The following is a 144,179-nucleotide window of genomic DNA, read 5'->3' on the forward strand; positions in this document are numbered from 1 at the left end:
ACCCCTCCTGTCCCTTATTACCCCTCCTGTCCCATATTACCCCATTTGACGGTAGTGTTGAGAGAAATGCTATCACTGTAAAAAAATTACAAACAGTAAAGATCATCAAAAATTCGCAGAAGTTAGACCTGACAGTTGAATTTGAACTATCGCTCTCCCCCGTTTTCTTCACTATTGTTTAGTCAAATAGAAATTTTCCTCTTATGTTGTATGATGTAAATATATTACCTTAATAGCAACTATAGTTAACTCACACACTGTTAGAAAAATTACCGTTAACAATATTACCGGCGTTTCATTGGCCGGTCGGCACAAGAAAAGAAACACCGTTTCACCATTTTTATTCTAATTTAACACCAGAAATCCATAAAACATTTGATAAAACGGCGAAACAGTTTATTTTTACAGGGCGACCGGCCACTAGAACGCCAGTGGGACCGTTTTTTCACCGTTTTTTCTAACAGTGCATGATAACCATGAATGGCTTGATTAAAATGGCTACTGACATACAGCCTGAGCTGATACGCTGCTACATTCATGCAACTTACCTGCTTCAAGCATCAGTTGTTCAGTAACATTTAAATATTTCATAATATGAACTGTCCATTGAGTGCAGGTCTCAAGTCAAACTCTTCAATGCTTTCACCACTGCACCATGATTACCGGTACTCAAAATTCTCAAAAAGAATATTTGTAATTAAATTCTAACTAAAAGAACTTTCTATCAAGTAAAATGAAAAAAAAAAATTCACCAGAAATGTTTTCAATGACAGCTTGAAACATAATCTAAACTTCTTGTAATCAGTGTTGTAAGTCAATAAATCCCATAGCTTCCAGACTAAAACTATCTCTTCCATAAACTTATTTTTATTAACCTCATAATTTACCAACCTCGTAATTTTTAATAATAATAATTGACCTCATAATTTTTCATAATTTTATAAAAATTTATAAAATTGCTGTTTGCAGTTTTCAACAGAGGCTAAGAAGCCTATCAGTGAAATAATAGTTGCAAGTATAACTAGTAACTAGAAAAGGTTAAACTGTAAAAAATATAACTCAGTACTCGCTGCAGTGAGTGACAGAGAGCGCATTTTCTTGTAGACGAAATCTTGAGGTCACGGACGGACAGACGGACAGACAGACAGGCAGACGGACAGACAGACAGACATGGCTAGAACAATAGTGCATTTTTTCCATAAATGAAAAAATGCGTTAAAAAGAAAAGGTCAAGAAAAAAAGTAGAATCAGTAAGATAAGACAAAGCCGTAGTTACACTAAAATGCATTGATAAAATGTTATAGGAGGTCCAACGTAAAGTGCTAAATACAATAATTCAAGTGAAAAGGCAAGTTTTGATCCAGTAAGTAATGTGGCAGTAAGGTCAGCAATGAAGCCTATGACAATTTAGGTAGGTAGAAGATGAACTTTAATGTTTAATAATCCAATGGAAATAAAGAACTTTAGAGGTAGGTAGAATCAAATATGCGTATAAAAATTACTTTTTAATGACAACACTTCTAAAGAATCCAGAGTCTTTGATGTTACACATGTACAATGAATTTATACTTTTATTTTCATATATAAAAAAAATTACATAGTTTTCCAAATTTTTCTAACAATTAAAAATTTTGTAAATTTTCAAAATTATTTATTCTGTCAACTGTTTCATAAATAGTCTCTGACTTTATGCAAGTGTACAAAATTTCATATTGATTGGACAGGTAGAAGTGTGTTAAATATTGATTATAAGATTTGTAGCAGACAGAACAAACAAACAACAGGAAGTGAAGTTAAAAATAAAAATGTATTTAAATGAATTATCTATTTAAATATGTCCCGCTACAGCCTCCTTGCATCGCACGCGTAGGAAGAAGTGTTGTAAAAAATGATACAACATACATTAATATGATTTTAGTACCCTTAAAATCCATGCATTTAGAACTGTAACTGAAAATAACAGCAAGTTAGAGCAGACATTCAGCCATCACATCAGAACAAATGCACCTTTTGAAACATCTAGCCAACCTCTCACTGCCTCTAAATTTTCCCAGAAATCCACTACTAATATGAACCTAATCTAAAGTCTTCTCTACACTAATAATCACAAACTTCTTATATTGTAACAAATACAAATTTTTAAAACCTGATCCCCTACACTAATACAGAAAAACTTCTTATATTGTAAGAAATTTTTAAAACCTTATCATTGACGCTAAAAAATTCTGACAGAATTGAAAAAGGCATTACTTTCAAACCCAAGCTATATCAATTAGTAATGGCATCAGAAAAGGTAATTGGGTAAATTGAAGTCTTATTCATAATTTAGTTTAGAATTAATACTTCGAGGTCATACCTTGGTCATTCGACCAAAATATGACACAAATGTTCTAGCAGGACAGATAGGCAAGTTGAGAATTGCTGCAGTTGCTCACAACATCAAAAAAACATCACACTGTTAGAATAAATATAACTCAGTACTCACTGCAGCGAGTGACAGAGAGCGCATTTTCTCGTCGACAAAAACTTCAGGTCACGGACGGACGGACAGACGGACGGACAGACAAACAGACGGACATGGCGAGCACAATAGTGCATTTTTCCATATATGATAAAATGCGCTGAAAAGGCAAAAAAGGTCCCACTGGCGTTCTAGTGGCCGGTCGCCCCGTGAAAATAAACTGTTTCGCCGTTTTTATCAGATGTTTTACGGATTTCTAGCGTTAAATTAGAATAAAAACGGCGACACGGTGTTTCTTTTCACGTGCTGACCGGCCACTGAAACGCCAGTAATACCGTTAATGGTAATTTTTCTAACAGTGCACATGTTCATTGACATGTTCTTTCTAGACTCACAAATTGCTTTTACTCCTGCTGGGGAGAACAATGATGGCAGAGGCAGACTCCCTGCCATGCTTCACCTTCAGGATGATGCAGTCTTGGGCAATACAAAACCTTCTTCACTATCTCATCTTTAGTAATCTGAAATTCAAATTCAAATGATAATCAAAAGATGAAGATTCTAAGGAAAAACATTAGTTAAAACATTATTGTTATGCTCTAAAAAAGAACAAATTTAAATTACTTACAGTCATTGTGACTGTAGATAAAAAAATAAGTTGCATTAGTGATTAGAATGTTCATGAAAAAAATGTGTATGAAGTGTATGAAAAGAAAATCCAATCATGAACTACCTGTTGAATAATAGTTATCTATAGGCAAGTCAGATGTAGACATTGGGACAAAATATTATATAATTTAATACAATATAATAATTATATAGGTAATATATATAATTATATAATATTTAATACAAGTCATCAACACAAATAAAGTTCCACCTCAATTATTTCTAGATTAAATTCATTAGGCCCACCAAAAAAATTTGACAAAATACATGAAGAGGAGAAAATCACATTTTGAAGATTTTTCTGAAAATTCTTACCATTTTTGATGAGCTTAAAACTTTCAAACAAATTATTGTCAACTACAGCTACAATAGGCGTTTCTAGAATGCTTATGTGTTACAACGCATTGTTAGCCGTGACAGTTCAAAACTGGCACTCCGAGATAAACTAATATAAATGCAAAAAATTACACAATTGATTACTGGAACTTTACAAGCAAAATCAAGGAATCTGAAAAATTAGGAATAAAAGATAAATCATAATTGCACAATTTTTTGCCATTAATAATTCAATAGAAGGAGACAAACTGATTACTGGTTAATATAGAGTTAGGCCAATACAGACCAGCAGGGGCTAAACATTTAGGAGTTAACTTACTAAAAAAGGTAAATTTGCAACATATATGGTCAAGGGTGCCATTAGAGACATGAAGTTAGTGTGTAACCCTGCTTCTACCTGTGGGTTTTTATTTTTCAGTATTTCTTATTCATTTTATACGTTTTTATTCCTTTAATTCTTTTTTATTCATTTAATACTTTCTTATTTGTTTAAAACTTTCTTATTAGTTTAATAAACTGTATGTTGAATGTCAACCACTGCTTAATTTCTTTTGTTCTTTTAATTATTTATGTACATCTTGATCATAATTTGATCTTGGCATGCTACAACTTTTTGGCAAGCTCTTTGTCAATGCAACAAAATATTAAAAGTTTAGCTCTCTAGGTCTGCTTTTCAGAGTTTTAGAGCCCTCCCAAAAATTAAGACAAAGCTAAATTTATATACTAGAAGTTAGCGGTAAATTCAGCTAAATTTTTCAGTAATTCATCGGTCTAGCATTATAAAAGCTAACTTTTTAGTTAGCAGTTTAATGGTTATTACAGCTAACTTTTTGGTTAGCTGTGCCCACCATTACTATTCTGCATTTTATTCATGGAAATGCAGTAAATTCTATCAAAATTTTACCCTAAAAATTCTACAATTTTTATTAAGTAACAAGTGGAACTTTCAAACTTGTTACTGAAATCTTGAAACTCCAAAGTGACAAATTTTCAACACATTTAAAATCAAACAGCTCAATCATACACTTTTGTTAACAATCAAATCAGGGGTAATTCATCTAGCAAGAATTTCATGGTTCAAAAAAATAATGTGGGAAGCTTGCTTTAGTGGCAGCTTGAACAGTATATTAATTCCATGCCTGCAAAGTGACTGCATGAAGAAAGCTGATTTAAACATCTGCTATGAAAGTGCATATTTCTGCAGCAGAGGCTGCATTTGAGTGGGTTGGGTCTGGGCGTAGTATCCTATCTGTCTACACTATCTGTCTAGAGGGAAGCTTTGTAAGCTGGTTGGTTCACAACTTGACTGAAACTTGAGCTGGAGCCCTGAGATCTGTGGACATTTACAGTATTCATTTGGCAAGGAGTAGGAGACATATAATAAGAGCTGAGATCAGATCTTATTACAATTTACATTTAGTGCATTTGGATAGGAAGCAATATTCACAGCCTCATTTGAATTTTGCCAACAAGCAGTTGCCTGTTGAGGGGCACGAGTCTACTTCCTTGAGAGCTTGCGCATATGACCGTCCAGTGACACTCTCACACAGTTTCTCTACAGTAATAGCTTTGACGATGCATGGGCTGTGATGGGCATGCTAATAAAAAGTAATAAATTTGCTTGACAAGGTCCCTCAAATTAGAACAGTAGTTTTCTATTGAGGTACACACATGGTCAAATTCCGGGTTTTGTATGGTAACATCTACACTCTCTTGTTATTTCTCCTGTCACTGGGGCTACCAGGGCAGGGTGCAGAGTTTGCAAGCTGCGTAGCCAACACCTAGTGTCAAACCAGGGGCCATACTTTCAAAACATGCCAAGTGAACGTAAGTATTTATGACCTATTTTCTTGTCTATGATTGGTGGATTTTGCTCGATAGGCCGTTAATTATTGGCTGATGAACTTACAATCTCTTAACTTTTTTTGAAAGTATAGGCCCAGAGATTTTTTAGAATCAATTCTTTCTTAATTTTCTCCTACTCTAAATTCAATTCTATATCTCAAGTATGATATTGCTGGTATCTATGATAGTATAATGATACTGTACAGATCTACTTATAGGACCGAGAAACAAACTTGAGGAGGAGTCTAAAAAAGTCTCTGCTTTGACACTGTCACCAAGATATGGATGTTAAGCCCAAAATGTCATTTGCACTATTCAAGATTTATCACCACATTCACATATTTCACAGTGCGGCAATTTGCCAGAAGGCAAATTTAGAATGTAATTCAGAATGTGTTGCCAACTAATTTTTAATAATGAAGCTGCAACAGCTAAAAGTTCAGTATATCCCCCACTCCCTAGGAGGCCAGGCATGGAATATATCTACTTGGCGAGCCGCAACTGAATTTTTCAAGCCGTGGTTTTATGGATTTGCCAGCCGTGATTCCATTTCTTTGAGCCGTGAATTTCATATCTTGGCCATGAAAAGCCATTTACGTGGCACAAATTTATTTACAAAGTCCATGTACGTTTTACCCAAATCTCTAATTTTATCCTAAAACAGTCAAATGGCAACGATAAAATTTGTCTTTACTGAAAGTTGAGCACGTGTTAATGCAGTCTGGCCGCTTTGACATGACCACAACTATGCGCAANATATTGCGTATATCAGGCGTGAAAATATAAGATTAGATGACTTAAGCCTATGTCAACTCCAGTTGTCAACTCAACCAATGACAGTTTTCTTGAAGATTGAGCTCTGTCTCTTATACACATCTACCACAAACAAATAAATGTAAATAATTAGTAATGGAAAATGTGTTGCTGCAACATTTTGAGAGACTGTGCCTAAGCAGAATAATATATTGTTATTATTATAGTAAATATACTAAAGAATAAAGTAGTTCCTTTCATTGCCACTGCTGGTGCTAGCATCTGGATTTCAACGCGTCAACTTGTTTAGTATATTCAAACAATTTAATATCTATTTCTTACTGCACCACAAGTTAACACATTTAAATAATTAGTAATGGAAAATATGTTGCTGGAACACTTTAAGAGACCGGACGTAAACATAATACGATATTATTATATTATTAGTAAAGATACTAAATAATAAAGTAGTCCATGTGATAGCCGCTGCTAGCGCTGGCATCTGTATCACTGTAGCCTGCATTTGAACCTTCTATCGCTAATATTAATAATTATGGAGATACATACAACTTCTATGATTAATTTGAATCATAAACATTTACCTAATGCAATAAATTAGCAATCAATAATTCAACGTTGTTTTGTAAGTTTTGTACCAACGGAACTATGGAAGACTACATTAAATACGTATTAGCAACTTAAGCTAAAAAAAATGCACTGCAACTGCAATCAGCTGTGAGAGGAGGTGCCAGAAAGCACGATGGATTCAATTTAGTCATTTTTGATTTGAAATCGTTCTCAGTTCTTTGGACTAGGAGCATAAATTTCAGTGTAAAACCTATTAAAAGTTTACGCTTTCTGCGTGGATTTTGATGCTGTTACCATTGAAATACTTGAAAGTATCTCTGATGCAAGAAATACTGGCTAAATACATTTTAATTTAGAAATTAATGTCAATTGAAAATTTTAAATCACTGTTGTTGGAGGGCAATGGAGGCTATGCTTGGTTCTTGCGAACCGATTTTTGAATCCAGTCGCTTATATTGAAAATAAAATTGTTTAAGCAAGTATTTCTTGCATAAGAGATAATTCAAAGTTTGTTAATGTTAACAGCATTATAATCCATGCAGAAACGTACATTTTTTATATAGATATTAAAAATTTAGGCTCTATGACTTGTATACTATGCGTATAGGATTTCAAATCGATGCATGTGTTCAAATTCAAATAAGGCCCACCCACGGCCAGTGTACTGTCAGCTGAGCAGCTCACCTTTCTTCAGAAGTGTGAAAGCTTTTGCTGGTGAAGGTGTGTTTTATGATCGGTCCGTAAAGAAGTGTTGATCGGTTCAAAATGACATAAGACCAGGTTCTTTTGAATAACCTATAGAATTGCACCAGTCTCCCTCAAGTTCATTTTTGAGTCCTATAAGTAGACAAGCAAAGTATCATGGATACCAGCATTATCATACATAAGAAATTGGTTTAAATCTTGAGTAAATGAGGAAATTAAAAATGAACTGATTCTAAAAAATCTCTGGTTTGTCACTATGGATACCAGAATTATCATACATAAGAAATCTGTTAAAATCTTGAGTAAATGAGGAAATTAAAAATGAACTGATTCTAAAAAATCTCTGGTTTGTCACTATGGCACTACGACGTACGAGACATTTGTGCATTTTGTGGTGTCATAACTCATAATTATCAGCAACGTCGAAATTCTAGAATTTGGATACTTAATTTTTTTAATGTCATACCGACATAACGTAAATTACGTAATTACTATTTTTTAATCAGCCCACTCTGGGTCTCTGGCCATTTGTTCACTTCAGAGTTCAGACTTACGTCCAGCTGATTTAGGTATGCGTCAAGCGTCATTGACGGTGACTGACGCCGTCTGACGGTTAGACATCAATTTATAATATTACATATGATATTAACCACCCTTATATATACAAATGATAATAGACACCTTCCTACGGAAATTAAAATATTATTGAAGACATTTATCAACTACAAAACATCTACAGCACTAGTCATCTGAATCAAGATATGATCAAACGCTGCTTATTTCTGGTCAAAGTTGTTAGCAGGTGAAGTTGAAGCGGGACCCACACGACCGCTGTGACTCGCGATCCTCCTCTATATACCTAGCCACAAACTAACTGCAAGGGATTCCCGAAGGTCGTTAGGTACTTTTTTTCGCCGTCGTTGTCAGCTTAAGACTTTCATTTCATCAGTGGATGCCGAAACAGAAAAATTAATTCACCCTGTACAACTTGGAATTTATAAATTGTATAGATTAAAAAATTACTCGTGTAGGGCAATTTTACGACCAGACTCGCGGTCGCTCACCAAATTTAATGACAAATAAATATCTCTCAAATTAATGTATGCAGCTTGATGATACTTGGTATACGTATTCAACCAAATCGACACTTCAGCGAACTCACCTGCGAACCGCCTGTCTGAATGAAATCCGTTCAGTATAGTATTATAGATGAATTTATGGCTGGGTGAGTTTAATGTCAAGTTAGGTTTTGCGTTCCAGTACGCAGGCCAGTTTGCAGGCGACTGAGGCGAGTTCGTTGAAGTGTCGAATCGGTTAGGTATTCATTAGGTAGATCCTTGTGGTGATGTTTAGCTCGTGACAATATGAACGCAGTTTGATAAAACTTGGTACGTGAATACATTTAAAAAACATAACGGTGATGTTTAGCTCGTGGAATTTTTTTCAATATGACCTTCATTTGAGAGTTATACGGCGAAATAGGCCGAAATTTACAGTGACCAAGACATTTCTTCTACGTAAACTACCCACTCAACCGCGGTTTGAACGAAACTTTGAATATGCATTTCTAACCAGCAACCACCCAACGCCCGCCAACGGTGATGCATACTGTAGTCCAGTGCATACTGTATCCCAGCGATGATTTTTTCACTCAGATCTGTTTTTTTAACCTCTCCTTGGTTTACGTGTCGGACAAATTACCGGCTGGACTTGCAGCCTCACGGCCAATTTTCTAATTCAATGATCAAGAAATATCGCTCAAACTAATGAACTTGACTTGACGAAACTTGGTACACGTATTCATTAGGACCAAACGGTAGTGTTTAGCTCGTGAATTTTTTTAATTTTACCTTCCTTTGTTTTCGCCATAGTTATATGGCAATACGGGCCAAAATTCACAGTGATCAAGGGATTTGTTCCAAAATACTAAACGGATCCGAACGAAATTTTGAATTTACAGTCCAAACTACCGAATGGTAATGTTTGACTAGCTCGAAAATTTTTTTTCTATTGTGCCTTCGTTTGCGATTTTTTTTAAATTTCACTTTCATTCATGATTTAAACATCAATACGCGCTTAAATTCGCAGTAACCAAAAAATTTCTTCCAAACTATGAACAGATTTGAACGAAACTTAGTATTTAAAAACCTAACCTCAGCAACGGTGATGTTCAGCTCGTTACAATTTTTTCGATTTTGCCTTCGTTTGCGAGTTATCCGGCTATACGTAAACGGCTCTTGGTTAAATCGACCGGTAGAAAAGCCGGGGTCGCCTGCCGAAGACCACCACTGCCCTGGATGTAATAGACCATCATGATTCCTGCCTTCCGGAACATAGCCTTAAACACTTCAAGCAGTCCGTATCTAGGCCGTGAGTCGAACCAGCCTTCGGGCCTCGGTCGAATGGTCCCTTGTCGAAGGACGATAAATTTTGGAACAGAACTAGCCTATGCTATCTGAATCCTAACCTCAGATGCGGTGAACGTAAAATTACGTAATTTAACTATGCCCGGTAGAGGACAAAACCGAGTGGTGCACGGCTTATTCGCCTGATTGGTGTAGGTCCGGAGAAATCCAAGACGTTCGATTCATGGCTTATTCATATTGTTATTGGTGCACAAAATTGGTGGTGCACGGCTGCGCTCCCGAAAAGCCGGTCGTTTCTCCTATAACTTATAAGTATATCTGTATAACTCGCGAACGGAAGCAAAATAGACAAATTGTCAGGAGCTAAAGCGCTAAACATTATCGTTGGGACTTGGGAGGATAGGTTACTTAGGTACCTATTTATATAGGCCTATATAAAAAATTTGAAATTGAAGGTAAAAACAAAGTTAAAATTGAACAAATTTTAAAAGCTATAAAATAGCCGTTTGGTAGTTAGGAATGTATATTCAAACTTTTGTTCAAGTCTGTTCAGTAGTTTGGAAAAAATTCTTTGATCACTGTGAATTTTGGCCTGTGTTGCAATATAAGTATACTTTGACTGGGCTTGCATGTTGTAGGAAATTGGCATGTCAAACTTACTTTTTGAAGGTTCACACCTCTGCTGCATGTAAAAGATCTTCTGACCTTTGGTGCATGCTGCACAGCTGCTGAGCTGCAGGCTGCCTGCTGCAGCCATTCTTGCCAAGTTGCCCAGAGCTCTCTAGCTTGGGGGCCGGCTGCCGGGGCTTGGCTTAAGTCTCTTCCTTTTATCTTCAACTAATGACAGAGATCAGGCTGGGCAGTGCATAAGCACTCGAAGCCTTCAAATCCTATTATTAAAAAATAAAAAAATATAAGTATATTCACTATATAACTCACAAATAAAGGTGAAATTTAAAAAATTTCCTCAAGCTAAACATCACCGTTAGGTTCTGATTCTGAAAAATACATGTTCCAAATTTCATTGAGCTGCGTTCATTAGTTTGGGAGATATTACTTGATAATTGAATTGATTGGTCGTGAGAGGTGAGACCAGCCACAAGTACGGCCATAAATTTACCCGATACGTCCTATTGCATTATCCAAAATTGCAGCGTACTGAATTTCAAGAAAGAGGTGTATGTTTTTATATGTGTCTGTGGCAGGGTGGAATTCTAGAAATGGAGGTTCACTTATAAAAAAGCTTTCCACCAAAGGTGAAATGCTTTCCTTAGATACAGTGCTCTGCCAGGTAACTGAGTAAACTGACTATAAATGAAAAGGAGGATCAAAAGTGGACAAACTGTTTCAATTGTATAGGTAGTACTGTAGTACCTCAGATTTGTTACAAAATTGTTTGAATGTCTCTTGTTTGATAGATATTATCTATTTTTCTTTTATTCAGTGGACTTTTTGAAATTTTTACAGGCTTTTTCTTTGTAATGATCAAGTTTCAGTTAAGTATTTAGTTAACCAGTACTGTAGTACATATACCATATTTGGGGGCAGGGCTTATGGGCACAACCAATCACAGCTTGAAAGCATCCCCAGCAACCAATCACAGCTAGAAAGCAGATAACATTACAATTCCATTAACCAATCACAGCTGGAAAGCTGGAAGGGGCTAAAATCACAATCCCATAAACCAATCACAGTTGAAAAGTGATAGGATATGTAAATGTATATAATAAAATTGACTGGAAGTGGAAAGTTCCTAGACTTTCCAAGCTTTCAGGTCCTGCTTTCCAATATGCTATGTGTACTGGTTAATTTAATATCCCTCTAGAATTCCACACTGGTCTGTGGGGGTGGCTGCCGGCTGGGGCCCTGGGGGGAGGCACTAGAAATTTACTATGGAGCCAAAGGGCAAAGGGGGTGCCCGAGAGCCCAGAAGCAGTATGGGCCCTATTTAGCCGGGGAATTAACCATAATCCTATGGGGCATGGCCATGCCCATGCACATCTATAGGCTTTAGTAAACTTATTTTGTGGCTGTGGAAATTCGATGCTATGGCTTTATTGAGCACTTGACAGTTGACTTCCTGTCTTTGTCTTCATAGACTGTTACTACTTACTATGCCCTCTAGCCACTCTAGCATTCTTACATAAGGAAAGGAAAGAAATATGAACTAACTAAGCAAGTAAGCATGACCTCACCATGTCCATGATGCATGATGTTATAGCTGGGCCAGCTGGGTGTGAGCTCTGAGCTGGCCTCACAATGTCCCAAGTCCAGCTCCAGCATAGTGGGCTGCTGTGGCCCCCCTGGGCAATGGGCATACCTAACGTACACGCATTCACCCAAGTTCCCAACCCTGCCAATTGCTAATTGTTTCTTCTGCCCAATTTTCCAGTTGGGAACAGGGTTGGCAATGATTAAATCAAAATGATTAAATCATGTGATTAAATCACTTGATTTTTTTATAAAAAAATCATGATTTTTTTTATTTTTTTGATTTTTTTGATTTTTTTGATTTTTTCATATATTTAAATATATTGAGTGGCAGTCTTTAATTTATATTGAGGTATTGTTATTCATGGTTTAGTATAAATGTACTATGAATGACAAATTGGTATATAAACTTGTTGCCTTTAGTGTGTATTAGGTTCCAATAAATTAAATGTTTTTGGTACAGAGGCATCAAGTGTGCAATACATTGTACATAGCTAGCAGCTTAGCTAATTCTTATAAGGCTATAAGTAGTCTTTAACAATTTGACTAGTTGTTATATACTGATTACAATATACAATTTAAATGTGTTCGCTAGCTTATACAGGGTGGGGCAGAACTGATTGAACAGTCTTGAGGCAAAATAAAAGAGTAATGGAGGTACATAAAGAAAAAAGTTTATTCTCCTAAAGATTAGCATAACATACCATTTAAAATACTTATGTTTTGAAAACAATATCAGGAAGATGGGGTTTGTTAGCTGCATCACACTGTTGGAGTCGTTCTCAGAAGTTTCCTATAGCACGTTCACACATATGGCGAGGTATGGCCATAACCTCTGCTGCAATAATCTGTTCCCTTAGCTGTGGTAGGGTGTGAGGGGGACTTCTGAACCCCTTTCTTTTAGATGTCCCAAAAGAAAGTGCAAATGCTCAAATCAGTTGACCTCGCAGGCCACTGTAAATCACCCCTCAGAGTCTGGGAACATGCGTTTCAAAACATTGAGTGACATTCGGGCTGTGTGAGCTGTAGCCCCATCCTGCTAACAGTGCAGTCAGTCACTCAGTCACTACTAGTAGGTGTGTATAGAGGGGAGAGTCTGGTAGATTTATAGGACATAAAACTAGTAGATCTATTGATAGTGCTGTGCACTGTGCTATCAGCTACCTATCTGTTATGTGACTCTTCAATGTCTAGAAGATCTGCATTCCTGAAGTGTTTTTGTATATTGAAGCCAGTTAAATGGTCAATATTTAGCTCATTACCTTGCTCCATACAAACTTTATAAAGCTAATGAATAGACTTACCAATAATTGTTTACCCAAAAATCCCTAAGTGGTAAACACTACCTTGGCCTGTTGGCCATTATTGAAGGCAATAAGTGCCTTTTTTAGCCATCCATTATGATCCATATACTGTTATTGTTAGTAGGCTAATTGCAACATAAAAAATAACACTTCAAAAAGACAAAAAAGTTGAAAAAATAAAAAAAATCAAATAAATCAAAAAAATCATGAAAAAATCAAAAAAATCATTGATTTTTGATTTTTTTGATTTTTTTAAAAAAATCAAAAAAATTGCCAACCCTGGTTGGGAATGCTTCATGCTTGGCAGCCTTGGCTTGGCTGCTTGTTGTTGCTGGTATAATCATTCTTACAGGACTCAAATCACTCTATTGAGAAGGTCAACAAAAAAATGTCTTGTTTGCCACTATGCATATAAGTTAGTCATAGAACGATAGAAGACCATAAATTTGAGGTGAATGCCTCTGACGACTGAATGGTGTTGGCAAAGGGGTGAATATGCCCAGACAAGCTCAAGGGGAACAATTTTAATTTGAACAAATTTATGTCAATTACCTACAAGACTAATTAATAGTACAGGTTGCTTTGCCTGGCTGCTTGATAAGGCTGATATAGGTAGGAATTTATCTTTTTCAGAAGAAATGTCAATTCAAAAGTCTCTTTACCACTACTAATCTCCTATTAGTACTATATCTAATATCTTGTTAGACTCAGAATTTTTTTTTTTTTTTTGAGAGGCATGGAGGCAAAAATCTTCTATAAACCATTGCATGTACACTTAATTGAATTATTAAGTCATACATTATACATAATTTATTTTTGTGCAGAAATGCCTCCCATGGTTGGCACCTGCCCTACTGCCTCTCTTCATCAAAAATGGTATCCTGTATGGAAAGCTAACAAGTATTTCTTCAGAGGAAAGTTGTGTCCAAATGAAGTCTCTCTCAAGAACCAATTAGGCTTACCTGCCAAATACAAGCAACCTTTTGTGGTGATGCTCCCTCCTCCAAACATCACTGGCTCACTTCACCTTGGCCATGCTCTTACTGTTTCACTTCAAGACACTCTAGTGAGATGGTAGGCTGAAAATTATCAGTTATTATTATGGAACATTTGACTATTACTTTGACTGTTTCCTCAAATTTATAAATATTTCTTCAAATGAGTTTATACTATAACATTGTCTGTAATATATTTTGTATAAGATTAATAATTATAATGATTTTATCATCTAGTTTTCTTGATGTGGTTAAAAATAGCCCTTTTGTTGTGCTCTCATTATATTTTTGCATTGGTTTCATGCAATGAGCATTCACATACTAAATTCCATTTAATTCTTTGTTGTTGGTTACAAAACTAAGGCATAATTTGATATGTACGAATATTTTAAATTGCATGCAATATTTCATATGTATAAATTACAAACTCACGTATTGTCAAGAAATAGAGGCTTGATGCTATAGAGTATAGATAATAATTTCCTTTTTATCTTAAATCGATATCATTATTAACGAGCATTTCATCTATTTACCTGGTTCATTTTCAACTTGTATTGATCTTGTGTCTTTGTCTGTTGTTAAGGAAGGCTTTACTGTGCTCTGTAGAAGAGAATGTGCTTAATATTTGCTCGATCATATGATTTCATTACCTACATAAATTATTAAGAACATTTAATCAGGCAGGGCATGCTTGGCAGAGATGTACTTTGGGTGCCTGGGTGTGACCATGCTGGTATTGCCACTCAAGTTGTTCTTGAGAAGCATCTAATGCAGACTACAGGCAAGAACAGACATCAGCTTGGACAGGAAGAGTTAGTTTTGGTTTGTTGAACATTTTTAATCAGTAGTATTTTAAAGTTTATTACTTCTATATACGTAGGTACTTAATCAAATGTCATTTCCCTTGGTTTTGATAGTAATCTGCAGAAATTAAGTAGAATTGATTAAATATTAATTAATTTCACACTATTTTGAAGCTCTTGCAGAGAAATAAAGCAATAAAACTACTTTTTAGAAAGCTTGTAATTATGGACTCCTTTTTTTCTTCCTTAAAAAATCTAAATATCTAAACTGTCTTCTTATTTTATTTAACGGTGATAAAATGTTCATCTGTAAATGATAGCAAAGCTTGTTATGTATTTTATGGCAGATAGTTGTGCAAATAGTGGCATGAAAGATTAATGTCAGGTATTTCCATTGTAATTAATATAAATCAAAAAATAAAGCTGCATATTGTTACTCTCAAGTTTGAATTGATTACATTATTAGCGCATTTTCTCATTTATGAAAAAAAACGCTATTGCGCATCTCATGTTTGTCTGTGTGTGACTCCGCTGATGTCCGTCCGTGACTTCATGTGACAGAGAAATGCGCTTTCTGTCACTTCAGTGAGGACTGATCTATTTTCATAACTTGGTGTTTTACTGCTAATCCTCAGATTCCTGAGAGCAGCATGGGAATGGAAGGACAGCAAAGAGAGTTGCATTTATGATCAGCTGCAGAAGTTGGGTGTTGCTCTGGACTGGGACTGTTCCGTTTTCACCATGAGCAAGGTGAATTCTTCATCAATTCATTGAAGTATCTTATGTTTTAGGTTGAAATGGATATCTCAGCTTCATTGCAAAAAGGAAAAATTCAACACTAATTTGTTTTACTCGTACATGGATTATTAAAATCTGTGCTGTGCTATTGAAGTTTATATATTATTATTGAGTAAAATCCTCAAAAACAGTTAAAACATCAAATAAAATTTAAAAATTCTAACAAAATGCTATTTCAAATAGCACCCATGCCATTTGTTTCCAAGCCATTTTCAAATAGCACCCATGATAGCATACTACTGATTTTGATGACGTACGGTATATTGATGTTGACTCTTTTTAACACATTTTCTCATTTATGGAAAAAAGGCGATATTGTGCTCGTCATGTCTGTCCGTGACGTCCGTCCTTGACTTTACGTCATGGACGGACGAGAAAATGCGCTCTCTGTCACTCACTGCAGTGAGTACTGAGTTATATTTTTTTGTGTGATAATCTAGTGGGACAATAATAGCTTCAATAATTTTGTTTATTGTTATCTGCTGATTCCTATGAATGATTTTATATTTCATGTTATGAATCGTTCTCGAGATTTTTAGTAGTACTGATGAACTAATATGGAAGTGTTTCACAGGACATGAGTCACTCAGTGGTGCAAGCCTTCATCATGCTTCATGACCGAGGCCTTATCTATCGCAAACCCCGGCCTGTGAATTACTGCCCTGCACTCCAGTCAGTTATTTCTGATATTGAGGCAAGTGAATTGACTTTTTGAACTTTGTTTCATGTCTTTACATGTAAAATTTGTATGTGAAGAAGCATTTATTCGTCCCCAATTTATTTATTATTTATAATTAACTTATTCTGCCTTTATAGTTTAAATACAGTTTCTCCAACATGATTATGATCAAATGTCGATTGTTTTGGTTATAAGATTATTACAAAACTTTTCTCATCCAATTTCATGGAACATCAATCTCCTCTGTAAAAGTAATTTTCACAATAAATTTAGTAGTTAATCATTTTCAGATTTCTCCTTATTTTGAATCATTTAACCTTCAATCAGGTTGACCACTGGAAAGTGACTGGGCCAACAGAAACTGTGATCCCAGGGCACGATGAGCCTGTCATGTTTGGCCAGATGTTCGACGTCGCCTACCCTCTGGTGTTCCCTGATGGCTCCACGCCCTCATCAGGAGAACACATCGTCGTCAGCACCACGCGCCCTGAGACTATCCCTGCTGACACCGCCATCATGGTCCATCCACAAGATCACAGGTATACGAGCCTGGGCTGTGGAGCAATATAATGTACTTTGGCGCAACAATTCTTATGAATTAAGATGCAGTTTAGCCCATTAATGCCGAGCGGTTCCATTTGGAACCAGCGGAAAAAAATGGTTTCATAATAAAATTGTATGGTGAAATCAATATACTAGTGGATGCGTAGGTTTGATACACATCTTGGACGTGTTCTGGCAACGTTTGGTTCTGCTGCGCCGACTACTCCCTGTTCAGTTAACATTAAAAGATTGTAAGTACCGGGTGTCAGACAGAAGGGCTTGACATCATTGCAGAGAAACGTAAGTAGTTCGTTCTAAAAATATATTATTTATAAGTTAGATGCAGAATTTTATCGACAAAGATAGTATTTTTAATGCTGTATATGGTATTACGTGATTTAATGTTTCAAAAGTCATTTAGATCATGAAATATTTTGCCTGGTTCCAAATGGAACCGCTCGGCAGTAGTGTAAGCATTCCGGTCATATCATTTTCCCAGTAGATTACTTTGTGATACAGTTATGCATTGTATTTCAAAAACTTGTTTGTATTTAGAAATTATTTATTTAGATCTTAGATCTAGTTTTTCCGTTATTTATTAGTGAACTATTATCTTTAGAGCTGATAGGAGTATATATCCCGAAAGTTGATATATTTGGAATTAGGTACGTACGTAGAACACTATACGATTTTTCATCCGAGTCACTTTTTTCTAGTTGTATTTTTGGCAGATCATCACATGAAATAATTAAGACTTCGAGAGAAGAATAACACGAAGATCAAATATTTGCTACTGAACCTTTTACAGAAGCAGCAACAAAGGAAACATACTGAGATTCAGATAACTCAGATGACGCAGCCACTAGCAATTATGCTCGCCTATCGAGAATAGTCATTGTAAGACATCAGAAGCACTGCAAATGCAGTGCTTCGTAAACAATGTTGACAACGCACCCACAAACATTCGTAAAATGGGCAACCTTCCTATTCATTTTGAATGGATGGAAGCATTCTATGCTAAAAATTGAATTGTATTCTGCCATGATTGGTTTATCATCAGTATTGTCCATTATGAATACGTATACTATTACGTATTATCGATTATGAACAACCTTGCTTGATTTACTATCGGAAAAAGTGTTGTTTGAAGAAACGTTAAGTTAATGCCGAGCGGTTCCATATGGAACCAAGCTATAATTTTTCACATACAATAAAATATGAACATACTAAAAATAAAAATATGAACATACTTTTTGCTTATTACCATCACAAATGATAATATTCTCACAAGGAACCGAAAAAAAATTCAGAAAATAATTCTCGTCATTAATGGGTTAGCCTAGATATGAATGCTTTAAAGATGATGTTGATAGTAAACCGATAACTGAATGATGCCTTTGGGAAATGAAATGTCACAAATCGTTCATCATTTCTGATGAAATAGATGTTTTGTACTATAGGAATGCAAAATGCTAATTTTCCTAATGTAAAATTAAAGTATTGATTTTTTGTTCTATACACATTATTTTAATTGAAAAAAATAGTTGTTAAAATTACGAGTGCTGTGATACTATATCATATCTGTAAACTAAATAACTATGTATGACCCTCTCAAATGAAGTCATTACAGAATTGTTGCATTTTTCTCTGTATTGTTAGCACTGTGTTGAACTTCCAAATCCAAGGTTATCAACAACGAATATTCTCAAGAACGTAGTATGTGAAATTCTACTTGTGATTAATACGCAACTCCATGATTTCCTGCACAGATATAAACATTTGATCGGCAAGAAAGCACAAATCCCTTGTCGCCCAGACCGCAGCATTCCCATCATTGCAGATGCAGCAGTCGACCCTGCCATAGGCACAGGTCCGTGAAAGTAGCAGACTTAGCAGTCGACCCTGCCATTGGCACAGGTCTGTGCAGGTAGCAGACTTTGCAGTCGACCCTGCCATGGGCACAGGTCTGTGCAGGTAGCAGACTTAGCAGTCGACCCTGCCATAGGCACAGGTCTGTGCAGGTAGCAGACTTAGCAGTCGACCCTGCCATAGGCACTGCTCTGTGTAGGTCAGTTGTTATGCCAAATATGTAAGGCCATATCTCAACAATGATGTTTACTGAATCAGTTGTGTTGCTGAGAGTAGTCTATGTCCTTATAGCTGTCACATGTGCTATGTTTAATTTTGATGCTCTAGCTATTGGTAGCTATTGCAGCTATTGGTTTTATATGGTTGATTTTGATCTTTTGATGTTTTGTTGCACCTATATTCTAGGATTATCACTGACCGTTCAAATTATGTTGCACCATGACCCCTTTAAGGATGTAGTCATTACATATACGTACGCAAATGTTGCACGCGTTGATGCTCATTATTTGATGATGTTTGCAGGTGCTGTTAAAGTGACTCCAGGTCTGAGCGCCGTAGACTACGCCGTTGGCCAGCGTCATCACCTCCCCGTGATGAGCAACATCCTTCGTGACGGCACTCTCGACTCGTCCGTCCCAAGTCTACAAGTAAGCTGGACTTATTTATGTCAGTGAAGGCGAACACTGACAACAAAATTCTCTATTGCAGGTAGAATTAGAGTAGAATTTGGATTCAACATAGTAGTTATTCTGTTGTGACGGTTTACACAGACAGTAAGTTGGTAATGATTTTGTGCTCTGCATCATTTCTCTTTTGATCAATTAAAAGGGGTTTGTTGCATCGAGCACTAAAATTTATGTTTTAAAGTTTATTTGTACTAAGTTTGTATGTGGATTTCTCATAATAATAGAAAAATATCTGTAAGTTATATTTTTGACCGTAATATATATTTGTATTGAAAAGTTAAGCTTTGCCAATGAGTTGAATTTTTCTGCTTGTTTACATTCATGTCAATATTTCTTGACTGATGACCAAAATGCCTCAAGTGAAAAAAAGTTCTTCTATACCTACAGTATTTCTTCACATAATCTTGTATTTGCTTAGCTGTCTGAAGTGTGTGATTTATAGAACACGTCGTCCGGAAAACGATCATATCCGGATACTTCATGTAACTTCTTACCTGGGCATCAATTAAATGAAAGATCTATTTGAAGGTTGGAAATGAAAGAAATAATGCAAAAAGATATTCGTATCTATTTTTACGAATAAAATCCCCAGCCTCTGATACCGCATGTCAAAATGTAGAAACATTTTTTAATTTTCTGTCAAGTTTTCTAACTGCTTGTCCCATTATGCTTGAGATGAATCGTGGTTAAATATTATAATTTTTGTGTCAGGGTTTACCGCGGCTGAGTGCTCGTGGCGCCATGCTGTCGTTGCTGGAGGAGCGTGGGCTGCTGAGAGCGGTGCGGCCGCACGCTCAAACCGTGCCTCGATGCTCCAGAACTGGCGACGTTGTCGAGACTCTAGTGCAAAAACAGTGGTAAGTTGAATGTAGCCCATGATCTGAAGCAATGCTGTCAAAACTGAGTACATGTAGCAGCCAATTAATGTACGTTAAGTGTAGCCCATGATCTGAAGCAATGCTGTCAAAACTTTTTTTAGCAGCGGCCAAATTCTTTTCTATGATTGGTGGGTTTATCTTGAGAAGCCATTAGTAATTGGTGACGGTTTTACAAACTCGTAACATTATTCAAGTCGTTTAGGTTCTAGATTTGGGTGTTGCGGAAGAGCTGTGTTCAGTGAAGTTCCCGATTGTTGAGCCAAACTCATGCTTTGAAAAGTTAATGACACTATAGGAAATTAGTTTAGCGCATTTTGCATCCAAAAACATATCAATTGTGAAAAAAATATGGAATGAGACTTTCAATGAAATCGTATTCTCGACCATCCGCAAAAAATATAACTCAGTACTCACTGCAGTGAGTGACAGAGAGTGCATTTTCTCGTCGACGAAAACGCGAAGTCACGGACAGACGGTCATGACGAGCACAATAGCGCCATTATTCCCATGAATAAGAAAATGCGCTAAAAATGAAATTTTGTTAACGGGATTATTAGGTTAGGATTAGGATCATGTTTTTTTAGTATTCTACAGTGTTACTTTACCACTCTGAACCAACTGTATAGAGCTCTGATGAAAAATGGGTAGCCCAATGTTCGATTGGAGGACTTTTATTGCTATTCATCTCCATAAGAATAATCATTTCCGAAGGGAATCAGTCAAACTATTTCAATACTAATAGGCAGTTCTTTCTGAACGAGTCGAGTATGTTCAGACGAAAATGGCTTATCGGCAAGAACGCAGATTATTCTGACAAATAAACAAGTTCTAAGTATGAAAAGGAGCTAGGATGCAGGTAATTTGAAAGTTATTCCGACAGCTGTAATGAAATGCAAGTTGTAGCTCTCAACATGCCCAGGTTTGTGCGGGTGCGGGAGATGGCAGAGCGCAGCTGCCGTGCAGTCGAGAACGGTGACCTGCTGATCGACCCACCATCACAGCGCAACGTCTGGACCACTTGGATGAAGCAAACTCAACATGAAGATTGGTGAGATGCACTCTGTTAAAAAATATCTTATGTATTCATCAATGAATTTGTGAACGTAATGTATCTCCATCTTCAGAATAGATTAGAAGTATATGTTGAGAGGTTTCTACTGTCTGAAGAAACATTATTCTCTAATGAAATTTGCGGTGAACTTATCGCGCACTCCAGCTTATTAATGTTTTTGGGACACTTATTCTGTTGGATGTTCACTACTGTTTAATCAATGAAAATCTGCCACATGACATAACCAGTTAGGTTTATAGTTTTTTGCCATTGGGAACAGGTTGTGTTAATGCTGGTTCTATGAAGAATGGTGCAATACCCTGTCGTTATACAAGAAGAACAAAAGCTTATAAATGGTAGTATTGTTCTTAGACTGCTTGCTTTGAGAACGAGAATGTCATATATAATTTTACCTTGATAAAGCCGCCAAGGCCTAAGACGTTTCTGAGACTTTTCATGTGTGCACAGGTGCATCTCGCGACAGATCTGGTGGGGGCATCGCGTGCCCATGTATCGCATCCGCCACGCTGCCGACACTGAGCCGCTCAAGGGAGCAGGCCCGCTCGCTGACGACGACGGTGAAGTCTGGCTGGCAGCCGAGTCTGAGACTCAAGCTCTCGATAAAGCCGCCGAGATGCTAGGTTTGCTTCTCAACTTTCTTATTTTAGTGAAAATTGGTATTTCTTTGGAAATGGGCTCCCAATTTTAGTCAGATGAATTTCTGACGTTGTTTACCGTTCTTTTTTTTGCCAGCTATTTACAAAATCTTGGTTGGTGGAATATTTTTTCTAAATAATGGAGCTAAGAGGTAGTAAAAGCTTTTATGGAAATACTTCGAATTTCAGTGACCAAGTCATTTTTAGTTGTGTATCATCAGCCATTAATACTTATGTTGAATTTATTTTGTATTGCGTTTCATCATATGAATGGTGTTATATCATTATACTATGGTTTCAATCGGTAGCATTCATCAGTCTGCTACATTAAGATCTACCTATTCTTAGTTGTCATCCATGGAAAGTAACCTAGTCTGACCAAGACCCAACCTGTGAGGTCTCTCGCTTTGCCTTGCGCCAGAGTTCTGCTGGTCAAATGTAAGCTAAAATAGCTTACAATTATTTTCACCATCTTAACGCCGGATTATTAATTGTATTTTTGCGTGCAGGAAGAAGTGCCGAGTTGCTACGGGCAGAACAGGACCCGGACGTGCTGGACACGTGGTTCTCTTCAGCGCTGTTTCCCTTCGCATCGTTAGGATGGCCATGGCAGAGGCAAGCTCTTTGATTCCATTCTTCCACTTCCTTCGGGGTCATTTCTCTTGATTTCATTCCTATAAATTGCCCGCTTTGCCGTGTTCACCTCTTATTTAGTATGGAATATGAAATTTCTGATTCTCATCCTATCAGTGAGGTATGTTTGTTCTTGTGATATGAAGAATCGTGCTATCATGAAGTTGTAATAAGATTGTTCGCGCAGAAGGTAGTCCTTGGAGGATTGATGATATCCTGCGCTGGTGTGGTAATCCTTTAAGGATTGAAGATATCCTGCGCTGCTGTGGGAATCCTTGAAGGATTGATGATATCGTGCGTTGCAGTGCTCGGCTGTCCCGCTACTACCCGACTTCGGTGCTGGTGACGGGGCAGGATATTCTCTTCTTCTGGGTGGCCAGGATGGTCATGCTAGGCACGGAGCTCACTGGGCAGCTGCCCTTCAAGGTGCTTACAATACAGTACTCATGAATGATTGTAATTGTTGGAATTTAATAACTACTTATTCCTCATTTGTTCGCCTGTTTAGAGTATATATTTTTCTGAAATGAACCAAGTGTAATTTACTATGTTTCCAAAAATTCTTTAGTCAAGCGTAATAAATGTTATCTACTTTTTGCCATGATATAATTGTGTTTATTAATTATTAACGAAATGTTCAATTTGACGCTTCCTTGTGAACTGAGCTTTCATTTTTGCCTTACTTACATTTAATAATTCAGCTCCAAAATGTCCTTAAAATTGTTGAGGACAATATTAACAGAGTCAATTCTTAATTCCAGTGAATTAGTGTTCCGAAACGATGGATTTATTATCGTAGGCTTCTGTGTTGTAGAGGGTGCAACTCCATGGCCTCATCTGTGATTCCAAAGGCGTCAAGATGAGCAAAAGTAGAGGCAACGTCATCGATCCAATGATTCTCATTGACAGCGAATATCGTGCAGCTGCCAGTAAATCTAGTCACAATACAGATCCTCTTTATAGTCACTCTTCTCAGAACAAGTCATCCACTGAGCTTAGCTCTCAAGATCCATCTAGTCCAGCCAAGTCGTCACCCAAGCAGGCTGAGGACAAAAAATCCGACCATCCAACGAATGTTGCGTCCAATACCACGGGCCTGGATTTACCTTTCGTTGGGCCTGACGTGCTGCGGATGGCCCTCTTGTCAACGAGCCTCTTCAGTAAGTGTTGGCTACAGCGAATTCCAAGTGTCATTTTGTGAATTTGTAGTTGCTTGATGATAACCAGGTGGTTTGCTGAATGGTAATCCATGTATTTAGATCATTTTATCAAGTAAAATATGTTTGAAATCTAGCTTTTCAGTACGACAATTACTGTTGATAAATTATTCTTCTTCCTTCCTTTTCCGTGTAATCGGTAACGTGTGTATAATTTTCAGTATATTTCTCGTGCCCAGATATTGTGAGTAAATCTGACCTCGTTATCGTGCCAGGTGACCATGTACAGTTCGGCCCCAAAGAGTTGGATTCATTCAGCAAATTACCCAACAAAATGTGGCAGTCAGTCAAGTTCCTGAGGATGTCGTGCGATCGCATCAAGTGTCGCGAGTTGTTGCCTCTTCACAAACTAACGTGAGTTTTAATACTGTCGCGTTATTTCTTAATCGTCATTTGTTCTTTGACGCGCCCGCTCGGCGTCGTTGGTCGAATAAATTTTGACTGTAGATAATCTTTCTTCATTGTTATCGCATTATCATTACATTTTTAATTTATAAGTTAGGTGCGGTATATGAATTTAAGAAACATAAGAGACGAATGAAATGATGTGAACATACCTGCGGACTTCGATTCTTAATTGAATGAATGAAAGTATGACTGTCCTAATGATTTTCGAAGTTCTAACGAAGTAACTTCTTGAAATTATAGAAGAAATCTCCAAATCATGTCCGTAATAAAAGAGAGAACAGTTGTAGAAACTCGTTTCTTACAATAAAATTTCGTTTCATCTGAAATTTTATTTGCATGTCTAATCATGACTATCCAGCCAGTGTAACATAATAACTGTGGAAATAATAATTGTTATTTATTTAATAATAAATGATATAATAACTGTAATAACAACTACTAATGGACTCGTGTTTCATTGATGGACTAATGGACTAATGTTTCATTGATGAATTGCGTTTGACACTCTCTGTATTTTCAGACAAGATTTGGGTGTGATGGAGCGTTGGCTGTTGCACCACACAGGCAGCCTCGTCAGCACCGCAGACGGCGCCTTACGGAGCTGCAACACTGCCCTTCTCATCACGGCCTTCACGACGTTATGGAAGTCCGTCCTCTGCGACGTGTTTCTTGTTAGTATTCACGTGGTGAATCTCAGGCTACATTCTCATTGAGATATGTTGTGCAGCTCTATCATATGCAGGCAAAACAGAAGCGGATGAATTAGAAATAATATCTAGTGAAGTGATGGAAGGTTGTAGCTAGGCTAGTTGCAAGTGATGAAGGATTATACGCTATGGTAGCCGCAAGAAATAGTGCCACTGCTAGCCGCGTTGGAGGTTTTTGTCATTATATGTATATATTGACTTCTGTGGATGGGAGAAAGACTTAGTTTGCACCTGCTCACTTTAGAATGCAATGTAACAGGCATATAAGGGACGAATGAGATTCCAGGTTCTGCTTCTTCTGTGTGAGGCATGCCTCAGACTGACAAACATCTGGTTCGAAATTGTTAGACTATTATTAAACTTACGTTCTATTTTTTGCCTATAAGTGCTGTTGATCAAGAAGCAAGTGCAAGCCCAATTTCTCTGATTTTTTATTTTCCTGGTTGCGACTCGCTTATTTTCCTGATTTACTTTTTATGACCGGAACATTTTATTGTGTTCCAGGAAGCTGTTAAACCTTGCATTGATGTTCATTCAAGCTTGGAAGTTCCTGATTGCGCTGTTGAAAGTTTGAAGGGTCCAGAGATGCAATATGGCGATGCAGTAACGTCCATGTCTGTTATGGCGCACTGCATGACCACCGCCTTGTTGTGCATCGCTCCTGTGATGCCGCACCTGGCAGAGGAGCTCTACCACTGCATGCCTACTGTAGCCGGCTCCCCCAAGAAGCCGAGCATTTTTGCTGAAGCCTATCCTCAACACGCCATGGTGGGTAAAATATTCCATGGATGAATAAAATATGTCAATATTCCATTCATCTATATTACATATAGGATGTATATTACATATACATCTATATTACATATTACAATATTCCATTTCTATAATGCTGATGGATGAAGGTCCATAATCTTGATGCTAGGTGTTCGATAAACACAAGTCGAAGTATATAAATCGTCCATAAATTAAGCGGATATGTGCTCTTCGTTATATTTTGTTTCTGATCTTAGAGTCATTATGCATCTTAGTGTCGTTTCAACTATGTTCGTTGGCGTGGTTAGATCACTTTTTCAATCTGGTCAGCCGGTAGGAGAACTACAGATCGGCTGATGATGTCGCTTTCACGTGCAGTGGCATCAATGGGAAGACATCTCAGTCGCACGACAAGTCGACGCGTGGCTAGAGGTTGTCGCGGCCGCGCGGAGTCTCAAAGCCGCTCATGGCGCCGCGCAGAAACGAGCTTCAGGTACATATTTACTCATGTTAATTATTGTTAACTCGAGATGTTAATCTATCTCGCATGCTTGCTCAATGAAGTATATTTTGCCCATGAAATGGAAAGTGATGTATAAACTGTATGAAACGATGCGAATAAACGCAGTATTTTTCGTATTTCACTTCGTATTTCTGTTGGATATAACTCTTACGAATGAGTCATCCGAAATGTTATATGCTTTACGTCGTTTTGTGCCTAAGGCGTCCTGTACAGCGAGTGCCCTCACCTCACTGCCGCCCAGAGAGGCACTGAGCTCTCTTCTGTCGCTTGCCACCTTGCACAGTTGAGCGCAATTGAGATAATCTACGGTAAAAATCCAGAAGGTAAGGATTCGGCGAAATTATCTTGGTGCTAACCTAGCGATTTATAATCTATCATTGTTTGGTTAAAATTCTGGATTTTCGCTAAGGACGACACTTTAGACGCTATGCAATGTCAAAACCTTTGATTTAATTCTAACCTCAGGAAACGAAATTATATAGGTACTTCAGATGCGGCCTGTGAGTGAACAAAATGATATTCAAGCCAATGATTTTATTCTGTATATTTGATAATAATGTGCAGGTTGCGTGCAAGCTTCACTCGTCACGCCTGCTGGAGAAAATTCTGTCTTGCATCTTAACATTCCAGTGAGTGACGTCGATGCGAGCATTTCTTATTGAGTTGTATTCACTATTGACTTGTTTAGTATTTCATTCTCATTGCGAACTCTACTTCATTTCACTCTCATTGCGAACTCTACTTCTCGTGTTGCAATCTAAGACCTTGTTGCAGGTGTGTTTTACAAGTCATTTCATGAATTTGTTCTAATTTGTTCAATGTGTTATTTTAATGCCAAGTGTATTCGCCGATATGAGTGAATTTAACTTTCAAAGCTCCTGAAAGTATAGATTAACTGTGTTTATCGTGCTTCAAACAAGCAAGCTACATGCGTTTGTTCATAATTGAGCTGCGAATGCCTGCGGGGACGATGAGTTAAGCCCTGCGTCGCATCCACTTATGCCAGGATGAAGCAGTGTGAAATTTTTTGACCTCATTTCCCATGACATCGCCCTGAGTTTGTTTCTCTGCAATCGTGCATTGTTCGCCATTGTGAAGAAGTTTGCGGCAGTAAAAGGAAGTGACTATTTGCTTGCTTGCAGGGGGTGGACGTAGAGCAACAGGCAGCGCGGCTGGAGAAGCGACTTGCTAAACTCGCCAGGCAGCTTTCTGTTGCTAAGAAGTACGAATGGAGTAACACGGAGAAGGTCAGCAAACCATAGCTTTATAACAAGAACTTTTTGCTTTAGAGTGACGTTTTGAATTCTCTACTCTTCAAACGACAATTTTTATATCACGTATTGATTCAAAACTAGGAAATTTAGAATTATATCAAGAGATTCAAATTCAGGCTAGAAGTATCTACTCTAGTCTGAATATGACTCCATTTTTTTTGTTTGGTATGAATCCAATTTTTATTTCATTGCTCTGTGCAAAAATTTCGCCCCGAAGAATCGAGACGTGATTGTAAGGGGTACGTCTCGGTAAAAAAAATGTTTTTTTTTTGTTTTTATTTACGGAGGGATCACTTTGAAACTGGGTACGCGTTTGTAAAACAGAAATCTAAGACTTTTTTGTTCATGTAAATTTTTAAAAAAATGAATGAAAACGACCAAAATAGGGGGCACTGTAGAAATCTATCTCCTCCTAGGATTTTCAAACTACAACATCGAGATACATATCATTCAATGCGTAAAAACCATATCTAGCGATTCGTCGTAGTTTTCTTCGAAATTTTTATTTTTGTGGGTTGGGGGGGGGGGTGTTTCGTCCGTTTTTCAATTCCCCGCCCCCTCCCCTTTTTGCAAAATATAATCTGAACTATAAGGAAATTGCAAAAAAGCTTAACCATTCTTTAGATCTTTTTTACGAATCGAGTGGTATTTCTCTCGATGCTGTAGTTTAAAAATCATAGAAGGAGATAGATTTTTAAGATTAAAATTTTAACTTTTCAGGAGAGCCAAAAACTGAAATTTGTGATCATTGAAGGTTTTACTTGTGCTTCGACGGCTGTCGTAGACGAACAAACGAACGCACAAACATGGCTTTGGGCTCTTAGATGCGCAATTTCTGGACCTTTAAAATGACAGTAAAAGCCGGAAAAGCCAAAATTTTCGATTTTTGGCCGAACGTTTCCCTTAATCTTTGTATACGCTTGCAGATCAATAAGCTGTCGAACGAACTGCAGCACACCCAGCGGCTGAAGGAGAGTCTTCAGGAGCTCATACTTCGGCAGCGCCGACCAACTTCTTGACAATCCTGCCGGCATAAACATGATGATGTTGGATGGTTTATGTTCCCAGTCAGGTGTATATCGAAGACAGAATTTTTTTTTCATTCTAAAGACTTCCCCCTCTAATTTATTCCGAAAATTATCCCGTTCAGAGATGACAACAAATACAAATTTTTCGTTGAATTGTGAAGGTTCAGTTCATTTTATGTGAGTTTATTCAACTGCTGGCTAAGATATATGAGAAGAATTTGCTGTTCATCTTTTTTTTAATAGCTATTTTCTGAATCGCTTGCCAAATCAAATTATTTACGTATTCCTATATTTTTTTGCAACTCATTGAAGGTGCAGGGTTATTCTAAGTGGTGGACTCAATTTAATAAATTCGTATTTATTTAAGTATACATTCAAAAATGAATAATTTATTATATGTACCGATGAAAAAATAAAGATTTAAATTTTTTTATACTTATTTATAAATGTTAAACGGCACGGCAAACATCTAAACGGTAGCCAAACTCGTCCCACACACGAAAAAGCTTATCCTCTGTTACTGAGTGCACCGTAGCAGTGATACGGTTCTTCAGATCAACCAGAGTTGCTGGTAGAGGCGGGACGTAAACAGAGTTGCTGGTAGAGGCGTTACATAAACAAAGTTGCTGGTAGAGGCGGGACGTAAACAGAGTTATTGGTAGAGGCGTTACGTAAACAAAGTTGCTGGTAGAGGCGGGTCGTAAACAGAGTTATTGGTAGAGGCGTTACGTAAACAGAGTTGCTGGTAGAGGCGGGACGTAAACAGAGTTATTGGTAGAGGCGTTACGTAAACAGAGTTACTGGTAGAGACGGGACGTAAACAGCTTCCTTGACGTAACCCCATAAGAAATAGTCACATGGGGTGAGATCAGGTGATCTCGGTGGCCAGAAGTGTAGAGCCAGATTTTATTTCCTATGCAAGTTTGCATCCTTACCAACGTTTGGGAAGTTACTAATTCATATAGTTTCGGAAATCTATTCCGCTTTTGAATAGGTTAAAAAAATTGAGTTTTCCTCGTTTATTTGTTGTAAAAGTTATTCATTTTGAATTTATACTTAAATAAATGCGAATTTATTAAATTGAGTTCATTATTTAGATTTTAGAATAACACTGTGTAATGGGCTTGATATTGCTTTCCAGAAATTCCGTCGGTTCATACTTATTTCTCCCAAACTTCAATCCTGAATTGCGTTTGCCAACGGTGTAATCTCAGCACTAGAAATATTCATCGACTCCCATGCTGAGGCCTTACAAATGGCTTCACTGAAACGGTTATTATCTAATTTCTAATTTAATTCCTTGTGATCTCATCGCGCAATGTTAATAAGATCTGTACATTTTTCTCCATAGTCCATGTTACGACTGATGTAATAAATTTTTTTTTTTTTTTTTTAAAAAAGGCCTCCCACACTCACCATTCCAACAAAAAAAAAGGAATTAAAACCGTTAAGCCATCCGGTCTCTTACCATCCCCTCTGTCCACTCCAACGGGTTCAAGGCATGAAGGGACGCCAGCGCTCTGAAGAGCCCTCCTGATCACATCGTTCAGAGCCGAGTGTCTTGGATGTCGCCCAGCGCTGTACTTACAAGAAAGGCCATGCAGCCCTCGTTCTATAAATAAATCGTTCTAAATAAATCGGTACCAAATATAATTTTCCTCTCAGATTCTCTGGTACTCTACGACACCTCTTGATGTTGCTCCGGAAGCTTTGGACCATTCGCAAATAATTTTAGTTTTTGTTATTTGCTCCCATTTCTTCTTTGGTTTCATTCTAACAGAAGTAGAAGTCTCTTTTTTTCTTCTCGCATCATCTTCATGCACCCGATTTGCTTCCACTATTTGCTCATTTCATAGCACTTCACTCGCTCCACCTTCCCAATGTCTGATGTCCATTCCAGCGGATTGAAATCGTCTTGTAATTTTTACTCGTTTTAAAACTTTTAAAACGTTTTCATTGTTGAGTCATGCCCAGTAGAAGGTTCAGTTATCTTTCTGTACATGAGAATGTACATTTTATTTATTTAGGATCGAAATAGTAGGTAACAAAGTATGTACATGAACGTTTTACAATTTGTGCTATAAGTAGTTCCGCATTAGTGAAATAGGGATGAAGTTGGCATTTACTGGCTACTAAGTAATTGGGTGCGTTGATTTTAGTCCATTATGAGTAATCATTTACATTGCTCAAATGAGGTCACGTGAGAGATTGTTGGTGATGCCAAGACATTGATAAGAATCAAATTCTGTTGAAACGATAACATGGTACACTTATTTTCAACTCGAGACCTCGTGCTATGAGCATTCCTTGTAACATTCACGATTACTAACTAATCTGACAAACACGAGTCACGTGAGCAAAAGTAAGTGATACATATCAACATTGTGGTGCGCCCAACAACATATGAAAATTTCAGTGTTATATTTTAATTACTTACAAATTGATATTCAGGTTAGGCTCCTCATCTATTTAATTTTTTACTTTGCTTTCATAATTGAGATATGTTAGTAAATTATTGGCTCCGAATAATAAATGGCTAATTTTTGAGCCACTGGTAGTGGCGAACCCGTTTTAAAACTTCCCTTCAACCCACCAATGCTTCTAAAAAATTAAAACCACTGAGGACCAAAATAATGTCAGGAAAATGCGTATTGAAGGGCTTTTGCATCGAGAAAGAAAAGCGCACGGACGCAACAGTTCTACCTGAATAAGATCCTAATGACCATTCATGAGCGGATATGTGCAAGTTTGTGCGAGATTTACGAGGAAAATCCTAATTTACAACAATAATTGGATAAAACGGCATAAACTTTATCATAAAGCCGCTACGATTAAATATTGAAAACAGAATCTATTGCTGCGTGAACAAACATTTATAGCGATATAGGGCATGCAGATTGTAAGGAGCTGAATTATTGTTAAACGAAAATTTGAAACACTTATAACCTCTGAAAAAATCATATATGGTCATAATAATCACTTCCTTTCGTTGTGTGACGTACATTAGGCTGACCAAACGTGAGATATAGGATGTATAAGTTCTACGAGCAAAGGACACGTGCATCACAATATTTTGCTTACATATTAATCCGTAGATTCTAATATAGGGCCATTAAAAGAAATTATATAACAAGTTGGTGTCGGCAACTCGTAAAAAGCTACCGATTTTGACTTGGTCTGCCCAGAGTTCGCGTGAGGACGCGAGAAGTTGCTCTTAAAAAGCATGACGGTTAACTCCTTTCCCGACGAGTAACATTAGCGTTGAGCATGCACCGTTCTGTGCACCGGTTTTCTTAATTAAGCTACACTTCAGTGAACTGTGGGTTCGAGACCCACGCGTCAACCTTTTTCTCTTTATTCAATTCTGAGTTTGGTAGGCATGGATCCATGAGATACCTCGTCATGGGAGTCATTTACTTACTCCTGGGACGTTGAAAACAATTGTCTAACCAGCAGAGATCAAGTTTAAGTTGAAAACACGAAATTTCGAATTCTTGCTTGTTTGTATACTAGGACGAAATTCCAAGTTTTATTTATTTCTTGCATTGGACTTAATTCCTGATGTGCTATACCAATAATAAGTGCAAGCTTCTTCACATGGACTTTGTGCTGGCGCATTTGCAAATGTTTAAATTTGTGACATTTTCGTTCCCATTTCATTTGCTCTGACGAGGAATGGCTTCTATTCCAATAAGAAGTTCCGATCGATCTTTCTCATCTTGCATCTCCTTTCAAATTCGCAACATTGGAGTGGCATGAATAGCTCATAAGTCTATTTCTAACTTGATAGGAAATTTATCCAATAAGGGGCGGCTTCCAATCCGGGCCGAACTGATCATCAAAATTGCAGCGCCACACACGCGATGACATCGCGAAGTTGAACAGCTTTGCAGTCTGCACGGCGCCCTGGGAACGGTATAAACAGGTTAATAAGACTTTTAAGCATCTGAAATATTGATTGCAAGTCGTTCAGTTGTGTGAGATCAATCTTTTTAAAAGATTTTAAATATCGGGAGATTAGCATGTGAAATTTAAATACGTAAAACACATCGAATTTATTCGTTCATGCTTAATAATTTGGAGAATAAAGGAGCGTTGGAGCGTCTAAAGTAAGTTAGTAAATATATTAATTAGGTTTATTCGTACGCTATTAGTCTCATTACTACTGTAATTATAAGTAATTAAAATCAATATTAAAGCATGATTACGTTATTGATTCAGCAAATTTTATTTTTATTTCTTCTCTCCCTAATTAGCACCACTCTATTGTGACAATCATTAACTTGATGAGAGATAAAGCGAATCGGAATCTCAAGGATCATTTGTCCCGAGCTACGCTGAAATAAGGTGGCAGTAAATTTTTAGCAAATACGTGAAACATTATTTTTATTAAAAGGCTCCACTAAACAAGGAAGCAGCTAGCCCTGTGCAGCACAACTCACGAGAAGTCTGTTCTTGAAGTGCTGTTCGTGTGAGAAGAAGAGCAGTCCTTCCTGAGGCAGCAGCAGGTCCACTGCACCGTCCAGTTGCCTCTTCACCACACCGTCGCAGTTCACCCAAACCTTCACTTGCGTTCCGCTTATTGACACGAGCAGCCTGGTCCATGTCAGGCCAACCTGTGAACGCTTACGATTGATTTTGTGCAGGGAAAACGTACGGAAATCGCCGAAAGTATAATTCAGTGTCTCTATACACTAAATTAATTCTGTGAATCCTCATGAAAATCTCCATATGATTTTTATAATGCATAATCTTACGGTCATAGCAGCAAACTTCCAATGACCATCACAATTCAATACGCTTCATGTTCATTGGCATGTATGGGCTTCAATAATTTTATTGGTACGTTACCTTATCGGACAGAGGAAAGGTAGTACGGTGCGTGCGGCGATCTCCTTTAAGCCGATAAATAAGCTGTAGCCTTCGACGTCGAAGGTCAGAATTTATCTGGAAAAATCGAAAACAGAAAAATTTATTAAATAGAATAATATTTCCCAACATAATGAAGCAACGGAGTACAATGATTAAAGGGAATTTAATACTGTTTTAAAATGACGTATTGGACCCGTAAATTAATTCTGCCATGCGAGCGGGATGAAAAACTAACACGAGAGATGATAGGTTAATTAGCCGAATTCCGGAGTACTTTAATAGAGATTATTCAACTTGAAGATCATATTTTAAATATTTGTTCACTCATGTTATGTCATTTTATTGCTGGAAATTATGCTCCGAGCATGCGATCTTGAGGTACAAAAACTACGAAAGAAATTGTAAATTTAAGCAACAAGCCGCCAATGACGCGCCGTCAACCATGCTACTTTTTTTAATTTTCTTATTTAATTTTGAAGTTATTGTCTCCAAGTTAAACACTTTTCTTAACCGACATTTTGCACTAAATGTTAATAATTAAATGCACAATCTAAGGGTTGAAAAACACGAAAGATAAAAAGAGCAGGCTGTGGCAAAACCGCTCCGGCGCTGCCATGACACCAAACTATATGCAATCACAAAGTCCACATCAGACATTTTTCGAAACTAAACTGTAAAAATGAATACTCTTGACTTATGCGTCTCACACCAGGTTCCTCTGACCAGTATTTTATTCAAATTCGGGGAATATCGAATCTAAATACTAATACAACTCGTTAATTTTCCTCATCAGATTTTCAAATCAGGATCGAGTCTTCTCAATTATTAGCAGATGTTCATAAAACTAATTTAAGAATAATTACCAAAGGCAGGAGCAGCTTCAACCTTTGTTTAGAATTTATAAAATAATCAATCACTGATGCTGCTGTTTTCAGTTGAAAAGAAAAAATGTTCCAGACTGACGAGCACATCCGCCTTGCATGCCGTTATTAATTATTAAAAAAAAAAACATTACAATGTCCTTAGAAAGAATTCCCAAGTGGTAAAGAACAATATTGTGAATACTCATATTGGCAATGAATAGCCAATTGCCGAATCCTACATGGCTAGGATTTATTATTTGTTCATTATTAAATTTAGCTTCATTTCAATTTTGTATTGTAAATATCATTTAAACTCCAAGAATTTACGTCGGCTCCCATAATCAATTGTTCAGAACATCAGATATTACACAGATTCTTAAATGAAATTTTCCGCTGCAGTGATTATTAAGAATTTTTTTCATGTATGCTGTTCATAATTAGCAAACTTTAAAGTTATAAAAATTTTTCATCAGTCATTCATTCTGAGTAAAAAAGTGAGATCGGCTACTGTGCAGCAGATCGTCGTCAGAAAAATGATAAGTACTCTGCGCTTGAGCGTTCGTAACGCTTTTGTGTTTCTCGTAACAATGTAACATTTATTTTTTTACACTTTAACGTCTCTTTGACATAAATAGCAGTTGCACGTCGCGCACGAAACTTTGCAATAAAAAAGGGTATTGAATGTTAACATAAATTTCATTAGCTTTGTCATTAGTTTAAAAGGCTAAGCAATCGGCCATTAAAAAAATCAATGAACAATTGATTTACTAAATTGATTGTACTAAAATTTAGAAGCAATCACCTGCAGCCATGGTTTGGAGGAGCCAGGCATCGTGGCCGTGATGAGGGGGGCGACTGTGCCGTTCACTTGGCGGTACACGAAGAAGCACGACACGTCCGACAGTAGGTGAGAGAATATCTGCAACATCAAAATAAACAGTAAAGTATTACGTTTTGTCGACCTCCTCATCAAATCCTGATTTAGTCAAAATTGTTCCAGGACTTATAAAAAAATATTATTTACATCGCGGAAGTGGGTAATGTTGAGCGATTGAAACAATTAAAATATTTAACGCTCTCTACTAATTTTGGCAAAATGATTTAGTGATAATGCTCTCAAAAATCGTAAGCAGAATTGGTTTCGGATATGTGACTAATTTCAAGCAGAAACGAAGTCATGTAATATATCAAATTATCAAATGAAGGGAATAACTGGGAATAGGGTAGCAGATATTTCAGCATGATTTAAACCATGAAAATATGAGAAACAGCAAGTTATCAGTTTGCCAAGAATTTTTACAACGCAATTCATCGTACATGTTCGATTTATCTTGAGTTTTCCGTTGATTCTCGCTCGTGCTTCTAGAAATATCAACGTTTAACATCGTTGACTTCATGCGTGATGTTGTGGCACTGACCTCTTGCGGGATGTCGTGGCACTGACCTCATGCGTGATGTCGTGGCACTGACCTCATGCGTGATGTCGCGGCACTGACCTCATGCGTGATGTCGTGGCACTGACCTCATGCGTGATGTCGTGGCACTGACCTCATGCGTGATGTCGTGGCACTGACCTCATGCGTGATGTCGTGGCACTGACCTCCTGCGTGATGTCGTGGCACTGACCTCATGTGTGATGTCGTGGCACTGACCTCATGCGTGATGTCGTGGCACTGACCTCATGTGTGATGTCGTGGCACTGACCTCATGTGTGATGTCGTGGCACTGACCTCATGCGTGATGTCGTGGCCAACACGGCCGTTAGTGTAGGCCTCCTTGATGACGAAGGCTGACGCGTTCCTGTGAGGTGTTGCTGACAGGGACACGCCTTCCTGGGACTCGTTCAGCGACACAAGCTGCAGCAGGTCCCACTCTGTCCGACAAAACCGAAGACAGACAAATCTTAAAAATTTCTTTCTTTCCTTTGTGATTAGAGGTCTGCTTTTCTAGATTATTATCTTAACGTTGATTAACAATTAATGTTTATTTGTGTTTCTTTGCATGTTGAAAAAATACGAGCTATTTTAAACAAAACCGAGTCAGAACGTTCGAGTCAAATCTTCATGGTTTCGTAATTTTTCATATCAATCAAACACTAGAAATCTCTTATTTACTCATATGACTCCTACTTACCGCCGTGTTGGGCGGTGGGATGGAGGTGCTTGTGGGACTCCTGCTTACCGCCGTGTTGGGCGGTGGGATGGAGGTGCTTGTGGGACTCCTATACTTACCGCCGTGTTGGGCGGTGGGATGGAGGTGCTTCTGGGACTCCTACTTACCGCCGTGTTGGACGGCGGGATGGAGGTGCTTGTGGGACTCCTACTTACCGCCGTGTTGGGCGGTGGGATGGAAGTGCTTGTGGGACTCCTACTTACCGCCGTGTTGGGCGGTGGGATGGAAGTGCTTGTGGGACTCCTACTTACCACCTTGTTGGGTGGTGGGATGGAGGTGTTTGTGGGACTCTTCACCAATGAAAGGAATCCAAGCTGCGCTTTGCTGCGCCAATAAAAGCAGCAGCAAACCTTTGACGACTTCAGCCATAGAGGCCCTCCATTCGAAGGCCATTGACGGATAGTGTAAATAAAATAAGGCTCTTAAAATGAAAATTTGAAATTTATTACTTCATCATTATTAGAATCTTTCTCTGTGTAAAAAAATATGGTTGGTGTTTAAGGACATTGATTATCAATTTGAATTAATATTTATATACGACAGCCTTACACGCTAATCTCGTGTAAATATGCTGACATTTCATTTGGATCATTTTTCTGCATTTACTTCGGTAGTAGAATCTGTCAATGATCCGTATCATTGAACCTTGTTGAACCTACAATTTCACCTGCCCTGTAAAAATCGGGAATTTCAACTCTTGTACCAGCTTTTTTCCTTTAGAGTTTGGTTACAACTATACTCGTAGTGAAATATGTTGCATACCAAAAATAAACTCTCGTTGCATTTTCAAACTTGTAAGATTTTCATTCGCTGTTCTATTTTTGATAAAGGATTAGATAGTTCATTTTTGAATAATGCATTAACTAAGAGAGGGTTAGGAAGGTTAGTTCCTCGAACTCTTTTTATCCTTTAGGTAAATTATTAATCATCGCTCAACATTTATGCTTTTCCTATTCAAATCACGAGTTTGGCACCGTTTATCTTATATTTTAAACAAGCTTTGGAATTTATTCTTCAAGACTTCGGGACGACGTCGGTCTTTGCTTTTAAATAACTTTACCCCATTATGCACTTAGATCCGAATAACATACTAATCATAAAGTTCATGATGATTGAACATTTGAGTATCGTATACTCATGCGGATAAAATTTGATATATCATTGATATACTTGTTAGAATATTAGTATTAGATGGCAGAACTTACTTGTTTATACTCGTTGGTTGGTTGAAAATCAGAGGTCTCCGAAAGTCATTTTATTTATTTTCCAAAAGACATTTTATTTTTTAACTTATTACTTATTTTAACGACGTTTTAAATGTATCAACATTCATTGTCAAGTTACAGGACGCATTGCGTAGTCGTAGTAAACTTTTGATCGACATCAATATAGTAACGTGTAAATAGGATACTACTCAAAAATTTAACTTCGATTAAAATAAGTATAAGGTCACATAAATAGGATCATGTTCGAAAATTGGAGTCCACAAATTATCAATATAACAATCTCAAGGTTCTGGCAAACCCGGTAGTTTGCAGGCTGATGGCTGGAGTCCTATCTCTAATGGTGAGGGCCTCAGCTATCGCGAGTCGGTTGGCGTCGGGGCATCTCATATGCTCCTCCAGCACCGTACGAGTGATGGTCTCGTTGTGGGTGGTTCTTTGGTCCACCAAAGAAGAACCACCTTCTCTCGGGTGGTTCTTTGGTCCACCAGACTGAAGGTGGCATGGGAGACGTCGGCTTAATGTCATAGTTGTGAGCCCGATGCAGGGTGAAATCTACAACCTTCTTTGGAATAGGAAAATTCATAGACTTCATTGGTCTCATTGAGAACTCCTGCATTTTTTGTACTGGTTATTTTTCATATTATTAATGAATTCATATTATTGAATGAATATTACTAATGAATTCATGTTTTTGACGACGTTTCCCATGCCATCTTCAGTTTTGTGGACCAAGGAGCCACCTGATGGAGGCTCACAACGAGACCATCACTCGTACGGTGCTGGAGGAGTGCATAAGCGTCGTCATGAGATGCCCCGACGCCAACCGACTCGCGATAGCTGAGGCCCTCATCAGGATGGGACTCCAGCCATCAATCTTCAAACTAACGGGTTTGTTAGAACTTTGAGGCTGTTTTATTGATAATTTTTGGACTCCAATATATGTACGAACATTATCCTATTTACGTGATCTTATACATATCTTCATCGAAGTTAAATTATTGTAATATACAAGATTTTATACTGATGTCGATTAAAAGTCCACTATATGCAATGCGTCCTGTAACTTGAATTTGAATGTTGATACATTTGAAACGGCATTAAAATATTAAAAATGGCTTTCAGAAGCTTCTGATTTTCAATCTATCAACGCCTGTGAAAATTTTAGTTCGAATTATTAAGAAAGCCAACTTTGTAAATAAACTCACTCTCTGGTCTTCAATAAAACCTTTCGTAATGAATAAATTTTGCCATCATATGCTAATATTCTTAGAATATATCTACTCCATGCATAGAATAATTGAACAATAAAGCAAACCTTTTATAAAAAATGTGGAAGGAAATAAATTTATTCACTAGCCCTTGCATTATCATCGGCGTACAAGTGCGCGCATTATCATGTATGATTTCTATGAATTGAAATGAATTTTCCGACGTATCTTTAAGTCAAAGTCCAACTATACTTACGTGATCTTATACTTATTACGTGATCTTATAATACTTATCCGTGATCTTATACATCTCATATTGTAAATCACGTTTTTAAGTATGATTTTATAATTGAAGTAAGAAATTGAAGTCGTTGACCATATCATGTGAGTCATGCCTACCCACGGCGGGACGGCCACAGCACGCATAGGCGGGGCGCGGTCTCGTCGGATCAATGTATTTAAAGAAGCCCTCGCCTCACTTCCCCCGTACGGCTCAAATGATACATTCCGCATAAACGTGTACACGGTATGAAAACATTTCCGGAGTAACTCTGGTAACAAATTATTTTTGTACATCAAATGGGAAATTATTATTTTAATACCAAGAGGAAACACATAGATAAATTTTTAGAAAGATTGAAGATTTTTCATCATAATAGGAGTCTGTTACGACCGTTTTCTGTTCAAGGAGAAGTAATGAAACGTAATGGCCTTCTTTCTATGTGCCAGCTTTTGCAGAGGGTTTATTCGCATTAAAAATTAAGAAGTTTAAGAGCATGCTTAAAGTTTCATGAATTATTTGCAACTTTGAGAAATGGACAATTTAGCAATACGAAAATTGCCTAATCTGAAACTGGATCAAAATTCTTAGATGCTGCATGTTTTGAGAATAGCTTTATCATACGACAGCCTGGCACAGACAAGACCCAATTTTCTTCAATGACTTATTAGATTTGAAAAAATTTCAGTGCGAACACATCGTGTCTTTGGAAGATCTAATTCGAAATGTCGTTAGAAAATTTCAGTCTTTGTGTTCAGTATCGATGGTGCTGGAACGCAGTATTAATGAAGGTTGAGGCTGGCGCTCAGCGTCTCAAATGTGTGGTTCTCTGGCAAACGAAAAAGCCAATTTTTTGGTCGGGGGCGCCTTATGTTGCAGACGCTTTTGTTGTAGGAGCCTTATAAGGCTCCTACACCTCATTCAGACACCTAAGTATCTGAATGCATGAATTGACTGGTATAGAATTCAATGAAGTGTAAACATTCATCCATGTGAATGTCTACACCTCATTCCTCATTCAGACACCCACGTCTCGGACGGGTCAATGTGCAGTATAATATTTTTCAGACCTAGAATTTTCGGAAATCATAATTAGAGTGAAAATTGAAATCAATTGAGATGAGTGGCGTACATAAGACACATTTAGTCACTGTGTCTCAACGTTAAGGTTGATTTGGGAAATTTGTGTGCAATTAATAGAAAATTGATAGAAAATAAATAGGAAACGCATTTAAAGTAATTTGCTTACCAGAAAATATCATCGATTCGTTGACTGGTTGATATTGAGGTCTTTACTTACGGCTGTCTGTATCGAAAATTGTCTTTAATGAAGAAAATTTTATGCATGACCTAGCTTCTGGTACAATATAGAAAATAATTTTAGCTAAAAATTGCAAAAACTCTACGGATTTTAGAATAAATATTAAAGTATCTCTCTTTGATCGCTGTGAACAGTCAAAGCAAAAAATCAGCAAATAAAAAATATTAATATAAGCAATTTAGATGTTCTTGGATGCGCAATAAAATTGCAACCAAAATTCCTTGTTCGACTATATTAGCCAACTATCCAAAAATAGAAAATCCATTTAGTTACAAGACAAAAAGTCTTCAAAAGTGTCTGTTTCTTTTACGTTTAACTTTAATTCGTCTGGCATTACCAACGATGAGCTTTCTTTTATACTTTGACCTCCTAGATGCTGAGTTGACGGCTCACTTGTTATAAGAACAAAAGCTCTCGTGAGGTGGAGGCACTATGAGTATTAAAGATAATAATAGTAGAGAACAAGTTGGCAGTCGGCAAGTCCATGTTAATGCATAGAAGAAGTACGTCCACTCCATGGTCAACGGGGAAACTCGTGCATCTATTCTCATTTGTAATATTGGAAAGATATGTTTTCAGTTAAGAAAAGCATGGAAGCAAAGTGAATTCCTCTAATCCTTCCTGACAGTCATTACCGTCAAAATAACCCGTCCTGCGTATCGTATATCGAACGTCATATTTACGCAAACGAAAGCAAGTTTGACTTCCATGCAACTACGAAGCAATTGAATGAGGTAACAAATTTTCAAATTTCCTCGTATTTTGTCCCTAAAAAGAGAACTTTTTTTAAAACAGTTCTGTTCAAAATTTATGGATACTTTTACCTCATGAAATAATAAAAAGTTTTAATATTTCAAACTAGACTAAGTTAAACTAAAAAAATTAAAATTTTCGACTGGTGAGCGACCAGAACACGTTCTTCAAATATTGGAATACATTCCGTGAAAAAATTTATCTATGTTTGCACTTGTGTCTAATACAAAGCTTCACCTTCCTTGATAAAATGATATATTTCCTTAGTTTTGTCGTCTATTATGATACCAAATATTCATGAGTCATCTGTTTATCACACTTTCCATCAAAATTCATAGTTTCATCTTTTGATTTTCAGAATAAAAAGATCACAGAATGCAAAAGTTGTCCTAAATCTGATGCTTCATAAGACACTTAATTTCAGGGGATGAATTAGCGAATTAAATGATTTGATAATTACATTATATTCATGATTTAATTTTATACTCATTTTATCATCGACGTTAAAATGAAGTGCTCAACAGCGCTATTGTGAAAACGCGTTGTTGTTTGCAAATTAATGGATCTTAAATCCAGTGTATTGCAATCAATACTGAAAAACAGAGGAAGGTTTCACAACTAAATCTCACCGAATATCTTTTGTCTAGTCTCCATTTTACAACCCTAGTTAAACACATATCTTCAAAATTCTAGTTTTGTCTTTGAATATTGTTTTACATTATTTAAATTATTCGGGGCTTACGTATCTATAATGAAAAAATTGAACAAAATTAATCGACTGAATCGAGCAATATTGTTGATGCATAAGTCAGATATTACTTATTATTCGGCTTATCCAACCCAGTTTTTCCAGGCATGCAGCAAGGTTTCATACCTGCAAATAACACAATTTTTAACATTAAACGGAAGTTTTTGCGTCAACCGTATGATATATATTATTATTTGATTATACTTCGAACTGCACACAAATTTCGTTAAGAGATTTCTGATATACAAAACAAATTTATGAAGAGGACCATACCGTTGGATCGCTATAAGAAACGCGTATTGCGTCGCAAGCGCGTCGGTGGCCAGGCTGCGATAGAGATGCAACTCGCGCAGCGTCGCGCCGTGCACTGAGAGGAGGTAGACTGCCTCGCCAACCCAAATATTTTCTAAAGGGCGATGTACTCTTTGGCCGATGGCTTCAAAATTAGAAAAATTATTGCCGTGCTAACAATTTTCACGAAGAGTATATATTTTATGATAGTCATGCGGTTGGGTACATAAAGTGCAGGTTTTTTGTTTACAGTATTTTCAGAAAATCATAAAAAATTGCAAGAAGTACGGAATAGAAGCAATTTGCCACTCAACCAATTATTATCGTTCATTGCGCAAGTTAATCCTAACAATCTAGCTGCTATACCAGCTTACATTTTATACGTTAGTTTATAATATAATTTTATTTTTTACGTTCATTTTATACGTTAGTTTATAATATAATAGTTATAATTTATGATCTTTCCATTACTGTTATTTTTCCCTAAAAATTTTGTTTCCAGCAATTTATACATTTATTAAAAATCTACTTGAATTAACTCGTATTTTTATTTTGATTTCCCGTCGCTCAAAAATATAGAACGCTTTAAAATCTTGTAGTTGCACACAAATTTTTTCATTTCACCAAACTATTTCATTGTAATTCATGACATTTAACAATGTCATTAGAATCTTTTCCTGACGATCATTTTAGCTTCTCGTGGCATTCAATATCAAATCTTTCAGCCTGCAACTCCTTACCACGAATCACAGATGAAGCTCATTTGTGCGTAGCGAGGCGTCAGGTGACGCTGTTGTTGGAAGTCTTTATCGCATTAACCTGGTAGTCTTTATCGCATTAACCTGGTAGTCTTTATCGCATTAACCTGGAAGTCTTTATTCGCATTAACCTGGTAGTCTATATCGCATTAACCTGGAAGTCTTTATTAACATTTACCACACAAGTTGCTAACATATCGAAATGATACTAGCTAGTTACTAGCTAATAAATAAATGATCTAGCTTCCGTTACTAGCTCATCGATGGCACTTACAAGGTGGCTACACACAATGTCAGATAAGAGATAATATCGCTAGGTGACATCTGGGAGATGTTATCTTTAGGTAGCATCTGAAAGATGGCATCTCTTGGCGGTATTTGGAGATGACAGCTCTTTATGCGGCATCTGGGAGGTGGCATCTAAGGATGGCATTTCTAGGTGGCATCTAGGGATAGCATCTCTAGGTGGCAGCAGGGAGATGGCATCTCTAGGTGGCATCTAGGGATAGCATCTCTAGATGGCAGCAGGGAGATGACATATCTAGGTGGCATCTAGGGATAGCATCTCTAGGTGGCAGCAGGGAGATGGCATCACTAGGTAGCATCTAGGGATAGCATCTCTAGGTGGCAGCAGGGAGATGGCATCTGAGAGCATGGAGTGGCATCAGTTTCCTGGCAGTGTGATCTCGGCGGTGGAGATGAGAGGTTGTGAGCATTTCCGAGCTATTTTTAAACACTTGGAACTTAAAATTTCCTACTACCATAAAAATTGTGAACTTTATTGAAACTCATTGTGTATGACCTTGACTATTTGATAAAGTTATTCAGGATAAGATTGCTACGTGCCTTTTAAACCTGAGTTAAGTAAAGCGTATAGCGCGTAGAGGAAAGCTGGATAATTTTCTTCACACTTGGCGTAATTGTTGAGTTCGGAGAGGGAGATGCGTAGGGCTTATACACTCGTTCCTGTACAAAAATACAGGCGGCCAACCATGGAATGCCCGCTTATAATCCAGATGTAATTTATATCTTTTCTTCGACGCTGAATAACGTCGAGAAACAAGTGTCGGCAAATCAGCGAGCAATCTGATAATTTCCGAGCCATGTTTGAATTAACGTTACAAGAAATTTAACGCTTCTATGTGTTCAAATATCATTACAATATTCGTGTTCATGGTTAGTCACTTACAAATATCGGTTTTGTTTAAAATCTTTACGATGAATTTTTCAATATTTGGGGGGGGGATTCTTTTTTGTACTTGGAAATCATGAAATCATCTTTCAAATCGCTAATATTTGAAGAAAAAATATTTCAATATGACTTTTATTGAATGAAATTCCGATGTAAGGAGAGGCCGAAAAATTGCGATAACTTTGCTTTACGGGCTTGTGAGGGCCCGTCTGTGGCCTCTTCAATGTTCGCGAAGATAAAAAGTTTTTGCTGCAAGATTCGCAAAGTTTGATGCAAAAAGTTGCTATGAGTGAACATGATGGAATTAATCTATGTCTTGTGTGAAAAGAAAATTTGTGTAACCTATTTCAAGTTTGAAGCATTTAATTATGAATAAAAATAAATGTTACTTTATCTGCTTCAATAAATTTAGATTTTAAACACGCACAAAGAAAACAAATTTCAGTCTTATTCTGCAACGTTCAAACGTTCTCATAACTTAATTAAATTTTGGGTGTATTGCACCCTTAAATATAGTAAGTGATAAATCAAATCAGTTTCAAAAATTCGCTCCAAAATATGAGCTGCAAAATTTCCGCTCGAAGTATTTATGACTGATCCATAGTTTTTTAAATTGTTGCGACCGAAAAAATTCACATCAAAATTTATGTTCTTAGTTGAACAGGCAGACCAGCCTACGTAACTTGCAGATTTGCATTGGCCTTATTTTAATCGTTCTTATAACATTTTAGCGTGGGCAATAATAGGATAATGATTACTCTAACAATAGGAGAGATCAATATTTTTGACAACCAGCGGGTGAACCGGACGATGCTCGTCGCTTAAGTTTAACTAATAATACAAATGCCAACCGAGAGTTTGCAAACATAAAACATTTAAATACCAAAAAATATCATAATTACCAGTTCCATGTATTTTTAAATGTACCAAAGTTACATTTTCAAGGGTGGTTGACCACGGAAAATTAAGGTTAATTACTGTGAAATGTTCGGAGGATAAATGAAAAATATTTGGAAAGTGTGTGATTACTGTCTGAGAAATGAATGACAATGTATGTAAGATGAATGATGAGTTTTACATGTTATTTGAAGAATTAGTAAATTTTTCGCAGGACTTCAACATTAGGTATTTGAAAATTCCGCGATTTCGCCAACACTGATCCTTTTATTAGGTGGAAAAATGCAACTGAAAGAGCAAATAAAAAAGAACAAAATTATTTTCGTAGATTGACCATTCACTTCAAATAGAGTAGAATGTTATTCTGATAAGAATTGTCAAATTTAAAGAGTTAGAACAGAGTATGAAAGCAGCATTACTGAAATGTTTCGAGATGTTTCATAGCAGGCTACGAACAATTGAATATAAAAAACTCCGCGATTTTGACTACCCTAACTATGTTAAGGGTCAAAGAGTTTCGTAAATTTCACAAAAACGTGACAAAATATTCAATATTTCACAGAAATTGAAGCTAGAGAAGAAAATTTACAATCTTGTTCGGGAAATGCACGAACTATATAGGGAAAATTTAATGGGAAGGTTTGAAAAATTTTCTAGGAATTTGGGCCACTTCCTAATTTTCATATCTAGTCGTTGTTTTGAATACCTCATGGCGGCCTAGATACAATTCTGGCTCACAGCCTTGGAATCGATTGCGATGACACGTGATCTTCACAGGAGTATAGGAAACGCGAAGATGTCATCCACGATGGTGAGGAAGGCTTTACCAACATTAGTGATACACTAGCAGATTAACCCGGCGGCGTTCGTGAAGATAATATCTGCGCTGGCTCCAAATGTAAATAAATATCAATGGTGTGTTAATAAAATCGTATAGCTTTTTTGAAGGTTGACCCTGCGTTTCTAGTTGCTTCTAGCTGATAAACAAACTTAGATTTAAAAATTGACTGGAATATTAATGTATGGTTTACAAATGAAGATTTATTATTCAAACGCTTAATCATGAGTTATCACTATCAAAATAAGAATTGATGTCAAAACTCCAATTATATAAAGTAATTTCTCATGAAAAAATGCAACCTTTTTCTTCCCAAAAGCGTGATCAAATTGGTCGCCATAAAGACAGTCTACGCACGTAGTCTTCTCACGCTCAATCGAGCCCAATTATATCAAAAATCAATGAATCGATCAAATAACTCTACTTGATGTTTACCTTTTATTTAATATCTTCTAAACGGAAAAATAATCCACATTATCATAATTTTATTGTATAGATTCTGTTTGCTTCAAGTCGAGAAATTGTCATTTGAGTTGCTCCTGCTGATCCATGAATTCTTTGAGCAAAGCGTCTGTCAGATTAAACGTTTGAAAAATAATTACAAGCAATTCTTAGTCGAGTTAGATATACTTAAGTGGAACACGTGACAGAAAAAACACGTATTAGAAAAATATATTTCCCGGACTGCAGGCTTCAGTGTTGCTAATTTGATATACTCCAAAATGACGAGCAAGTTCTATTCCTGTTATCGTCATGGAGCTTTAAATGCAGAATTATAAATTTAAAAAAAATTGGAAACCTCTTTTTGAAAAGACCTCCGATGGAACCCGCATTTAAAAATTACAAGAAAAATGAATTGGCATAAAAGTTAAATTCCACTACAATATTTCAATTTAAAGCTGTGAGTGCAGTGCCCATACAGCTTACATGTCTTAAAAGTGAGTGGGAAAGAATTAAAAATTAATCGTAAAAATATAATTAATATGACGAAAACATATATCAGTAGTATTTAAATTTTCGGAGAAGGGCTGACAATTGAGCAGAAAATATTTGAAGACCATACACAAATTTCATTTGAAGTATATTGATATACTTGAAAAAACTCTTTGAAAGTAATTATTTAAGCGAAGATGTACCAGTATCCAAAAAAATGTATCACCGTTCTGAAGCATGATTTTTAAATTAATTGGATCGACCTCTGCTCCAAATAGGAGCAAGTATATAAGTGGTGGTGCCGGTGGTTCTGAGCGATAGTGATGTAACCGTGTGGTGTCACATACAGTGGTGGTGCTGATGGTTCTGAGCGGTGGTGAGGTAACCGTGTGGTGTCACATACAGTGGTGGTGCTGATGGTTCTGAGCGATGGTGAGGTAACTGTGTGGTGTCACATACAGTGGTGGTGCTGGTGTCTGCCGCATGTGATGGCTCCCTCAGACCTAGACCGAGCTGCTGGCCTCCTCATTAGTTTGGCATTAATTGGGCAGTTGATTGCGTGTACTCATTAGCGAGTGTTTGAGAATTAAAGCTGAATGTTTCATTGATATTCATGCAAATAAACGTCGTCCGCTTTACTAGGAAGAGGAATGCTAGTAGTAATTAAAAACGGAGCATGTCAAGGAAGACTTTTTTCTCACTTTAAAAGCTATAATCCAGTGTTGGAAAACGCCCAGCATTCATTTTGCATGGCTCTCATCGGTTTGATAGGAATTTTTAGCAAGTATTCTTTGAAAATATTAAATTCATCTTCTAACGCTCCCAGTGATCTCCAAAAAATTTAAAGAGAAAGTTACTCATAAATTGTTTCGGTAGCTTGCGTATAGGTGACACTAGTAGAAATAAAATTTAAATTTTCAGTCAAATTGAAGTTGTGTAGTTTTCATTTTATCTGTAACCTATTAATGCAATTTCCTTATTTATCTGGTCGCCGAGTTGATAGTTAACTGAAAAAATGAGGTCGAGTAACACAATATAACTGAAAATTATGCCGACACGTTGAAATGAAAGGCTTACAAAATTTCTAAAATATCTATGTGATCAACCAACGAGGGTAAATTTGCATGGAAACTTTATGACACATTTAAATCAATCATTCATTTACAAATTATTAATAATTGAAAAATTTTTCATTACTTTTAGAAATTAAACCTTAGTGTCTCGAAGACTTGGACAAATTTAATTGCATTTTCCAATCGTTTCGTGGAAACACAATAGAGTATTAAATTCTGTTTTTTATTAAACTGTGATTATGAATATGACAATAAATGTGTCACTAAACTGATTCTTCATAAACGTTTATTTCAGATTTTCCAAGTCTTAATTGACATAATTACGCCGTTCTTCATTCGGACTGATGACTTTTACCAATCACAATGTTTTGAATTGAAAATTTTACAAGCTGATTTGTATAAACGTTTCTGGATTAAAAAATGTCTCTAATCATCATCAATGAAAATTTAGTTACAATATAATTTTAATTTAATTATAATAGATCCTCATGAACATAAGATAACTAAAATGACTCATGATAATGTTCAAGAAGTTGAGACAATAACCTCAATTGCGAATGAGGTTTTGACTTGATTTGACGATGCTATTTGTAAAAACTGCGATAGCATCAAAGTCCCTTAAAAGATTAGGAACGACGTACGATTGTTTTTTGTTGAACTGTTACCCGGCGGTGTGATCAGTGACCATGCCTGGCATCGTTGTCTTCCGACGGCGGTGGTCGGTAGGATCGGACGATCTCGTCGTGCCGGGGATCTTCCTGCTCATCATGCACACGATCTGGTGAGTCTGTTGATCTCCAGCCATTGATCTTCCTGCTCATCATGCACACGATCTGGTGAGTCTGTTGATCTCCAGCCATTGATCTTCCTGCTCATCATGCACACGATCTGGTGAGTTTTTTGATCTCCAGCTGATCATCTTGCAGACCCAAGAGGACATCAAAGAGGCGGAACACTTGAACTCAAGCGACCATATAATGAAGTTTGATGAGCAAATCATGAGAGACGACGTTCTGTATCATTCGATATTTTCGAAATAGTCAGTAGACTGACCTGATAGTTTATAGAAGATTGCTGCACCATTTCGAAGACATTTCATTTATTGTGGCATCAGCTTTATCCTTTTACGTTATTTGTTTATTGTGAATTTTGTCGTAGCAATATTCCACGTTAAATGTCTATATTTTTCCTTCTGATTGAGGTGCGTTCACATATCCGAACAATAATAGCTACTCTATCCTTTACGACTTCAGTAAAATAATTGTGCTTATGTTTATATTTTGACCCTTTAGGTTGATTTTGCAATGCGGAATTAAATTCTTGGGAAGAATTTTGATTACTATTTTTACTCGAATTTCATTATTCAAACCACAGAATGCCTCAAAATTTCACTCGTCATGTTTGGCTTCAATCTCTGAATACCTGCAGCGCAAGCCGAAATTCGTTTCTTGAGCGATCTCTCCATTCTCATAGAAGTTGAAATTGTTTTCAAAGTCTCATACGGTTAAAGCAAAATTATTCCAAGACATTTTTGATAAACATCGGATACGTTCCCCATATGCGCTTCTGGAATGTAGGATTTCATTATGTAAGACGAGGGTTAAACTAATTCAATTAGAAAGGTGCGTCCTACCTTTTACATAAGTCGTTCATTGCCGAAATTTTCGACTTGCTATTCAGAGACCTGAAAACATTGCATTTCTAAATTTTCCAAGAAATTTCAGTCAGCGCTTGAGCCGCTTAGCGCTCAAGTAATAACATTCCGACTATCAGACGCGATTAAGTCAGCAGCAGCCTCTCAACTGCAAAATTTGGCATCCTACGTTTGATAGAAAAGTTCCAGGAATGCATCGTTTCGTCCTGGCGGGTTAGGTGAGCTGAAGCCATCCGCAATGACTGAAGTTTGAGATGCTGCTAGCGTCCGCATTCTGATCTTAGCTAAACAGGCCGCATCCGGCATCTTCGGGAGCCTTCCCCTTCCCAGAAAACAAAAACGGATCATCGGGAGCTGATCGTCCGCCGATTTTTTTACAAGACTTCTCTTTAATTTCAATTCTTGTTTGTTTGTCTGTCTGACTGTCTGTCTGCTACAAATCTTATAATCGATATTTAACACACTTCTAACTGTCCAATCGATCTGAAATTTTGCACACTTGTGTAAAGTTGGAGACAATGCATGAATCAATTTACAGTTTAATACAGTTTAATATTATAGTAATAAGCTCAGTAACTTTTTTTCAGATTCTAAAGTATAATATATTTAAGTCTCCTAACGTTTGATCGTGTTCACCAGCAGAAATTGCTTGTGTTCAGTTGAAGACTATAATAATATGCCCAGTAATTTTTTAATTAGTCTAGGGTATAATATATTTAAGTCTCATATCTTTTGATCGCGTTAACTAGAAAATATTGCTTTTGTTCAGTTTAAGATTATAGTAATAAGCTCAGTAACTTGTTTTATTTTCTAAGGTATAATATATTTAAGTCTCCCATCGTTTGATCGTGTTTACAAGCAGAAATTGCTTGTGTTCAGTTCAAGACTATAGTAATATGCCCGGTATTATTTCATTTATTCTAGGGAAGTCTCCTATTGTTTGATCGCGTTAACTAGAAAATATCGCTTGTGTTCAGTTTGAGATTATATCAATAAGCTTAGTAACTTTTTTATATTTTAAGGTATAATATATCTAAATCTCCTAACGTTTGATCGTGTTCACAAGCAGAAAATTTTTGTGTTCAGTTGAAGACTATAGTAATATGCCCAGTCATTTTTTATCCATTTTAGGGTATGATATATTTAAGTCTCCTATCGTTTGATTGCGTTAAATAAAAGAAGTCGTTTGTGTTCAGTTTAAGATTTTAGTAATAGGCTCAGTAACTTTTTTTTCTATTCTATGGGATAATATATATATAAGTCTCCTATCGTTTGATCGTGTTCACGAGCAGAAATTGCTTGTGTTCAGTTCAAGACTTTACTGACCTGCCCAGTAATTTTTAATTTATTCTAGGGTGAATTATATTTAAGTCTCCTATCGTTTGATCGCGTTAACTAGAAGATTTCGCTTGTGTTCAGTTTTAGGTTATAGTAATAAGCTCAGTAATTTTTTTTATATTCTAAGGTATAATATATTTAAGTCTATCCACGTTTGCTCGTGTTCAAAAGCAGAAATTGCTTATGTTCAGTTCAAGACTATAGTAATATGCCCAGTAATTTTTTATATATTCTAAGGTATAATATATTTAAGTCTCCTATCGTTTGATCGTGTTCACAAGCAGAAATTGCTTGTGTTCAGTTGAAGACTATAGTAATATGCCCAGTAATTTTTTATTTATTCTAGGGTATAATATATTTAAGTCTCCTATCGTTTGATCGCGTTAACTAGAAGATTTCGCTTGTGTTCAGTTTAAGGTTATAGTAATAAGCTCAGTAATTTTTTTTATATTCTAAGGTATAATATATTTAAGTCTCCTATCGTTTGATCGTGTTCACAAGCAGAAATTGCTTGTGTTCAGTTCAAGACTTTATTAATATGCCCAGTAATTTTTTATTATTCCAGGGGATATTATATTTAGGTCTCCTATCGTTTGATCGCGTTAAGTGGAAGTATCGCTTGTGTTCAGTTAAAGATTTTAGTAATAAGCTCAGTAACATTTTTTTTATTCTAAGGTATAATATATTTAAGTCTCCTATCGTTTGATCGTGTTCACAAGCAGAAATTGCTTGTGTTCAGTTCAAGACTTTAATAACATGCGCAGTAATTTTTTATTTATTGTAGGGTATATTATATTTGAGTCTCCTATCGTTCTGTCTCTTATACACATCTAGATGTGTATAAGAGACAGGTTTGATCGCGTTAACTAGAAGAAATCGTTTGCGTTCAGTTTAAGATTATACTAAAAAGCTCAGTAACTTTTTTTATATTCTAAGGTATAATATATATTAGTCTCCTATCGTTTGATCGTGTTCACAAGCAGAAATTGCTTGTGTTCAGTTCAAGACTTTAATAACATGCGCAGTAATTTTTTATTTATTGTAGGGTATATTATATTTGAGTCTCTTATCGTTTGATCGCGTTAACTAGAAGATATCGCTTGTGTTCAGTTTAAGATTATAGTAATAAGCTCAGTATATTTTTATATACGAATGTATAATATATTTAAATCTCCCAACGTTTGCTCGTGTTCACAAGCAGAAATTGCTTGTGTTCAGTTCAAGACTATAGTAATATGTCCAGTAATTATTTTATTTATTCTAGGGTATAATATATTTGAGTCTTCTATCGTTTGATCGCGTTAACTAGAAGATATCGCTTGTGTTCAGTTTAAGATTATATTAATAAGCTCAGTAACTATTTTATATTCTAAGGTATAATATATTTAAGTCTACTAACCTTTGATCGTGTTCACAAGTAGAAATTGCTTGTGTTCAGTTGAAGAATATATTAATATGCCCAGTAATTTCTTATTTATTCTAGGGTATAATATATTCAAGTCTCCCATCGTTTGATCGCGTTATCTAGAAGAAATCGTTTGTGTTCAATTTAAGATTATAGTAATAAGCTCAGTAACTTGCTTATTAGACTTCTCTTTAACTTCCCTTCTTGTTTGTTTGTCTGTCTGTCTGTCTGCAACAAATCTTATAATCGATATTTAACACACTTCTACCTGTCCGATCGATCTGAAATTTGGCACACTTGCGTAAAGTTGGAGACAATGCATGATTCAATTGACAGAATAAATAATTTTATAAATTAAAAGAAAACATTTTTTTTTCATAAAAAAAAAATTATTTCGTCTGCTACAAATCTTATGATCCATATATGACTCAATTTGCCTGTCCAGTTGATCTGAAATTTTGCACAATTGCAAAGTCAGAGACAATGCATGAATCAATTGACAGAATAAATAAGTTTAAAAATTTACAAAATTTTGATATCTTAAACAAATTTTGAAAAATAATTTTTCTTTTCAATATTTGAAAATAAAATTAAAAATTCATTGTACATGTGTAACATCCAAGACACTGGATTGTTCAGAAGTGTTGTCTTTAAAAAGTAATTTTCAAACGCATATTATTCGACTCGCATTTCCGGGGAAATTGAGGAGCAGAAAATTTGCCGAATTATACAACTATAGCTAATATTTAAATTTTCAACAGGCTTTTATTCACATTTCAAAGGTTTTTGTTGAGAATAATGTGCTCTACACTTGTAAACTTTGCCAAAAGAACCGAAAATGAAATGTACCGATTTAAGCCTATTATGATGGATTTTTACACACACATAGAAAACAGAAATTATATGAAATCTTGAAAATCCATCATCGAGAAACCAGTCACAAACTGCAATAATCGATTTTCATTTGTTTAATAAGGTTTGATTCGTTTGGATTTTCATCTTAACAACCAGTAGGTAAGATCCAGAATTCTTAATTCCACGTTTTACGGTTAGAAGAAATGCATGCAGAGATGGAAACATTAGATCATGACTATGCGACATTAGTCTTTGCTTCATGATATGGGTTGGAATTGGTTGTGGATTTGATATTAGAAACCAATTTCTAATCACTATTTTAATGTCATATGCTCTTTAAATTGATGGTTCCATGATTGACTAAATCAAAGAAGTTTGCATTATATGGCAATTTTTCTAATGAATTCGGAATGTCAAATGTCTGTGCTTGTTGCTCTTTAGCAAACAAATTTCAAAATGTGAGCTTTGGTCTGAAGAATGGATAGGAGGTGCGTGTATCGTAGATTCTTCTCGCTTCAAGTCTGCAAACGGTGACATTGGCTTAAGAAATTAATCTTGATTGGTTGATAGATCTCATCCATTGCAATTACTTTGTGGGATTTGGTCACGCCACTTGCACTTCATTTGTCATGGAGCATGAGCAGCGCGCCAGCCTGCTCAGCCACGCCACGGGTCGTGGAGGATGAGCAGCGCGCCAGCCTGCTCAGCCACGCCACGGGTCGTGGAGGATGAGCAGCGCGCCAGCCTGCTCAGCCACGCCACGGGTCGTGCAGGATGAGCAGTGACGAGAAGGGAGGAGGTTGTTGCTCAAGATCATCAAGCGATCCACAGAAGCGGCCGTAAATCCTCAGGGAGCTGAGGAGACAATCCTGTGGGAGATCCTTAGGTACAAATGACAGGCACTCGCAGACATTAATGGCCATGGCGACTCACTCCAGTGAGTAAATTATTAGGAAATTTGTTTGTATGACAAAAAAATATTACAATTAAAATCAATTAACATGCAATCAGACGACCTTGTTTATAAATGGAGAAAAAACATGGGGCAAGTTACAGCTGCAAATGTGAAATCTAAGCAAGTACATTAGAGAAGAAAAACGATAATTTATTAACGGAAGCAAGAATTAAAGTGTTGCAACCTATCTGTCCATAGTCCTGTTTTCTTGTCTAATTGTGCAAATTGAAACTATATTTTTCAGTTTTATATGCATGGAAATGATTTAAATGATGAAGATGTATAAAATGAAAATTTTTAGAAAGTAAATATCGCGAAGTGAAAATGTTTCGGTTTCCCTCGATATTTTGTTTCTGCGCGATTTTTCTTTCCGAGACCATTTCCAGAATTGAATTAATTTGGCTTGCTCTCTGTCTTGCATAATTATCAATATTTATCATATCTTATTGCCAAGCAGAAACTTTATGGAGTTTGATTTGAAATTAGTACTAGAGATAGATGTGCGAGTTTTCAGGAGTACAAAGCACTAAGACTATTCATGTCTTTTAATAATTATTAATATTACTTCAACAAGTGTAACGAAATGAAAACATTTACGTCTCCATATTTTGGGCGCAGGCTTTGTATCAATTTCATTAGAATTCGTTATGATCGCTAAACATGCGCATGATTAGACAGAAAATAGGAATAACAATCTGGAAGAGCGATAGGGCTCTGCGGTGTTAATAATTCAATAAAAATACTGTATTTTGTTCTTTTATTGATGCAGGAAACATTTTGGTCCCGTCATGCGCACGCCACGGAAAGTGTTTACCGCAGTCGCAGGTCAGCGAGGTTGTTTACACTCGTGTGCCGCAGCCACCTCATTGAGCTCACACGCACCAAAATAAGTTTCATGTTTTCCGCTGCTTCTCCTTTATTTATTTTTTAAAATATTATCATCAATTCCTATTTAACACCTTGTGTTCTCACTCGTGAATTGCGAACTGAGCGAAAAACACATCTAAATATTATTATGAGATCATTTATTAACATAACTAGGTAGTTACAGCAGATCAATAAAAATTTAGCAAAGGATAACCAATCTTGAATAAAATTAACAGAGAGTCACGATTGATTCTTTCATTTAGTTATCAAAATGAAAATTGATTCACATCTTAGCGACAATTGAAGGAAAGTTCGATTGTCGATAAGTTCTTCTTTAGTTCGAAGGATGATATGTCAGTTCCCCGTTTTATAAATATTTACCTTTAAACAATTAGTTCAAAGCTCGAAAGAAATAAACGCGCATGTGAATAAGAATCTAGAAAAATTATTGAAAGTAAATGATAAAAGATTTAAAATAAAATATAATTATTAATCTTGAAGTATTGCACTATAAAAGTAGAATTAAACTCGTGGGTTTTAATTTTCAAAAACCATCATTTTCTATCGTTAATCGTGCAAATATTGTATGATTTATGCGTCAGCTGCACAAGAAATCGTTCATGGTAGCCACTATTTTAAATTCTCTTTAGTACTGATTATTAAATCCTGTACTTGAACTCAGAAAAAATTTCATTTTTTTAATACTTTACTTAAAAAAAACTGGTTGTGGACTTTTCTTCATTGTTTTAAGCTCGCTCGCTTTCACAAGTTCTTTGTACATAATCAATAAGTTACTTAATTAATCGATTCTTATCAATAAGCAGACGGCGTTTTTATCTGATTGGCGAGAGCAGATAAGAGCGCTATCGCTACAAGGACGCTATGCTAATTTCGTTGTGTCGCTCCAATTTATGTATCCTGCACGCCGCTATGTAGAGCGCGTCCAAACTTAAGCAATATCGCACAATTTTTCTTCAAAATTAGCCTATCAAAGTTAATAATTATGTCAGCTAATTATGGACGTGAGACGCGATCATCTCTGTAGAAATGACGGCCCTCAGTAATTGTTAGTGTCGAGCTGGAGACAATTTCTTGAATGCGTTTTACATGGACTCAATAATCTCTGAGTACTTCGCGAAATTTCATTGAAAATAATCGTTCAGGCCAGATATGACTAAAAACCTTTATTTTATTTAGTTACTTATTGTAACTTCAGCGAGATTCTCGATTCAAAGATTAGACTGATTATAAAAACAACAGGAAGATTTGTTCTATTGTATAAAAATACATAGAATGTCTGAATATAATTTCTGAGCAAATTAGACGAGATGTCAACAATAATTGTACCTAAGTAATATCGACATATCTGAACTGAATGATAAACGAATATAGAATGCATAACCCTCGAGATTACACATGACAAAATCATGTGTAATGTGTCGAGCCCACGAGATTTCAATGTGTGGTGTTAAATACGAGCGAACATTCTGCAGCCAGCCTGCACCTAAATTTTACAATGTGGTGTTTGGAGCGAACATTCTGCCGCCAGTCTGCACCAAGGTTTTACTATGTGGTGTTTGGAACGAATATTCTGCAGCCAGCCTGCGCAAAAATTTTACATTTGTACTTATGTGGTGTTTGAAGCGAACATTCTGCAGCCGGCCTGCACCAAAATTTTATTATGTGGTGTTTGCAGCGAACATTCTGCAGCCAGCCTGCTCTAAGGCAGCATCTCCCCTGGCCATCAAAGCATCAAAGTGCCAAAGGTCATAAAAACTCTCAGCGAGCGTGAAACGATATTTTGGACAGTGGAAATTGTATCCATGATCGAAAGAGAACAAGAAATGAATGGTTAGTAAGAAGAATGTGAAGGTTAGAAGAGACATAAAAAATTGCACTCGTTGTTACCAAGTGCACTTGGTAACAACGAACGCAATTAAGTAATATAATAGAAAAGTAATATAATAGAAAATCTGGCGGCGAATTTATATTAGATATATTGACGGATAATACCCGTGTTACCAGGCAAACAATACGCTAGATAGAAAGGGAATTTGCCAATACCTGGCGTGCAGGGTTCTTGTGCTGAAGAGAAGCGCATCGTTGCTAACGAAAAGTCTGCCATACCATCGCTGTACGAGATGATAAATAGTCTCTTGAAGGTCCTTAGATGACTCAGCGAAAGAATTTCTTATAAGCTGCAACAACACAAAATGAGGATTAGTGTTCCACGAATTTCACACAACATCGTAAATCATATTACCTTGTGTGGGTAATATGTTCTATCGGTAAAAATAAATCAAGAATTTAAAAGCAAAGGAAACAGCCAAAAAATTCCCAATTTCTTAAGAATGAAAACGTTTCGGAGTACAGCTCCATGCCGGGCAGTATAATGTTCCGGTGTCCGATTTCGATTTAGAGTTCTAGCTTTCACGACCAGAGTTTCTGACCTACGAATTTTAGTATCCCTGTATATTTTTAGTCAGAAATCTAGTTTACATGCAGCCTTCAGCTCCTATCCCTTGAAATTATAAATAGATAAGCCTGTCACCTCATGTAATTGGATTTTTCTTATGTCAATTTAGGTTTTATTTTCAATGTAAATTTTAGTTTTCAAATTGATTCTGTTTGTCTTATAGGTTTTGAACAGACGATGGAGCTGGACTCCGAAACGTTTTCCTTCATAAGAAATGGTGAATTTTTTGGCTGTTTTATTTGCTTTTAAATTTCCAATGAACTGGCAATTTAAGCAATCAAGTGATTTTAATATTAATAAACTGATTTCCATTACCGAGCACGTATTCCGGAAAAAATCAACCGACAAAAATTTTGTAAAAAGTTGTCTCCGAATTTCATTCAAGAGACTCGTTCAATTATCCTTATCTTCTATTCATCATAAAATTTCCTCTAGTGAATAATGTCAGGTCCTCTAATTTGAAGTGAATGCTTTATTTGTTTGATTGGTTTAAGAACAATTTGTCGTTGATAGAACTTTATATCTGATAGGACCATCGACACCAATAGTGATCTATGTTTTTGGTTTACCACCGTCTTTTGGTATCGGTATCCACTTAAAACCGAACTGAATCGCCAGATTTTATTGAGAGACAATGCATTTTCAATAGAGATGTCCCGTGTATCTAATAATAAATGGAGTAATTATACAAAAAATTCCCTAACAAAGAAATTCTTCGGTTGGGTTTAAACTAATAACTCGGAAGAGTGGGAATCTGGTATCATAATTAACTTTTTTTTATCTCGCCACTATTTCTCCCACACTCATGCTTATATATATATTTCTTATGTTGAAATGTTTCATTCAACAAGTGTTCTCTGTTTTATCCACCAGTTTCTATGTAGCCGTTAACACTTTTCTTCTTGCCCTACCACCCTCTTATTTTTCGTACTATACATGGCAGGGATCCCGAGCGATGTCCCTAGCTGTGCCTCACCTCGCTTGGCGCGGCGCCAGCAGGCGTTGTCTTCCTCCAGACGAAATTCGCAGCTGCAACTCCCCTGTCTGTCAAAAAATTTGCAAGCTGATGTGAGAATAATTACCATGCGTTCAAGCATGTGCAGAAATTACTCTCGCTTGTCGTGCATTGTAGAATTTCTGCCCTGTTACAGCCGTTTAAATGATTTCGAAAGCAGTACCGCCATTATGAATTTCTGTGGGATGTTCTGAGCGAACGAAAAAATATATAACTCAGTACTCACTGCAGTGAGTGACAGAGAGCACATTTTCTCGTCGACGAAAACTTGATGTCACGGACGGGCGGACGGACAGACGGACAGACAGACAGACAGACAGACGGACATGGCGAGCACAATAGTGCATTTTTTCCATAAATGAGAAAATGCGCTAAAAACATTGTGAGCTTGGAGTCGGAAGCTCACCGGCGCTTCTCGGAATTTGAAAAATAACCTGTTATTATAAACGCTTTTTCCACTTTCAGAATTCCCCTTGCTTCCCTCACCCGCCGCAATTCCCTGGCTCGGGATCTCACCTGACAGTTGCTCTCTGTCACCGTCCCGCTGGAAATTTGGATCGTTACCTCCACGCAGGTCGTGTTCTCTGGAGACCCCGGATAACAGGCTTCTCCATTCCTTCCTTCCTTCCGAGCGTTGGACGGAATGCTGTTTGGGCTCTCAAATGTCGACGGCCGGCAGTTTTCTCCGTATTCATGCTGGCAATAAGCTGCACGGAATTCAATGCGAGTCCAATAACAGTCGCGTGGATGTCACATCAACTCACATGATGAGTGTGCACTGCGTTGGTCTTGACATTTATTTCATGACACTCATTTGTCGATGGGAAATGATTTTTACCACTGGATGGACAATTAAAATGGGATAAAATGCAATGGAATTTATGCCACAAATGACGAAAAGTATTCTTTGAAGCAGAGACTCCAGTAATTTTAGCTTATGCGCACTAGGTTTGATTCCGAATCTGGCGTTTTAAGATGGGCGTGAATTTGTTTTACGTTTCCTAAATTTACTTGCCCAACTATTTCAGGAGGTTGCTGTATATAGTATACAGTTTGCAATGAAGTGTGAGGCCTCAAGAGCGAGGTGAGGGCGGCCGGTGTCGCTCCCTCTGTGGACGAGGTTGTGATGAAGGGACTGTTTACGCCAGCCCTCTAAACACTCAAAGCCTTCGTCGTTATGGGCTTGTGCTGCTGACGTCTTCTCACTCAAACATAGAGTGGATGGGTAGCAAGAACGAGAATTAGCAAAAAAATGATTAAAAACTCTAGAAGAGATGTAGAAGTATCAGAATTAAAGAAAAACAATCGAAAAAAGTGTGGTTTGTCGCCAGTTTCTCGTTAAATAAATAATTTGCAAAATAAAATGAGATTATCAGAGATATTTTACGTTTACATAAAGTTATGATATAATATTACTTGGAAAAGTAAATATATTTCAAATCTGCACTACTTATTGAGTGAAACCAGGGGTTGAAATATCGAGGAATGTAATAAAATGAAAAAATAACGTATATAATTAATAATGGGTATTAATTACGTCAAAAAAATTAAATTAGTTATTCAGAGATGGAATTTTGTGTGTTAAGTCTGATGATTCAGCCCAACACCATAATGTTTTCAGCTAACACGGTTAATCAAAGACACAAAACCAAATTTAACATACGATCATCGTGGTAGAAGCGTTATGATTCCTTCAGAAGTTCTGTCAAATGAACTGGATTGAGAGATAAATTGCAGCAATGATCTCCGGCCTCTGGAAATCTTCCAGGCGCTGTTGATATTATGAAGCGATGTGGCGAGGCTCGTACCAACTGCTGTAATGTAGCTTATGGATATTTTGGTCGAGTCCTCCCGCAAATCTCATTCAACGCTGGCAAAATCTACTTGATAAAGTTGATGAATTAATTAGTGATCAGCGGTACAACTAAAGATAGAAGATAAATTAAAGCATTTTTGGCTTAAATTGAATGGATTTGAGAGCAGCGTGAAGACTTAAACCTAATCTGAAATTGAAACTGATAATTAAAACGGGAGCACGAGGGCCACGTTAATTTTTTTATACCGTACGTGTTCTTGTTTTTATCCAGCAATTTCCAAATTGATTGATAATTTGTTAATCTGTCAATAATGCGCGAATCGATTGAAACTTTGATCGCCCATTGATAATTTGATCGCCTAGTCATGATTTGATTTTTGATTTCATAATTTGCTCATCTATTTGATAATTTAATATAAATGAACATTCCTGTCTTTCAGAAATAGTTAGATGTTGAATCAACAAAATATATGAATAATTAATTATTTTACATTAGAAGAATTAAATAGTGTATATGATTGCATTTTATTAAACTTAATAAAAAAGAGCAGCTTGAAGGTAAACTCAAATGTCAATATAATTATTTTGAACGTCTCAAGTTTGTAGGCTCACAAGTAGTCTCAATAAACTCGCGTCGCTAAATACGCGAAAAAAAGTGAAGAACCTTATGAAAAAATTCATCAAAACCACACTATGTTGCTCTGTCATCGTAGTTGCATCGTGGAAGATTGTCTTGGAACATTTCAAAATTTGCTGTTCATAGGAATTATCTCTTTTACAATATAGTAACATATTCAATAACAGATGCGTAATATGAACAAATTTTCATAAAAGATGCGCCATTCATTAAAGCGATGAGGAATTGATGCACATGAGTAACCGATGTGCTTGCTGAATTCATGGACAAGAGGAAATGATTTTGCTATATATGTGATATCTATCAATATATCAATCAATATATGTGATAACGCTCAGGGCTTGTTGTTCATGCTGAAAGTTTTAAGTATCAGAATCACGCGTTGTATTTGCCGCTTTCATTGACCCAAAATTTATCGTCATTTTATTAAAATACGGGAAAACATATAGCGACCTCTAAATTCATTAGGATAGCTACAGCAGGTTTTTGTCTGTAAGGTATCATTCTTGGTCTTTGATATGACACGGCGTCGAGAATTCGGGCGCAAGTTAGCGCTTTGTTATTGAGCTTTGCAGCATCTAAAACTTGTATAGGTTCTGAAGTTATAACAAGGTCCTATAAGCCTTTGGAAATACCTTCGGGAATGACTCACGCTAGCTGCAGAGATTCTGTAGGGGAAAGTGGGGTACAATGGGACAAAAATATCAAGCGAAAAATAACACAATTTTTTTATTATTAACATATGAAATGCTAAATAAAACTAAGCATCACATTCTTGGTTATATCGCTAAATACCTAAGCAGTGATTAGAACTATTACGTGGACTAGAAATAATAAAAATACACAATAAAATAAAATGAACCCAGCACACAGACCCGGGGTTTTGTGGGACAGTCCATGGGGCACTTTGAGACATTTTACCTAAGTAGAAAATCATCAAAACTATAATCGAATTTCAGGTTAGAATATTATCTTTTCATAGTTCGGCATAGCCTATTCATATAGTATATAGGGCCGGTATGAATAACATTAATGTTTCCCATACTCTCTGATACAAGATCAGCCGCATCAGGACAAACAAAACGTTTATATTTTTCTCTACGATGTAAGCAAGTTTTTTTATTTGTCATTTTAACCTTCTTGCGTTTTTATTAAGCCCACATAATCTGTTTTTCAATCTATAAAAATTAAATTTTACAAGAACGCAATCATGGAGTTTTGGTTTGAAGATCATTTAAAATATTTCCGAACCTTTTCCCATTTGTAATTCTTCGTCTATTGCTTTAAATGAATTATATAGAATATGATATTCTTCTTCTGCTGAAGATGACGAAATGCCTCGTATTTATTTCATCGAATATTTGGCGGCGTACGAAGGTCCAGGCTTGAAGAATGGGAACGACCTGACCTGGGAAGTAGACACTGACCCATTGTACCCCAGACGAACTGTCCTAGTGTGCCTCAAACCACCATTTTGAAGACATTCGACTGCCTTATAAATTATTAATATACAAAGTTACTATTTATCATAGGAAATTAATTTTGAACGTATTATACTGCAATTTGTTACACAGCCAAGCTTTAGTTCACCCAATGAGCACTCTTATATCACATCGAATGCTTGTAGAAAAATATTCTGTTGGTTTCCCTTAAAATAAAATATTTCTCACATGGGTATACGGGACAGGGCAACACGTCTCTCTGCTACGGCAATCAATGCACTTATACTTATAAGTTATTACTACCTTATACTGTTTCAAAAAATACTTTATATTATAAAATAATTGGCGTGTCCCATATACTGTGCCCCATGTCACACTTTACCCCACTTTCTCATGCTTAGAGGAAAGTTTACAGTGCACTATAATAACGAGCTTGCTATTTATTTATAGTGTACAATTATATTATTACATCGCGAAGCTTTTATCGAATAATTAATTACCAATCCAATTTATCGGGGAAATTTAATGTCGATTTGATCTAGCACATTAGAAACACTTTGAATCGTGGTTAGGTGCGTTTGAAAATAAGTTTAGTGACGATGATATTGTAATAAAAGAAATTTAGAATTAAACCCCACTAAAACATTAAATATAACTAAGATTTAACCATTGCGCTATAAAATTTGAAGTACAAAGAGTCTCTCAAAAATTTAAGAAAGAAAAATTGTGAAATCGAATTATTTTCGGTGCTAAGTTTAAAAGACCAAACAAACATAATATTTTATAAAATTAACATCGTACTATTTACCCTAAACGAGGCAATGCTAACCCATAGGGAACCGTTACAGATTTAAGAATGCAACACATGTGCTATACGAAATGGAAATACAGGCAATTATTCAAATGTATTGTTATAGATATGAGACAATAGTAGTCCGCTCGACGTAGGATTGCTAACGCAAAGCGTATGGAGGCTTAAAGTTGACCGCACGTCGGGGCTGCGAGGGCGTGTCGCTTCTGCTCAGAGGGGAGGCTTGGAAGAGAGGGATGAGGGGAAATGATGTTGAGGAGGAGAGAATTTGTTAAAAATTAAAACGTTGTATGAATAACGACACGGACAATGGACAACATTTTTATGTATACTATATATGCTTCATTTGTACTGGAACATCTTAAATAAGGAAAAGATGGCGCACAAAGTAGAATATGTAAGCAGTGGGAAGCATTTCCTCGTGACTTTGTGGGATATTCATCACAAAGAATATCTATTATCCGAAGTGCAGAGACTAGCAATAAAGTCTCATTGGTCAGCTTTAAAACCAAAACATTCCCTTGACAAAAGTCGCTTGTATTTCACTAATTACTGCTTAGGTAATGTAACTTTTTTTCTGTTAACCATCATTTCACATACATTCAGTATTAACAATAAAGAATAAATAGAGTCAGTAAATCTGGACACAAAACATAAAGCCTTTAGCGAGGACGCGACGCCGAAGCCATGCAGGGAGCAGCCGTTATAGACGCCACGCACCAGCGAGGCTTCCTCTGTGGAGCAAGCGAAACATGGCATATTTATTTCTAATATACGTGACAAATATATCCTAGTTTATCTTTATGTTTTAAAATATAGATTGACCTAATTATCATCTTATCATATAGTTTGGATATAATGAAAATGACTGTGGTCTTAAAGTGATGTGATGGTTTCATGTGGAAGCTGATATTCAGATGATTGTTAATAACGTATGAAAATAGTGAAAGCTAAATAATCTTAATTTAGCTATTATTACATTTCCGACCAATAGTGTCGGGTGAACAAGAAGATTCTAAACTAAACTAAGGTGTAAGCAATCCAAAAGCTTATGAAAGTAATTTGCTGAAGCATCCGAAGTAATTTCATTTTAACTCCGGACAACTGTCTTGTTGTTGATCATTTGCCAAGAATTCGAGCTATAGCTGCAGAAGCTCGGTATGGCAGCCTGTAGCTGTGCTGGTTTCAACTCTTTCCCGACAATGTTGTGTTGTTTGGGCTACCAAATGGAGTGGCGTGCAAGAATTGCTGGAGTTAGGACCACTCAAATGTCCTCGGTAAATGTTTGAATGGTCAGAGTGCAGTCTAAAGTACGAAAAGAAAAGACAAATATATGGGAAAAATAGTTTCATACTAATATAACCCTATCTTCATGGGATGATGACAATCATAAGGCCCTGACTAGTTTAGATGCATATTTCAAATGTGGTCGACTATCAATTAAGGGTCTGCCTTGTGACCGTCAATTAAACGACTTCCTGTTGGCCCTACCCTTCTATGCGGCGTAGGATATCTCTACAGCTATCGGCTTCATTTCTGCATGAAAGTCGTGAAACTTTAGTTGTATTCTCACCAAATTCTTAAGCTATGACTATGCAGAAGAGAGTACTTGCAATAGCACATCTATGCAGCTGTGCACTCTAATCAGCAACATTTGTGGTACTGGTAACAACGATGACAGTGTTAGGTTGTTCCATGAAGATGGTAGAAAAACATGGTTGTTAGAAAATGTATCTTGAGGTAACCATGGAGTTATTACCAAAGGGTAATGATAGGTAATCTACAACACCATCATAAATGTCAACGTTCACGGAAGAAGAAATGATTGTTTGTTTGTTTGTTTGGTTACTTTTTTATTTTTCCGTAACTAACGTAGTTTCAAAATAACAAACACAAGAGATGTAATTCTTTCTTAGCGGTAAAGTATAGCAGAAATGGGACTAGCGATGACACAATGTTGGAGCCTTTTGTTGATTAAATTAAAAGTTATGAACTTGGAAACTGCTACAACTGGAAAATGAGTCTTACGCAAAACTGCTAATAACAATCTGTTTTCCTTGTATCTTCTGGGCTTTTTAACTTCATAAATATTGTTCACCAAACAAGTGTCGTTGAAATGAAAGTAACGCATCAACAGTCGACGTTGTAACAATTTCAAAACTCAAATAAATAGTAAAGTTCCTGAGAAAACTTTTATTCTGAGCTCAGTACAAATGAACCATTCCATGTCCGCAATCTTTTTCGATGAGATCGAGACGTTAAATTTTAAACTTCTTTCGAAAACTTTGAGATAATCGCGTGCCTTGTGTCATGTCCTAAATAAATTCCGATTAAAAGCCTATTTAGGTTCGCGCTAATAAAGATCCCACATTCTCTTTTACATAATACGGACGAAGTTCGTACCTGGCCTGAATGAAATACATTGTGCATGGATGGATGTGCAATTTTCACATTCATCCATATCCCTGGATGAAATGTCCCGTCCTATCTATTTTAAACTTCCCATTTGTCGCAGCCTCACTTCAGAACATAGCTTTACTTTCAACAGAATATTTCTATATGTTAACCTTGACCCTATAGACCCTTATAAAGTTTCTTCAGCGTTCATCAATGCGACGCATATCAGCTCTGACCCTACATGAATGCATCTCATCGTTCATCTGTGTGATGCTAATTGTAATTCCCAACTCATTATGGATGTATCTTTCATAACTCATTATACATAATAGTTCATCTGTTAGACGCTTACTGTAATTCCTGACTCAGTATTCATGACTGAATGCACCTCATCGTTCATCTGTTAGGCGCTAAATCAAACTGAAGTCTGCATGCTAACTTTTATCGTTTTTCTCGCAGCGTGCGCTATTCCTCGTAGACAAATGGCTCCATTACTCCTAATTTACAGCACATGGAAGTGCAGCAGCTCGCCAGCGATCCAAATATTGCACGTTATTGCTCATATTACTGCCTTGGGACCAACATGTTAAGTCGTGAATGTTTATGGAGTGCTCGTATGCAGTGGCATGTTCTTCATTGTGTATTTAACTTCTCAATAACTAAATTAACGTAGCAACTAATTGACTGCCATAATGACTTACTGAAAGTGTAGTCTTAACGTGAAGAGTTATGAGGGCTTCATGGCTGCCTGAAGATGACATGGATTCTATCGAAGAATGTAAAAACAATTTTCTTGCTACGACGACTTATACCTACTAATAGACAAGCGTACATTATGTAACAATAAAAATAATGTGGTTAATAACTATCATGTCGACAATTTTATCACTCAGAAACGAGCAAAAATATTTTTGGTGCTGTCAAGCGACTTCCAAAGACTATAAGTCACTGATGAAAACAGGTTCAAATTCTGAAAGGCAACTTGTGAAAATCCTTCTGCCAACGAGCTGATTCACGTCAAAATCTTCTTTATTCTGCTTTCAGGAGCGTTTTGTCTATATGCTAGAGCTAGAGCGCTCATGATAAGAAAGATTCCTTTAAAGATGAGCTTGAAATTTTTACTTAAATAAATTTAAATTAAATTAACAATTTATATACTAGTAAAAAGGCACAAGGTTTTGAATCGGTGCAGAAGCGATTTCTACAAAAATTACTGATAAATTATTGGCTTCCGGTATTACTTATAATTAGAGCCACACATTATAAGCTCATATACACATTATCATTGGTGTTTTACTTTCGAGACTTCAATAACAAATATCCTTTCGTCGAGCTTCTGCAGCAGCTGCCACCACGAGACGGTAATGTGATCATCTGATGCGGATGAAGAATTTGAAGTATAGATAATATTGTTATGAAATCGAAGAGAGAGAGATTTTCGAATCGAATTCCATGACTCTTTCATAATCGTTATGTGAGGATGGCCCACATTCTCTAATATATGCTTGTTGAGAGGCAGTCGATACCTAAGACGCTTTAGCTCCTGCAGCTCTTGTGCTAATAAGCAAGAGTAATGCTTTATATTTCATAATACATTACAGTACTCAGTTAATCTTCCCAATTTATTTTTTCTTATCATATATATTTTTCATAACAACGTATTTTGTTCCTTCTCGGAACGTCCTCCTAATTTACCAGTCGGTTGATGATCTTGAAACCATGTCATCGAATTATCCTTTCTTAGATAGATAATTTTCTTCACAGCTCTTAGAACGTTTAACGATACACCGAAAATCATAGAAAGACGCGAGTATATGACTGACTAAGTATGAACAGGCGTGGAAGCTGTCCGGAATTTTTAGTTTCCTAGAGCTTAATTTCATCTGCAGAGAAGCGGAAGACTGTTCGCTCGCACGCCTTGTTCAATTTACTGCGACAATTTCCCGTCGCAGTACTCCGGCAAATTGAGTCTGTGGCGGACGCCGGGGACGAGTCCGCATTTCTCACACTTGGTCCGCCGCATGAGCATTGAGGACGAACATAAGTTTGGACCCTTCATCCGATGATTGTTTCTTGGTTAATTTATTTGGTCAGCTGGAAACGTTTCATCTGCTTGAGGCACCTATCGACGTATTTTAATAATTAGGAAACTGCATGTAACAAGTAGCTTTTACGATCAAACTCAAAATAACTCGTACGACGAAATTAGACGTGATATTTGAAATTTATGACATAGCCCACAGGAAAGCATTGATTATATTACTGCACACCAGCTTGCGAAATCTGAGTATTTTGAAAATCTCATTTGACAAGGAATTTTTACATGCACAAGATTGTGCCGAAATAATAATTTATGTATATTATTTTGGAATTCAAGTTACTTCTTGCCATGCATTGAGAACCGTCCTAATTGTGACTCACCAAAAAACGAATGAGGATGAATCGCGGCCTCACCAAACTCTTAACCCATTAACGGCATCAATTTTATTTTCCCGTAAAGTCAAGTATCAAAATAATATTTACTAATTTACGTTCTCAGAATTTGAACAATGTTGACTATTTCGTGCAAAATATTCAGATATTCATCAATGCAAGTTTTATTTAGCATCGACATGCGAGATGATATATCGTGTACAACCATCGTCCTGTTGAAGCTACGGAGAGCGCTCCATCGCGCGCTTATTGGTCGGAAGCCTTTATGCTGAAGCGGAAATGATTTTACTCTGGATTTCTAACCTTCGAGCAATTGGATTCAAACTGAAAAGAGCATCACCAGGCATACATAGGAAGGCTGAAGTGCCAAAAAATTTGGAAGTAGAGAAAGCATCCATTCGAAATGGATGCTTTGTTGTCGAATGTCGAATCCGGTCGAAAAGAAAATGCCAGGAATGAGTTTGATGAGGCTTCTTCATGCCGTTTTAAACAATATCTTCACTAAACTGTGATGCCTCATGAGTGGCGTGAAAGAGAACACGTCACCCATAGAGTTATAGCGGGTAATTGCTGAAACCCTTGAAGCCGCTGCCTCTCCACAGGTCTTGAGTAGCGATGAAGCTCACTTACTAAACATTGGGACTAAAAAAAAACAGAATTTTTGTCACTGGTCTGAACGTAATCGTCGTGAGCTCTACAAATGTACACACTGCTCTCCTCGCTGAACTATTTGGTTGTTGCAGAGGTGTTAACTTCTGTGCGATCGGCCTGTACTTTTTTGAAAAAGTTGGTGTCACAGGAACTGCGACCTCCGACCGGCATTATTGAGGCCTTCTACAACCCCAAACTGGAAGATGTGATACCGAGCATGTGAAGTTTCGACAAGAAGGTCCATACCTCAAACAACAACATGTTCTGCCGCAGTGTGGAGAAAATGTCAACGTAACGTTTGAATTGACCAGGGAGGGAGGTGAGAAGGCCACCACTGTTACCAAATTTAGGCCGATGTCATTTTTTTGTTGGGGTTGCTGAAGAAGATGAAAAGTTCAAGATTATCTCGCGAGCATTTTAAATATAGAATTATTAATGAAATCAATGTCATCTACAGCAATTTAGATCACTATGATTTTATACGATATGATTAAAATAGAAGAGTTCATTTGAAAAAGGAAGGAATTAAAGATTTACATTATGATCAGAGCAAGCAATACATATCTATTATAATCACAAAAATGACGCTCTCATCGTCTTTTGTGCATTTGTATAACTTTAGAAACTGAGTTGAAACTTATTGCACTGATTAAAACCTATTGCAACATGGAACTCTATTCATGACATGAAATATATAAAGTGACTCGTGTGAAAATTGTCCTGTTGTTTTTTAAAATCTCTAAATTTTCGCAACTATTAATTTTTACATTTAGTGAAATTCAATCAAAACTAACCCGTTATTCATCATAACGAGGCATTTGAACATCGTGAGGAGCTTGAGAAATTCACAATTGTACATAAGTTTAAACTGCAATAGCAGGGAAGTGCACGTCAATTAAGAAGCAAAACAAGGAAATAACAAATTGCATTCTCAACCCCAAGCACGCGCACCAGTTCCCAATTCCTCTTTGTCGGTAACCACAGGTGTTAAGGCTATGCCCAGAAATAAAATTTATCCTCCCCACTTTTGCCATTGGGCGAATGTGAATTCATGTGTTGGCGGAAAATACTTTTAATCACCTACTATTATTATAAATTATTAGAGCATGTATTATAACCACTAGCGAAAATACTACCGTTAACAAAAAAGTACAGGTTTACGAACCTCACGAACAAGAAAGGAAAACTAAAGTTAAGAGTTAAGCTAGAAATATACTTAAACATAAATGTATAATTTCAATGATCGTGCTGAGCTAACATAACTGATTTAGTACGATTAGTTCAGACTTTTACACTTGACTGCATGCCGTGCCCCATGAAATAAAAGTTAATGCAGTGAATTATAGTTTGAGAGCAGCCTTGCAGGAACGTCGTCGCTCCATCACAAGGATCTGAAGTGTCGCAAATGAGCTTCATTGTGCGCCGTGATTGGCCATGATGAAGCAATGCAATTATGACAGGTGCAATTGTCGTCTATTCAGTGCCCGGCATGGCCACATCAAAATGTAATCACGTTTAGCTTGCCTGTTGCTGGTGCAACATTCACAGCTTATAAACTACGTGCTACTGCCTAACGCAGTAAGTAGTCCGTTTAAGTTCATAAATTATCTAGCTTTTTAATTACCGTGCGTGTAATGCACCAGTGCACGCACATGGCGCTATGTGTGCACACACACGGCGCTACACGAGTGCACGTGCACGGCGCTACACGAGTGCACACACACGGCGATACACGAGTGCACATGCATGGCGCTACACGAGTGCACATGCATGGCGCTACACGAGTGCACGCGCATGGCGCTACACGAGTGCACGTGCACTGCGCTACACGAGTGCACATGCATGACACTTCATCCAGTTTCCAGCGGGAGTTCAGTGTTCGGTGGTCGCCGCTGAATTTCTCCGAGATTGTTGTCTCTATAACTGTGCTGAGTATGCACCATGGGACAATATTAGCACATTTTCATTTTTGCAGTGTAACGCGCAGCTGTCCTAGATTACATATGTATTTTTATAGGTAACCGTGAATGTTCTTAGATGGCATGTTTAGGAATCATATTGTAAAGTGTTATGTGTAAGACAGTGATCTACAGGGAAATTTTCTGTTGAACTGAAAATTTGGTGCCGTGGGTAATAAATACTTAAGCAGATAGGTTATTTTATTATGATGATTTATAGTTTTTAAATAGCTTACCAAACACGTGAAAGTCCGAGCATGCCTATAAACAAAATAACGTTTAACACTAGCCTTTATGATAAAAACATCTGCCGATATTTAATCGTTTTTTGACTCCTTGAAATGAATAGAAGTAACTATCGGGTAAAAAAATTCATCTCAATACTAATTCATTATGGCCCTAAATAATAACTACGCTGCCACAGCAGACGTTAAAATTTGATGTTAAAATTAATTTATTTAATTGCCATCGCTTATAAAATACCAGCAACAGTCAATCAGCAACAAAACTATTGTGAGTTCCAGCCTGTGGCCCCAAAATGCAATACATTTTCATTAACAAGACTGTTGCCCTCGATTAATTCTCATTTTTTTCCATTTCACTGCAGTGATGAGTATCGTTGCATCACAACATGTTTATAGCGTCCCAGAATACAAAAAAAAAAAATCATTTAATGAAAGTCCTCTCCAGGCATCGACATTACTATTTGCCTTATTGGCTGCCATGGCAAGAAATCACAAACGGCGATCCTCTGCTAGTGAAAGGTCGTTTACAGGATCGACAGCGACTGGCTGCAGGGAAACGCTATATTACATGAAACATTAAGGCCGAGGCAGCAAGCAATAATGTTTGAAATAAGCAACTCTTCTTTCTTCCTAAACAATATATTTGGACTGAACGGAAACTTGATGAAAAGTAGCCTGAGCAGGTTATTATACAATTTCAATATTGTTTGACTTAAGGACGTTAATTTATTAACGTTCATCGTAACGTAATTGTTAATTCATACGTAACGTACTTTATTAATATGGTTATTAATTACCAAAGTAATTAATAATCATGGCAATGTAGTATGGAATCACAGAAGAAAGCAATGAAACACATCCACAGTGAGGATTTAGCTCAGTGGGAAACAGAAATTGATGTAGTCTTCGTTGCGATTATTGTACCGGATCAGTATTAGGTTATCAGACCAATATTCAAGCCATTTTTGAGTAATTATCTGAAAAAAACTGAGCCGAACTATATGAATTTATGCATATGTAGGTTACTTGATTATTTTAGTCTCTGCCATCGTAAAATTTAATAGGTTGCGTATTTTTTGTCTATGCGTAAAGCCTCATTAAAATAATTTATTTGTGCAGACTTTCATGAATAATTATTACAGACTGTACGACTGAAAATGAACACAAACACAACCGGAAGCTAATTTATGCTAAGATTGCGTGAGCATAAAGATTGCATCATACGATCAGATATTTCCCTTAAATGGTCAACGAGTCAGCTCACAAATTTTTACCCACTCAATCATAGATAAATGCATGTAAAAAAGTCACTAGATTGCTTTAATCGCAGATTCACTAGAAATTTAAAAGCGAAGAAAACACCACAAAAATTTAGCATATCTCTTTTGAAAACGTTTCGGAGACCAGCTCCATCGTCAGTTCGATAAATCTAGAACACAGATAAATGCAGAAAATTAGTTTGGAGTTAATAAAAAAAAACACACAGAAGTTAAAAACCTAAATCTGTGTTCTAGATTTATCGAACTGACGATGGAGCCGGTCTCCGAAACGTTTTCAAAAGAGATATGCTAAATTTTTGTGGTGTTTTCTTCGCTTTTAAATTTCTAGATAAATGCATTAATTATATTTTATTAAATTAGCATTCCACAATCTTGCTCAATGTATATAGGTAAACTTGCAGGTAGCGTTCTCCATCATTGTACATAAAATAAAGGCCACCATTCAACACCTATTCAACGATAACTGAGAGTAAGGAATTACTGAAGAAATTGGGTGCGTGTGATGATTCTGTAACAGCATAATAAATTGAAATAAAATAGCTTCGATAACAATTTACTATAAACTTTTCATTGATATCAAGTGTTATTAACGCTAACATAAATAAATTGCAGTGAACGTTCCATTTTATCGGTCAGAGTTAATTCTTGAGAGACAAGCATGAAAGGCGGGGTATTTTCTTCAGGTTGATGTGCTGCTTTCGTGTTGCACAGCCAATCTAGAATTGCAAAAATTTCCAAAATTTTCCTAGAAAGAAGTTCATTATAGGAACCACTAGCTTGCGATCGTTGTTGGCAGTATCTTGATGGCATCAAATTATTCCGTCTATCTCGGCCATGCGAACAGCTGACGTAGTTTACGAAGAGGAGATGCTAGGCAAGCATCAACAAACAAAGACGGTCATGTGAACACAGCCTGTGAAGGCTGCCTCCGTCCGTAAAATGTCTTGCTGTCTTAGCTAAAAACATGCAAAACGGGTTTTTGTTCGAATTTTTCGTGAGGTAAAAATATTATCTTAGCTTCATTTGCTCCATATTTTTGCACTGAAATAGGAATTCAAAAATATTTCATCAAAAATGCGTACATGTCAGTAATACCTACAGCATTGAAAGAGAAAACCTTCAACTGACTTGGGTTTTTTAAATTTAGTTCCTCTGTAGTATTTTTTCTTGCTTATCATTTCAAATGTTGTATTGCCTTGCTCACTCCTAATTTTATCGATCATTGAATATGACCATGTTTGATGAGATCCAGTAATATTTGAAGATCAGTTGGTTTCGACTTCACAATATCCCTAACTTGTCTGCACCATAAAATAGTCTGAGTAAACCACCTCAAAACTTGGAGTATAGACCGAAGAAAAGAATTCGAGTCCTGAAGCCACACAAAGTTTCAGAGAAGTCTTATTCTTCAAGATTTTGCCGCAATTCTTTCATGGCTACGAACAGTTTTCAGGGAGTCATTTGGTAACAATCTCGTTGGGACGGCTCCTAGGAAAATATGTTCCTCCCCTTTGGGTCATAAGCAATACAAGTGAAAAGCAGGCATGCTTGCAATAGGATTATATGTAAACCATGCTATTCGTACGAGAAGGTGATACGGAAAGAACTGCACCTCTTATTTTGTCTCTGTTGAGTCGTGAGCAAAACAAAACAGATGCGGGCTGCCTGCAATAGGATTATTTTAGAACCATGCTATTCGTACGAGAAGGTGATGCGGAAAGACCTGCACCAAGTTTCGTACAGAAAGGCCATTTGACCGTTTTTTTCCAGTGAGCATTGTCTAAATACTCCCTGGGATATTCTTCAGTTATTGAAAGACTGTAGGCCTCGAAAAAGAAAATATTGTTTTCAGTCGACTTGTGGCCATTGCTGTGCCTCTTCTAGAATACTTTGGGCATGGCCAAATTTGTTAAATAGATGAATGGTTTTTGGAGAAAATTTCCCTTTAAATGAACTCTCGCATAAAATGGTCACGTAAACTTCAGCACAAAATAGAAACGTAACCTAACGCCTTACGATTAAAATTATAATATTCAACCATGTGATCAGTAATGAGTTCATAAGTAAGATCAGTTAAAATGAGAAATCATGTAAATTGAACTTCTCTATAATTAAAGAACTCTAGTACTGTTTAAGTAGACTGTGTGCAAATCAAGTTCTTGCTACGAATAAACTCATTCTTAAAATTTCTATGCATTTTCTCAGAACTATAATGATTTAAATGCTAATTGAGTAACTGTATGATCTATTCGAGATTCATATTGAACATTATTTCCTAGCGTTTGCAAAGTATATTCTAGTAAATTTACAGGCAAACAATTCGTGACTCTAATTGCATTCCAGGCGCCGGAAAATTTTTTACCGAAGACTTTTCGTCAGGGAATTCTGTGAACAAGATCACTTCTGGACGCTATTCGAGATTTGTCGTATCGATCTCGGCAGCGAAGTGGTCGAGGTTGCCAGCTTCATTTTGCATGCCAGCGTCACAAGCAGGAGCATCAGATTGGATTATTTTCGGTCAAACTGAGTTGTTTTGAAGGCTGGCTGCATAAATTACAGCAAGGTAGGCTCTCGTTCGGAAGTGGAGGATACATTCCAGCGCAGTAATCTAATTGCGTATTTTCCTCTAATTGCGTATTGATGGCTCAGAGATTAGGTATGAGCTCTAATTAATTCCTAGAACTCTTGATTAACAACGAAAAAATTGATAAAGAAAAGAAATAGGAAGTGTAAAAAACAAATAGGTTTTACTGTGGCAAAATAAAACTTTTATGGTTAATTTTATTCAAAAGAGGGCACTTCTCAAATAAACTTTGCTTGTAAAAACTGGATGAATTATTATATTAAAAATAAACGATTATTAAGCGTCTCATATGAATTTACACAACATATTATTCAAAAATTTATTTCCGAAATAATTTTACCAGCAAACTAAATGAAAAATTTACGTGTTTTCTTTTCAGCAAAACAAATTCCGAGTAAACTATTGCTGCGGGAAAACTTGACGAATCTAAAAGCCGAAGAGTTTGCACAGAAGCGTGACCACAACTTCTTCAATTTTTTATTATTACTACTTTTTGACAATCCGGCAAAGAAGAATGACCATGAATTCTTATGCCTCCTACTCCTTCGAATTCCAGCAATCCTGTAAATAGCGCTACCATTACTTCTTATGCTCCTACTCCTACGTTCCGGCAATCCTGCAAAGAATCGTGACCATAATTTTTTATAGCTCTTACTTCTACGGTCCGGCAATCCTGCAAAGAATGGTGATCATAATTTTTGATAACTCTTACTCCTACGTTCCGGCAATCCTGAAAAGTAGCGCTACCGTTACTTCTTACGGCTCCTACTCCTACGTTCCGGCAATCCTGCAAAGAATCGTTACCATAATTTTTTATAGCTCCTACTCCTACGTTCCGGCAATCCTGCAAAGAGGCGCGAGCATAGCCTTTATGACTCCTTCGTTGATCTGGAGAAGGAATGCTGCGGCCATGAACAATATTTGATTGTCAGGTTATGGCTACTCGAAGCACGTACTATCGTTGCGTAACTGAAATTTCTTGCTACTTTTTATTATGCAATTCAAGCAACAGTATTCATATTTATTGTTAAAAAGTAGCTTATATTTTACCTATTTAAGTTAAACGAATTAATTATTGTTGAATAGTGTGTCTAAGATGTGTCTTCTTATAATTAATAATTAAACAATAACTTAAAACCTGTAATTCTGATATTTCTTTCTATTGTTTGAGCTCCGTTCGTGCCACCAACTTTCATTATCGACAATAAAAGTTTAAATTGCTAATATACTGCATATCTGTCGCCAGGCTGGTGGTGGTCTCCGTGATATATGGCGTGATGGGGGGAGGCAAGGACGTGTCAGGATGCTGGGGGGAACTCAAGGAACACCTCATAGGATACTTCGTGCTGCTGTCATCCTGTATCATCGTCGAGGCCTTCATCGCGTACGTCGCCATGCGAGGCACCATCCTTGATCCTGAGCCTCGGGCGTCCATGCAGTATCTTCTCTACGTCCGGCTAGGTAGAAAAAATCATTTCTCTTTATCTTTTCTCATAATTCTTCTTGTCAATTCAGATAAATGTGTAACGATACACTATCCGGCTTCAATATAAAAAATATAACTCTGTACTCAATGCAGTGAGTGACAGAGAGCGCATTTTTCTCAGAATCGACGAAAACCTGAAGTCACGGACAGACAGACGGACGGATGGACGGACATGACGAGCACAATAGGGCATTTTTTCCATGTTTTTATAGTAGTCTCCGCTTCGTACTTGGAATGAAATTTCATGTTTTTAGAAATATTCCTTTTACAACTTCAGGCTAGACTAGATGTTCCAGAACTAGACGCTTCACTATAGGGGCCGAGGAGACATTCTGAATGGGGCTTAACTAGAGGAACTAATTTTCATACATCATGCCAATTGAAAAATTTTGTTATTTCTAAATATATATGGGAGTCGCGACAATAAGCGTTCAGGTGTCAGTAGAATTGCGGTCTGACTGCGAGGATACATAATACTGGATGTTCTAACGGACTAAGAAGATATTATTAATTATTAAATAATTATTGATCATTAGTAAATAGCAGAGTGCCAATATTTACCAATATTTACAGCGAAAAATGAGTTAACTGTGCGATGGCATGTAAAGGAATTACATTTTCAGTTTATCTGCAGATTTTAGCCGCGCCGAAGTGGACCGATATATACCTCTCACTGATGATTATTACTCATATATTATTAACTATGAATAGAAAGGACAGAAAGTATTTATTACATGGAAAGCTTTGTAAATTCAGCATTGAAGTAGCTTCTCAGCCAGGGTTCATTAAGATTACCGTGGTCTGCACTCAATGTTGAAAATGATGTCGGAGCGCTAGTTCAAGAACAACAATCAAGTTTCTAGAAAATGTGAAGAGGAGGACGGTTAAATACAGCAACAATAAAAGTAGTGAGAAATATTCTTGTCTTTCTTGCGAATATCGAAGTTCTCGATGTTTCATTACTTTATACGGTAGTTCACTTTTAGATTTTATTCTCAAGTGGTATTCTCTCGTTCATTTTATTTTAACATATTTTTGTATTGTATGTAGGTACGATGGAGTTGCAAAGTAATTTAGCAATATTATTTTTGGCGCTGGAGTGAAAGTTGCGGTGTAAAATTTCTCACAAAATTTTTATTGAAAATGCGCACTTAACTCAAATTCAAATGCATTAATAGATGATATGTAATAGATGAGAGATATGCACTCGGGGTAACAAAATGATGAGTCATATTAATTAAGTAGATCTTATTATTCACTTCCAGCTACCAGGACACTCCTGTTATGCATCGTTTGAAGTAACGATAACAAATGGGAATCAATATAAAAGAAAAAATGTAAAATATTTTGTGTCCAGCACAATTTTTTTAACTATTTTTGCTCATAAGTTCTTTTATGCGACCTGTAAATACTAGTACACTTAATATTCTTCATGAAATTCATGCACAAATATTCTGTTATTGAGCTAAAATTCGTACAATAGTCCTAAAAGCTATTGAAAAATATTCATTTTAATGATCTAGGTTCATTATTTTTTGCATATTCAACTATTGCACATATTATCGTGAAAAGTTTTTGGAAGGCATTATGACAGAGAATAAAAGTTTTCATAAGGAATATGAAAATTTGGAAAATAGAGGTCGCAAATTTGTCCATTCAGTTGAGTGACTCGGAAGGAAATAACGTTCGGTGATTGTAGGACTATATATGGCCAAGCATTTACAGTAAGCTTAGCACCCTCCCTCAAGGAAACAACGAGGAATCATTTAATATGAATCCTCAATGCATGTATCCATGATACTGTCACAAATATTAACAGAAAGTCCCTACCGAGCCGTCCAAGAAGCAAGCAGCTCTGCTCTCAACGGAGAGTAGGTATCTCATTTCAAATCTTGTTTTCGCAATTTCCTTCAAAAATTCTTCTCTTAAAATGTCTTCCGGAGCAGTGTAGCGCATCCTTTGATGAAGGAAATTTCGATATTTCGGAGCCTGCAACCTCGTCGAACGAGATCGATCCTTAAGATAGCTGAGCAGACCGACCTTTCTAGAACCCATTTCCACGCAGTGCTCGCGGAAAAAGCTTCTGGCCGCCTCTATAACGATAAGCCAATTTTTTCCCCAAGTAAAAGTCATGAGCCGCTGATAGCCAATCTTGTTTTTATTATATATGTGGACATTCAAGTAAAGCACGATCTGATTTTAGCGAGTAGGGGCAACGATAAACGCCTCGGAAGCAATAAAATCATCTGGCAAATTTCTTCGTAGCGCTCGAAGTAATTCAGGAAACGAGAACGGAAATGAGGCGGTGGAAATATTTTGCTCTGTCCTGATGTGCCTTCACAACCGCTGTGAGGGATTTCTGGGAGGGCGGATATTTTGGTCAACAAGAACGAAAGACATTTCTTTACGAAATACATTTCTCGCATCGTTCCTGAAGTACTGTTATTCATTATAAATAATTTACGATCATTTCCCCAGTCATAACGGTTCATTTTAACTGGAATATGGCATAAAAAGACCGGAAAATTATACTAATATTACCGAAAGTTTCATGATTGTGTTGAACTACAAATAATATGTCGTGGTAATTAACCGCACAGCATTTAGTGGTCTCCCGAGGGGTGAGAGGAGAGATGTTGATGCGCCCTCCGCTCTGACGAATTGATTTTAAATGACCGAGCGCCAGCCACGAGGGCCATGCGACAACAGACAAGAATAATGGTCAATTCGAACAAAAAATTTTTGTCCATGACCTGTTTTCGCCCCGACCACAACCAGGGTTTAATTTTAAAACATTTATCTAGACAAGCGGAAAATTTTATGATGATACTGATGAACTCTTGGACTGTTATTTACCGAGCATATCAGTGGAAGAGATCAAATGAAAATACCGCGAGTGATGCAAGCAATCAAATTTCATATAAATATTATGCGATCGTAGTAACGTTAGATCTGTAAATGTCGATATAATATAAATCAATAAAGAGAAATTGATCAATTATATTATTTCTTGGGATAATTGAAGCAATAATATTTTATGTGTATGGATTTGAAATCGCCGAGAATCGACGATGTTTTATTTATTGATTGATTATTATTGATGACCAATTCATTCCAGTTAATTAAGGGAGGATTTAACCAAACTTCAAGGAATTTTTAGCCGATTCATCGGAGCTGGGACCTCCCCAAAAATGTTTTGTGTTGCTCTTCCCTGTCACCGTCACTTGAACGAAATTTTATTTTTGTTCTACTTAGATTCCGGTGTTGTTTATACAATTTAATTCTATAGCTGATCCTGAGTACCTCGTCAAAACCATAACAACATTTCTGAGTGAGGAAATAGGAAGGTCAACTTTTCGAGCTTTGTTTTAGGTTTTCATTTCAGCCCGTATCATTTTGTTTACAAGAAAACATGAAATGAAGCTTTATAATCAAAGCTGCATTTTCTCTCATGCTTAACGTAACATTGCCCAGATCTTTATATTCAAGCGAAAGTCTCCGAGCTTTTCTGCCTCTGTATTCAAGGCTGCTTTCTCCCTAGTCGTTTTGCCGAGCAACTCAAACCTTTTCTTCTCAGGGCGCATTTATCTCTCACATTCACAAAGCATTACTCGCAGCCGTCCAAACATCAGGAACCGCGAAGAGAAATTGAGAGCCTGAAATATGGTTAGTTCGTGGTGTTTGCCAGCCAGGCTGCGGATGAAGCTTTCAGTGCCAGTTTGCTGGGGGCCTCCAAGGGCCACTCAAGAGGTCATAGGAGGAGTCTGAAGTGTTCTTATAGGCCTCCTTTGTGCAAACTCCGGCCATGACCTCGAAGCGTCAAATTTTTATATATTACCATGGTTTGAGTCTGTTCCACGCTTTCCGGGACATTATAATTGGGAATATGGCCATTTTTCATATTATTCATTTAATGAATTATTCGTCGAATGTCATTTATTGGTCATGAAAAAGTTTGCCTTGCGTAAGATATTAACAGGATATTAACTTATGCATTTTAATGATGACTTTCATAAATTAATTCTTTCGAATTACATTAATTCAATCGTTCTTATAGCAAGTGTAAATCCTTAGTGAACATATTCTGCCAATACGTGATCCGAAGACTGCGTATCGTAAAGACATTCATTATTCATAATTTCTAGTTCCCATCCGAGGATTTTGTGACAACATTCACTCTAGCGCACAAGGATATTTAATTGAAACATACAACTGATAAATAAAAGCAAGCATCACAATATTTTACATCACTACTAAGGTTTTTGAGCTGTAGCATTTTGTGTTAAGGAGTCATTAGTTAAATTTATTTATCAGGCTGTGTTATTCGTCAGTGTAATGAAATGAAATGTTCCCCTTATTTTTAAGTAGCCTATTATTCACTTGTCTATTATTTACTTGTCGCCTATTATTCGCTTGTGTTATTCGCTTGTGTTAGGTGTCTTGCCACTTTTCATTAAGATTTCTACTTCCTCCCCCGACAGTATTGCTGACCGGGGAGCTGGTGTGGGTAATTCTGGGCGTGGTGTGGCTGGCTCGACACTACCAAGCCTGCACTCACAACCGGGCCCGCGACGTCATTCTTGGTCGGTGTTTCTGTTTATCTGAACGCCCGTTCACAAAAATGTCTGATTGAAAGAGAACCCAGATTGACTAATGGCTTAGTAATGGAACTGGAAGACAACATTGATTAATATACTGCTCTTGGTTATTGTAGATTGATAATCAACTATGAAGTGCCCGTATCACATTTGCGATTTCTGGTGTTCTCAAGATTAACTAAAAAAAATAAATTAAAAAATATTCATCCTATGTAAATGCTACCAAACCTTATTGCCTATAAGCCGCGAATTTTTTATAAGCTTTTTATTCTAACACGTGAGAGGAACGATTGTCTGAAAAACACACTCTAATATTAACCGATCCGCAGTGCATTAATCGAAACAAATGCATTAATTATTAATTATTTTGATCCGATTACACAAATTAATGCAAATGCATTAATCCATGAAACTGCATAATTATCATTTATTATTTCAATCCGATTTGCGATTTTTTACCAGTTTATTTATTTAGAAAATGCAAAATTTTTTCCATCAATACGATATAATTTTACAGGCGTTTGAAGGCTGTCAGCGTTCAAGCTCAACAAAATTAAATTATCCAATTTAATGGACGCCAAATATGGACTAACATGGAGTTCGCAACAACGAAGCATTTTGTGTAGTAAATGGGAACTGAAGCAATGAAACTTGCTCGATGAAATAACATTCTCATTTTAGGAAGTCATACATCTGGAGAAAATTTTTTTATAATGAAGAATGAAAGATAAATAAATACTAAAAGTACGAATGATTCACGGAAACTTCCTGTTTTGTATTTCATGCCAAGCAGCCAGATATTGTGAGAAAGGAAGTACTTGGGTGTGGAAGTATTTCAGCTTGTTTGTGTCCCGTCTAGTCAGTTGCCACTATGCATTGGACAAGTGAGCAGCGTACGTTTGCTGTCGAGGCGTACTTTTCTAGTGGCCTTTCCATTATTTCTCACCATTTTCGTTCTCGCACCAAATTGTTGCATTTGTGTCACTAAAGCTGTTGCCATCATGTAATAAGATGGCATAGAGTGCTCGCTCTGCGCACCGCCCATGTATCTTGATGGACATTTTTATCTCTATCGGGAATTTTAGAGTGAATTAGTAAGCCTGAAGTGATTACTCGCTATTCCAAAATCCTCGATGATAAAGAATTTGTTGAGGTCACTAATTTCATACGTTCAACTGATCAAGAATGCCACAGAATGAACTAATTATATTTTTATTAAAATATACGGTGTGGTAATCGTATGGGAAAATAATTAATATTTGTCTTCATATATTGAAAGATTTTATTATGAGTTAATAATTTTGCGGAGGTTATATGATACACTGCCTTCAAAAATGAAATGATGTTAAATGAAGTATGCCAGAAAATACCTAAATGAAATATTTTTCATTGGTTTTTGTTTAAGGCCATAAAATTTTGATATACCTTGGAGATAGAAAGAGTTAAATGCCATCATGTTTTTTCACTTCTTTTGTAATGCATACTGGAAGATTACAGACTATGTTTTGGCTCGAGCAAAAACACATTAGTGATCTTCAGTGAGCCTCTTCTTACGAGGTGATTTATCGACATCTCCTGGGACATGCAATCGCATAAATACATTAGCGGAGGATAAATGCTTCTTTCTATGCCAATATATGCTTCATCACATGGATATCGTGAGAAAATATTCTGGAAAAAGGTGTACCAAAAAGTAAAACATAATCCTTCAATGACTTGATATTCATGGTTGCAACAAGCGTTTAACTCGGATTAATCAAGATTAAAGAATTTCAATTTAGTCTACGGTAATTACAAAAAATATTTCATTATCTTTATATGACATCTCCATCAAATTTATCTATCATTTATTCGGACTAATATGAAAACTATTTTCATTTTGCTGCCTATATTTAGGGTTCGGAAAAAATGATTTTAATCCAAAATATAGTTCCATCAACATAAGAACCACCTCCATTTGACGGGTACCAAGAGGAAAATCTAATATTTAACTTGCCATCTAACGCATATTTTGAGGAACTCATGGTCTATTTTCCATGAAACAAAACCAAAGCTAATCTAGAAACTTGTTTGACACATGAACATAATATTTTTAAATTATGTATCCAGTTAGTTCTATTCATAACTTAAGTTAATCATCTTTCAGTTTCCTTGTAGGTGTTCAAGATTAACAGTAGCTTTTTCCACAGTTTCTATGACATTTCAATAATTTTAGTTCGAGTTTTTACAAAAGTCTTCTGGTCTTCTTCTTGCAGTGTAGGAAGAGTATTACCTTGCTTTCCAAACAGTTTGTCTGACTAACACAGGATTCTAGTGATACAATCGATCTGTTCACGACATTTTTGCGTTATGTGTGACATTATGTTATGCAACTGGTACTTTGTCAGTTGAAAGTGCTTCTGGAGGACAATTTTTTATCAAATTGTCGAAAACTTGTCGTCTCATGAGTCAGCTGTTATACAGACATGACTCGTTGCATTACAACATAGCACTTATCCCATGATACGCTGCATTACGAGCATCGTGGTATGCAACTGGCACTCCCTCCATGACTCGTTGCATTACAGGCATCGTGGTATGCAACTGATTCTCCCTCCCATGGCACGTTGCATTACAGGCATCGTGGTATGCAACTGACACTCCCTCCCATGACACGTTGCATTACAGGCATCGTGGTATGCAACTGACACTCCCTCCCATGGCACGTTGCATTACAGGCATCGTGGTGTGCAACTGACACTCCTTCCCATGACACGTTGCATTACAGGCATCGTGGTATGCAACTGACACCCCCTCCCATGACACGTTACATTACAGGCATCGTGGTGTGCAACTGGTGTGTGCTGCTGTCGGTTTTCCTCACCGTGTGCTGCACGTTCGACGCAGCAGGGCGTTCGTGGGTCAAGATGAAGAGATACCAGCGGTCCACGCGTCACTTCCCTGCCAAGCGCACCGACTCCGGTCAAGATGTCAAGACCAAGCGTAGCAGATGCACGTCTGGCAACGCCAACCGCAACTGGAGACACAGGTTCGCTCTCAGCGACGTTCGCTGAGCCTCGGCAATTGATATTGTAGGCTTCTGGCGACTATTTATTCCAGGTTTTATGAAGGTTTGCACAATTATGAAGGTTTGCACGGTTATGAAGGTTTGCACAGTTATGATGGTTTGCACAGTTATGAAGGTTTGTATAGTTATGAAGGATATGAAGGTTTACACAGTTATGAAGGTTTGCACAGTTATGAAGGTTTGCACGGTTATGAAGGTTTGCACAGTTATGATGGTTTGCACAGTAATGAAGGTTTGCACAGTTTTGACTCTTCAAGTTAAACGGTTTGACTTAGGAGAAGGATTATACACAGAATCAATTTTTACATTTTTTTCTGGTGTCTAAATTTCATTAGTACTTTATTCTTCATCAGTACGTAATCCTGACAAATGGTGAATAAAAGGTCAGTAAACATTGATTTAATTTAAAAGATAGGTGAACGTTGATTCAAACATATACGAGTATTATGTATCATTATTGACTTTATCGAATAAATTGGTAAATTAAACATCAAATTAAAAAAAAAACTACAAGTAAAAAAGTAATTCTACGCCAGCCAATTGAATAAAAAAGTACGCGCATTTGTCATCGAATATGAGTAGAAAAAATTTCGAGGATGAATATCAGTATAGCAAAATTTAGCCCTGTTACCATGCACATATTGTGACAGCAAGAGGATGACGATTATTTTTCATACTGGACTTTGGCAATAACATTTTAGTATTTTTTTTCATTTTTAGTGACTGAACTCCAAATTTTTTTAAAAAAGAAACAAACCTTACATTTATTTTATTCTCACTGTAGTGAGACAGCAAGGGGAACTTTTAATCATGCGTTCAATTTAACTCCTCTTCTAGACTAGCGAATGCATGCAGAATCCTCATTTGTCTGAAAAAGTTCCAACTTTGAACTCGAGAGAGTCCTTGAAGCGCACAGACTAATCAAGGAGGCGGAGAGCCGCACCGTAGCCAGTAATTTAGTTGGAGGTATTTAGCATAAGCTTGCAATCAGCGCGGATCTGACGTGCTTCTGAAGTATTGGACCACACCACAGGTTTTGATGGCTGCCACCGACAACCTAGAGTAGGCCGTGGTTGATCAATAGCTTAGAAATAAATACTGGTTGATGATTCTATAGAATAATTATATTAGTGTCGCTATGTCTGCAAATTACTCAAAATTATTACGATTCAAGGTCACTGTACGCGTATGGTGGATCGTGATCGCATCAACGAATGTCGAGAACGGAATTCCATGTGTCGTTGCTAAAAGCAATTAAAAACACTGATAGTTTAAATTTAACTTGCATGCAAGAGTAATATTTGTTTTGATTGACGGAAGATTTATTTTGCCATTTTAAAAATATATTACTCAAATTGAATTCACGACAATTAATTCTAAACCAGCACAGTATTTCAATGGAATATTTGGGATGAAATTTCTTTGACTCATTCATGTATATTAACTGAATTTGTTTAAACACAGGCGCTTAATGACCAGAGACTTCATTGATTGACAAGACGATATTGATCAACATCATCTGAAGAATATCATTCGATCCTGAAATTCTAAATCAATGAATTCTCTGGTCACTAACCACCCGTGTTTAAACAAACTTATTCTGCCATCTAATATTAATTAACTGACGTTGGCACTAATTATTATTCTCTCTGCCCTCATCGACCTTTGTATGTGTTCAGAAAAGTGATGAAGGCGTATCAGGACAGCTGGGACCAGCGATGCCGTCTATTGTTCTGCTGCATCAACACAAGCGACTCATACAGGGTGAGAAAAATTGAAATAAAAATCATTTAACAACAGCTGCATTGTAACAGATTCCCTCCCTTAAAAACCCAAGTTAAGAAACAAGTGCAAGAATTGAGCATTCAATGTTACAATGAATTAACTGCGTAATGCTCGTTTATGAGGAGGATTTCAATTTATTTCAATAATTTATTTTAATATTATTTGAATTATAATAGGTATTCCAATATCGAGACTTGAATTCCTTTTATCCTAATTAATTCTATCTTATGTTCAACGTGATTTTTTTCTAACTAAATTGAAAGTAATCATATAAATAGTAACAACTGTTTAATTAACGATCACAAATTCCGAAATGATCGTTAGTTTTATTGAACACAGTAATGAAGTAATCAAGCTTACGTTATTTTGAACATAACCGAGTCAAAAATCATCAATAACAATAAATTTGTGTGTTTACCGTAGCCGTATAATGTGCTAGAAATAATTATCACTTCTCGGTGAAGATATCTCGATCATTTTAAAGGCATTATAAGGTAACCCGATATACCACAAAATATTTGTGATAACACACAATTCTAACATTATTAAAACATGTCCAACATCATTAAAAAGTCAGTGTAAAACTAACTTTTCTCTAACCAGTCACTCGCAATACGTCGCACTGTAATTATAGAAGAATGTTTGTCACGAGCGATCATTGTACACATTGTACAAACACAGCCAGCAGGATATTAAAAGTATTGACATAAACATACTATATGTTCAATATGATTCAGAAAATTCTTGTTGATTAGTACCAATTCAGTCAAATCCAATGTCAGCTCCCATGTCACTCTAGGCAGACGAGGACGGAACCAACAAGCGAGTGTTGCAGTGATTGATACGAGCACGTCTCAGATCTCAATATTCTTGCATGACAAGCGCTCGCACAATTACGTAGCGGCCATTGTGTGCCAATCAACTATTTAAATTACGTTAGATGAAAATGGTGAAATATGACGTTCTGTACCCGTACTGGAAATCGCTGCACGATCATCTCTTAATTGAGCTTGTAATTTAATTGAGAATACGAAACTCGTATTCGTATCAATTGAGAATTGATACGAATTGAGTTCGTATTGCGTTAATAAAAATTATTCAGAATTATAAGTATTTCGGTTTTCTATTTTTTAATCGCTGAGAACATCAGCGCGTTATAATGCGATGAGCTCTTAAATACCTTCCCTAAAGTAAAACTTAAATAATTTCAGTAATAATTTTATATTAAGTACTTAATTTGCACAGGTTAACATTTGAATCATGTTTCACTACTACGGAGAACTGCCACGCCACGCAACACGTGATATCCCAACACCAGATCTTGGTTGCTGGCGCCTCAGAATTGTTGCTGCCGTTAATTAACTTCGAAAAAAGTTCGACCGCAAAATTTCAAGGCTTTTCTATCGCTAACTTTACGGATGCGATGCAGACGTTGAGGATGAATATTAAAAGTCAGTTCTTTCTTAGGGCAGTATCTGTTACGGAGCTCTTGCAAACAAAAAACTTTAACGTGAAGAAACACAATAGCCGATCGTTACTAGCGAAGACAGGGAGTTTTGAGAGAGTAGTAGCCAAGCCCTTATTAGCCAAGGCACGCGATGCAATATTTTCCCCTCAAATGGCAATATTATACTTGAGTTGGTATGCAACTTATAATGGTAACAGAAAATATTTACTACACTTTTGAAAATTGACCTGCGTGATCACTAATATGTGATCACTACACTAATATGTGTGTGTCACTAATATGTTTTATTGTGTAATTGTATTAGCAGAAGAGACTGTTTTAATAGCTTTCGTATCATTGTTTTAATTACAGCATAGGGATACTCTAGAACAGACCTCACGTATGATTCCACGATAATGAAAACCATTTAAAAATTTGCGTTGACGGAATATGAAATTATCTGTATCAAATTAATTAGATATAAAGCTTGTATTTAACCTTCTATTAAACGAAAAAATAAGAGCAGATATTGTTAAACCCCTGAAGAATGATTGCAGTGCATGCGAATGATTGTCGAACACGCAAACAAATTCTCAGACTTCATGAGAATTTTCAAATCCCCAGAATTCATTTGGTGACATAGCGCGGCTGCTGAGCGAATTTTTCCGCGATTTGGACGTGGTTCCCTCGGACGTGGTGGCCGGGCTGGTGCTACTGCGCAAGTGTCAGAAAATGGAGAGAAAAGCCATCGTCAAGAATCCCAAGACCGACGTACGTCAGTTCCTGTCTGGGGTGCCGATAACAGCCAAGTGAGTTAGCAACAGGGATAACAGCGATAACAACCAAGTGAGTTCGCAACAGGTATAATGCAGCGATAACAAACAAGTGAGCTCGCGACAGGGATAAAACAGTGATAACAGACAAGTGAGTTCGCAACAGGGATAACAGCGATAACAGCCAAGTGAGTTCGCAACAGGGATAACAGCGATAACAGCCAAGTGAGTTAGCAACAGGGATAACAGCGATAACAGCCAAGTGAGTTCGCAACAGGGATAACAGCGATAACAGCCAAGTGAGTTAACAGGGATAACAGCGATAACAGACAAGTGAGTTCGAAACAGGGATAAAACAGCGATAACAGCCAAGTGAGCTCGAAACAGGGATAAAACAGCGATAACAGACAAGTGAGTTCAGAACAGGTATAAAACAGCGATAACAGCCAAGTGAGTTCGAAACTGGGATAAAACAGCGATAACAGACAAGTGAGTTTGCGACAGGGATAAAACAGCGATAACAGCCAAGTGAGTTCGCAACAGGGATAAAACAGCGATAACAGACAAGTGAGTTCGCGACAGGGATAAAACAGCGATAACAGACAAGTGAGTTCGCAACAGGGATAACAGCGATAACAGCCAAGTGAGCTTGCAACACAAGAAGAACATAAACATGTATTAGTTACATTAGTGAGATACCAGCATGGGTGAGATTCATATATGGCAGATAATTTACTTTTAAGTAATTTGTTTTGCTTAATGTTATTAAGTGGCGGTTGAGGTAAACCTCATTAATTTTTGCTTCCACGTATAATTAAGTACCCGTTAGTTGAATATCTCATTATCAGTTAATGTGTCAGATGCTCTGTATAATAGCTTAATAGGAGCATGAAATTTCGATGGTAATAATACTTAAAAATATGTAGCAATTTAAAATTTTTTGCTTTGTCATTGCTTCGGTTCACTATTTGAGGTAAGTACATTACCAGGCACAATGTAGACTAAAAGAATTTAGTTACCGGCGTTAGGAAAATGATATTGTAAAAGGTACCTAGCATCGCACGAAAATCATCACGTGAGATGGTGCATTTATATAGTGTCGTCTCAGTGAAAGTTAATGGATTCTTTCGTCTATGAAGTAAAGACTCGAGTGCCTAAGAAGTGCAAGCCAAAGTTTTACGATATTAAATCCTCATGAAAAAATTGCACGTTTACTGGAACTTCCATTTTTCACAATAATCGACTCCAGAAAATCAAGAGAAAAACGATTTCATTCAAAATATCACATTTCGTAGTTCGTGGAGTTGTTTTTGATAATAAGCGCAATTAATACCAAGTAATCGATAAATAAAGATTCAATGATCTGTGAACGCGATGAATTCAGAAAGTTTGTTTGCTAAACAAGTCAAATTCATAAATAATCCATTGGAATAATTATTCTTTTATGCCTTCTTGAGTTTCCTCTGGATATGAAATTCTGCAATAATGTTTCCAACAATCTACAGGGTGACACAAAAAAAACAGAGCTCACTAAAAGTCTTATAACTCCTGAAATTTTATTCAGTTTGAAACAAAAATTCAAGCCGAAAATATGTCTCAACTGCAAATGTCTTTTGCTCTGTAGTCCAAGGCATCTCGAAGCTCACACGTGGTAGACTCTTAGATCAATCCGTCTTCTTAATGAATCTGAAACAAATAACAGGATTACTTGAGTATTGTGGAAATTATTCAACTTTTTATGAGCTCTGTTTTTTTTGTGTCACCCTGTAGCTGGTGATTGACAAAATATCGTGAATACTGCCGCTCGCTGAAGGAACAAATAATTTAATAATTATATTATATTAGTGTATCACACATTTCACTTACCTCGGCTTTGATATTTTTTTTTTCCAGCACCCGTTTCCTGCAGCTTAATACTCCAGAAGGTGATGCAGAGTTTCGCAAGATTTTGCACTACATGCGTTTTGCCCTCGCGGTCTACGGCTGGCTGATGTACGTGATGCGCGCGTCCACAACCAAAGCCGCCTGCCAGCTGTGTCCTGAGCTCAGGTTCGTCACGATCAGGCTTTATATTCTTACCAAATTCTCACTGTCGTCGCAAGTTCAACGTTAATCGTAAAATGGTAACAGGCATGTGTGACTTTAGACAGAGGGGAGTAATTTGAGGTGGGGAGGAAATTTCTGTTGCTTTCTGTCTTCAGATCCTCAAAAGATTTCTGCAATAGCTAATCCATTATCTATGTGTGGTTATTTTCGAAAATATAACCTGCAAATTAGCGATATGATTCATGTCATCGTTGGAATTTCGTTCATTTTTTTAACAGTTTTATGACATTATAAAGTTCTCATTTGTTTTTTTTTTATGCACAGGTGTTGGTCGTGCGCACAGAGTGCCTCCCCCGACGCACCTCACGTAGTGGAGGACAACTGCTGCATGTGCAACACAGCCGCCCTATTCAAGATGGCGCCCGCCGAGGATTTGGATCTCGTTTACGCGACCTTCCACGTCGACATCGGTGAAACTCCCTTCTTCGTGGCGCTCGATCATTCCAGGAAAGCCGTGGTTATCAGCATTCGGGGCACCCTGTCCATGAAGGTAAAAGCCAGACTGTGACTTAGCTCATCGAAATAAAACTATTTGTATATCAGATAGAGTAAAAATTGGCTAAATAATAATTAATTCGTGAAGACCAAATTATTATATAAATCTCGAAATCTTTTGAAAGTAAAGTAACACTAAACTAATTGTTTAGGTCGGCATAGACGACCATTTGCTTATGAATTGAAGGGATCTTTGCTTCATCAATTTTATCCACTAAAGTCGTGAGTGATAGTTCATTTCTATCGATACCGCAAGTTTCATTGTTGACAATATTCCACAATTGTTGATTATTTGAATATTAAAATTTTAAACAAATGGTACTCTTTACAAGAGCATGATATTAATAAGTTTCTGTTGCAGTTCAACATGAATTAAAAATCATCAAATGAACACAATTTTGTCCGTTCATCAGCATTATACTAAGTTTTCGTTTTCTGATTATAGGATATGATTACCGACCTCAATGCCGAAAGTGAACCGCTGCCAATGGACACAGTCAAAGACGACTGGCTAGGACACAAGGTGAGTGTAGGACTCATGTCGTTGATCATGCTAAAATAACACGGCTCAAATTGGCTATAGACACGCAAGCATATATGTCAATTAATTATGCACTGCTAATGGAATTAATTTATAATATCCCATAACTGCTCACTCGGTGTTCATGAAGTTCATCTATATCTCAAACGAGAAATATTCATTAAAAATTAGGTTATCGGGCACCACAAATCAACAAAGCAGTCTGCAATCGATGTATTCGTTTTCTATGACGAATCGTAAAAAACTGCTCCTCTCACTTATTCCAAGTATAACTCTTATATATCGAAATTTGCATAATTTTTGCAGCAAATGAAATAAATGGCTACTCTCAGACTCAATGATTGTCTGTGAAATTTGCAGTACGATAAAATATTATTATTAACTTATAAGTGATAGCGGCGTAGAGCCGTAGAAGCGTTCGAAAACGGACTCAGTTATATACATATTACAACACTTTTCTTTAACTTCACTTCTTGTTGTTTGTTTGTCTGTCTGTCTGCTACAAATCTTATAATCGATATTTGACACACTTCTACCTGTCCAATCGATCTGAAATTTTGCACACTTGCGTAAAGTTGAGACAATGCATGAATCAATTGACAGAATAAATATTTTTATAAATTAAGTTTTTTTTTCATTATTAAAAAAAATTGAAAATAATATGCGTTTAAAAATTACTTTTTAAAGATAACGCTTCTGAAGAATCCGGTATCTTGGATGTTACACATGTACAATAAATTTCTAATTTTATTTTCTAATATTAAAAAAATATATTTGTAAAAAATTTTTTCTGATATTAAAATTTTTGTAAATTTTCAAAACTATTTATTCTGTCAATTGATTCATGCATTGTCTCCAACTTTCTGCAAGTGTGCCAAATTTCAGATCGATTGGACAGGTAGAAGTGTTTTAGATATCGATCATAAGATTTGTAGCAGAGAGACAGACAACCAGACAAACAAACAACAAGAAGTGAAGTTAAAGAGAAGTGTTGTAAAAAAACAGTCACCCTTTCAGAAGTAAAAACAATTTTCAGATTTTTTCAGACCCGTGTAATCAAAATTAAGCTTGTAAGAAAAGCAGACTGGGTTACCAGTTTTTCCCGGTGCATTTTTGCGGTCGTTCCTGAGTGACGGATAAATGATCGTTTTACGTTCACGTTTGTATGTGGCGAATAGTTGATTGATTGGCGAATAGTTGACGAATAATTGATCGTTTGCAGGAGGCGAATAGTCGATCGTATATATATGGCGATTAACTAATCATGTGCACGTGACGAATAAGTGATCACTCGCACGTGGCGAATAATTGATTGTATGTGTATGGCGAATAATTGATCGTGTGCATGTAGCGAATATGTGATTGCTCATAGGTGGCGAATAAGTGATCACTCGCACGTGGCGAATAACTAATCGTATGTGTATGGCGAATAATTAATCGTGCGCATGGGGCGAATAAGTGATCTGTTGCATGTGGCGAACAAGTGATCGGTCGCATGTGGCGAATAAGTGATCGTAATCTTGTGACCAAAAAATGACCTGTATGATTGATATAGCCTACATGTGACGGATCGTTTTCATCTGGTTAATGTCGTATGTATGTCGTGTATGTGAGGCTCCGCTAATTGTGTTTATAGAGACCCAATCTACACGCGGTGGACGACGTCTGAGTTGCCCATCCTTTGGTGCGGAATTAAGATTCGGAGTCACCATCAAAATGAGGGCACCATCACATGAGGGCAAAAAGTGCTTTTCTTTACATGAATTTAGAACCCATTTTAAAAATCAGTATAGCACATCCAATCATTTTAATCAACGTGGAAACTATATTTAGCCCTCTTTTCGATCAATATTTAGGTAATGCATGTAATTGAAAATTTATTCTATGTTTTATCTGTCCGAAAATCAGTCTACGGCCTTCTACAAAAAAATCCGAGCTGAGAATTAGACTTTCCTCAGTCGGACTCACAGAGCATTAATTATTGTTAGAAGAAATGCAGTAATTAAGGTTTGGTCAATGCATTTATACTCGTTCGATGTTTTATGAAAATTTGTGACAAATTCTGCATAAATTCCAAATTTCAAAATTTCAAAAGAGGTTCAACAATGATTGAACAGTAACCGATGACGTGAGCTCTAGGTACAAGAGCAGCCAATTAAAGTGCTACTTTCGAGGTGCCACTTCAAGATCCCGAATAAATTTTTCGAACTGAATCTTTAAACGCGTGCTGCGTTTAAGCTTTACGAGGATTTTTAAGTAAAAGCCGAGCCAACTGCCACAACCAAACATGATTGAGGCTGCATTTTTCCATCTCAGAAGACCCGGTGCGATACTCAATAGTAGCTCTATCGTCTCATTAGATAATATAATTATTAAAAATGATACATGAACGTGCGTTGATGTATACAATGGCAAGTGCGGATCCTAGGCCTTCAAAGTTCGTTGATGCATCATTGCAAAACAAACAGTTTTTGTATTCTTCAAAGTTCATCTTATTAACAAATAATCTATATACTCGATGAATCGATACTGAACTTTTTTTCACCGCGACATTGACAAATATACACGGCAAACTGTTTAAGCGTTGTTGAGGCGTCAGTAAAATTCATTTCTTTTATAAATGTTACGAACATGTTCTGTCTAAACTAATTGATGACAGATGTTTTATTTTTGTGAGAGCTTTCAAAATAATTGGCTCCTGGCCGTGGAAAATTTAACCGATTTGCGGTAGCTATACGAAAAACATAACGGTATATTTTTGTGTCAGAAACTGGCGATCGTTTTCTGGAAATAACAACTAGTTTGCCTCAAATGTCAAATTTTTTCAATTGAAAAGATGTGATTAAGTCGACATAAAAACATTAAAAAAATTCAATTTTCACCAGAAAATACGTCAATAAACTTATGTTGATTGATTCGCATCTGCAAATGGACACGATCGCGTTCAATGCCAGTTTTTATTACAACACTTCTCTTTAACTTCACTTCTTGTTGTTTGTTTGTTTGTTTGTCTGTTTGTCTGTCTGCTACAAATCTCATAATCGATATTTAACACACTTCTACCTGTCCAATCGATCAGAAATTTGGCACACTTGCATAAAGTTGGAGACAATGCATGAATCAATTGACAAAATAAATAATTTTAAAAAGTAAAAAAAATTTTACATTACTAAAAAAATTTTAAAATAATTTCGTCTGCTACAAACCTTATAATCCATATATGACACAATTTCACCTGTCCAATCGATCTGAAATTTTGCACAATTGCATAAAGTCAGAGTCAATGTATGAATCAGTTGACAGAATAAATAATTTTGAAAATTTACAAAATTTTTATATCTTAATTAAAAATTTTTGATAAATAATTTTTTTTGATATATGAAAATAAAATTAGAAATTCATTGTACACGTGTAACATCAAAGACATCGGATTCATCAGAAATGTTGTCTTTAAAAAGTAATTTTTAATCGCATATTATTGATACAATCGACTTTACAAGTCAACAAACAACTTTATTTTCTAAGAGTCTCGAAAATTTGTGTTCATTCATCCATAATAATGCAATTCTCTTACCCCACTGCAACTCTAGTTGTGTAATTAAAATATTAAAGTAATATCAATAAAGTCTCAAACCGGTCTGTTGTCGCTTCCTGGTTTCGCAAAAATTTCACAGATTGCTGGAGATTAACTAATATAATCTTGCTTTTCTTAGCCGCCCTGGCGGCCTTGTTAATTTTTACTGTAACATTATATACAAATAGAAGGAATAGAACCCAGATGTCACTGCTGCATTCCTGGTACTCTATACTTCGATCAATAGGTTACTCCGATTTAAAAAAGTTTGCTTATATCATTCAAATAAATGATGGAAAACATTATTTTTCATATGCCACATCATACATTTACCATGGAAACATTTGTATACCCAATTTTTTACATGAGGCGTTTGAATTTTTAGTATCGCGACAACTTTAATATATATTTTGATGAACTCAGTGCCAGAAGATACATTTCAGGGCATGGTGCAGGCAGCAGTTTACATCCGCACGAAACTGCGGGAGGAGCAACTGCTGGAGAAAGCCTTCGCCCGGGACCCTGACAGAGGGACGGACCGCTATGATCTGGTCCTAGTGGGACACTCGCTAGGTGCCGGCACCGCGGCAATATTGGCAATATTGCTAAAACAGCAATACGCGAACCTCTGTTGCTTCGCGTACTCACCGCCCGGCGGACTGCTCAGGTATTCCAAAGATTTTAAAAGTTTTCATGGGAAAAAAAAGCAATTGGTTCTCATCCACCATTACCTTAGAAGATGCATTTTAAAATTATTAATCGTATTTTGCACTTAGATAACAAATATATCAGAGAAGTGCGATTAACTGTTTTTTTTTAAGATGAACTTTGTTGAGTCATTTTGGATCAAAAATTTAATCTCGCAAATGAAAAAAATATAATTCGACATGTTGCTACTCGGCGGCTATGACTTATTATTTTTAATTGCTTTCAATAAGTATTGCCTTAACAGCAAGCCCGTGCTTGAGTACACGAAGGCCTTCATCACGTCGGTGGTGGTAGGGAAGGACGTCGTGCCAAGGATCGGCCTTCATCAGATGGAAACTCTGAGGGCGGATCTTATCACGGCAATACAGCACAGTCAAGATCCTAAGGTACAAATTTATTGTTGAAATAAATTAATTAAAAATACATGAAGAATGGGATTTCGACCAATTCCGTTCTAATTTTCTTATGATTAATTATGGCATGCATACTTCATAACTATTTGATTATGATTTTGATTTGATTGTTTGATAGACAGAACTGAAGAGCTGGATCAGCTTATTCATATTGTGAAAACCAATTTTGAATATAGACACCAAAACTCACTGTTTTCCTGCTATTATTCTGTAATGAATGACCACTATAAAGTTTGCACAACGTTTCCGTAATTGAGTGATGAGATTAAAATTTCAATAAATGTTACATGAAATTTTCGCACATTTGAGCGCAATAAATTTTTGAAGCAAAAAATAAGAGCAAAAAACGACCAATTTAAAATTAATTACACTTAAGATTAAAGATTAAGAAGAATTCAATTTGCCTCACTCTATTATTTCATGGCTAAGCTCAGCGAGCATTTAATCGGATAGCTTTAATTAAACATTTATAAAAAAAACTGTTTCGATGAAACATCTCAGATCTGTGGAATTACGTTCCATTTCTTAGGAAAGGTTATGCGAAATAATATCTAGAATATTTTCGGTAGTGAAAAGTGGCCAAAAGCAATTTTCATTGTGATTGGAGTCGATTAAAAATACTTTATTCACCTTACGACGACAAATTAATTTGTGTGTATGATTGAATTTACCTGAAAATTGTTTTCCCATGCTTCTTCGGCGATGATTTAACACCAAATTTCGAACGCAGTGGAAAACGATAGCCTCGACGATGCAGTGTTGCGGCAGCGGCGCCCCGCCGGTCATCGAAGACGAGGCTGAAGGACCAGCCGAGCAATGGTCGTCTAGTAGGCGTAAACTCTCCCGTAACCCGGCCAGCCATCCCTCCGACGCGACCATTGAACTCACCGTGCACAGGCCCCTCTACCCTCCTGGCAGGATACTGCACGTCGTGCGTCACCATCCAGGACCTGGACCGTGAGTATTTCAAACAATGATTACTTGATAAGTTAATTGCCGTGAATACAATCCAAACGCAGCACGTGAGCCAAGTTGAAAAATTTTGTCTCGGAGTGTATGCTAGGCAAAAGTATTTTAGCATGAATATGATGCCGCAATTAATGTACGGCCTTACCATTTGAAACTCTAATTTACGAAGATAACGTGCGGTTGAATCGAAATTTCATTGGAAGCAGTGCAAGTTATTTCACTCACTGTGGAGATATACTGTAAGTGAGTACTTAGAGGTAGGGTTATCAGGGAATGGAGGCCAAGTTGGCGTTTTAATAAAAATAAAAATTGGCGTTTAAGAACGCTCCCGATACCCTCAAAAATCCAATTCATTCATACCTGAATGTTACATTCATGTAATATTTGAAAATATGTTGAAAATATTTGCATTTTTTTGACTATCCGTGTTAATATTTAGTTCTTGTTAAAAAAACTTAAATGCTTTTATTGTTCTATGTGTTCATTAGGTTAACTAAAAATCCTCGCATCACTTTCATTTTTATACTCAAATTTATTTGCAGCTTTCAAAATCCGAGTCAAGGAAGGTGAGAGATAAGTAGCTTTTATTATAGAGAATGAAATTTTATTCTCTTTTAGCTCGTCCAGAGTTTTTGTTCTTCTGTCGAATGTAAAAAATTTTTAGATATCTCCTGTTCGCATGGTATAGCTAAGGGATTTCGTGCACTTTATAGAGTAGATACAGAATAGATAAAGTTACGGCATAGAAATTGAAAAGAATTTAGTATAGTTTGTCAAGGTCTTTCCAGAGCATTATACAAAACCTGGATACTACGAACCATGATTAGCAATTCAGTATCAAATCGATTTTCAGCTTTCCAAGGCAATCGTAAAATTTAAATTCCAAGGTAATTTTAGAAATAATTATCGGTACAGTTCGTTGTAAAATTTTGCTTAAAATCAAATACTCCTTCACTTGACATGCACCTGAAAATATTTCATAGCAATCCTCGTAAAAAATATGTTTTGAACAAATTTTGCTATTGGTGCTTCTCAATCTGATCTATATTTATATATATATTTCGCTGGATGGCTGGTGCTTGTATTTAGTCCATCAAAAACCGCACCATTTAAAGAATTTCCTGCATGGAGCCATTAGCGGTTTTTCGTAGACTCTGAACTCTCTGGATCGCATTATTCTTGCATCAAAGCATGCAAACGTTATGGGGTATTTTGCCCATAAATTGATTAGAAGTGAAAAGGACTTGAGGAATGCACTGTACAAAATTTTAGACCTAATAAAAATTAGATAGATTATATTATTACAAGTAGATTAGTTGTAAAACAGGGTAATTAGATATTATAGTATTATTTTCCTTGTAGATTATATTATTACAATTTGTTTTTGTTTTGGCAGCCTTTTAGTCATTTGGTGTTCTGTAAAATTTTCGCACGGTTTTAAAAACATTAAAAAGTTTTCTAATTTAAACTACGATAATTACCGAGCTCCAAAAATATCCAGATAATTTTTATGATTTTTTCCACTCTTTGATACAAATATGTATATATACGTACATTTAAAAATCTATTTCCTATCTTACCTTACGCAAATATAATTATTGAGGGTCTAATTGAAATTTCCACCTTTTGTGCTGCATGAACTATATCTTCAAACAAATTTAATTTTCGCCTACACGACGAAATTTACTTCTGCAATCAAACTATCGCTTGAATTTACAGACGTTTGATTAATTTGCATCTTAATTTCTACAATGAAATTTATGTCCCTCCTATAGGCATTTATTATCGTCTGAGAAGAGATCAGTAGCAAGCAGTATACGCTTTACCTGCCGAAATGTTCTTACTGAAAATTAGTCTAAACTTGTGGAGCCTGCATGTCATCCGCGCGATAAATTTCTCATAACGAGATACGCCACGCAAGACAACTGTTGGGAGAAAATTTCTGCTTATATTTTTGGTTTTGTTCATTAATGACGTGCTCTAGAAATGTTTATTTTAATATACCAACAAAAAAGTTGCAACGCTTCTGGGCATCTGGGGTAGATGATTTCGCCAACAATTGATTGGAAGCAATGGATAAGTTATACATAATGTCCATGAAAGTAATTCTACATTATGATCTTACAGTCCTATAATCTAATATATTCTATAACGCCAGAATTTATTTCTAGACATAAAGAACACTCGTAAAGAATGCTTAACAGTGGTTAAAAAATCGGAAATATTCCTGGTCAATGCAGCAGCAGTAAGGCAAAATTTGATCATCCTTTTATTACAAAACTTCTCTTTTACTTTTGTTTGTCTGCTACAAATCTTATTATCAATATTTAGCACACTTCTACCTCTCCAATTGATCTGAAATTTTGTACACTTGCGTAACGTTGGAGACAATGCTTGAACCAATTGACAGAATAAATAATTTGAAGAATTTTTTTTTAATATATAAAAATAAATGAAATACATTGTACATGTGTAACGTTAGAGACACTGGCCTTTTTAGAAATGTTGTCTTTAAAAAGTAAATTTTAAACTCATATTATTTCGACTAATATTCACGTTCGTTCCATCAGACCTCCAAGAGCTGAATGTCTTCAATTTCTTCATAACTTTATTTCTTTTCATATAAATAATTGCTGGAATTTTTTTAGTCGCTGGAGGCGCAGTGGCAAGCCAGTGTACCAGGCTGTGTGGGTAGACAACGAAGACTTCGGTGAAGTCATCATCTCGCCTTGCATGATCCAAGACCACATGCCTGATAAAGTCTTGGAGGCACTCGAGCTGGTGAGCAGTTATTGAATATTCTTTTATGAATTATGATAGCGAGTAACGAGCTTAGTCATTGTCAGGATACGGTGCTGCATGCAATTGTCACACGAAACAAATGGAGAGTAATCGATAAACGCAGACCATGGCAAGTAAATATTTTAAATTTTCTTGCAAAAGTCTTAACGATCAATCACTAATCATAAGCTTATTTGCATGATTATTCTGCAGAGTGGGATTTATTGCGTTTTGAAATGTAAGGTCAGCATGTTATGTCTGTAACACCAGAAGAAACGTGTCGTGCGCTTCATTCGCAAACAAACTACGGTAAATAATATTCGATCAGAATTTGTAATCAATGTCAATTGCATCAATTAAAATTGATTTCACTTTCCATTTGAATTCCTGATTCAATTGAATTCCGGTCCTGCAGAAGCAATCCACCGGTGATCATCTGTCCAGAAACTAATTCAGTTGCATTCGTCTAGACATTGGGAGCCCTAATTCACGTTCACAGCCATCACATTACAAATTATGTTTCACTCATGCTTCTCGTCAATCGCTCTCTAGAGCAATAAAATATTTAAAAACTTACATGCCATTGACTTTCAGTCATGTTTGTGGCTATTTCCAAGTTAATTTTTAGTCCCTCACTTTTGTGTCACCATTAGTGTCAGCAAGTACGTGAATAAAGATAAACCAGAACGGTTCACACGATGACGGATCTACACGATCAGCTGGCTGAAATTTACAGGTAGGAAGTGGCCTTTGTTATATTTTGTGTTATGAACGCGCCCTTGTTTAATAAGTAAATCTATCACCATTCAATTAGTAAGTAAAATCATTCAAGAGCCTACGACGAAAACTTTCAGCAACAATGTAAATAGAACTGACCCGTTCCCAGTCATATTTTTATCTATTTCCGAGATATATGGCGCAAGGCATGGATGCTTCTTAATTGATAGCAGGCGACCTGACCGACCTCGTAATTCTGGGCCTAAGAGTCCGTGGCCTTTATTCAGCAACACGAATCCTAAGCTAGGGGCAATATAGGCCATCTTCTGCACGGTTGACCGAAGTCTGGCCACCGATTGTCTATACCTGGCGTGGGCGTGGCTCGCTCTCACATCCCGTAGTTCATGATGAAAACAGACTGTTCGGTGAACGTTGAACGTCTAGTTCTCGAAGCCGCTCTACGACAAAAAAATAATCATTGTTAGAACGTTGTGATTAGAATTTATACAGTGGGAAAGGCTCTTCTTGTTAATGGCATCTGAGCAATTTTTTGAGTTTTACTCGTCGCAAGTCCTTGTGACGATTGTAAAAATATAAATTTCGTCTATTTTAAATCATCTCCCTAAAAATAACAGATTACTAAATGTCAATGAAAAACCGTGAATATTCACGAATGTCACCGCCAATGATCGCTTCAAGCAAAGTGCCACAAAGCACATTCCACAATGACGGCATTGGGCGTAATTGGAGCAGCAATCGTGTTTTTTGCGTGAGCTCTCACCTGACTACCCCTCCCTTGACGAGCTCCACATCTGCCCTCGCTGCTCCAGTCGATATAAGGCGCACAGTCGGTCACGGGACTCGACCCTAAGGGCTTCACAGTCGCTCCTCGACACGCGTGGAACGTTTGTTTCACTAAACACTATAAATTTTGTCTCAAACCGGCACTTTCATTGGATTTTTGATCAATGTTCTTGTTGCTCTGCAAGTGAGAGTATATACTATGTGGGTTTTTTGCACTGGGTTACTTGAACATTTTGTACTATCGTGATAAGTGTCGTGTGAAAGGGAACAACCCACGCTGCGTTTTGACTAAGATCTATCTTGATGAAGAAGAACAAGTATTTTTAATCGTATAATTGAGCAGCAATCCATCGTATTGATGTCCGAAAGCTTTTCCAAATCCGTCTTCTCGATCTTACAATGACTCGAGTTACATCAGTTTTGCTGAGAGATAGAGTGTGTTTCTAAGAGGTGTCCAGAAGATTAAATAAGATCACTTATTATATTTCAACAGGACAATGACGACTAATCGTATTTTTTTAATTATTGGAATCCCAAACTATGGGCCGAATTATTTGTGGGAACTAAAACCTTGATGACGATAATCCAGACTACCATAAAAAATCATTTATTTAAAAAGCTTTTTAGATTTAGGCTATAATCATCTCCTTAAGTTAACTAAACTGAACAAAAGATACATTGCTAATAAGTTATTTGAAAAAAAAATCAGATTGAAAGCATTTTGGATCAACAGTCATACTGATCCGGCAACTAAACGACCATTTCTACAACTGCCAAAAGAAGGGACATTACGGCCCTCGGTGTTGAGGTATAGCCTCCTCCTATTGAGCGAATATCGATCTTAATGCTCCACGAGAGCTGCGTGCTCCGGCGGCTCTCTTTCCGGAGCGGCCATGCACTGCGACTTCATCCGTAAACTCTTCGGTATGAAGGTTCGTGAACTGTCGTGTAAAATTTCTTATGTGTAGAGCTTCTTCAGATCTTTTGCGGTCAAATTATCTAAAAGAAGCATACCAATGGCTAAAAACTCAAGTTGAAATACAAGGTAATAATTCAAGTAATTGGATTATGTAAGAATTCATTCTATAATTTTTCGGCGGTTGGACTTGAACCATTTTCGGATGCGCAAGGAAAATATTATTTGTCACAACTCACAGGTAAGAAATTTTTTTCAATATCATCGCTTCAAGGCGCGAGGGTATACATTTGCTGATTTTCTTTACAATATTCATTAGATATGAGTTGAAACACTACCTATATTTTTATTGCATGTTCGCACAATCTCAATCACGTTTTTTTTATTGACTCTCTCTATGGCTAAACCTTCTTGTCCAAATAAAAAATATGGGTTATGTGATTTTTCCTTATATTTCTTTTACCTCTTGGCGGTGCAAGGATTTTCTTACTTGGCACTTTATAGCGCATTCAAGTATTGCGTATTTATATTATTTTTTAGTTAAGCAGGTATTGCTGTATTCTATTGCATATTTTAACGACAATGTGCTAATGTTTACTAAATAAACGACAAGTGGCGAGCATAGAGAAGAATATGACTTTATTAGGTAATTATTACATGTTAACTTGACGAAGCTCCTCTTCTCATCTAATTTAGTGATCTTAATATAATTTTGTTCTTATTTGAAATATGAATGCTGAGAGTCTGTCTAAAAGTAAGAGTTATTGTAAAGATGAATGCTGTAAGTGGATCCACAAGTAAGGATCGGTATAAATGTAAGTACTTTGAGAGGGTTCAAGAGGATCTATGTAAAGAGATTGACTTCAAGCATTAGTGCTCTATTGGCCACTTCCTCTCAAGCGCCCCGAGCTGCTCACTGAGAGGCCACCTGCGCGACACCAAACTCACGCACGAACGACGCAATTGCATGTTAAGCTTTCACTACTGCTGGTCTTGCATGTTTAGCTTCTAATATTTTGCATATTTTCATTATATATCTTGTTTCTTTTTTGTACAGAATTACATTACCGTTCACCCTGTAGTCTTTTGATATATGAAAAACTGTTGGTCAAACAGATATGAGTGGCATGAGTACGCAATGCATTCACACGTTCAAACAGCCGCTCTGAGATATTTTCAATTAAATTCCTAGATAAGCCTGATTGCAACACTATTTTTCTCTTTGATATATGAAGGGAAGGGATCAGAAAATGAATGTTTGCAACCAGTTAAGTGTAAGACATTTCCAAACACCTAACATGACGCTTGCGAGAATGCAATTTTTGCCCTACAGTTGATGTTCACAAGCAGAAAATATTATTAATTTAACACCTCATGTAATTAATACTAATTTTTGGTTGGCTCTTGTTGTTATTTTATTTTTTCGCATGTTGCATGCAGGTTGCTAAGCTTTACGACGCGCCTAAGGAAGACGAGGCAACGAAAGCATGTATAACGAGCGCACGCCTTAACTCTAACGACTGCTATCCTGTGTAACTCCGCTGCTTGTCAATGTAAGTTTTATCCACTAAATCATCATTAAATGCAAACTATTTCTACTGTGCTGAATGTGAGATTCCTAGTATTTAAAAGTTTATCAGAACCATCGTGGTACATTATCATTCCGGTTCCAATTGCTCCAGACGCATTCGCCCTATGTCTTTTACGATTTAATTTAATAAACGAATCTTAAACGATTTTACCATACAAATTATCATTCAGTATGAGTTATGGTTCCATAAACATGCGTATTTCTTTGAGTTAGACTGATTTCTTGGAGCTAAATTGCGTTCTTTTAAATAACAGCCACAAATTCAGCCAACTTTGCAATAGGGGAAATAGTTTGTTACGATAAGGTGCAAATTCGAGTCTAGCATTATGTTAATTTGACAAATATCACGTGTATCTCAGCCATCAATCGATTGGTATTTTGTAAAGTTCATAATGAGATGAAAATATTTAAATTATTTAAACGGCTTTAGAACTTCGGGCAAGAAAATAAATGATATTATCCAAATAGGAAATAATTAGCTAGTAAATAAATTGTTGTGCTGTCACATTTTTATCAATGTATTGTCATATTTTTATTGCACGGAATTTACTTTGAGCCTTAACGTTATTTTAATCAATTTTTACATGAGTAACGGATCAGTGTAAAAGTTATATCATCACGATACAACGGTAATTATTAGGATAGACTGTGATATTGGAAAATTTTAAATATTGAGTAGAGCACATTGAAGAGTGAATCGTATCAATAATTTGATATGATACGAGTGATGACATTATTAAAATATAGATTTCCCTACAATCAAGCAAGAATTAATGGTGCTTTTTTTAACCACAATTTTTCGCTTATGAACATATCAACAACTTTATTCTCTATCAAAATGAAATGCCATTAGTGCAGCATCATCGTTAATTCAAGTGTTCAGTCACGAAGCAAATGTGACATCTTAACTAAAATATAACATTCCAATCGTTTGCATGTAAATGTTTCTGCTCACACTTCACTTGAACATCAACTTGTGGATTAATCAAAGCGTCCCTGCAAGTGGCAGGGAAGTGACCACTTTTCTATTTAAACGCTGAGCAACGGTGCACGCGCAGTATTTGCTATACATTTCTAACATTCAAATGTAATGGACGCAATTTGTTTAAATTTTAACCAATTAATTATCCAATGTTTATTCACAGCTAGCGATATTTTAGATTTATTTTGTAATTAAATTAATCCATAATAACATTCAAGTTATTTAGTTTACTTTATTCAGCAAGGAGACCTAAAGTCAAACTTTTATGTCCACACCAACTTGCTCATGTCAAAAAATTTACTTTCACTTATTTTTTTACTCATAATAAATTCAATAATAAGATCAAGAATTTGAAATTTTCTCAGCTTTGATTTTTCACTTTGCTAAACAAAAATTTATCATAAAACATTTTTTCAGGTTCTGGAAAATCCTGGTCCCGCGAAGCCTCAAAGGAAGCAGTCAACGCCTGACGACACATGGAGAACTTCCAGAGCTTGTCGAGACTTGAGGCCTTGTGCTTCGACGGCTCAAAGTCCGCAAAGTCCTTTATCCCAAGACCAGCCGGTGCTGAGTCACTCGGTAAGCCAGCCTTTAAGTCAGGCGTACATTCAAACCCAGAACGGCTTGAAGTTGAGTAACACTCCTCCTCACAAGCTCCAGCTTGAGACGTCATTCACGTGTTCTCCGGTCACGTCACCGAACCAGAGACCCGACCTGAGGGTGCATGCCCTAGCACACGCTCTCTCCTGGGAACTTGTGTCTGCTCTGGAAGAACAGCTGCTTGCGTCTGGATTCCCAGCGGGGTACCAAATAGGTTGCCCTGAACTGCCTAGTGGTCCCTGGACCGGCCATGCTCCACTGGCGTCACCTGAAACCCTAAGTGACGCATCCAGTATATCCTCGAGGTTATCCGTTGCTCTTAAGGAAATATGGAATAACAATAGCAAGACTCCGTCACCACCCACGTCCCTAACAGGGTCTAAATCAAAACAGGTCGATGGGGCTATGATGACAGTGGTCAATGAAGATAGTTCGCTTCCTCTGGTAACTAGTAGTCCGAAAATTGCTCCAAAGACTAAGTCTGCGCCTTTAGGCCAAGGCTACTGTTTTTATATTGACGCTCCTCCGAGTCACGAGTCTGACGTAAATATGGTTCATCCTCCCCTTGCAACCCCAACACCAGATCAGGTGAGAAGATTTTCTCCTTCTCCCCCACCCCAGTACATTTCCATTAGCCCCATTTTGCCGAGTTATTGTGATAAAGCAGACACCAAGGAACAAGACAAAATCAAAGAAACTCTTGATGAACTTTTCAGAAGCATTGATAAACCGCCGTTTGTGATAGATCTCGAGGACGAGCGAAACCCTCACGAAATGTTGACACCCACAAGCATGACGCACAGCAAAGAAATGCAGAGCGATCAATTTGATTGCAGTTCTGTTGAAGGATTTTTGGATGACGATGTTAAGATCTATGGAAGTAGAGGATCGTCACTGAGCCTAACGAGAGGCAAGACGGAATCGCAAGATTTGACTACGTCTGTCATGTCCCGAGATTCTGGATACGTCGAGAGAGGAACAAGCGGCCGCCAGAGTAACGGTACCCTCGCGGACGGGACAGAAGAAAGCGAGGTGGGCGTCGGCGAGGTTCTTTTGGAATTCAAGACATGGGGAGATACTCAGCAGGAATACGGTCGTGGCAGTGGGCCACCAAACTTGCCTCATTACGCTTACAATGGAACATCTCAGGAACATTTGGCCGCTGACCATGACCCAGACGATTCTGTAACCTTCTGTGAAAATGAGATAGCAATAAATCAAAAAATTGACACCCGTGACCATCCACACAACGGGGAAACTCCTTTACTTCACGCTATTAAAAACAAGAGAAAAGATGTAGAAACAAGTCTTTAAGTTATAGTGGGTGAGCATTTTGCCTCCATGACCTTAGAATAGATCCGTAGCCAAATACATGCCAAGTTTTTTGTACCTCGTGTGAAATGCTCAAATGTGCCACTAAAGTGTTCCCAATTCGATCTTCCTACCACAAATCCTGTTTGCACCTGAACTTAGGTGTCTTGTATCCTTCTTGCATTCTATATCATATTCTTGCTATGGTATAATAAGCTTCATTGCTTAGACCTGTCTGTATTGAATGCTCTCGTACGTCTTTGTTTTAAATAAGAAGCAAATGAATGTTGAATTGACAACATTGCCACAATATTATCCATTCTCGGTTAACTAAACAATACTTTGATTCATTTTGCCGACATGAATGAATGCCCATTGGAAAGTTGGGAAATACTATTAAACTTTATTTTAATTTAACAAAGCGCATGAAAATCAAGGAGTTACTAGATTATTACTCGAAAATAGGGAATACGCACATACAATTATTTTATAGCATGATTTTGTCATTGGAAATATAAATTGATATCTTGTAGAGGGACAGTGAGATTACTAACATGTGGTCTAAATTTTGTAAAGGAATTTTATTCTTTAACTTCCAATAACCTAAAATAACCGAAATCAAGACCATTTCATTTAAATTTTCATGGATATCATACATATTCCAGTCATTAGGTAGGAAAACACTTCACCGAATTCGGCCTATACTTTCAACGATTCCTGCTGTCTTTCTTGACGGCCTTTTCCCAGTGATCTATGAGGAATTTGGATGTTAATTAGTAATTATTCATCTGTATTTGGCGTCTAGACATGTTGGCTTCCTAAAAATCATGGGATGAAACTTGAAAGATAAATTCGATTCAAGGGTGGAAACTTTAAGTTCAGAGTGAGGTTAAAACAATCGAAAGTTCTACCTTCATGTACAACAGCTTTAACATTTCTGGCGTTTCAAAGAATGTAAAGATATGTTAGTCGAATAATAAATTTTTGTGCGTATGTGTGACAGTAGCCACCCTGACGACAGATTTTTTTGTAAACATTTATTAATCTACAACGTCTGCACTACAAACGAATGCAATTTAATAATATGCGTTTAAAAATTCCTTTTTAAGACAACACTTCTAAAGAGGCCAGTGTCTCCGATGTTACACACGTATAGTGAATTTATTTTATTTTAAATATTTGAAGAAAAATTGTTCAATTTTTTCTTAACATGTAAAATTTTTTTAATTTTTAAAATAATTTATTCTATAAATTTTTTGATGCATTGTCTCCGACTTTACGCTAGTGCGCAAAATTTCAGATCGATTGGACAGGTAGAAATGTGTTAAATATCGAATATAAGATTTGTAGCAGACAAACAAACAAACAGCAAGAAGTCAAGTTAAATAGAAGTGAAATAACAAGTAAATAACAATAGTTTTCTATTAAGTATAAGAGTATTGGAAGTATGTCGAAGGCGATGGAAGATAACGCCGAAGTTAATAGCTTTAAAAATTTTTAAGTTGCTGCACTCCAAAGTATACTCCTGATCTAAATGCCGTTGCTGTCTCTCGTTGCTCTATAATGCAATTATTTTGAAGAATGCTTACTGTTTGGTAGAGTGTTTTAAGGCCCGCTGTATAACTGAAACATTATCCGTAACCTATACCGTATATACTATGAACCAAAGTAAACTAAAAGTAATATTAAATACCTACCTTTTAGCTCGCATAAATGATATGAATTAAGATGCTGTAACATGGCCATTTCGTTTCATAAGAATGCAGAGAAAAATGATCACTTTAGTTAGTTTAAATTTTTTTTATCTTTTTGCACTTCTTTCAATTTCGCTCGAACCCAATAGAATTTGAATGACTTTGCAGCCTTTCCCTATTCATCATTCACTTTCGTAGCAATTTTATTTTTTTTGTTTCCTGCCAAACCAATTAATCGTCAGAAGTTTTTATTATTACCGCCTTGTATTTCACTAATTCTGCAGATCAGGCGGTCTGCGCGGTGCTAATATTGCAGTAAATATATCACTGGGCCTTGTCATCAATATACTTACTATAACACAATTCAATTTCACGATTTCAAGCGGCTTGTACTGTTATTCTGTTACCTATTATCCTTAACTGTCGATTAGTTTAGCCTGTGAGTAATTGATGAGTCCCTATGTGCGTGAGTTATAAAATATTGTGAGTGCTATACGTAGTACAGGGTGACCCCCAAAAAAAGGTGCTAAAAGTAAAGGCTTATAACTCGAAAAGTATTAAATGTGGAATGATGAAATAAAGAAAACACATGAAAGAGTATAACTTCAAGTTTTGTTCAGATTACAATAATTGTTCATAATGACCTCCTCGCTGTTGAATACACAGCACAATTGATACGTTTTTAAAAATTGCGGTTACTGCAGACAAGGAATCCTGGGCCTATACTTTCAAAAAAAGTTAAGAGATCATAAGTTCATCAGCCAATCATTGACGGCCTTTCAAGCAAAATCCACCAATCGTAGACAAGAAAATAGAGCGTAAATACTTACGTTCACTTAGCGAATTTTGAAAGTATAGGCCCTGGTCGAGAGCTTATTTATGGTGCGAGAGCTTCACGAATTGCTATCTTCTGATTGTCAATGCTGCTTGGTCTTGTACTGAATTCTTTTTCTTTCACGTAACTCTATAGGAAGAAATTTAAAGGCAATTCACTAATTCTTTCTTCAATCATGGCAATGTTTTCTTCTGATCTTCCCGTTCTTCGCCGTCCAGAATGACATTTGTTTTGATTCAGGATCGTTCCTTTATCTTTCCATTGACGTATCCACTTCTTGATTGTGTTGAGACTAACTTCTTGTCTGTATTTGGTGAATTAACCTCTCTTTATTTTGGTTGGTGAAGTTTTCAGGTAAAATTGTTTGACAATGAAAACTCGTTGCTCAGAATTTAGCTGATGGTAGGGGGAATCTTGATCTTAAAAAAATAATGAGTTTAAACGATGAAATATTTAGAGAACTCTGGTAACATGGATACCAAATAAAACTTGAAGTTATATACTTTTATCTGCCTATTATTTCATCTTTCTACGTTTAGTACGTTTAGAATTAAAAGCCTTTACTTTTAGCAAATTTTTTTTGATCACCCTGTATTACAAACCGAAAACTTTGTGTTCATAATAAAAAATAAGAAAAGTTATTGTTTTTTCTGTATTTCCCGCGTAATTTTGAACTTCGTTGGTTATTATTTTTATTGGAACAGGTCGACTATTTCGAATTATTTCCATTGCCACGGACCTATGTGATTCGTGCTTGAATAAAAATTTGGACTAACAACCAATAAAAATTTAGCGACAAATTCGCGAGATTTTATTCCGTGATATCACCTATTTTATTACATCAATTCCACATATCATCTAAACTGTGCTGCAACTGCACAGAAGAGCCTTCCTAAAAGTATTATAATAACAGCATTTACATATTTTTTCGTCTGCGGAGTCAATGACACAAAATTTGAATGTATTCTAGTTCGAAGGGATCAGAAGCGAAAATGAATATGAAAAATGGCCTTTGTACTTTAAAATTAGACATTAAATCAAAACTTGAGCTGAATTCTTTTAATGCAGACTGGATTTTCCTATAGATGTTGATATAATTGATTTATTTCTTATATTTTTTTCTGAAATGGGGTTCGAAAGTTTTTATGGGAATAGCACTCATCGAATTATGGTGTAGAAAAAACCACGAGTGACCGTCTCTCATGGTCACATTTGTGCCCATCGATCACAGACGCGTCACATTTGTGCCCATCGATCAATGACGGTCCACTGTCAAAAGATTTGACAGTGGACCAATCGTTAAACAGTACGTCAATTACATTAATTGACCAAATAGAATTCCACCATCTTTGAAAATTTAAAGTAATAAATGAAATTTGTGTATTTTAGCTTGTTAAATTAGTTTATTTGCACGATAATTTCGGATAAAGCCATCTGCATGGGGAGAAATCGTATTGGTAGGCCAGACTTGCGGATGAACTGTCGACTATCTGCGACACTCATCTTATGCTGCGCTGTTGATAATATTTTCTACGCAACAGCTGAGAGAAAATTCATTAATTCGCCAATAATGTTTTTCAGAAAACGATCAAGATCTTTTTAAGGGTAACTTTGAAACATGAGAGATAATTTCACTTTTTTTCTCTAGCGTAATTTGTTTTGAACTTTGAATCATTATTATGAATGCATATGTTAACTAGAAACTCGAGCGCGACATCAACAGGAACCATCGTTACAAATGCATGCTTCTTCCTGGCAGGTGAAAATGCATGGCTCAATTTCAGCATCGTCAATTCATGGTCACTAAAGTAAATAATTAGAACGCGACAAGATTTGTTTTTTAAAAGGTGGTGTAAAAATTTTTAAAGTAAAATAGGCCTTATACGAAGGAAAATATTTACTTTTGAATTCTTGTTATGTTAGTAGAATGTCTGAATGATAAGACGACCCTGGCTCAGAATGCATCACTCAGTTCAATGTCATCATCATGTCGAACTTATTCAATTGTCCAATTTTTTATGACATATGGCCATGCATTCTTAAGAATTTAATTGGCCATTGAAAAAACTGGCTTACTAAGAAACTAAAGCAATCAATATATACCCGCTTTTAATACAGCAACTTTGCTGCATGGTCTTCTGATTCTAATTACCGTTATCAAATATTTCAACCAACATTGGTCAAAACGACCTTGCTGCCATTTGTTCTTGTTAATTAAATAGAATATTGATTATTATCTTATTAGAATGTGGAACATAATAATGTGATACCTCAGCAATCCTCTTTGAGTTTATGATGAAATTCTGTAGTGATGCCGCTATGTGCCTGCAAATTTTGATTATTTTCTCTCATTAATGATTTGCTTAATGAACTTTAAAGACGAGCGTTAAAATTTAAATTCCTGGCTGGCTGAATTTAAACTTGTATCAGATGCAATACTAAATTCCATCACGTAGGCAATATTACATTCCATCAAGTTGGCAATATTACATTCCATCACGTAGGCAATATTACATTCCATTACGTTGGCAATATTCTAGAGAATATATCCCATCAATATTCTCAATATTCTAATGAGTTACAGGAAGGCTCGCAGTTTCGTTGCGTGCACCGTTACAGGATCTAATTAGTTGACCAGGAAGCGAATTTTCGCCACGAATGCTTCGATGCTTCGTCCCAAGGATATTGTTGCTTTAATAGAGCCCAGCAAGGGCAAGCCGCTACTCTGATGCCTTCGTTGTTAAAATGTCGGTAGCGACGCCCACTTTTTCTGACGCGGCGCATGATGCAAGCTGCGTTCTTAATATACGGAAATATGCATAAGAAAAAATAAACTCTGGATCGTATGGCCCGTAAGTAAAAAAATATAACTCAGTACTCATTGCAATGAGTGACAGAGAGCGCATTTTTTCGTCGACGAAATCATTAAGTCACGGACTTACAGACAGACGGACAGCGAGCACAATGGCGAGCACAATAGTGCATTTTTTCATGAATGAGAAAATGCGCTAAAAATGGTGATTCGGATAGCGATTAAAAACTATAACGCGGGTCTGCTTGCTGCCTGCATAGTAAATTAGCGACATTTCTCAAGAATTTGCGATTGCAATAAATTCCTGAATTCTTGTGAATTGAATTCCTGCAAATATTATTTCACGCGAGCTAAAAATGATGAGTTCTGAAGAAAGCTTTACTAAAGACAAATGGAAATAATGTACCCAATCGATTGGTTTATTTATTTTTTTAATGATTAAAATTTACAAGTGCCCAAGGGTACAAGTGTTCAGGTGCCCAATTAATTAGATTGTAGGATTGGTTGCTAAAAATGCCTTAATGGTGACTTATTGGAAGCAATGGTTATTTGTTGAGAATGTCATATATTATAACAGCAGAATAAATACATCGCATTATTTTGGGCAAAAATTCTGTGCATAGAGAACGCGTTGAAAATTAAATGCCAGCTACACGCCACAAATTAAATTCAATCAATATTGAAAATTAAAAAAATTATTTCTGTTCCGAAAATAGCGTGGTAGTAATTTTGATTTTGATATTACATGTACTTGTATTTTTTACCATATCCAAATGCAACAGCCTTAGGAGTCGATCAGATTTGATATGTGCCTGTACAAATTATTACTATATAAATACCGCAGTCTGCTAGACAATCTTCCAAATCTTCTGGATTAGAAAAGTTTTAATTTCATATTGAAATCCTTGAATAGTCGGCAAATAATTTTATTTTCATGGAAAGTGTGATTGAACCTGTACAAGTTTCTACAAAGCGAAAGGATGAACAAAAACACAGGGCAGAAAATTTTCACTTTAATGTCACTGAGCAATGAATTCCAATAAATTAATATCAGAACTCGGGCAAAAGGTGAAACATTTTCTAGCTTTAAGGATGACAGTTTGACGTAGGACAACCAGTACTCCTCTTGTTCTCGCCCCAACATTGCGCATTAAACATCGTGCGCGCCGCAGACTCGCCGTGTAAACAGCGAATGTTCGGCTACTGCAATTTTAAGTGCGCAAAAGCTAGGCTCAAGAACTGAGAGGCTACACTGCGGTGGAAGTAACTGCCATCGCAAACAATACGCTATAATATGACAGGAATATTTGATCACAGAAAAAGGAATATTTATGTACAATGATACTCCAGCAAGCGCCCTTGGCATAACAGAATAAATCTTAGTAGACTCAATGACCTCACAGGCATTCCAAGATTGATGAAGTCAACGATTTTGATTGATGTCAGTTAACAGCCGAAAATTATTTGAAACGAGCCGGGAAATCCTGCCAATTTTCCAACAGATTGGCGCCAATGGAAAAGCCATGCTGAGATCACAGTCTTTTTTACTCTGTACAATTTCTATAAAGTCTAATGATTGGAGTTAATCGAAGAGTTCGGTGACCTCGTTGCCGAAGCCGTCAAGGATGTCGACCTCCTGGCCGAACTGGTTGGTGATGGCGACTTCTCCGTCGACATCGACACGCTGAAGGAATGTAACGCAGCGTTATTAAACCGTGATTTAGAAAATAATTTTTTCTAAGTTGAGAAACAATTCAACATCGAGTGTAGCAACATTGACATGCATTTCTTTATTTCTATGAATTTTTACGGACATGCCGGAAGTTTGGTTAAGATAATTTCTGTATATCAGGGAATGTAATTTTCAATTGAGGTTCAATTTTCATATTGTACCGACTTCATTACTCTATGTTCAGGCCGCATTAGATAGAATTTTTAAACAATAACAAGTTAATTAAATGAACAAAAACTTACGACGAGAGCGCCGGGAACGCTGTTAACGAGGGCGAGGGCTCGACGCATCAGGAAGGGGTTTACGGGGATGGCCCAGGGGTTGTTGAGGCCCATGCCGTACGCCCTCGGTCCCCACGGGTTGCCGGGGTTGCCAGTGGCCCCAGCTGCAGGGGCACCGGCAGCTGGAGCAGCTGGAGCAGCGGGAGCTCCCAACTGTGCAACAGCTACACCGACCAAAAGTGCGAATACCACCTGCAAAAAATGTGGAATATTGCAACGTGAACGGGTGTGTTTTGCGGTTAACTTTTTAATAATTAGCACGTGAAAGAAAGGCATTAGCGAATAAAGAAAGTTGGTAGGAGATAAACAGACAAACTAGGCGATAAAGTTTTATGTCACCTGGAAAGAACTAAAAAGATACTTTTAGTTCTTTTTTTTTTTGAAAATAGTGAAACAATATTAAACATTATTAAAAATAACTAACATGTTTAATATGTTGAGATAATTACCGAACAGAAATTCAAATACACAATATTGGGTGCAGCAAACTAGGCAACTTCACAACAGAACTTGCCTAGTCCAACCGAAAGTGAAACCGTAAAAAACGTTCAAAGGAGAAAACAGTTTTTCGGAATGCAAAAAGTGAAAAAGTGTAATGAAAATGAAAGCATAGAAGTTTAGAGCGAAAAATACGTCAATTGCTTACACGCCATAAGATTTCAGCTAGGCTGCAAAATGAGAGTGGAATTATACTCTAAAGTAGCAATGCAGGCTAAACTTTGACCTTAGTTAACTAACTCAGCCCAGCATGTTCGGGGTTCGGCTGTTAGCATAAACTGGGAAAAAATTACTACTTGTCTGTGTTTATAACTGCAACATCTTAGTTATAAGCTATGTGTAAGAAATAATTTAGAAGTTATTTATTGTAAGTTGTGTCGTGGAAATTCATGATAAGTTTTGGCATGGAAATTAATTATAAGTTGTATCGTGGAACGTTGATGTTTTTGTTGAATTTTAAATTATCTCAAGACAATATATTGCAGGTCTACGCACGACCGGAAAAACGTGTTTTTATCGATTACTTCTTATAATCTCATGCTCATTCAGACGTTTGTCACTGAATTTGTTCCCACTGCTTGAGATTGAGGGTTGGTTGCGTGTATATATAGTAAATTGATAAACATATATTTCATGATGAATTTTCAGCATACAAATTTTCGATTGAAAAAAGAAACGCTACCATTTATATTTCAACCGAATATTCTAAATAAGTATCCACTAATCAAATAAGGTGAATAGCATCATCGAATGAGAGGCCTCCCTAGAACTGATGACATTGTTCACTATACTCACAGCAGTCTTCATGATGTTTAGGATTGTGTGTTCGTAGAACAGTTCTAAGAGATACTCGTAGATTGACCGCTAGTTGTCCAGTGATCCTCTTCCCCACAGCTTCTGCTTATATAGGCCTTGGGTTCGAGGGTGCCTGCTGGATGCCACAAGCCTCCAGACGCTGACATTTTAGGCTCATGGATAGTCGGGTGCAGCATAAAAAAGCCTGTCCATGCCATGCCCACTGTTCAACCTTGCGCAAGATTATTGCTCAACTATCATCCAAATTCCATGAGCCCAGACAGCGCTGCCTAGGGAAATAGAATGCAAACTGTAAAAACAAGGAGAATTCCGAACCATAATTAAATGATTATAGTCTATGAGTTCTTTTTTAGTGGAAAGTGATCAAACTTCAGGGTTAACTTGCTTAAGAAGATCAAGCTTAACTTTTCGCTCATCAAATTATCTCACTTTTCCTCTTGACTAGCATATTTGATTTCAAAATATCAGAAGAGGTTTGGCAACAATTTTTCACCTAAGTTTATAATTTCATTGGGTAGTAAAATAATCATAAATTATACTAGAACTAGATAACAAAGTAAATTTTATTATCAACTAATTTATATCATAAATTAATTTTTTTATAAATGCTCACAACGCTCGAATGAAATAATGTGACTCTTGGAGGTGCTAGGTCGAGACTTCCGACCTTCACTAGTGGATGAGCCACAACGCAAGAATTTCAACAAAATGAGACAGGCGCTGAGATTGCACGGATAACTGGGAGCCCTTGACGCTAAGGACGTAGTGTGGTCAGCCGTTTGAACTTGAATATTGAGCAATGCTTGGCGCTACACGAAATACGGTCCTGAATTATGCAGCGGGAAGCGGAATGCTGCCATTGTCATTGGATATTGTGGTGCACGTATTCATTTGTATTCAGGCGTACAAAATAAGTACGACTATTTAATGTCGAAACAAATTATGCGCTGCATTTCATAAGCATTATCATTATTTTATTTTTCGCATGCATGGCTGTCAGCTGGTCGGGAGCAACTGCGACTTCTGAAGTGTTTAGCACCAAAGAATGCTGTGCAGTGATCCACTTCGCGACACATGTAATATATTTATTGGACATACTTACACGTATGCTAAATAAAACATTAAATCATATCCATATGTTTGATGCATGCACGTGTTGATGTTTACCGATGAAACGGAATACTCACTACTGTTAAAAAGCAGTCGGAGAATTTTCAATAGAAATCTCAATTCAATATTAATTTAGTACATGCTCACTTAAGATTAGTTACCGAAGGTTGGTTCATATAATTTATCACTGAGTTGCGTTTCTTCCGTTGATCGGAACTGAAGATATTGTTCACTAATTGGCTTGCTTGAGAATTCAAAATCGCCGCTAATTCTATTTCTTCTAAAAAAATGAAAAAAATTCAGAAAATACATGGAAATCGATTTCATGAATTTACTTTGTAATTTAATTATTACCTCAATTTATACAATTAAAAAATTGCAGACGAACTTTGCCAAAAATATCTTATCCCGATACAAAAAATTCTGGTAAAGTTGGGGGAATTTTTCAGACTTCGAAAAATATATCAATTGTTGTAAATCATGTTAGACTCTCAAGTTTATTACAGCTTCATCACCTTCTTGACTGAAAGATAAGAATTTATGCTTGTATATTTCGTATTTCTCTTCGCTGCGGAGGACAAAAGGAGTATAACTTTATTTTATTTCAGTTCTTTATTCGATGGTGAATTGTAAATTAATAGAGCGGTGAAATTGTTCGTAAGATATTTTTTCCTTTAGATTTAATGTTTTTTTTTTTTTGCGAGGCTGTGAATTATTTTTCATGTAAAGTCGCTTCATAGAGTTGAGTGCTAAAAGTCAAATTTTCATATCATGGATGGTGCCATTTTCCAACCTCTTCTTCCAAAGTATCCTGGATTTGTCTATAATAACCACACGGGGATTTTTCTTTTGGGATCTTCCCAGAGCTTCCAGCTGACTCAATCAACTCCTGTCCAAATCATGCACGAAATATTCCTGCAAGTTCTTCAATAAAAGCGAGTGTGCAGCTGCCCTTGATCCAGAGTGTCGGTCCAGCCCGGTTGGGCGTGTTCGTATGGACCGGTTGGATTAGACCTTGACAACCAGCTGGTATCCTCCATTAATTGGTATAGAAGCATGCATGCCGCTATATTAAGATTCACTGCTTTTTACTTTCGATAAATAAGATAACCTTGGATTCATTTTCTTTAATTAATCTTGATAATTTTCCTGAATATTCTTTTGTTTACGCTAAAGCTGTGAGTCAAAAAGTGTCAAGCAAATCCTTTTTCCTTCTAACGTTTTTGCGAATTTCAGAAGATTAATACAAATTAATACGGACACTTCACCAATGCCTCAAGTTTTTTCCACAATCGAAATAAAATTTCACATAATTTCTCGGCAGGATATCCCCAGAAGTTACTTTAGAACCTGACAATGCTATGTCTCGATGTCAACGCCGACCAGGCAGTCAGGAATCGTCTTGGTGTCAGAACATTTGTTTCAACGCATAAAATCAAGTAATAATTAATAAAATCCTCTAAGGTGCCGTATACATTCGGTGTATGTTTGTAAACAATAAACTTTCTATAATAATATAAGGCAGCGGATGCAAGCATTTTATGCATGCTTTAAATTAGTCAAATTGTAGCTTCTATGTACCATACAAAATATATATCACATACTATATATGTGATAAACGAATAAATGCACTTAATACACTGTAGGTCTTTTTTTCTACAAAAATTTTAAATACTAGTGATTCTAAAGGTAAAACGAGTGTCGTCACGTTAAAAGAACTCTTCACTCTCATAACAGTCCCATTTGAGTTCCTCCCACGATCCTGCAGGATATATAATAAACAAATATGGCCGCTGATGTGAACGAACGAGAAATACGAACTCATTGTCAAGGAACACAAGATGCCATGAATAAGCTCGTCTGATAAATTTCGATAAAGGTCAAGTTCATCCAATATCTAGTCGAATCAGTTACATAAATTGAACTTAAATTTACATCGGTGATAACCAGCTGCCCTTATTCGTATTTGTTTGCAAACAATTCCAGTATTCAATGCTGGAGCTGCTGTTCAATGCAAAATCCCCATAAACAGCATTCTATAATATACACATAAGAATTATGTAACTTTGATTCGACGTATTTTAATCACAACTCGAACAATACAATGCCTGTACCGAGCTCCGATCTCAAGCATGGTTTTGGCGCATTTTCATGGAAAAACACACCGCAACATGAATTACATGCAATCAACATTGGCTGTAGGAATGTACATAATAATACTTAATTTTTTAGCTTCCGTGTTTCCCCTCGCCCCTCCTGCCATCCTTGCATTACTCTAGAGTTCACTTCACGCCCTCATTCCCTTTCCTTACTCCCAACTTTCTTGGTTCTCTCAATCATTCCCCATTATTCCCATGCTAGGAATGACTCCACATCCATCTAACGTCTTCCTTTCTCTGTCCTGACCCGAACTTAGCATTAAAATTACCAAATCCTTATCTCCATCTTGAATTTTTCATCTTCTTTTCCCATTTTATATTGCATTATCTGCTTTCACTGTTTCTTTTACTCCCCCTCCCTGCCCTACCATTTCCCATCTCATATAACAATTAAGTGCTCTCCCACTCTCCCCTCCCACTCCCCACACTCCCAACCCCACACTCCCACTCTTCCCTCCCACTCCCCACACTCCCCTCATGTCTCGGGTCCACACTCCCAGTTTTTCTGTACGCCCCACCCGCAGAGATCGAGCGAGATGTCGTATCTGTCGTGACGTTCATAAAAAATTGCTGCTGCATTAACATGCATGGTGCCGTGTCTTCCGACAGAGACGTTGTTATAGTAAAAAACTGAATTTTTTAAATTAATTTGCCTGATAATCAAATGTTCTTAAATTCTTATGCTAGTTTTTATTAGAAACACATTCTATATGAACAATAATTCATAAATGAACAAATAGTTCATTTAGTGTTGGTTGAATATTCAGCATAAGTCTGAATAAATAAATGCAGAGTAACAAGAAGTGAATCGGTTGAATATTCAAACCCAATTCAAAAATTAAACCGACATGATGAAAGCGTTTACGAGCATTTTATTGAAGTTGTAGTTTCAAAATCCCATCATTGAGTAGCAAATTACTAATTTTCGGTGCAGTAGTAGGCATCTGAACAGAGGGGCGCGAGCCAACCGACTCATGATCAGCAATTTATAATTGAATAGCTATTATTGTTCAACATATAAATGGTACTTTTAACGTAAGTGCATCCTATTTAGAAATCGTAAAGAGAGACAAAAAAATAGTGATTGTATAAATTTCCTGTGAGTTCGATGTATTGAACAATCAATCGCTTTATGCGATAAATGACGTCACTAATATGTTGACTTTTGTAAAACATTCAAATCAAACCAAAATTACAAGTATATCTGCAACTACAAATAGAAAGTAAGCCAGTTTCTTTTTAAACCACCAGCGATCATCGAACAACTTCTGTCGTGATCCACGCTTTCGACTTCGGGCCAACGCTTCGTCGAAGAGATGGAAACAAAACGAACAAAGGTCCAAGTGGAGTTAATTAATGGCATATAGATATATAGATATATAGGTCAGCTTTTCATTTAATGATTATTAATTAAGTAAAGCGTAAAAATCAAGGTAAATAATCAAATCAATGAGGCATGATGCTGAATATCATGTTGATGACCTGTTCGACAAACGCGAGAATCTGAATAAACTGGACGAGGTTACCGGAAAGAATTATGCATAGTTGTACCTTATAAATAATTATGCATAGTTGTACCTTAAAATACCGCAGACATTGTAACGGCGGCGCAAATTCCGAACAAGGACGCGTAAGCAAGCATGGCGGAAGTCTCACAGCCGCGTCAGAGGTCCTCACAATACGCAAGACAGCGTCAGAGGTCCTCACAATACGCAAGACAGCGTCAGAGGCCCTCACAATACGCAAGGCTGCGTCAGAGGCCCTCACAATACGCAAGACATTGTCAGAGGTCCTCACAATACGCAAGACAGCGTCAGAGGCCCTCACAACACGCAAGACATTGTCAGAGGTCCTCACAATAAGCAAGGCAGCGTTAGTGGCCCTCACAATACGCAAGACGGCGTTAAATATGCACTGCTGTAAAGAAAATAAGTCTTCGGGATTTCTAGTCTTCCTATCATCCCTTCAGTCGGACAAGTAGGAAATCTAATTATTTCCCCCACACATCAATAGAAGCGACATAACAAAGAAATTCCTCCAATGCCTGCGTGTGATACTGAATTCTTATTCTTTCACGCGTCTTCGTAACGGGACCTTGGTAATTAAAGAGGTAACCAACCTCAACGACTTAACGGGCTGAATTGCATAATACATGGCGTGGAATTTGCTGTCATATCCAATTTTCTCTACAATTTTTCCTCCAATTAGTGCGTTTCACTCGCATCTATCTAGTTGATTAACGTATCTATTAATTGGCAAGACGACCTTCGAAACTTTTTATAGGATTAATTGTCGCGTTTCTTATTGGGACGAGCCTGAGTCCCGGCGCGTGAAGCAGGTCACGTAAGCCTGCACCGCCAAGGCGAGGTTTTTTCCCGTTGAGTTCTCGAGGTAAATGATCAAGCCAGGCTATAGGGGAGCTGCCCGCTGCGTGTTCTGGAACAGAGCTTTAGGTCTATTTTAAACTTAGATTAAAAGTGGATAATCCTGATTTGGTCTTTGAAAAACACACTTTAAAAAATGTTCGTTTACTTTAACTGTTTAACTGAAAATACTTTTGAGATCGTCGATGCAGTTTCGTATCACATGCATGCAACATGAACAGTATCACAGGTTTTGAGGATGCATTCGAAAACAAATTAATTCAGTTCGATGTTTGATTTGTGAAGATCATCGAGACATGTGCAGTTGAGCACCCATAAGTCTATCATGAATGACGCATAATTACGATGACTGGTCACTGCGTACATATATACAAATTCTTCCATATGAAACGTTGGTTTCAGCCAGAAAATATTTTACGTTAGCCTCACCAGGCTCCTTGATGACTTTCCAAAATATCTCGTGCATCTAATAACTGAAAAATTTTAATTTTAATTTCAAATTTCAAAATATATTAAAGTTTGCTCAAATTTATAGTAATATTTTACTCGTTTATAGGCTTTTGCTTAAAATGTAACTTTAAATTTATCTGTTCCCTGTGCGGAACAGAAGAAAAATCAAAAAACTAAACGTATTTATTTGGGTACGAAAAACTTTTCAATATCACTTCGAAAACACATAAAATACATTCATTTACATCAAAGAAGAGACACACTCAAATTTTCATGGTAAATTTTTATGATTAAAGTGAATCAGCTAAACAAAATTGCGTGATTCGATGTAGCAGTAAATTATAAGAACTGTGAGCATGGCTTCCGAATGTAACATAAATTGGGTTGAGTGCAAACTAAACAGAGATGAATCAATTATTCAACCAGTCTATACCGAAAGCACGCAACTGTAAGCATAATTAACCTTTCGACAAGTTAAGAGACGGCCTTGTTCATTCTTCAGGTCGATCGTTCCTTGAAGCCATCAGACTGTAAAAATAATGTTCACCATCACCTAGAAATCCCCATTCCCGTCCTTGTCACTAAAAAGGTTACGGCTAAAAAATAACCACAAGTTCCCGTCTGTCAAGTTCACGGCTCTAATAACACATTTGTTATGACCACAACGCCAACATCGCGCATCACAGCCATAAGCAGGCAGCTGGCATTTACCTTGCACTGCACTTTAACTACTAACAACAACCTCTTTTTTTAGAGGCTTTTAAGCACCAAACATGGTGGTGAACGAGTTTTACGGAAGCCCTAAAAGTGATAGATCACTCTAAGTTCGAATTGGTTATTCTTCATTACGTATTATGTTTCTTAAAGCCTTTCTATCCCCAGAACGTCCGGTAAGCCAGAATTCAAAAATACTTCATAGCAATATTTCAAATTATCGCTAATGCGTTGAATTAAATAGCTACGAGATTAGAGGGATGATCATTAATCCTTGTTAATTTTTATTTAGAATCATACAGATTATATATTATCAGAGCAAGATTGAGCTAGAGCTCATGCAGTAGGAATAACCATACATGAGAGATTTTAGTGCAATAAATCAAGCTAGATTAGTTCATATTTTCACACGTGCCGTAACGCCACAGCATCGATCGCCTGATCAGGCTGCCTCTGGAAAAACTTCTACCCGTAGGGAGTGATCCACGTGTAGGAAATGATCTGCCAGTAAGAATTTCTGAAAATAAGAATTTATCTACAAGTAAGAAGTGATCTACTGAGTGAAATGAACTACCGTAAGAAATTACCTACTGTACGAACGAACTACCTGTGAGAGGCGATCAATCTGTAAAAAGCGGTTTACCAGCAATTATAAGTATTGATCTTGATCTACACTGTACGAACGAACTGCCTGTTATAGGAGCGATCAACATGTAAGAAATGCAGAGCTGGGCAGCGCTACTTTGAAATGTAGCGGCCGCTACCGCTACATGCGCTAAATGTAGCGGCCGCTACCGCTACATGCGCTAAATGTAGCGGGCGCTACCGCTACCGCTACTGAAAATATAGCAGCCGCTACATGTAGCGCGCTACTGCCCAACTCTGGTAACAATCAAAATGTTGATACTAGTAACAGGCTGAGGTTGACAACATTACACCGAAATCTTTCGTACAGTTTTATTCTGTAACTTATATATGTATATATCATGCTGGTTTTTAAATAACATTTTATACTATTAAGTAAAATCTAAAGGCTTTATCTATAAATGTAGCGGTAGCGCTGGAGCGGCAAAACCTCGTATCGCTACTTAAATATGTAGCGGGCGCTACCGCTACCGCTACAATTGCTTAAATGTAGCGCCGCTACCGCTACCGCTGCATGTAGCGCGCTACTGCCCACCTCTGAAGAAATGATCGACCTGTGAGCGAAAATCTTACGATAAAAGGTAATCTACCAGTAGGTAAAGTAATCGAATGTAAGAACATGGTTTCATGACTTAACAGATTGAAAACCCCGAATCGCAATGTTGCAAATAACAATTTCAAATTAAAAACATAATTTCTAGATTATCGTAAGATACGGAGAATTGTATAAAAAGATAAGTTGCACGCTTGAATTCCCTTAGCTTGCTTTAATATTTACAAAAAGAAGCTTCAAACTAACAACTAATGAATGCATAAACTAACGTTCAAATATCTAATGTGAACAAGCTTAACGAGCTCTGTGGGCTATAATTAATACCATGCCCGGCCTCTTGATAAAATTCAACACAATACTCAGATTATTGGAAGTGAATTGAAATAAGAAGTTCTTAAATGAATGCTAGTCATCAGGTTTGTGTAACGAGTTTTCTTCTTCAAATGTGATTTTTCTTTCGTCAAAATCACCAATTTCTGACATTTGTCTGAATATGAATATCTGAATATAGACATATGTCTGAACATGTCATTCCGATATGGCATGTATTGTGGACATGTGCTCCAATGACCCTAATATATAATCAGAAATGGCACACCTCAAACAACCACTTATTCCGATTTCGTATAATATAACCGAAAAATTGAATATCTCCAAAGACAATTGAACATTTCAAAAAAAAACTTGTTTGATCAATTATTCATTTTTAGAAAGTTTGCCTGTTGGATAGGAGCCAGGCACAGCATGTAAATGTATATTATAGGGTTCTTCCAGTGTGTAACTCAACTTTCGTCGCCACTACACTTGTACCTGAAATTATATGTTAAATTGAGGAAACATGTGGCCTTACAAGAAAAGGGTTTTAGAATAAAATGAGCATTTATGTTAATAAAAATAGAAATTACAATTAAATTAAATTGATCTAAATTAATTTTTTTATATAAACTCATTAAAATGAATTTTTTCTCAAAAAAAATAATTTTTAAAATTATTTGAATGAATACTGGCTGAGAATTTCATCCGTTTAATCTTCACCAATGAAAGTATATTGTACTGCCACGAAGAGCTTATTCTGTTTGTGTCTTATGACTTCTGCACTATAGTTATAAGTGATAGTTGAAAAGACTCCCGTGCGGACGAAGATAATTCAGTCGCTTTTGTTTAATATTTCATCACATAGACAATGAACTCCAGAAGCTTGGTCCTGGCGCGGGAAAGTTCCTGTCGATCGACGGAACTGGTGAAACTCCCGAGAACTTCTTGGAAACTTTTGGTGAATGCTTGAATTTCTTGATGAGCGACCATCAAAAATTGTACTTAAATAAAAATCAGCGAAATTTTTCAGTCAAGGAGCCATTTCATTAGAGGATAATTAAAATTTTAATTTGGAATCACATTCTACTTGATACAAAAAATATTTTAAAAGCTTTTTATGGCTACCATAGATAATTGCACTACGTACGAAACTACTAATCGAAAGGGTCCACAAATTTTAATCGATGGAATACACACAAATGCCACTGGCCCCTACATGTTATTTAACAGCCAGCATTTACTGGGAGACCCGAGCAACAGAGGGTAAAATCCTTGACATTTGCATGAGGAAGAATCGCAGTTCATGCAAAGGTATCACAAGAAAACACACTTTTTACCCCCTGTACTTAATAGATCAACAGTAAGCTGCTGCAGTAGCAAAGAACTGCCCACATTTCAGGCAATGCATTTCGCGGAGCAAACCCAAATGCAAGGCTACACCAACAATAACTTATGTTGATATCATTCATCAATAGATTAAGTGTTCAGCTATAACCTCCACCAATAAAGAACACCAATTTGAATATATTTATCCAGATTTTCTGTTAATAAGTAATTTTGTTGAATATTACGCTCAATATTTAATGAAATGTAAAGCTTAATTATTATGCACATGATTACTTATGTGTGGAAAATAATAATATTTTTCCTGTCAGAGAAAAGTTCAATTTTTTAATTGCCTGAAATAATATTTGAATATGAACAATTACTGCCATGTTATAACTATTTTGCACGACATTCCCAGGTGTGCATTATTTGCAGGATTTTCTGTGTTCCATTAATAATGGAAAAATAATCCATAAAATTCGCGAATTTATTAGCGACCTGCGAAGATAAATGAAATCTCTTGCAACAATCAATTACAATTCATTTTATTTCGTAATTAGTTAGTTTCTGTACCGACGTTGACTAAATTTAGACTTCTTTTATATCTGAACAGCCTATTAGTCTTTTGGGGCTTCTATATAATGTCTAAAAGTGAAGGTACATTTCTCAAAACCTAAAAAAAAATAAAAAAATCATCCTGTCAATGTCTCACTCAGTCCAACATTAACTTGTCTGACGAGTGCAGCTCTGACATTAAAGTACAAGTATATTAAAAAGTGCAGATCTTTACATGCACTTATTTTTTATTACACATTTATCTCAGAATAAAATATTGAATGAGATTCTGATGATATTCATACGACATTTAAGTTATGCTAATTATATAATGTCAGCTAATTATGCCTATGATGTTGCTCCTGCAAGGCTATATATAGTCCCCTACTTGATCTTTATAAATACTAAAGCTTAGCTTCATAAAATATTCGTTCTTGATTAAATGGCAGCGCGAATGAAAGACCAAGAGCGTTAATGTAGTTGTCTCTAGCGAGGATTGGGCTCGATCTTATGCCGTATTCTTTTCATTTTGTTTTTCGTAATCTATTATACAACAATGGACGACTATCAAGATTACTATAGTTGTAAAAATAGCTAAAGTAGACTAAATTTTGTTTTTCGGTAATGTTTTCTCGAGTTTTCTTCGCTATAGCTTCGGAAAAATATGAAAATATTATTCACACGAACATGCTACGTACGCGGCTGCTAACGACTACGTGTACAGGAACTTACAGGCGCTAATTTCGTAGGTTCGTTTGCATGTTTGAATCTATGAAGCATTATTTCTTTGTGCGTCCTATGCCGAAAGTTAGTCCGGCATGTTTTGCTCCATGTGCAGTAAAACCTAATTTTATTTTAATAGAGACTCATCTCTTTTACTCACAATTGTGATGAGTATTGCCCAAGCACCAGATGGTTCGATGATGTACGCAAGAACTCTGCATAATAGCAATAAACACATCCATTTGTCCTTACTGGGCTAAAATTCCTCCTTTGTTTCTACTTTTAAATGAATTCTATAATTTCGTGAGTGATTCAAGCAATGAGTGGCATCACGTTCACCCAAGACTCGCAAAGTTGAGCAAAGCCATGAACTAGACAGCCGAGTGCCCGCCCTATGTTCCATGTACGGCCTGCCGCTGCGTTCGTCGAAAGTTACTTTATCTTTCAAGGCCCGACTGCCTCAAGGTGCGAGGACAAACGTGCTGGTTCGGTTCCTGGTTGGCCTTCGAGTTTAAATTATCAATCAGTCGTATAAAGCCGTGACTCGGTAAATAGTGATATCTTACGTAATATCCGGCTTGTCGCTTGAAATAATTGTTCAAATAAGTTTTCAACAATTAAAAATCTCTTATTAATGAGGATTTTAAAGTCATCCATTAAAAGTCTTCATCCATTGATTATTTGAATCTTTAGCTTGCTGCATATATTTTATTGTCGTAAGACATTTCAAGACAGGCTTCGAGTTGTTTAAATCTTTGCTAATTCTTAGATTGAATTATCAGGCCATGTAAATGATGCATACAATTCTCCAACAAAATTACTAACAAAGTGCAAAAATCATTACCTAAAATTTGACAATTTTTGTATTATATATTACATTGTATATGCCCCTGTTATACAAGCGATCGAGATGGATCGGTTGGTTTATAATGGTTCAATTGATTATTAACAGAATTCTATACAATGAATATGCTCACGCTAAACCTGATTCATTCAAGAGATCAGGGACAAGAAGTCAAGAAGAAAAGAAGGTGTACATATATACTTATATATATATGTTAGTATATATGAACTATATACTAACCAACTTTAACATACTATACTAACCAACTAACTTTAATTGCACATTATACCGCAATTGCTGGTATGACGTCTTCAGGAGCGGGCTTGCTGAGGCGTGGCACGTGTGGCCGGCTGGAGTCCAACTCACTTTTTACTTAAAGGAAAAAATTTTCTCTGGACACGTACTTCTTAATGAGTTTTTGTTCATCGTTAATTGGGATGTCGTCTGAGCCCCGCCCTTAATCACCGACTGCACTCTCCATTTCACAAAAGCGTCATGTGCAAATATTATAATTCTAATCTTACTTTTAGCAACTCGTTATTAGTCTAAAATTATCAAGGTTATTAAGAACTGAATTTTCACCTAAGCTGCCTTCTTTTCTATAAAGTGATCGCGAATCATTGCATTTTAAAGCGTATAACATCTTACTCAAAATATGCAGTCTCTCACAGTTTTCAGTCCCCTACTTGAAGTGTACTGGAAAGTTTTCAATTCTTTATTTCACGAGAATCTACGGAGGCCTTTTCAGGCAATTTCCTATTATAGAGTGTCCTTAAGTTGTTATAGTAATTAGTTCACAGCTAGTCTCTGTCTATCTAACATTATCAATTTGTTTCTCATTGACCAGACTGGCCTTACGCTAATGGTCGCAATAATTAGTGGGTTTATGTCCAATTATCCATAGTGTTGTGCTAGGGATACAAGAGCTATACATATAAGCTATAAGCTAACATAGTGATACGAAAGTTGTACAATATTGGCTCTCATCATTAACGGCATTATAACGTGCATTATTAACTGTTCTCGAAGAAACTATACGAATCAAATGGTAGATAAACATGGAAATTATCCGATTCATTCTTTCATTTATCTTAAACGCAGTCTTTTTACAGATCTAATATTTTTTGTACATTAAAATCATTACTCTTCATCTATAAATTGGTGCAAATATTTGTTGCTTCTAGGTTAAAGGATTTTAATTTATAAAATTATACTACTTAAGATTACAAACTGTAAAAATTATATTCTCGTGTCAAGGTGAACGTTACTTCTTTTGAACACAACCCATGCTAACATCATTCCGAGTTTTAGCCCTCAGTATTCTTTGCACAAGTATTAAAGTGTAGAAATTGGTATTGTTTTTGTTTCATAACTATATTTGAATAGCAGGTATATTCGCGCATTACCCTGTATATATAACCGGTAACTATGTCTCACTTATTCGTGCATGGTTAAATTCCTGGATGCAAGATACAAGTGAATGACAAGCATATCTATCCTCCTACCGCAATAACCGTAGTCCTGCAATCGGACCATACGCAGCTTTAAGATGAGCATAACAACAGGAAAAGACGAAATTTGCGATTTTTGACCCAGATGCTCTCCTTAATTTCGATCCATTCGTCGATATTCAAGCATCTCATTTTTTCACATATAAATTTTTTTCCGTGCATAGCGCAGTCCTGTCGCTTTCGTCGGCCCCCAACCCAGCCACGTAAGAAAAAATAGAATAAAGATGAAAAATAAAGCTTACAGTAAAAAGCAGGTCCGGAATAACTCCGAACTCCTAACCTTGAGATGCATCGCAAAGTTCACCAAGGCTGAAAGGTCGGCCTCCCGAATTCACAGACGAAGTAAATGATCAGTAAAGTAGGCTTTAAATATTGAGATAACTTTTAATTATAACACTCATTACGTTAATCACATGATATGTTTTCAAAATTAAATTGTCTGTAATTCACTAGAATTGCAGACAATTAGATTCTAATACATTGAAAATTTCCACACATTTATCTCGAATGCTCCTTCTTCAAAATAATAGTGATCCCTGAGAGGAAATAGCGTTGAACGCAAGTATATCTACGGAATGACTCTTGCCACCGAATGTTCGTCACAAACCGCAGTTAAAACGCAATCAACTGCGACTTGAGATAAGCCCACCAACCGAAGTTTGCTGTCACTTGATCTTTGCCAAACGTTATTAAAGTAACTTCTCGTGCTAACCTGAAAGCTGTCTCAATTATTCAATGAAAATCAATCAATTCATTGGTCAGTAATATGAGCATTTAATCATATAAAAATGTTCAGACAAATTTCCTTTATTTTAATGGTACGTAAAAAGCGATTCATGGATAGGACATTACAGTTCGATCGATTCCAACATCGATATTTTGTAACTAATTAACGAACATTGTGTTTATTAATTTATTAATCATGTTATACTGATTATCATCTCTTTATCCTATGAGATTTGAATTAATAAACACATTTTAATTTTCAACTTCGATGAATCTTTTTCAGCAAAATTCCGGGAAATGTTAAAACCGATTATATGTATAATTCAGTTATGTTACACAATATATTGCAGTCCAGGGATACAAATTGCCATACGTTTAGCTCTAGAGCTCCTGACTCGATTACCTTCAGCTCAAGAACATCAGACTATTAGTGTCACCCAAGTTTATAAAAGTACACTACACTACAAAACGTCTGTGGTATTGAATGAGATTTTCTAATGAATAAAATAAACTTTAACGAATACGCGACGAAATTTCCATATGTGTCACGCCGAATTTACATTTTGTTAAGAGAAAATCGGGAAATTCGAATTTGCAGAATGGAATTAAAATGGATCGTTCCAGATCATTCCGTGCTTTTTCTGGAAGCTCATTAAATTTTTCTTTGCGTCTCAGTCAAAAGTTCAGCCTGAGGCTTGTCAAGTTATAAGACCAGGAAGTGCAGTCTCTTTATTAGTCTTCTAGCTTTAATTTTTACGATGGTTTTTTACCAGAAATCTTGATATTTCATCTCGGACTTATTTTTGGTTACTTGCAGTGCAATTCTTGTTATTTTTTAATATACGTTGTTCATTGTTGGTGAACACTTCAATTAATTATCAAATAAGTTCGCAATCAAATATCATGAACCGTCGCTACTTATTAAACCTAAAATACTAAAATCATAATTCGTGTCTATAAATTCTTAACCTTAGTTAATGTATATTACATTCTACAACGCTAGTAACAACCAGCACTGGAATTATCTCAGCATATATTTATGCAAACAACACGGAAATTTTTAGGTATAAATTAAGGTTTAGTTTCAGCAGAATTATATGCTGAAGCTAAATTTTTTACTCTTTCAAATCATACAATAATTTCATATAATGTTAGACCATGTCAAGCAGTTCGTGCACTTTGCTGTCCCGAGACAGTAATGTACTTGACTACGTACACAGAACACAATAGTGTAGGACCAGCCACCACTATGAACTCAATAAGGGTATAATGTCTTCATATTTTATTTCTCTTCAATCCCTGTAAAATATTCTAGATAGTCTGAACGAATGTTCCTGTCCATGAACCTCTGTACAGGAGTTCAGTGCAAATAATTTCACACACGTACAGCTTCAATAACATGGCCGTTTAAATATTTGTAAAATGATCTAATTTAATATCATTCATCTGCTGGGTTTGACAGTAAATTCTCCTGGAATAATTCATATGGCAAGCTCCTAACGAAGCATTGTGATGATCACGCCAACTATTTGCCAACTGAAGCAGCGATTGCTGTACTAGGCATTCTACTTCAAGTTGATTGCGTTTATTGAATATGTAAATCCTTTAACTGTATTGTCAATCTCGTCAATGGCATAAACCTTTTCTAAAATAGGAACACCATGTTTTTTGGAGCTTCATTTCCCTGCAATTAATGTCATTTTAGTTATATTTATTCCAGTTTGTCAAGTCCCGAACATAAAATTCATTCATAAACATAAATATTTTATTCATTTTTTGTGATACTTGATGTGAATTTTGAAGTAGTTTTCAAACATTTAAGTCATCCTTCACTGTTAATTTAATCATTTACGGGGTGTTTGATTTCATATATTAGTATCATTATACTAGCTATGTTTGATGACATTGTTCAAATATAGAAACCATTATTATGTGTCGCATTTGAAGACGACCTTCATGAAAAATCTCTTTTGGAAAACGAGCGTACCTCCGTCAAACATTCAGGCATCGCAGACCATAACTTGGCAGCCAAATTGCAATATTTTTACGTGAAATTTATATATTGACAGCTACGGCTAAGGCTGAGAATCGCACGAATAGGTTATGAATTTCACTTTTGCAACGATTAAACAAAAACGTAAAAGAATCTAGCTTACGGTGAATGAAGTGATTGCTTGGAAATACAATGTAAAGTTTGGAAAAAAATGTGTGATGAAATAGGGAATAAGAGTATTCAGATCAGGAAAATTGAAATTAACTTGACCGCCATCTAGGAAATGCCTGTCAAAAAATCAATCTGTCCGCTGAACCGTAAATATACAGCGAGAGTATGGGCATGGGAATCCATGTTCAGATTTAAGAGAGAAAAAACAGAGCAGGCGTCGCCTACCCCCTCGACTTTGTCCCAGGCAGCGGTTGGGCTCGGCAGCCTCAAGGCCGCGTGAACTTTGGTTAAGTTCATAAGTCAGAAGTTGAGACTTGAACAGCGTATGTTAACACGATAGCGCAACTCCCAGCGTGTAGTTACTGGTCATTTCTCGAAAAATTATCCTATTCAGGTTCGCAGTTTTTTCTCTTTCTTTCTTTCGTGTTATTATTTACAGGTTTCAGTTAAAAATACTTAACTCCAAAGTAGATTTTGTCGTCACGGATTCATTTAGTTTGAACTAGTGGCTCCTGTTCTTACTTTTTATAGCCCTAACAAGGACGCCAAAACCTAGTATAATTGCCGGTTTTATTCTCTAGACCTAAAACCTTACATATTTGCAAGAGTTATTCTCTAATCAGTAGTTTTATAATTCATTCATCATGTTTTACCTGTCGTATTATCTTTGTCAACAATGTCTGACATCGCAATAAGAACATTCTTTGTTCATTCTCTGTCAGACTGAAACTGAAATTTACAGGTCCCTCTGAGAAAATGATTCATGTCCCCCAAAAAAATAGGATGACCCAAAATAATTTAATGGACCTTAGAACGTATATACAGTATACTTGGAAGAGGCGTTAGGGTAAAACACATGCGATGGGGTGATCATTCGTCGGCTGTAACAAAAGTTGGGGTGCGGATGTATATGTGCACAAAAATTTTTGCATCATGATAAATTGCGTGGACTACGAGTTAATTCTCATGCTATTTCATTGGATTAAAACGATAAAAAATTGCTAGCCTTCAGATGACGTTTCTTTTCAGTAAGTCTTTTGGGGAGAAAAAGTTCTATAACCTTAATGTTGACATCTGTCAAATTGGCTAAAACACTTTTTCTATTCATTTCGTTCGTTCAGTGGAAATTGCAGGGGGTAAAATATGCTTTAACCTCAAAATGGAATCGATTTTTCCATCTTCTGACCATAATCGCCTTGAATGCTCGAAAACCTCTTACAAGAGTTATCGACTAACTTCCCTGACTTCACTAATAAGGCATTATTCGATTGAATTCTATACCTGGTCTCTGATCAGAAATATTTCAGGTTGATAGCTTTATTTCGAATAGGCTCTTAGTTAGATAAAATTTCACAAACATTTCGGTTGTGGATGAAACGTTTATGGACACAGCCTGCAACCTCCGCCAGTCGTCGCTGTCACTCTTCACTGACTTTGGAAGTGTTCTACTTCTTCTTTTCGGGTGTCAGCGCTGGGTGGACTTGAAGCTACATGACAACCGCAGGTATGACCGTTAGGTTGTAAGTTTTCAAGTGGAGAAGAAAAAAAGCTTCATTCATATCTTTGTTTAATACGGTCTTCAGACATCAGTTTTTCCTTGAAACTGATTGGGAAGGTAATCAATAATAATACAAAGAAATCTAAAAATTGTCGCTCGGGGGGTTGCAGCGTGGTGCGCGCCGCGAGAGTAATTTTAGTTAATTATTTGATTAAAAATTACAAACATAAATATAATAATGTAATAATTAAGTATATAAAGATATAAACGATAAAAATCACATGTGAAAATACTTTTGAGCGTTTTAAAATTAAACTGAAATTTAGCATGAGACGTGTAAAACACAGCTAAATAAAAACACATGTTCATAAATTTACTACCTGCTTTTATTGTGCATGTTTTCATTGAGCTGAAAGCCACAATTAAAATACGCTAAAAATAAGTAACAAACTGTTTTAAATTATGATTTCATTTTTCTTGGATGCTAGAAATTTTATTTGCAGCATGACTTCGGATCGACTTGTTCGCGATTCTGTTGGTTTGGTGGATAATTTTCGCTGGACGCAGCGGCCTTTATTCATAAATGTAATAAATTTATGAATTATTCTTGATATAAACTTGCCGGCGGAAGTTAGTGACATCGGTTTGAGGTGAACAACGTGGGTATGAGCCATATATATAACTCTTTCAAATTTTGATAATTTGCTAAGGGATTTGGTAGTAAATTTAGAGTGTAAGTTCGCCCATGAGTAAAATAATAGTGAATTGGCGCATAGAATGAAACTGAGAGCAACGCATGACGAGACGCTCAAACTGGTTATTTGGTATTTTATATACATACGTCTAGTATCTGATCAATTTGTGAGCTAAAATTTTACAATTATAATGTTTAAAAGAACCTAAAAAATTAGGGAACAAAAATGAGAGTCCTTTGTAAGAAATTTTTATAATTAGGCTCTATTCCACTGCATGCAGCACTGCAGCATGTCGAAGACGAAGACCAGCATCACACGGTCCAGGACCATTTTCTTATATATAAGCAAATCCATAATACCATCAATTTACAATGGAATCTCATAACGTTAAAATTTACAATATTTACAAGCAAACCAAATTTTATGATTAGTTAAAAACTTTAAATCTACTGGAACATGCCAGTTGCCAGTTGCCACCGTGTACGTTTAATCTAGCTGTTCATTTATTTCAGTACTCCATGTATATTCTATCAACGAAAAAAAACGTTAACAGGTAAGCTTCCATAAATTTTATTAGTAAGCAGTAGAAAAAAATTCAAGCGATTTAATTCCTGTATCCAAATTAATCTAATTTTTAATATAGATATTTTATTTTCAAACATGTAATATCAAAGTATTTTTCACTTTTTTCATGCATATACTTCCACTCACTACACTACAGGACGGCAGCTGTAAACACAGTAGGGCAACGTGGGGCAGCGCGCCCCCCACTTTTTTTAAACTAAATTTTTGATGAAGTTTTAATTGATACGAGGTGGTTCTTTGTTTTGTTTAAAGGTGCAACTAATGAGGAATGTATGATGTGAATTAGACGCCTATAGAGTTATTCAATTTTTTATAACGGACCAATATCTGCCATACTTAGCGAGAAACCCGCTATGGGCCCGTGACCCGCAGTGGGCTCGCTGCCCCATGTTACCCTACGTACCTACTCTGAGAAATTAAATCCCCAACTGCAACCATGAATACATTTTCGTTGTACTGTCTGTATGGCCTTAAAAGATATTTTGACTACAGTTTAATTTATTTAAAACGTAAAAGATGTATGATGAAGATGTATGACAAGGGACCGTTTCAATGCCATAATGAAAATTAAGTAAGGTTCTAATCTTCTAAACACTCATGTTTAGTCTTCATAATGACCGAGCAGCAGCACGCTTGCGCACGAAAAGGAATATGGAAGCGATTATTGCATTGCCGTATATACAATGCTGGTCACCAAGTTACTAACAAGCATACCGAGATTTGAATGTACCATGCAGGGTCGCTGCAGTGGCGAACAAGATGTCGTGGAAACGCCGTGGTGACGCGGATTCTGCGAATTGGAGAATAATGATGGAATATGAAACCAAAATCGCTAGTAGAGCGTTTAAAATAACTTTATAGTTAACAGCTATTTTAATTTTTAAATTGATTTTGAGTCTTCGGGTATGAAGAGAACACACCTCTTAGCCTGGATCATTGAGCAAAACTTGATTTTAGTCTGTGCCTTTTTAGCGCATTTTCTCATTTATTGGAAAAAATGCACTATATTGAGCTCGCCATGTCCGTCCGTCTGTCTGTCTGTCCTTCTGTCCGTCCGTGACTTCAAGTTTTCGTTGACGAGAAAATGCGCTCTCTGTAACTCATTGCAGTGAGTACTGAGTTATATTTTTATTACATTGCCACTTCTCGTTTCAGTTCAATTTCTAATGCACTCTCACCAACCGTTTTTTATGGCGTGAAAGAAGAGACAAAAAATTTAGTTACCGTGCATCTTCATAGTTGAACGTCTCGGACAATATTACGGCCGGATTTGCTGCCGGACTCGCGGCCGGTCTCCAAATTCAATGATCCAGGAATATCTCCCAAACTAAACATCCATGAATTTTTAAACATGATTTAAAAATTCATATGTTAAAAATTCATATGTTAATAGAAAATCAAAATTCAAATGTTTGGGGGTTTAAACATTCTAAACATCCAAAAAACATCCATGGATAATTTAAGGGATTGGTGTTCGAGCATTATCACCAATGTCTTTAATAACGGGTATTCATAATCGGCATGAACGGCAATTTACAGGTAGTCGAAATTTTCGTAACTAATTGCAACTTTCGATGAAAATATGAGAAATGAGGATTGCGTTTCTTCCTCATTGCCTTGGAGTCATATTTTTGTCTTAAACCAACAATGCGCTTTCCAAAGGCATTACCGAGTCACTAAGAAACGCTTTCAACGACTGAATGATGTTTAGTCGTTGGTGAGCGCTACACATATGGAGTCGATTCAGCTCAATTTGTCGAATTTGTGCCAATTAAGATTCAATTTCTGTCGTTAATAACAACTGTCTATGTGTTGAGTTTTAGGTTCCAGTAAGTCATGAGAATTCTAGATTAAAAGAAATTATTGAATTAGTATAGTTGCATATGGCATGTCGTAAGCTTGATATCACGCATGCGAGCATTGCTTACAACTTCTCTACCGATGAATGTTATTCAAGTTCTATATTCTCCAGGCTTTCGTAATCATCTATACTTTCCTTTAGCAGATTTCATTGAAGACCAGAAAATTTATTTAATTTTTGGGGAAAGATATAAGAAAAAAATTGTCAATTATGACAAATTCTGTGGCCTTCAATGAAACAGCTTAAAGGAACAAATTCTGCCTACCTATAATAATATACGTATATACTATCCTTGGTATAGTTTGTCAGAATATTTTCTTTTATGCAAGTTTGATAAGAGACCAGAGCATGCTTTTTATTCCAAGTCTAAGAAAATTTTTGCTGGCGCCGGGAGATCAAAAAGCTGGTTACCAAATGACATTTTAATGGATTGCGACGTTTCGAAAATACAATTTTCATTATCAAGCTGATAAAGGTTTTGCAACACTTGAAATTGAACTTTGGAAATGACAGTAGTACAAATCAATGGTATAGTGGATACAATTTAAAATATAAGCTTAAAAATTACTCTGAAAATAATTTCAGCGTCCGGACGAATCCTTTAGTTTGGAGGTAATATATTAACGAAACGTCGTTAATATATTATTATTATTTGCTAAATTTACCTTTTGATCTACCAACGTCATCTAAAGGGCTGTTCTACATCTTGAAAATTTTAATGCATTATCTGGTAATTAATTGTACGCAAATAAACAATAAACAAGAAAGTTATGCCATCTTATAATATATATATAGGCACCAATCACTTTACACTACCTTCTATTATACCTTCATTCTCTTCCGTCACCTGCTTCATATCTATCATCATCTTACCCAATCATCAATCCCCAACCTCAGTATCACAGTTCAGTACAGTTCTCTCTCAGTTCAGATGTCTCCCATTAAAACATGGGACCCAAAGCTCTGGAATAAACTCGCTTTACCGCCATATACCAACACAATGCCGCACCGGCCGGCTATTTAAAAGTTTTAAGACATTAGCACTATTTCTGTACACATAATCAGAAGCATCAAAAAAGAGCACAAAATTCCCCTAAGTGACAATTTCCATAATACATTACTATCACAACAACACTACACTCGCACCACCTACTGTAACTGGACGTCAGTTTCCATAGCACCACCAGGCGCAAACATCACCAAACTCGCACCACCCAATAAAGGGCCTGCTGCGCATGGAGGTGAGTTTTCATCACGCGCCCAGGCGACGTTACCTTGACGACGTTGATTGACTGACGGACAACACTGAGATTAAACAACAAATGAAACCCACCAACCCCATGAATATCGAGCAATTCATTATGCCTAATCATCATCAACATTATCATCCATACCACGATCATCTAAAAGAAAAATAAAGAATAAAGAAATGATACACATAATTAAAAAAATTTTAAAATGCGTGAATCGCATGTAATAGATAGCCCATTATCGTTATCGTTCAAATGAAAAAATGTTACTATTGTAAGTAAGCAGGCAACATCAACCCCACTATCCTTCTCGGGAACCCATAAAAGCGTTGACTGATACCTATACCCATCCAACCCATCTAACCACAAGCAAGCACTTATCACCAATGTAATTATGATCATTTCATCTTTTTTCTCTTCTCCTTCTCTTATTTATCTCTTTATTTTCTCTTTCTACACTGCGCAACCTCGTGCTCTGAAGTGGGCAACCGACGCCTTTACAATGACATGACGAACCTGTTTGCAGCCTCGTCCTTCATGGCCACTTTTCCGAATTCGCGTGTTCCAACCTTGTTTACTTTAGAGAGTTAGTACAAAACTGCTAATAAATGACAAGTTTTGCAACTGGTTGCTGCCTCTGAATACATAGAAGCATCCACCACTGCTCTTACACGCAAATTTTCACGAAATTATCCACAATCTGTTGGAATGTTTTAATTTTGTTGCGCAAAACTTTTCTCTTTGAAGGCCATTGAATGGAGTTGTGCCGTCAACGTTGCTAGCGTCTCTCATCACTCGTCAAAAAGTTCTGTACTTTACTCCAAAAATATTCAATAAAAATTTCTAGATATTCCAGAAGCACTTAACATAGAATTCTCCATTTCAAAAAATTTATATTGAGATTTTATTTCACAAGGCAACGGATTGCGACGGTGTTGCTTATTTAAAAGCAGAGTTATTGTTAATTATATTATAGCCTAATCGTTACAGAGGTTTCTTGTTGAATCAAATTATATCACCGTGAATATTTGAAAAATTACGAGAAAGAACAGAATCAACTTATGAGTGCTAGTTTGCGTGTTGCTTAAAGCCTTATGACATCACTGTTTCTTTCTACCGACATTCGCAAAGTGCGTTTTAAGAACATCTGGGCATGTTTAATTGTCACAAATGCAGATTTAACGACATGCGGGTACTTGTTACTTGCATAAAGTGGGATTTTAATGGCATATCATGGCACATTCTGATGACTCTGACGAGACTGTGGTAAATCGATTGATTAGCCCATCAGTTATCCACACGAACATTTGCCATCAATTGCACTTAGTTCACATTGACGTCATTCATTATAAGTTTTCTAAGCGCGACTGTGATTGGTGGGAACGCTCCAACTTCAGCGCCAGAACCTCACGAACATTTACCGAGCAGGAAAAAGATTTTGGTATTTTTTTAACTTTATTGATATGTAAGACACGCATGAAGAGTGAATGTATAGCAGATTTAGACGCTCAGTGAATGGCATGCACTAACTCACTGCTCGTAATAACTGAACTGATAGGTGAAGTTCTGAAACCTAAAATAATAGACATAGATAAGACGTAGTATTGGTACTTATCGCTACTTATATGGCAATGCGCAAATGAGAATGATAATAAACACACTTTTGCAAACTTTATTTTTGAAAGTAACTCCAGTAGTGAAGCACATGCTTCTTTTCGAGGAAATGACTTAAAGCGACCAGTATCGAAACGATGGCGAAACATTGGATTTATGTATGAATTAAAATTCTTGTAAACGCGAGGGTTAAAACACATACATAGAATTTAATGCAATTATCAGAAATAACAGTTTAAATGACAATCAAATGCTAAGGAAATCGTAGTACTAAATCACGATGCACGATTTCTTATAGAGGTTACACAATTTTGCAATAAGTACCTATCAAATTATTCAACTTCTCAGCCCCTACCATGCCACACAGATATTGTTAATATGCGGTTTGAGTGAAACAGAAAGAAGCATGTGAATGTGATGTATTATTAACTTATATTATATCAGTATACAGGCTACTTTAAGACAAAACAGCAGTACCAATAGGCAGAAACAAATAAAAATCTGTGGTTCTAGAGCTGCAACAGGCAGCGTGCGACGCGTTGGTGGCGCCGTGGAGTACGACCCGGTGAGTGGTGCATATTCGTGAATGGTGCGTACTTGTGAATGGTGCGTGAGTAGCGCGTATTAGTGGTTAAACTGAGTCTAACTTGACTTTTAAGTCTACCGACACATTTATCACTGCCAATGCTATTTGTATCTAAATTCCTCTTAACTTAATCGAGCGATCGGCGTATATGTTTGGGTTCATGAACGATTTTATGTTACATATCAATGCACAAAAATGTTTACCGGCTATAACGATAATATCTTTCACTCAATTGCAAATATGGCGACATGCCATCCAATAATTTGAAGAGTCTTTCCGTTAATTTAAAACAGTGCATTTACTTCGTGTGCTTCTTATAAGTCCATTTTTACGGAAAATGCCATGCAAATTCAATGGACGCCTGGTGCGGGTGCCTAGTGCTGCACAGCGAATGTAAGGGTCCTATATAGGCACATTTACCGTCGTTAAAGCTATTCGTTTGTGTAGGTTCATTTACTGTCGTTAAAGCTTTTCTTTTGTATAGGTACATTTACTGTCGTTAAAGCTTTTCGTTTGTATACGTTCATTTACCGTCGTTAAAGCTATTCGTTTGTATAGGTACATTTACTATCGTTAAAGCTATTCGTTTGTATACGTTCATTTACCGTCGTTAAAGCTATTCGTTTGTATACGTTCATTTACCGTCGTTAAAACTATTCGTTTGTATACGTTCATTTACCGTCGTTAACGCTATTTGTTTGTATAGGTACATTTACCGTAGTTTGAGCTATTCGTTTATATAGGTTCATTTACGATCGTTAAAGCGATTCGTCTATAAAGGTTCATTTGCCGTCGTCTGCTTAATATATTTACCACTATATAGTAAACTAAGGGTTATTGAGATTGTAATATAGATCACTATCATGTTGCCTTCACGTTAGATCGATCCTTGAGATCAATGATTGCCGGAAATGAGGATAGAAGTTCATTACTTTGACAAGAAACTGATAATTAGATTCAATTATTCCCAATGCATTTGTCAAAACATTGCCATAGCAGTTGTTATAGCAGATCGCGTGTAGTGAAGTCAGTATGATCGGAAATTTTGGAGCCAAGTCATAAGAGGGGAAATTTCCACCCACATAGAGGCAGTGGGTAAATGTTATGCAAATGCCTGACTTGGTGATTATGAGAGAGCCTGACTTCTTGACTTGATTACGGTCTGCTAAGTTTTTCTCTTCACTATCCTATTTATATAAAGCAAGAAATAAATGCAGATATTCAAAGTTGGTAAGTGAACGTAACAATATAATCCCAACACTCTATTCGTGATACTATTGTACGACAACATATCGCACCAACTGCAGCACTCTGTCAGTCCAACTCTAGACTGCTTCTGAGAAGAAAAATCAATTTCTTAGACCAAAAATAAGTTTGAGTTGGACATTTTTCATTAGTTTGGACAGGCTCAAGGCAGCGGAATGACTTGTACATCGGCGTAGCCATGGTAATCAGTTTGCACCTGGTAGAAGGTGATGTACCGTCCCGCCACGCTGGTGTTGGTGACGATGGTATGCGTCGTCCAATCCGCCAGACGTCCATTCACTCGTCCTATTTTCTGTCCCAGGTTGAAGTTACTCGTGTTGCTGAGGATCACGTCCATGTTAGCAAGATTCGTAGACCAAGCCGTGGCTATGATTACGGTCTGCACTCGAGTGGTTACTTCCATGTCTATTTGCGAGAAGCTGTTAGGCAGCTCATTCGTAACGAAGTATCCGGGGGCTGCACAAGCGTATCCATCGGTTGCATACTTCGGGTCGTGGCTTGGATAAACCGTGGAGTAAGTGAAGGGGGAGTTTGTCCTGACGATGTCCCGGGGGTCCCCCCACGATGTGTAGCAAGCGTCGTACGTTGTGGTGGTCGCCGACGTAGGATGGCCCGACCACCGCACGGCAACGAACGCTTTGAACAGAGCGCACAAGCCTGTGCCTGTTCCGATAGTAAAAACATAGAAAATTGGTATTTCGTGGTCATTCAAACGATTCAATTTTCTCCATTAACAATTACTTTATGAGTCAGTTATCTGAAGTGCTATCTTCTTCATCTGTCCAGTTCAAATCCTGTCTCCCTGAATCCCAACAAGTCATCTGGATCAGACGGTTTCCACCCTAGATTGCTCAACGAATTAGCAACCGTCCTGGCCGGCCCTTTAACAGTATTCTTTCGAAAAACCTTAATCGAAGGGACTTTGCCGGCCGACTGAAAAGAAGCACAAGTGACACCCCTGTTCAAAAAAGGTGACAGGAGTAACCCAGGTAACTACCGTCCTGTAGGTATCACAAGTGTTGTGTGTGAGGTGATGGAATCGGTTATGAGGGATAGGATTAATGATCACTTGACTGTTAACCATCTTCTATCAGACTGTCAGCATGGCTTTATTGCTGGCAGATCATGCACCACTAATCTCCTGTCTACCTTGAATAATTGGACTCGCCTGCTGGATGAAAGGGTGCCAGTGGATGCACTGTACCTCGATTTTGCCAAGGAGCTAAAATTTTATAGGCATATTGAAACGCAAGTTAATACATCCAATAAACTGCTTGGGCTGATCAGACGCTCCTACGAGTACCTAGATATAGAAATGATGAAGCTAAAGTTCACCTCTGCCGTGCGCCCGAACCTAGAGTTTGGAAACTTTGTGTGGTCACTGAGACTTGTAAAGGACAAAAATTTAGTTGAGAGTGTTCGAAGACGTGCAGCAAGGATATTCCCAGGATTAAAGGGCAAGTCTTATGAAGAAAGACTGAAGATTATGAAGCTTCCAGCTCCGTTATCGTCGCCTGCGTGGTGACCTCATTGAAGTATACAAGTATACTCATGGTTTGTACAAGGTCCCAGAAGGATTACTAGAATTTTAAACAAGAACCAACACCAGGGCCACAGCTATAAACTAAAAAAACTGCGGTGCAACTTATTCACGCGACAACATTTCTTCTCGCTTCGAGTCACTGACATGTGGAACAGCCTCCTTGCTCCCTGAAGATATTGTTGACGCTCCGAGTATGAACGCGTTCAAGAACAGACTAGACAAGGCCATGCATGAGCATATGTTTAGTCTTAAAATGCCTCGTACCCTACGGAACAACTGATATCTAGAAGCTATTTTAAATCTACCGTCCGTTGAAAAGATCTGATCAAAAGGCCAGTCTAGTCAAGAAAAGTACAAGAATCGGCGACAGGCCTATCCAGGCCTATTCTTTAAATGCCGAAGATACTATACTATACTATACTGTGAATTTCAGCAGCAAGACCGAAAATACTCTAGCAAGTTTTCTTGGAGCAGTGGAGCAGAGTCGATGGTATAACGGCCTGCAACCCAGGCCAAGGTCTCATGCCACCATTGTATGTGTACTCGTGATACTTTACGAACATAAGTTCAACGTTACAGGTAATTCCTAGAGACAAAACTTGTAATAAAAACTCGCCTCCGGTGGCCTAAACTTAACGAACGATTTGAATCAAAGAGAAAATAAAAGGCTGCAAAAAATGCAAAGAAAAAATTAAATTGAACAGGCCTTCTTACTGTACGCTTTTTGTATAATTTTCATTCATTGCACACATGTAAATCAATTGCACTCTATATCATACATTTTACAAGTGTCATACCGCTGCGTATGCAGAAGAAGTGGCAGTCGACGCTCTGAAGGCACAGGCTGCTACAGGCTATGCGGAGCCTCAGCCTGGTCGAGGCTGTCACTGCGGTAGTCAGGAGGCACTCGTTCTCCACGACATTACCGCCAACCTGGCAGGATATAAGGATTAAAATTTATTTGAATCTTTAATTAAATTTGGGAAAGATTTTTCATTATTAGGACAAATAAACAGAGGGCTCATTTGAATGATGGATTTAAATTTGTATTAATCGCAATTTCTCAATTTTCTTCAACCAAATGAAATTTTCGTGTGAATTTTTTAGTAAGATCATCGAACGCGTTTGTTACTTATTGCACTCGAGTGAATTTTTTGTTCCAAAAATTTCACATCAATATATCTCGTGTGCACTTCCTATGGATGTGAATACTGTCAGATGTTTGACGAACCTCGAACTATGAAGTCAGTTTCGCTCAGTGGGACCAATCGGCGTCAATATAAGTCACCCAACGAACCGGTATTCAACGTGTATATTTAAAAATATTTTTTCATGTTCGAGCCTCAGTAAACCATTGGTATTTTATCACAAAAGGAATTTTTTTACTCGAGTCCTGTTGTACAGCGAGCCAGATTACTTTCTTTGAAACAAAAGTTTGTTATAAGTGAATATTCCTTAAGAGCTCTGTGCCAAACATGTCGATAAATAATAATTCAATTTAGCATAAGATCTTATGAACACAAAATTTCGTATCATATTGAACACAAAATTTTCCCATATATTCACCCAGAAATATTTCTTTCGTGTAAACACCACTCAGCTAAAACGATTCATAGAATAACATATGTGAAAAATTGAAATATCGTGAAATTAATTACCACTTTCAGCGCTCACCTTGAAGAAGATATCCGCCACCTGGGCCTGCGTCGCGCACGCCAACGCGGTCACCAAAAGTGCTAATTTCGGTGAGAAATACTTTGTGAACTTCATCGTTCTACTCAAAGGAA

The 144,179-nt window shown here is 36.7% G+C and overlaps 4 protein-coding genes across 11 annotated transcripts; 2 read left to right on the forward strand and 2 right to left on the reverse strand.

Annotated features, from left to right (window-relative positions):
• The first annotated feature begins 6,681 nt into the window (after nt 1-6,681).
• LOC108679615 (valine--tRNA ligase, mitochondrial) lies at nt 6,682-28,761 on the forward strand. Of its 7 annotated transcripts, XM_047884308.1 has the most exons (23): nt 7,270-7,372; nt 14,063-14,312; nt 14,914-15,045; nt 15,672-15,786; nt 16,409-16,528; nt 16,841-17,052; nt 18,826-18,900; nt 19,089-19,111; nt 19,445-19,572; nt 20,323-20,468; nt 21,409-21,537; nt 22,009-22,181; nt 22,706-22,811; nt 23,135-23,255; nt 23,644-23,989; nt 24,262-24,400; nt 24,975-25,125; nt 25,666-25,929; nt 26,293-26,407; nt 26,638-26,760; nt 27,002-27,066; nt 27,580-27,684; nt 28,638-28,761. In XM_047884308.1, the coding sequence occupies exons 1-23, from the start codon at nt 7,276-7,278 to the stop codon at nt 28,728-28,730; spliced, it is 3,228 nt and encodes a 1,075-aa protein (XP_047740264.1). In that variant the 5' UTR covers nt 7,270-7,275; the 3' UTR covers nt 28,731-28,761. The 7 variants fall into 7 exon arrangements, with proteins under 7 accessions (XP_047740266.1, XP_047740264.1, XP_018023759.2 ...); XM_047884310.1 differs by lacking the exons at nt 7,270-7,372; nt 19,089-19,111 and adding an exon at nt 6,682-6,707 and having other exon boundaries at nt 18,826-18,926; nt 19,448-19,572; XM_018168270.2 differs by lacking the exon at nt 19,089-19,111 and having other exon boundaries at nt 18,826-18,926; nt 19,448-19,572.
• Nucleotides 28,762-30,738: 1,977 nt separating this feature from the next.
• LOC108679614 lies at nt 30,739-37,511 on the reverse strand. The gene is made up of 6 exons (XM_018168269.2): nt 36,898-37,511; nt 36,205-36,347; nt 35,277-35,393; nt 33,591-33,686; nt 33,182-33,355; nt 30,739-32,645 (listed from the first exon to the last, which is right to left on the reverse strand). The coding sequence occupies exons 1-6, from the start codon at nt 37,037-37,039 to the stop codon at nt 32,535-32,537; spliced, it is 783 nt and encodes a 260-aa protein (XP_018023758.1). The 5' UTR covers nt 37,040-37,511; the 3' UTR covers nt 30,739-32,534.
• Nucleotides 37,512-48,464: 10,953 nt separating this feature from the next.
• LOC108679611 (diacylglycerol lipase-alpha) lies at nt 48,465-107,767 on the forward strand. 2 transcript variants are annotated; one of them, XM_018168265.2, is made up of 15 exons: nt 48,465-48,945; nt 76,230-76,444; nt 80,951-81,052; nt 83,885-84,095; nt 85,814-85,898; nt 87,991-88,175; nt 90,033-90,188; nt 90,510-90,735; nt 91,186-91,263; nt 95,299-95,522; nt 95,808-95,949; nt 96,707-96,933; nt 97,488-97,511; nt 99,594-99,726; nt 105,154-107,767. In XM_018168265.2, the coding sequence occupies exons 1-15, from the start codon at nt 48,851-48,853 to the stop codon at nt 106,648-106,650; spliced, it is 3,600 nt and encodes a 1,199-aa protein (XP_018023754.1). In that variant the 5' UTR covers nt 48,465-48,850; the 3' UTR covers nt 106,651-107,767. The 2 variants fall into 2 exon arrangements, with proteins under 2 accessions (XP_018023754.1, XP_047740268.1); XM_047884312.1 differs by lacking the exon at nt 97,488-97,511.
• A 5,238-nt stretch (nt 107,768-113,005) lies between these two features.
• LOC108679613 lies at nt 113,006-115,386 on the reverse strand. Its single transcript, XM_018168267.2, has 3 exons — nt 115,295-115,386; nt 113,963-114,193; nt 113,006-113,672 (listed from the first exon to the last, which is right to left on the reverse strand). The coding sequence occupies exons 1-3, from the start codon at nt 115,304-115,306 to the stop codon at nt 113,571-113,573; spliced, it is 345 nt and encodes a 114-aa protein (XP_018023756.1). The 5' UTR covers nt 115,307-115,386; the 3' UTR covers nt 113,006-113,570.
• Between the last annotated feature and the right edge of the window lie 28,793 nt (nt 115,387-144,179).

Source organism: Hyalella azteca, unplaced genomic scaffold (assembly GCF_000764305.2).
Source record: "Hyalella azteca isolate HAZT.00-mixed unplaced genomic scaffold, Hazt_2.0.2 contig15126, whole genome shotgun sequence".
Classification (NCBI taxonomy): Eukaryota; Metazoa; Arthropoda; class Malacostraca; order Amphipoda; family Hyalellidae; genus Hyalella; species Hyalella azteca.

Excerpts from the sequence above, each read along its gene's own strand:
- LOC108679615 (XM_018168270.2), top strand. The coding sequence starts at position 7,276 with ATGTGTTCAAATTCAAATAAGGCCCACCCACGGCCAGTGTACTGTCAG. Across the intron at positions 23,990-24,261 it reads CTTGTCAACGAGCCTCTTCA|GTGACCATGTACAGTTCGGC; the intron begins GTAAGTGTTGGC and ends TTATCGTGCCAG. Across the intron at positions 26,408-26,637 it reads CGCGCAGAAACGAGCTTCAG|GCGTCCTGTACAGCGAGTGC; the intron begins GTACATATTTAC and ends TTTGTGCCTAAG.
- LOC108679614 (XM_018168269.2), bottom strand. The coding sequence starts at position 37,039 with ATGGCCTTCGAATGGAGGGCCTCTATGGCTGAAGTCGTCAAAGGTTTG. Across the intron at positions 36,348-36,897 it reads TCCCACCACCCAACAAGGTG|AGTGGGACCTGCTGCAGCTT; the intron begins GTAAGTAGGAGT and ends TTTGTCGGACAG. Across the intron at positions 32,646-33,181 it reads ACTTCAAGAACAGACTTCTC|GGCGCCGTGCAGACTGCAAA; the intron begins GTGAGTTGTGCT and ends TACCGTTCCCAG.
- LOC108679611 (XM_018168265.2), top strand. The coding sequence starts at position 48,851 with ATGCCTGGCATCGTTGTCTTCCGACGGCGGTGGTCGGTAGGATCGGAC. Across the intron at positions 85,899-87,990 it reads ACACAAGCGACTCATACAGG|AATTCATTTGGTGACATAGC; the intron begins GTGAGAAAAATT and ends TCAAATCCCCAG. Across the intron at positions 96,934-97,487 it reads CACCATCCAGGACCTGGACC|CTTTCAAAATCCGAGTCAAG; the intron begins GTGAGTATTTCA and ends ATTTATTTGCAG.
- LOC108679613 (XM_018168267.2), bottom strand. Across the intron at positions 113,673-113,962 it reads GCGTTCCCGGCGCTCTCGTC|CGTGTCGATGTCGACGGAGA; the intron begins GTAAGTTTTTGT and ends ACATTCCTTCAG.